Source organism: Cotesia glomerata, linkage group LG3 (genome assembly GCF_020080835.1).
Source record: "Cotesia glomerata isolate CgM1 linkage group LG3, MPM_Cglom_v2.3, whole genome shotgun sequence".
NCBI classification, from domain to species: domain Eukaryota; kingdom Metazoa; phylum Arthropoda; class Insecta; order Hymenoptera; family Braconidae; genus Cotesia; species Cotesia glomerata.
In genome coordinates this window covers 29706186-29850364 of record NC_058160.1, presented here as the reverse complement: position 1 = coordinate 29850364, position 144179 = coordinate 29706186, and the positions used below count along the sequence as shown (strand labels likewise).

General features: G+C 26.5%; 10 protein-coding genes, 1 long non-coding RNA gene and 1 other non-coding gene across 23 annotated transcripts; 5 read left to right on the top strand and 7 right to left on the bottom strand.

Annotated features, from left to right (window-relative positions):
* Positions 1-4512: 4512 nt before the first annotated feature.
* Positions 4513-16500, top strand: LOC123261065 (zwei Ig domain protein zig-4). Of its 2 annotated transcripts, none has more exons than XM_044722537.1 (7): positions 4513-4665; positions 9377-9577; positions 10082-10140; positions 10639-10720; positions 14532-14715; positions 14993-15309; positions 15821-16500. In XM_044722537.1, exons 2-7 carry the CDS (start codon positions 9377-9379, stop codon positions 15836-15838), a joined length of 861 nt encoding a protein of 286 aa, XP_044578472.1. In that variant the 5' UTR covers positions 4513-4665; the 3' UTR covers positions 15839-16500. The 2 variants fall into 2 exon arrangements, with proteins under 2 accessions (XP_044578472.1, XP_044578473.1); XM_044722538.1 differs by lacking the exon at positions 4513-4665 and adding an exon at positions 5820-5922.
* Positions 16501-17971: 1471 nt separating this feature from the next.
* Positions 17972-29369, bottom strand: LOC123260280 (lysine-specific demethylase 4C-like). Of its 3 annotated transcripts, XM_044721272.1 has the most exons (9): positions 29049-29369; positions 28099-28892; positions 25946-26733; positions 24855-25060; positions 21070-24712; positions 19620-19808; positions 19431-19538; positions 18934-19026; positions 17972-18720 (listed from the first exon to the last, which is right to left on the bottom strand). In XM_044721272.1, the coding sequence occupies exons 3-9, from the start codon at positions 26717-26719 to the stop codon at positions 18619-18621; spliced, it is 5115 nt and encodes a 1704-aa protein (XP_044577207.1). In that variant the 5' UTR covers positions 26720-26733; positions 28099-28892; positions 29049-29369; the 3' UTR covers positions 17972-18618. The 3 variants fall into 3 exon arrangements, with proteins under 3 accessions (XP_044577207.1, XP_044577206.1, XP_044577205.1); XM_044721271.1 differs by having other exon boundaries at positions 28099-29369; XM_044721270.1 differs by lacking the exons at positions 28099-28892; positions 29049-29369 and adding an exon at positions 27982-28038.
* Positions 29370-31109: 1740 nt separating this feature from the next.
* On the top strand, positions 31110-31748 carry LOC123260281 (small ubiquitin-related modifier 3-like). The gene is made up of 3 exons (XM_044721273.1): positions 31110-31158; positions 31249-31374; positions 31456-31748. The coding sequence occupies exons 1-3, from the start codon at positions 31141-31143 to the stop codon at positions 31588-31590; spliced, it is 279 nt and encodes a 92-aa protein (XP_044577208.1). The 5' UTR covers positions 31110-31140; the 3' UTR covers positions 31591-31748.
* A 246-nt stretch (positions 31749-31994) lies between these two features.
* On the bottom strand, positions 31995-36206 carry LOC123260279 (histone-lysine N-methyltransferase SMYD3). The gene is made up of 6 exons (XM_044721268.1): positions 35961-36206; positions 35503-35888; positions 33888-34192; positions 33535-33814; positions 32349-32511; positions 31995-32290 (listed from the first exon to the last, which is right to left on the bottom strand). Exons 2-6 carry the CDS (start codon positions 35882-35884, stop codon positions 32065-32067), a joined length of 1356 nt encoding a protein of 451 aa, XP_044577203.1. The 5' UTR covers positions 35885-35888; positions 35961-36206; the 3' UTR covers positions 31995-32064.
* A 3779-nt stretch (positions 36207-39985) lies between these two features.
* Positions 39986-40056, bottom strand: Trnaq-cug. The gene has a single exon. It is a non-coding gene; the product is annotated as a tRNA-Gln (tRNA).
* A 1743-nt stretch (positions 40057-41799) lies between these two features.
* On the top strand, positions 41800-48378 carry LOC123261310 (nuclear transcription factor Y subunit alpha). Of its 7 annotated transcripts, none has more exons than XM_044722902.1 (8): positions 41800-42069; positions 42704-42819; positions 44185-44380; positions 44467-44594; positions 44796-44969; positions 46115-46206; positions 46283-46364; positions 47573-48378. In XM_044722902.1, exons 2-8 carry the CDS (start codon positions 42715-42717, stop codon positions 47636-47638), a joined length of 843 nt encoding a protein of 280 aa, XP_044578837.1. In that variant the 5' UTR covers positions 41800-42069; positions 42704-42714; the 3' UTR covers positions 47639-48378. The 7 variants fall into 7 exon arrangements, with proteins under 7 accessions (XP_044578837.1, XP_044578834.1, XP_044578832.1 ...); XM_044722899.1 differs by lacking the exon at positions 41800-42069 and adding an exon at positions 42076-42501 and having other exon boundaries at positions 44185-44374; positions 44467-44576; XM_044722897.1 differs by lacking the exon at positions 41800-42069 and adding an exon at positions 42076-42501 and having other exon boundaries at positions 44185-44374.
* Positions 48379-49401: 1023 nt separating this feature from the next.
* On the bottom strand, positions 49402-50038 carry LOC123261478. The gene is made up of 3 exons (XM_044723073.1): positions 50026-50038; positions 49608-49928; positions 49402-49552 (listed from the first exon to the last, which is right to left on the bottom strand). The coding sequence occupies exons 1-3, from the start codon at positions 50036-50038 to the stop codon at positions 49449-49451; spliced, it is 438 nt and encodes a 145-aa protein (XP_044579008.1). The 3' UTR covers positions 49402-49448.
* A 60-nt stretch (positions 50039-50098) lies between these two features.
* Positions 50099-53770, bottom strand: LOC123261311. The gene is made up of 4 exons (XM_044722903.1): positions 53482-53770; positions 51782-51974; positions 51368-51699; positions 50099-50292 (listed from the first exon to the last, which is right to left on the bottom strand). Exons 2-4 carry the CDS (start codon positions 51970-51972, stop codon positions 50135-50137), a joined length of 681 nt encoding a protein of 226 aa, XP_044578838.1. The 5' UTR covers positions 51973-51974; positions 53482-53770; the 3' UTR covers positions 50099-50134.
* A 5720-nt stretch (positions 53771-59490) lies between these two features.
* LOC123261312 (toxin Tbo-IT2-like) lies at positions 59491-68992 on the top strand. 2 transcript variants are annotated; one of them, XM_044722906.1, is made up of 3 exons: positions 59491-59772; positions 67840-67918; positions 68681-68992. In XM_044722906.1, exons 1-3 carry the CDS (start codon positions 59685-59687, stop codon positions 68814-68816), a joined length of 303 nt encoding a protein of 100 aa, XP_044578841.1. In that variant the 5' UTR covers positions 59491-59684; the 3' UTR covers positions 68817-68992. The 2 variants fall into 2 exon arrangements, with proteins under 2 accessions (XP_044578841.1, XP_044578839.1); XM_044722904.1 differs by having other exon boundaries at positions 68654-68992.
* A 9935-nt stretch (positions 68993-78927) lies between these two features.
* Positions 78928-115515, top strand: LOC123261309. 2 transcript variants are annotated; one of them, XM_044722894.1, is made up of 7 exons: positions 78928-79824; positions 81487-82228; positions 106087-106191; positions 106701-106865; positions 109453-109550; positions 112403-112559; positions 114909-115515. In XM_044722894.1, the coding sequence occupies exons 2-7, from the start codon at positions 82039-82041 to the stop codon at positions 115145-115147; spliced, it is 954 nt and encodes a 317-aa protein (XP_044578829.1). In that variant the 5' UTR covers positions 78928-79824; positions 81487-82038; the 3' UTR covers positions 115148-115515. The 2 variants fall into 2 exon arrangements, with proteins under 2 accessions (XP_044578829.1, XP_044578828.1); XM_044722893.1 differs by having other exon boundaries at positions 78930-79681; positions 106084-106191; positions 114909-115513.
* LOC123261313 lies at positions 98947-99810 on the bottom strand. Its single transcript, XR_006508654.1, has 2 exons — positions 99571-99810; positions 98947-99210 (listed from the first exon to the last, which is right to left on the bottom strand). It is a non-coding gene; the product is annotated as an uncharacterized LOC123261313 (long non-coding RNA).
* Positions 115516-117425: 1910 nt separating the features above from the next.
* On the bottom strand, positions 117426-141361 carry LOC123261303. Its single transcript, XM_044722885.1, has 11 exons — positions 139225-141361; positions 136624-136780; positions 136379-136495; positions 131413-131597; positions 125043-125255; positions 124704-124854; positions 123912-124102; positions 123206-123435; positions 122428-122852; positions 119131-119419; positions 117426-118108 (listed from the first exon to the last, which is right to left on the bottom strand). The coding sequence occupies exons 1-11, from the start codon at positions 141097-141099 to the stop codon at positions 117748-117750; spliced, it is 4194 nt and encodes a 1397-aa protein (XP_044578820.1). The 5' UTR covers positions 141100-141361; the 3' UTR covers positions 117426-117747.
* Positions 141362-144179: the final 2818 nt, after the last annotated feature.

The window sequence follows — 144179 nt, the reverse complement described above, 5'->3', positions numbered from 1 at the left end:
AGAAATACGTATCTTGATCCAAGACAATTTATTTAAATCAAGAAAATTTTTCTTTTGCTCCAAAAAATTTAAGTTCTTGACAGAAGTAAATTTTCTTGTCTTGAGAAAATTTTTCTCTTGCTCCAAAAAATTAAATATCTCGATAATAAATTTTCATTAATATTTTTATTGACGAACATCTTAAATGGGAAGATCAAATAATATTGAACCATTTTCTTTCATTCAATATGTATAATTGCGTGCTAAAATAATCTAAAATGAGTATCAAATATTCAAGAGAAAAATTTTCTCAAGGTGAGAAAATTTTTTTCTCAGCTGAAGTAGGTGGCGCTGCTTCCCTAAAGTATCTAAAAATCTTGATCCAATATAAAAATTTATTGTATCAAGTATTTATGATAATTTGAATTAAGAAAAATTACTTCCAGCAAGAATAGAATTTCAAGAAAAATTTTTACTTCGGCCAAGACAACTTCGGTATTCCTTCGGACACCCGACAAATTTACTTGAGCCAAGAATTTTATTCTCCAGTCAAGAAATCTTTTTTATATCTCTCGAACGAATCAACTGATTTTGACCATACTGGTGGCGATCGACGTGATTTTTTGAGGATAAGAGCTGATTAGTTTTTGGAGTTGAACCATCAAGCCGTTTAAAAGTTATTCCAAAAAAACCACATTTGAAAAAAATTTTTTTTTAAGTTTTTTGAAGATTTCTCAAAATCTATTGATCTCAATCGGTCCAAATAATTTTTAAAATCTAAGTTTGGTCACGCCCTTTCGAATGGCACTAACCGCGATGAAATCGGTCAAGCCGTTCGAAAGTTATAAGCAGTTCACATACTTTCACACACACACATACATACAGACACCGTGACAAACTCGCGGGGATAGTCAGGGAAGCTTCCTGTGACCTTTAAACGTCGAGATCTGATGAAAACTCGATTTTTGCAAAACGGGGTGAAAACAATAACTTCCCGATTTTTGAAAATCTTCGATTTTCTTAGCGGGAAGTTAAAAATGATAACAGTGTAAAATATTTGATTAGACTTAAAAATTTTGAACAATATTTGTTTAGAGTAAATGTTATTACAAAAACAGAAAATATTTTTCAGAAAATTAAGCATTAAATATTAAATATTTTTTTTTTAACTTTAATTTTTATTTTCTTCAATTAAAAACTTTTTTTTTAAATTAATTAATAAAAATTATATTTAATAGTGATTAAAAAGGAAACATAAAATAGTAATTACTTCAGAAAAGATAATTTTTCAATTTTGATATTTTAAGTACAGATTAAAAGTTTAAAATTAGAAAAAAAAAAATAGTAAATCAATAATTGGTTAATGTGACTAGTTAAAGCTTAATTAACTTAATGATAAAAAATCAAATTAAAGACTTTTTAAGAATAAAATTATAAACTAAAGGATTTTTTAATAAAATTTATATCATATTTCAGAGGAATAAAAGTTTACAATTAAAAATAATATTTCCGGCCATAGTTTTTCCAACAATAAATTTTAAAAGTAAATAAATGTGAAGTAATAATTCTTACTGTTAAGAAAATAAAATTTACAATATTTTTTAATTACAAATTTGATCTTCAGAAGCAATAATATAAATTCAATAGTTATTTATATAATTTCTAAGAAGCCAACTGATGAAGAAAAAAATTATATACTCGGCGTAGTTAAGATCAAACTTCAAAGCTATTTATGGTTCGACGTAGTACTCAAAAGAATTATTAAAAATAATCAAAAAACAACATTAATTACTAATAAACAAAATAATCAATTTCTCAGAACACCATACGACACGTTAATTGTCAATTATTGGTATTTTTTTTTCTTCACAGGGAATCCTGATACTGTAATCTATTTATTTTACATGCGTCATCGCACGCACACTTGCTCCGGAGTCATTTTCATTGAGTAGAAGTAAAAACCCTAAAACTCTTAACTTACATCTGATGAAGTAACATCATTTTCTTTGTTAACTTTCTACTTAAATCTGATGAATGAACACCAATTTTTTTTATTAATCTTCTTTCATTCAAAAAGCTAGCTCAAAGTTTTCTTCAAACAAAAATGGCTTTTTCTGTCAATTAATATCTATCTATTGCGATGAAAAAAATTATAAATTTTTATCGAACTCAATAAATAATTTCAACAAACTAGCTTCCGATTTTTTTCCAACAAAAATAGCTTTTTCTGTCAATTAATATTTATCTATTGCGATAAAAAAAATTAGGAACACGGTTGACCCTGAAGGCCATCCCTGCAACTTCCCGCTAATTCCATACCTGGGCGCTTAAAATTGCATTTTCGACGTTTTTGAGCTCTTCAAGCTCAAAAGTTTGATAGAACGTTGATAAAACACTATTTTTTGAGTTTTCAAACCGCAATAACTTTTGAATTAATGAACCAATTTTCACGCGGTTGGCGGCATTCGACGCAGTTTTTTAAGTCTTATGAAAAATTTTTAAGTTTAAATTGATCAAACTAGAAATTTCGAGGTAATTTCGAAAAAAACACTTTTTTGGGTTTTCTTTCTTGCACGATATCTCTCGAACAAATCAACCGATTTTGACCGGATCAGCGGCGATCGACGCGGTTTTTTACGGTCAAGAGCTGATTAGTTTTTGGAGTTGATCGATAAAGCCGTTTAAAAGTTATTCCAAAAAACCACTTTTGAAAAAAATTTTTTTTACAGTTTTTTTTCAGATTTTTCGAAATCTATCGGTCCGAATTGATCCAAATCGTATCTTAAATCTAAGTTTGGAAAAGCCAACCGCGATCGAATCGGTCAAGCCATTCAAAAGTTATGAGAGGTTTACATACTTACTTACTTACACACACACATACGCACGCACGCATATATATATATATATATACATACAGACATAGTGACACCCTCGCGGGGATAGTCAGAGAACCTTCCTGTGACCTTCAAACGTCGAGATCTGATGAAAACTCGATTTTCGTAAAACGGGGTAAAACCAATAACTTCCCGATTTTCTTAGCAGGAAGTTAAAAACTATAAATTTTTTATCGAACTCAATAAATAATTTCACAACTTTTCGTGATCATAAAAGTTTTATCAAAATTATTAATGTCCTGACTTATCTTTGCTGAAATTGACTCATAGCTTCTTTATCTGAAAACTAAAAAATAATTATATTTCAATGTTTCTTTTTTGCTTCTTCTAACAATAATTAAACTTTGACTTAATTAATTTACTTATATAAAAAATTAAATTTTCTCTTAAAAAAAAAAAATCTCTCGTCCAGAAAAAAAAATTCGCTTGAACAAAAAAAATAAAAGAAGAATATTTATAATACTAAAGTTAGCCGACGTTTTTAATTTTTTTCATTTGTTGAATTACAATTAAAAATTATTTTTAAAAAATTCCATGTATACTATTTTTAATTTTTTACAAATGGACTTTTTTTTTAATTTTTTTGTAACGATTTCATCAATAAAAAAAAAATTCTAAAAATTTTTAAATGTCAGCTAACTTAATTTTGAAATACTCAAGTTAGCCGACGTTTCAAATTTTTTAATTTATTTTTATTCATTAAATTATAACAAAAAAACATTTTTTAAAAATTGGACTTATAGTTTTCTAAGTTTTTTACAGATGAAATTTTGTTTTTATTCTTTTATAATAATTTTTTCAATAAAAAAAAAAAATTCTAAAATTTTTGAAATGTCGGCTTTAATTTCCATGATTATAAAGTTAGCCGACATCTAAAAATTGTCATGATTTTTTTTTATTACAAAAAAATAAAAAAAAATTTTTTTCATTTGTTAAAAACTTGAAAAACTACAAGTGCAATTTAAAAAAAATATTTTTTAGTTATAATTTAATAAATTAAGCAAAATAAAAAAATCAAAAATGTCGGCTAACTTTATTTTTAAAAATTTTGGTATTCTTCTTTTAAAATTTAATTTTCTAGAGCTAATTTTTTTTTTGGATACAAAATTTTCCATATCTTAAATTCTTCACCCTATATAAAGAACTTATAAAAATTTCCAAATTTTTTACAGCCAGGCGTGTCAGAAATCCTCGACGGAAATGTCAAGGAAAGTGATATCAGCGTAAAAAAGTGATTTTTTCATTTGAATCTAGAAAAAGTAGCAAGTCCCAAGTGGAATCTTCGGTCTGGAGCTTTCTTCGCTGCAGCCACTCGAGCAAGAGATGAGGGTGAAATTTTTCCTCGGGCTTAATCAAACCGTCAGTGGTGATATTATGCAAAGGCAGAGCCGGTAAGAGGAAGCATGAATGTAAGGACAAGAATAAGGATAAGGATTAAATGATGATGATGATGGTGTGACCGTGAGGTGACGACGTTTTACGCTCGAGATGTGTGACTAACGGGTGTGGGTTACTTTATTTTCTCTGATTGGTCCACAAGACATATCTACAGCCCCCGCCATCAGTAAGTAGCCGACCAATCGAGCGCAAATGATACGTCACGATTGTTGCATTTCTGAGTATAAATATCGGGATCACCAGCTCACAGTATTAATTCATCTTCTGACCTTTTGTTGAGCTTGTTCGTTAAACTAACCACCGCTTAACAGTTTAAGTTTTTATCTAAGTTTTTACGGCAATTACCAGGAGAAATTTAATAAGTTAATAACTGCTGCTAATTACTTGCACCAAGGTCAGTGGAATTTTAATTACTAAAAAAAAAATAATTTTATTAGGTAAGATAGAATTAAATAGTGAAGAATATTTTTAAGCCGGAAGATTTTAAATCCGCGCACCTTGACCTACCTTTTTAATTAGCGTTTGTCACAGGATAAATTAATACTTTGTTCAAATTTATTAGAAAATCTGGTGGAAAAATTTTTTATTAAATTTCTTCATAAAGTGATTTGCAAATAAAAAATAAAAAATAAACTAATTAATTAATATTTAATAGAAATTTATTAGAAAATTTGCTGAAAAATTTTTTATTAGTTTCTTCTTTTAAATTAAGTTATTTGTAACTAAAAAATAGAAAAAAGTACTTACGTAAATAAATTTATATAAATTTGTTAAAAAATATTTTATTAAATTTCTTCTTTTAAATAAAGTGATTTGCAAATAAAAAAAAAAAAAAAAAAAAAAAAAAAGTACTTACGTAAAGCCGTGAAGAAAAATGTATGAAATTTTTTAAATTATTATTCCGGCGTTATCTTCATCACTAGACTATAAATCAAATAATATGAATTGCTAAAATCTAAGCGACTGTAATATTGAATTTCGACGTGAGTTCAAGTACCGAGGAATTAGATCATAAGATTAACGTGTATCATAAGTCATAATAATAAGAATGAAATCCATGAGAGTAAGAGTAAGAGTACGTACACTGGGTATGTAATGCATGTAACAGTAAAGGGACACCAGTTGTATTTACATTGTATGGTTTGTATGATTGACTTATTGCCTGATTTAACTAGTTTCAACCTGCACGTGCATTCATTTTATCTTACATGTGTGCGAATGCACTCGCAAATTGAATTAATTGTAACTTAAATTTAAATTCATTATCACAAATTCAAATCTATGAATTTATTTAAGTTATTATTTGAATAAATAAATAATTCTTTTTTTTGTTAAATTGAAAATAGTTTGAGTCGCTCAAGAAGGTGATGAAAAATTTTATTAGAGTTGCTAGATCAAACAGTGCAATGATTAATTTTAAAATAAGAACCGTGATACACGCGATTCTATTAAATATTAAATGTGTAACATACATAGACTTAAAACACGTGCCGTAGTCGGTAAGTCAGATGACGCGATTTACCCACGTGTTTGAACTAAATCATCGGATCGGGTATTCGGGCGATATTACGGCAGTCTTAACAGTTTCGTGCTGCTGAAGAGATCTCGCGGGTCTTTATAGCGGCTAAAAAGTTTACTTTCTACTAATGAAGTAAGAATTTATTTTTAATACTTTATTTTGTTTAATTTAATTTATTTAAATAATTTATTAATTTATTAACGCACTAATGAATAATTAATAATTTAATTTTTTTACTCTAAAAATACGCGTAATTTTTATCAATAAAAAAATGTCCTATAGAAGAGTGGGAATTTTATTAAATCTGAGGGTAAATTGTTAGTAAAGTTTAAAATAAAATTGACATAAATTCATTGTAGAGTAAATTATTTTTTTGTACGTCTGCATCGAGTCAGTACCGGACTCACATCGCAGGCTTCTTGCATCATACAATAAGTCACGTAGTCAAATCTACTGGTAAAGTCACATTAATTTAAAATTTATTCATTTAAATAATAATAAAAAAAAAAAAACATTGCATGTTTTTTTATTATTTCTGTTCTACATTATTTGCTTTGAATTATATTTTTATTCATGAAAGACAATAATTACCGGTAGTTGTGAGTAAATTCTTAAAAGATATGTCATGGTGTTCCATGATATATATATATACATACATACTTATACTTACATATATATGCATCACGTGAGGATGACGATGAACCATAATTAAATACAAATGTGTGATTTGTGGACTTGAGATCGAACGAGCGTGCGCACGAATCCAACGCGCGGCCTCTTGGTTAATTCGAATTTTTATTGCTATTTTATTCGAGGCATCTTGATATGAGATTTCTCTTCAGACACTCGACTCGTGTCCGATCCTTTTATTTTTATTTTTCAACTGCCGTTCTCTTGAATTTCAATTTTATTGCGGTTGAATTAATTTATTATATTCAGCTACCTGCAATAATTATTTTTTAATTAGACTTGTATAAATAATCTGAATAATGTGAATAAAAATAAAAATAAAAAATAACAATCTAAAGAGTTTGAATAAAGTGACAAGTGCATGCGTCACATGTAAATTCTCTTCTTCTCTTTCCTCAGTATTGTCTCTCAATCATCTTCATCCATACCACACTCTTCTATTCGAATTCTCAGTAGCTTGATATGAGTTATGAGCTAACTCTCATCTCATCTCATCTGCTACACTGATTTATTTACTAACTAATGTAACAACTAAAATTACCCGGTCAACTTGATCTCCCCAACAAATATACACCACTGGTTCATATATTTACCAACTAAATGACGTAGGACTCCCAATAATTCCATTGACTCATTTATAATAATCACTCTTACTACGTACAAACCATAATACGAAATCCGTCGCGTAGTATGTTGTGTATATAATAATAAATAATAAAATTACATGTTTCCGCCGACTCACGTCCTGTTATATTATTTTATAAAATTCCACCAATTATTTTAATTCTTCCTCTCAAGTATTCCACTCTTTGCAAATTATTGATTTTCCACTTTAAAATATACTTGCATGTGTATTTTAATGTAAATGTATGTACGTGCCTTCCGACGAAATCGGCAGCGGTAGACAGCTCTGAGCGATGACGAATAAATGTCTGGTTCTCTCGAGAATTATCCTCGTACTCTTCTCTTGTCTACTTGTACGTGACACTCTTCATTTTAATTTCATGAATTTATATAATTATTCTCATTATTTAATGAGGATTTACCTCTTTTCCCATAAATACTTTTTGTTTTTATTCAATTTTTACAAATAATACACTGATACAAGGATTTATTTGTACTAAAAAATATTTCTTAGTATTTAAAATGATTTGTTTGTATTTAATAAATTTTAAATATTTATTAAGGACTGAAAAGTGGCATCTAATAAATGATTTGTTAAATATTAACAAATATTTTTAACTATAAACCATTCCTTCTATCAGTGAAGATTTATTAACTATTAATAATTTAATTTATTTTAAGACAATTTAATTTATTAAATTTTAATAAATAATTTTTAACATTCAATAAATATTCATCTGGGAGGAAAGTAAATTTATTTATAATTAATAAGTATTTATTAATAGTTAAAAAATATTTATTAATAATTAATAAATATTTTATATAATATGAAGATTGCTTATAAATAAAAATCATCTTTATAAATTATTTGCATTAATTATATTACATTATAATAACGTTTATTATAGAATATAATTATTTTTTATATTTTTAAATATTAAAAACGTTAATTTATTTAGTGAATTTAATTATTATCATATATTCCAGCTGAGTTATAAAAAGTATTAAAAAAAAATTGCTATTTTTGCTTTCTATTTTAAATAAATATTTGTTAACAGTTAATAAATATTTTTTAACTGTTAATAAATATTTATTAACATAATAATAAAGTTAGCCGACATTTTTAATTTTTTTATTTTGCTTAATTTATTGAATTATAACTAAAAAATATTTTTTAAAAATTGCACTTATAGTTTTTGAAGTTTTTAACAAATGAAAAAAATTTTTTTGTAATAATTCTTTAATAAAAAAAATTCTAAAAATTTTCACATGTCGGCTAACTTAATTTTCATTTTATTAACAGTTAATAAAGCTTATTAAATATAAAAAAATCTTATCAGTGTAATAATCGTCCCTTTTTATACAAACCGAGAAAAAAAAAATAAATTAATTAATTGGTCTGTTAAGTACTCGTAAAAAAAAAATTAATTAACTTTGTAAACTGGCTCCCTATCATGTCAAATATTATGCTGCAATATTATTTAGTTACTAAAATAAAAGTCGATGCACTTAACTTAATTAATCCCATTAAAATTTATTGTCTATATTAATCATGACGGTAAAACAAAGAACGCATAAAAATGTATTAGTCGAAGTTAAGTAGTAAAATTTTGATTAGTCAGACATGAGTTGCTTAATAAAATAAATAAAATTTACTGTGGGTTATTTAATAAAAATTAATTACTTGTTTATTTATTTAGTACTGTTTTTTTTTATTAATTTTTATCAATCTAAATTTAAATAATAAATAACTTTTATTACTGATAAATGATTTAAATTGAAGAGATTTAATAATAATATATGTAATAATGAACCTTGACTATAAAATACTTAATTAATTAAACGGTACGATCGGAAGGTATCAATTGAAAAATGATGTGTGTTATAAGTCAGGAGAGAAGGAGTAGAGACACTGATAGAATTGCTGATCGTGACTTCGTTTGAGTTTCTTCGCCTTTTTATTATTATTACTATTTTTTTTTTTTCTTTTTTTTACTACCTTTATTATCATCATTTTTTTTCTTTAACTTTATATTATGCATTACCGGCGAGTATAAAAACATAAGAGAAGATGAAGAGGCTTAATTCGCATGCGAGAATGATTCTTTTTATGCGCACAAGCAATGTAATGAGAAATGAATGTTAAAAGCGGCAATAAATTAGGTGCATTTGGATTTGCGGGTCAAAGTAAATCTAAGTGCATTCACCGGGCTGATAAATATTTATAATTATATTTTTTACCTTTTATAACAGTAAGATTTTTATCTTACAGATGGAACAAACTATTCAAAAGTCAACACTGGGATTTATTTTCCTGACCTTAGTGATACAGATGACTAAGAGTCACTACATTAATTATGAGCCACAATCTCCCATAGAAGTCGCCGCTGATTACGACGACAGGCCAAAACATCTCGATGATTCCTATACTAATTCTCTGTCAGACAATATCGAGACACATCATCATAAAACGGTTGGTAATCGCTCATACGGTTCTTTTTTTTTTACTACAAGAAATTATTAGAAATTAATTAGTCATTCGTTGTAATTTATTTAATTATCTTGCACGGAATAAATTACCTTGAACGTTTTTGTTATATAATTACTTACTTTGCTATAGAAATTAATTTACCGGATATTTGATGATTTTTTTAATAAATAAATTATGATAAGAAAAGAATTATTTTTTAAATTGGCGTAGAAATAAAAGAAAATTAAAATGCAATTTTTTATGAAGATGAAGTTAGACATTTGAAAATTTTTAGAAATTTTTTATTGAAAAAATTAAAATAAAAATTTCACATGTAAAAAAATTTGAAAAGCTATAAGTGCAATTTTATTAAAATATCTTTTTAATTATAATTTAATTAATAAAAAAAATCAAAAATTTTTAGGCGTCTGCTAAGTGTCATAATTTTTTTGATAAATACAATTAAAAAATTATCAAGTTAATTTTGTATTTTTTTTTTTTTTTTAGTCTAAAGTCAAGAGGAAACCTGTCAGAATTACCGGTGGACCACTTTTACTAACTAAAGGGTAAGTTTAATATATTACAACAATTAAATTGACAGACATTAGAAATTTTTATGAAAATTAATTTAACATTTTATATTTAAAAAATTATGGCATAAAAAAATAGAAAAAAAATTGACATGTAGAAATTTAAAAAATGCAATTTTTTAAACAATTTTTTTTTTTGGTAAATAAATTTAAGTAAATAAATAAATTGGCAAATTATTATGAAAAAAAAATTGACATGTAGAAATTAAAAAAATGCAATTTTTTAAGAATCAATTTTCGAAACAAATTTTTTTAGTAAATAAATTAATAAATTGGCAATTAAATTATTATGGAAAAAAAATTAATAACAATATCGCACTTGTTAACATTAAAAAAAATTTATTAGTTGGAATTTTTATTGCTACTTTGTTATAAAAATTAAAAAAACCGACACGCGTCAGCTGATTTTAGTATCATAGTTTATTATTATTATTTATTATTATCAATTGGATTAATAATTTTATTTTTTCACAGACAATCTGGAGAATTGACGTGTATTGCTTACGGATCACCAATTCCTCAAATCCGCTGGGTTCGCGGCGACTTGGAAAGTCAGGTTAGAATTGTATTCATTTCTTCTTTTAAACTTTGTTTCTATAATTCAATGGCCGGAAAAATAAAAAGGCCATTCGGCAGCCGAAATGGAAGTAGATTTTTCAAATAAAAAAAATTGATTTTTAATAAAATAATATAATAACACTGATAATGTATAACTTAATTCATTAATTAAAAACAAAATTCAATAATAAATTTAAAACTATTTACAACAAATTTTGGAAAAAAAATTATCTTGTGAAGAAAAAGTTTCTCAAATATTTACCAAAAAATTGCACAGATTATAAGATTTGAATTATAAAAGTCCAAATTTTAAGTAACTGCTTAGAAAGAACAGTTTTCAAGTTAATCAGAATTTTGCAACCGGATAAAATTTTAGTTGAAGAAAACAATGGTTAGAACTAATTTGTGACATATTTACTGACAACCTACCCGAAAACATTACACAAAAGACTGATCAATATCGTAATTATTGAATTTACATCATGATTAAGCTATGATGTAGACAATAATTCTAAAACGGCTGCAACAGTAAAACTGTTTCATTAAACGAACTCTAAAAGGAGTAATATTGAGACTACTACCACTTCTAAGTAGTGAAAATTGAAGCCCTCACGGTTTTGGAAATACCGTAAAGATTCATATTAAAGCGTAAAGATTCATACCGTAAAGAGCCATATTAAAGCAAATTTTAAGGGAGTTGGGAAAGAACGGATAGGGGAAAGGGGGGGACCTACTCAGTGGGAATTTTTCCGTAATTGAAAAAATAATCTTTACGGTATTTATACGATATAAATGCTGTATTTTTGCCGTAATACTTCAGTTATTTTAGCCAGTTTTTTTATCGAATTATTACGAAAAAACTACGAAATTAATTCAGAATATTTACGGCAATACAATAGAAAAATTACGGTATATTAACAGCTTTTAAACCGTAAATGTACTGCATATTTACTATATATCTGCGGTACTATTGCAGCAAAAAACAGGAAAAGAAGATCCCTACTTTCTATTACCAGCAAAATACCAAAAATATGCTGCTTTATTATTATTTTTCGATAGCCTAAAATTTTTTTTTATAACATTATAAATTATCATGAATAATTTTTAAGAGGTTGATAAATTAATTTCTCTGATTTTATTATTATTATCATTTTTTTTAGTCCAGACCGGGATTCGAACCCGGATCATCTAGTTACGCGCCGAAGGCTCTAGCAGTTGAGCTATCAGAGACACTATCCGTATCTTTTTACTCAGTCACCTAATAAAGACTCACCGAGTAATGAACACAACCGTCCATCTTACCGTAGAAAGCATTATATCTTTAATTATATCAGTATAAACGCGGTAAAATTGCAGAATATCTTTGGTATTTTTACTGTAGAAATACCATTTTATTATTGTAAAATTATAGTAATATTATAGTTAATACATAAATTTTTCACGGTAAAAGTTCTAGAGTTTTACGGTAATTTTATCGTATTATTTCTGAAATTTGCAGCAAAAGTACGGTAAAAATGCTGTATAACTATAGTAAAAAAACTGGCCGAAATAACCACAAAAATACCGTATTATTTCACAATTATAACGGTAAATTTATGGTAAACGCATTAATACCGAAAATTTACGGTATTTCAAAAACCGCGAGGGAGCTTATTAAAAGAGCTTTACGATGCATTTTACCGAATTTCAATATTTTGTCTAGTTCAGTAATTATACCAAGTTGAAGTAGTAAAAACATCAATTTTTACGATTTTCAAAATTTAAAAATTCTGTCATTTCCAAATTACTCGCCCGATTAAGCTCATCTTCGAACTTAACCTTGGTCTTGATCGATAGATAAAGCATGCTGAGTTTGAGAAGAATCGGTCATAAATTGAAAACGCTATCGTGCTGACAAGCCGCGTTATATCGTATAAATATATATATAAATACATACATATATAAACTTTTGAACTATATATATTTTTTTGCCCTCCGGGCGGAAAGTGGCAACTTTCGTCCCGCTGCGCTAAACTAAGTTGCCGCTTTCCGCCTTCGTCGGACAAAAAAATAGTATACACTCCACGGGAAGTAAATAAGAAACCCTAGCGGTTTTGTGAATGCCGAAAAAATGTCGCAATTATACAGTATTAATGCGGTATTTTTTCAGCATTTTTGCGGTTGTTTTGGTCAGTTTTTTTATCGAAAAATTACGGAACATTTACCGTAAAAATGCGATACATTTACGCTGGAAATGCGGCATATTTACGGTAATAAGGCGGTAAAATGACTGTATTAAAACCATATTTAAAAAATGGTGTCAAATTAAATAACGCTTGGACTGGGATTCGAACCCAGAACCTCCCGGGGACATGTCGGCTACTCTACCATTTGAGTCACCCGGTCTGTACCATATTGTTTTTTTACTTATTCTATATACATTAAGCCACACCGTCCATCTTACGATAAGCATATTTAAAATTAAATAATATAATTATATATGTGAAACAATATAACTTTTCGATTTTAGAAAATTTGCAACTTTCTAAGTGAGAAATTAAAAATTGAAATTAAAATTAGAATATATTTACTTAACATATGTATTATTTTATATTAATTATCGCTAAATACCTAATTAAAAAATAATATTCCACATATTTTTTATTCAAAAACAGTATTTGTTTTTGCAAAGTAGCGATGGAGAATAAAAAGCAAAATTTGAAATTTTTCATTTTATTCATTTCTAACATAGAAGTGGACTAAAAATAAAACTAAATCTTTAATAATTGTCTATTATGTCAGAAAATATTCGGCAAAATTACTGTATTATTACAGTAATTATTTGGAATTTTTTGGGTAAAATTTGGGCATTAATGCGGTAATTGTATCGTATATTTTCAGTAACTGTGCAGCATAAGTGCAGTATATATACTGTATAGTTACAGTATAAAAACTGGCCAAAACAACTATAGTATAACCGCATTATTACCAAAATATAACGGTAATTATACGGCATGAGCATAAATGCCGAAAAATTACGGTATTTTTACGGCATTATCAAAACCGCGAGGGAAGCCTCAGATCACATGTTTGTTGACCTCGGCTTCGCCTCGGCCAACAATTACATGTGATCTGAGACATTTCTTACTTTACTTCCCTAGGTGTGTAATATACTATTCTGACTCAGCTCGACAAACTAAGTCAGAAAATGGCTAAATTTTTTAAAAGTTGCGCCATGAGGACGGCTGCAATAGTTAGATTTTTATAAAATCTACTAAAAATGGTGCTACAATTAAAAATATAAATTACAAAGAAATTATAAAGTACTAATTGAATTACAAATATTATTACAATTATCTCGTTATCAGTTAGTCGAGTTTTTCGGTTAATAATTGTTTTACTGAAGCTAACTGACAGAAATTTTTTTAGAATATTATATCAATGAAATTATTATGAAAAATAATTGAATAAGAAAATTCCACGTGTGAAAATTAAAAAAAAAATTATTAGTGGAAAATTTTTAAAAGCATTTTTTTATCACAATTGATTTGTTATAAAAATTTGAAAAATTGACAGCTGTTAGCTAACTTCAGTATCATAGATTGTTCACTAAATTTTTTTAATGTAAAATTACAAAAAAATAAATTAATTTAGCTGATATTTAATAATTTTTTAAACAAATAAAGTTATAAAAAAAATATGACATAGAAATTTAAAAAAAATAAAAATGTAATTTTTAAAAAATAATTTTTTGGAACAAATTTATTTGTTAAAAAAAATTAAAAAATGGTTAAGTGGCTGCTAACTTTAATGTCATTTAATTTGTTTAGATGAAAAATTTGAAATACGAAAATCTGGTCTACAATGAACAATCAATAGAAAAATTCGGCTTTGGGATTGTCAAGTCCAAGTACATTGTCGACTGCGCTTCGGAAGTTGATATGGGAGTTGTACATTGTGTGTCAGTAGTTAATGACAAAGTACAGGTTGCGTCGACATACATTGACATTGATGGTAAATATAATAAAAAAAAATAATGAAAATTAAGTTAGTCAACATCTAAAAATTTTTAGAATTTTTTGTATTGAAAAAAATATTACAAAAAAATTCACTTATAAAAAATTTGAAAAACTAAGTGCAATTGAAAAAAAATATTTTTTAGTTCTAATTTAATAAATGAAGCAAAAATCTAAAAATTAACAACGTCGGCTAACTTTAGTCTTATAAAAAAATAATTTATAATTAAATTGTTAAAATTTATTTATTAATAAATGATGATTGGTATTGACAGTGTCAACAACAGAGTTGTCTGACAGATGCAATATGATTACTGCACCAGTGATAACAGACTTTGTAGGCTCGATGCTAGTTTCTCAAGACAGCACGGTGGTGTTACCATGCCTTGCTCAAGGAGAACCTAAACCAAAGATCATCTGGCAATCGTTCAACGGCACAATAACTCACAAAATGAACCCGAGATATGAAATTCTTAGCAACGGAGATCTTTTAATATCGTCGCTCAAGTGGGAAGACATGGGTGGATATATTTGCATAGCCAGGTCAAAACTCGGAGAAGACCGTCAATCAACGTTTATATATCCAGTTCAGGTGAATTTCTTCTTTTTTTTTTATTTTATAAATCAATTATAGTCTTCTTTTGAATTTTTTGACACTAGTCAGCTGATAATTGTCAATTTTAAAAATTTTCAATTACAATTATAAAAATACTTAGAAAAATTTCTCTTAATTATTTTTACATGCAAAATTTTTTTTATAATAATTAAATAAATATAAAATTATAAAAAAATTATTATTAAAAAAAATTCCACATGTGAAAATAAGAAAAAAAATTGACAGCTCTCAGCAGATTTTTGTATCATAATTTTACAAAAATTAATTTAGCAGATATTTAATAATTTTTTTAACAAATAAATTATGGCAAAAAAATGATATGTAAAAAATGATTAATGCAATTTTTTAAAAATAATTTTTTCGAACAAATTTTTTTTGTTAAAAAAAATTAAAAAATTAAAACAGTGTCTGCTAATTTTAAATTCATTAATAATTTTTATAAAAATTAATTATCAGTAATAATAAAAAAATATTTTTTTGATTACAGAATAGTAGATTGACTTAGAAAATTGACAAATTGGATGATAGGTGTTTAAGAAAAATGATTAAAGATAAACCAATGGCCCATGAGAGTACTTGAAATACAACTATTTATAAATAAAAAAAGATAGATAGCTGACTATTGTGCTAAATTAAAAGACCGTAACAGATAAATAATGTGTAATGAATAATTTGCGTTTAAAAGAAGTCAGAAGACAAAAAATATTTATATATACATATATATATATGTATACATGTGTACATATGTATGTATTTGTATATATATTTATTATGCAATGTAATTATCTAGTCACCAAGTGGTATAGGTAAACTTTCCAACCAATAACCTGGCCGGCCCATATAGTCAGTAATTTTATTTATATTTTAATTATTATTATTATTTACGCTTAACATTCCTAAATGTATTTTTTAATTGACTTGATTACGTTTATTGATCATTTAGTTGAATGATTGTATAATTTTACTGCAAGTACTATTATTGATTGACATTAAATTAATTTAAATTAAATTATTATTATTATTATTATTATTATTATTTTATAAATTAAATTCATGTAATAAAATATAGATATAAGCGATCATTGTTAAAATACTGAATGTATATTATCGATTGCAAAACAATGTACTTATTATATTAATAAAATTACTTTATTATGATGAATCAAATTGTGTAGTTATTTATTTATATTATTAAGAAAATAAGGAAAATTTCTCACTGATAGTTAAAATTATGATGATAAGTATTTAGGCTGCATCCGAAAATGCTCTATCTCTAGATACATAATTAAGAAATTACCTTTTATCTTGTGAACTATTGACATTTTTAAAGATATAAGCTCATCCCGATGTTACACTCATCAAGACCTTTCATTTGAGTACCCACATCAATTTTTCATATATTTATATATATTATGTATATGTATATATGATATATATATCAAAAATGCATGTGGGTACTCAAATGAAAGCTCTTGATGAGTGTAACATCGGGATGAGCTTATATCTTTAAAAACTTCAATAGTTTAGAAATTACCTTAGATCATGTGAACTATTGACATTTTTAAAGATATAAGCTCATTCTGATGTTGCACTCATCAAGAGCTTTCATTTGAGTACCCACATCAATTTTTCATATATTTACATATATTATATATTATATAAATGTATATATGAAAAATATATCAAAAATGCATGTGGGTAATCAAATAAAAACTCTTGATGAGTGTAACATCGGAATGAGCTTATGTCTCTAAAAACTTCAATAGTTAAGAAATTACCTTGTATCTTGTGAACTATTAACATTTTTAAAGACATAAACTCACCCTGACATTACACTTATCGAGACCTTTCATTTGAGTACCCACATGCATTTTCATATATTTTTTATATATACATATATATAAATATATCAAATATATGAAAAATTGATGTGGGTACTCAAATGAAAGGTCTTGATTAGTATAACATCGGGATGAGCTTATATCTTTAAAAATGTCAATAGTTCACAAAATACAAGGTCATTTCTTAATTATTGACATTTTTTAAGATATAATCTCATTTCAATGTTACATTCATTGAGACCTTTCATTCAAGTACCCACACGACATTTTTTATATATTATATATATATAGTATTTATGAAATATATAAATATATAAAATATATAAAAAATTGATGTGGGTACTCAAATGAAAGCTTTCGATGAGTGTAACATCGGGATGAGCTTATAGCTTTAAAAACATCAATAGTTAAGAAAGTACAGTGCAATTTAACAAAACTAATTATTTAATAAATTAAAATTTCATTTATTTGTAGTTCACAAGTTACGGAAGTCACATAGTGACTGCAAGGTTGCCAGTTTAAAAAAATAAATCAATTAATTTTATTATTTTTAATATTTTATTTCACAATGGGTGATTTATTTAAACGTTGTATTTATGACAATAATTAGCTGAATTCATCCATAGAAATTTTTTTAATTTATTTATTCAATAGTATTAATTAATAAATTAATTTACTCAGCCTAATTATTTTTTTATTGAATAAACTCGGTGATAAAATCAATTTTTTTTACAACAATATCACTAAGATTAAACTCTATATAATACCTAATAGTGATTGATAATAATTTTTTTTTCATAATTGTCCTTATCAATAAAATTTAATATACTTAATTAAATAATTAATTGAAGAATTAATTTTTAATGACTTTGTTGGTTTAACTTAAAGCTAATAATTATATTTAATATGAATAATAATATCAACTGCAAATTCACACATATAATACAGGTTCTTAAAATATAAATATATATTGTTTGATTCTAGATTAATTATGCACCACTTAATTTTTATAGTAACCCGAATATAAGAAAGAATAATGCAGAGTCCTGATAAGATAAATAAAAATATAAAAAAAAAAAAAAAATTAAAATTAACAATGACGAAAAAATAAATTAATTTCGAGACAAAAAAACAATGAATAAAATAAAAAAATTTAACCCTTAATAATAATCATAGCTTGAGTATTTTGAAGTTAAATTTGTTTAGCTTTTTTACAGCTAGAATCAAACAAGATCCTACGATAAAGTTACATTTATTTACAACAGATGATAAACTTCTCTATCATAAACTATTCTCTATTTTTGTTTTTTTTTTTCATTTAAATGATGTACTCTATGTCAGTTTATCTTAATATTATTAATTATTAATTATTAATATTAATTAATAAATGATAATAATAGTTATTGCTACTATTATATTATTATTTATAATCAAAATTAACGTTTTAATTTAATTTAAGTTTATTTCTTTTCCTCTGTACTACGAAGTAGCCACTGCTTTCATTGCCATAAAGATGAGATCGATGTTGCATTTCAGTTGCAGTAGACTTTGGTAAAAAGAAAAAAAGTAAAGAAAAGAAATGAATAAATTAGTTGAGAAAAAAAGAAATTAAAGATGAGAATAAAATAAAATTTTTAGAAAAAAAAAAAGAAAGAAAAAAAAAATTTTTTATTAAATTAATTTTGAGTTCTCGGTGGTCGAAATGTTGTCGTAGTTTTTTCTTTCCTTTCTATCTTTTTTAACTTTTGACTCAACTCACCAAGCGTCCTTGTACCCTGTTAGGTAAATCTTCGTCTAATGCGAAAATTTGATTGCGTTTTACTGCGAATCGTGATCCGTCATCAAACATTACCTGTTGGATAAATTATAAATAATTATTTACCTGATATACCGAAAAAACAAGATGACACTGGATATCATCTCAGATTATACTGAGCGAAAAAAAATTTCAGATAGTAGCTGGTATAATCCAGATAGTAGCTGGTATAATCTAGATAGTAGCTGGTATAATCTAGATAGTAGCTGGTATAATCTAGATAGTAGCTGGTATAATCTAGATAGTAGCTGGTATAATCCAGATTACAATGAGTATAATCCAGATATCACGTAGTATAATCTGGATTTTTTCAACAGCTATCTAAATTTTTTTTTCATCACGGATATCACTGAGTATAATCTGGGATGATATCCAGTGTCATCTTGTTCTTTCTGTGTAAATAAACCAGAAAATTTATTATTAAAATAATTGATACTTACAGTGTACATTGTTCGAAAATTGGTACCCTCAAAAATAGCGTCATAAACATTTCCATCAGTCCATTTTACTCTACAACTTTCACCGACGTCTGGAATAGTATTGTGGCTCTAAAAAATAAATAAATATTTAATATAGAAATTATAAAATAAATTTTTGATTAAGAAAAAAACATTATAAAGAACACTTACAATTATATCAGTTTGATAGAGATTATTGCTGAAGCTATGGTCACTAAAGGTGACCATGCAGAACGTAGCTGAATCAATAGACTCAACAGTAGCTTGATAATACCGTTTGTTTCTATGTTTTGCCCATACTTTGTCACCTTGACGGATATCTAGTTCTTCTTTTGATTTATTGTGTTCGTTACATGTAACCTGAAAAATTAAATAAAAAAAAAAACCATTTAATGACTTCATTTTTACTTGTAAAAAAGTTTTTACTAAAAAATTTTTCTTAGTTTAACTAAATTTTACTGGACTCAAAAATTTTTTGTCTTTATTTAAGTTCATTTTTGTTTAGTGTACCATTAAAATTAAAATGAAAATCAAAGTAGCAGATATTTGTAAAATATTTGTTTAGATGTTTGATATTTGAAAAATTTTTTAAGAAATAAACTAGCAACCTTGCAGTCACTATGTGACTGCCGTGACTTGTGAATTATAAATAAATAAAATTTTCTTTATTAAATAATGACTTTTGTCAAACTGCACTGTACTTTTTTAACTATTGAAGTTTTTTAAGATATAAGCTCATCCCGATGTTACACACTCATCAAGAGCTTTCATTTGAGTACCCACATGCATTTTTGATATATTTTTCATATATACATATATATAATATATATAAATATATGAAAAATTGATGTGGGTACTCAAATGAAAGGTCTTGATGAGTACAACATTGGGATGAGCTTATATCTTTAAAAATGTCAATAGTTCACAAGATACAATGTCATTTCTTAATTATTGACATTTTTTAAGGTATAAACTCATTTCGATGTTACACTCATCGAGACCTTTCATTCAAGTACCCACATGGCATTTTTTATATATTTTATATATATGGTATTTGTGAAATATATAAATACATAAAATATATGAAAAATTGATGTGGGTACTCAAATGAAAGGTCTTGATGAGTATAACATCGGGATGAGCTTATATCTTTAAAAATGTCAATAGTTCATAAGATACAATGTCATTTCTTAATTATTGACATTTTTTAAGGTATAAACTCATTTCGATGTTACACTCATCGAGACCTTTCATTCAAGTACCCACATGGCATTTTTTATATATTTTATATATATGGTATTTGTGAAATATATAAGTATATAAAATATATGAAAAATTGATGTGGGTACTCAAATGAAAGGTCTTGATGAGTATAACATCGGGATGAGCTTATATCTTTAAAAATGTCAATAGTTTACAAGAAACAAGGTTATTTCTTAATTATGTTTCTAAAGATAGAGCCTTTTCGAACGCAGTATAAATAATTATATAGATTACTGCAAAAAAAATTGATATTTAGAAATTTTAATAAATAAAAAATGTAATTTTTAAAAAAAAATTTGTTTGTTAAATAAAATAAAAAATAGTCTAACTTAAATATAAAAAAAAAATAAAAACGTACCTTAAACTCTACAAAATCATAAGCAGGAATATCAAAAGCGGCTCCAGCAACAAGCCCACAAGAAGGATGAAAAGAATTGCAGCACAGCCGACAATTAAGAACCACCCCAGTGTTCTGCTTGCAATACGAGCACTGCTGCTTGACCATATCATGCTTTATCGTCAGAACATTAATCGGATCCTTGTGCACCGAGTCTTTGAAAGTAACCCCAGGAATAAGAAGCGCGCAAAAAATGTGAGCCCAGCGGCCATCACTAGTCCGTTTGACAGCACCACCCCTCATTGGACAGAGACAGCAATTAGATTGCGTCATCCCAGCTTTGCATTTATCACACGCCCAGTTGGGTGAGTCCGTAGGCAGGACAGTAATTCCATAACAAGAAGCATGAACCACGACATGGCAATCTCGGCAGCGCAACAAGCTATTATTCTCCGGCTCGATGTCCTGCTCCTTAGAATTCGCCGCGAACAATGCCGGAGAAACCCAAATTGAAGATCTCTCTGGCAAGCTAATTACTCTGCAATCTTTCCAATCCGGGGGCATTTGACGAGTATTTTTATTACTAGAACTCGCGAAGCCCGTGCAAATAGCGCAGTGCGACGCCTGGTTGCTCCAGTAGTCATTAAAGGTCCTGACTTTTTCCAAATCTGGATGATTTGGGAACAACATGTCTAAAATATGACCTGGAATTATTTGAGAGCTATTGCTAGTACTACTGCTACTAGAAGCCGACAAAGTTGGCGACAAAAGAGACGAAGATGAACTGGAGACTTTTGATGAATCATTCAAACTTGCACTCAAACTTGGATAATTAGCTTCAATTGTTAATACTGGAGGATTTTTATCTTCTAATTTAATTAAACTCTTCTTTTTAGGAGCTCGCGGTTTACGCGGCGATTTATTTCCCTGAATTTTACTCGAATTTTTAGTCAGCACCGGAGGTTTTATATTATTTATTTTATGAAGCGCTGAAGGCTTGGTAGGAATCGGAATTTTTATTTCCGAGCCAATTGAAGGAACAATTGGCTTAATATCCTGCAAAGGTTTAGAGTCTGCGTAAGACATGGACAAATATTTATTAGAAGGTACGCTAAAAAGCATCTGAGATTTAATAGCAGCGGCGCTGTTGTCTGTTGAAGAAGAAAAACTTGCTGGGTACTCTTGAGCAGTTTCTTCTTTAACAAAAGCTGAGCTGTTAGACTGGTCAATATTACACTCAGTAAGTTTCAACGGAGACAAATTATCAACTTGCGTTGCTATCGAGCACATTTTCCGCTCACTAGCTATTTCCTGGCTATTGTCCACAGATTCTATTGATAATTTAGTCGGTTTTTTCTTCCTGGGTGTCCGCTTTAATTTTGGTTTTATCGGTTGCATTGCTTGAGGCGTTTGCAAGATCATCGGCGCGGGCGCCGGGGCTATTTTTTGCAGCTGAGGAATTTGATACTGCGGCTGCGGCATTATTATTTCTACTGTATTCAAAGAACTTTGCTGTCCCGGCTGGGAGACTTTTAAAATTGAAGTGCCCATGTTGATTTTTTGGTGCTGTTGCTGGTGAGAAAGTGAAGAAGAGGGAGCTAAAGACATTCTCGCACTTGTTTTAGGCGCTAGTGTAATAAGCCCGTTATTATTCGGCGTGCTGTAAAATAACGGAGTTGGATTGCTGGTAAATTGGTTGATAGACTTGTCGCTTATTACAATGTTTGCACTAGGTAATTGCCAGAATTTTTTAGAGTTACTTGCTGCTGAATTAATATTAGAGTCGCTGGCTATCAGGACGGTGTTGGTGTTTGGGACTTGCCAGAATTTTTTAGTAGCAACTCGAGAGTCCTCTGGAGCTGTTACTCCACTAATTTGTCCCTGTAACTGTTTTGGCTCTTCAATAACAGAAACTCGCTCTGAAGGGACGGAAAAAGAGTTGCATAGTTTGCTTTGAAAAACGTTAATATTATTGTCGGAATTGCTCTCGGGGTTTATAGAAGTGTTCATCAGCTTGAACCTTTCTAACCGCTGCTGCATTTCTTTGGTGCTTAGAATATTTTGAATTGGAGTTTTAGCCTGGGTGTTTTGAAGGAAAGAATTGTTTGTATTTTTTATAAATATGTTGGATTCATTCGCAGGCTTGGGGAGAATTCTTGAGCTTTGTTGAAGCACTAACAATCCACTGGCTGCTTTTAGAGTATCATTGTCTTGCGATGAAGTTGGCTTTGCTTCGCTTTGGGACGTGCAATTATTTGTTAGGACGCACAATTTTGGAGCTTTTATTATGTCATTTTTTGGGTAAATATTCAAGGGCCTGTTGATGCTTGTAGAACATTTTTTAGGTAAAATAAATGAATTTTTCTTTATCTCGGAATTTCCTGAATTAAATTTCGGGTCTAATTCCGAGAATCTGAAAAATTCTGTTTGTGATGAAGAATTATTTTTTATTAAAGATTTATCATCTGAAGATTTATTATCAATTGCAGAAGTTTCTGTCTTAGATGATTTATCAACAGAAGGACTAATTAAAGATTTATTATCTGTAAAGTTGTCATTTTCACTGGAAGGCTTTTCGTCCAATGAAGAATCAGAGATGTATTGATACTGTGAAACAACAGCTGCAATACAAGCATCAATATTCTCGCTAATTTGTAAAGGTGTTGGTTTTTCAGGCTTACTAATAATACTTTGATCAATATTTTGATCAGTGATGTTACTTAATTTAATAGATTCAGTCTTTTGTGATTTTTGTGATGACAGGCTGGGCATTGCCATTAATTTACGCTGGACATAAGCGTCAGATACATCAAGAGGTTGTGAAGAATCAAACACCGATTCTGGAGCTGACAAAGGAGCTATGCACTTTAATTTTTTCTTGTAAGTTCTTTTGGGAATAATATCATTACCCTCGCTATCTTTTTTGTGTTCTTTATTCTCTGATTTGTGCTTGGTGTACTTTCTTTTCTTTTTTACTGGAGTGTCTCCGGGAGTTGCAAGAGTCGTAGGAGAAGTCTCTGAAGGTTCTTTAGCTTTTATCGGACTCTGAGAATCAGACAGAGAATTAATACCGTCGAAGTTTGTGATTTTTGGTAGAACGAGACACGGAACTGCGCTGCCAATAATGTCGAGATATTTCGGCTTAATCTCGGAATTTGCTGAAGTGTTTCCTTCAGTCTCAATATTATTTTGATTGGTATTCTTCACGGGCTTTTTAGTCTTAATACCAACGCGCTCTTTGTCAACAGTCAGTCGTCTCTTCTTGCGCTTGTTTTTCTTTTTATTGTACCCGTCGTCGTACAAGCTAGCCTCTTCAATTTCCAACTCTCCGGCCTTTAACCAAATGTCCTCGAGAACTTCCAGCTGCTGCTCATCCGGGACGTCTTCCTCGAGCTCCAGATCCTGGAGAACTTTTTTAACGTCTGCTGGAATGTCAGGACCATTGACTAATTCGTCCATGTTGAGATCTGGGTTTGAATCTACCAGGGATTTTTTACGGTGAATTGTGTGTCGTTTGTTTTTAGGGGCGTTTATAAAACTGTCTGGGAGTTTGTCGGTGCTGTTGCCGCACAAGAGGTCCATTTGGGACGGCATTGGCGCTGCTGTTTGTCTTGGGTCTTCTGGGTGACAGCCTATGTCTTCTCCACGTAGCCACAAGTCATATCTAGAAAAAAATATATATTAGTTATTTTATATTAGTAACTAATATTATTTATTAATATTAGTTATTTATATTTATATATGTTTAAAAAATATATTAGTTATTAAAAAAAATTTTTTTTTAATTATATTGTACGATTATTTACCTTTCTGGTTGAAAACGCTTTACAAAAGTGTCCATTGATATTTTGACCATATCATTGTTACAAATACACTGAGTAGCTCGTTTTCCGTACTCGACCCATCTGGGGGCTGCAAAATTAGTCGACTCGGCGCAGTTGAACCCGTGATTGAAACCAGCATGGTATCCATAAGGAAATGTTATCATTATTTCTCCAGCTTCTTGAGTAATCTGTAATTAAAATTAATAGTCATATGATAAAATCGGTTTTTTTTAGTGAAATTTAGTGTAATTGCAAAGGTCTTGACTATATAATTAAGAAATTAACTTGTATCTTGTAAACTATTGACATTTTTAAAGATATAAGCTCATCCCGATGTTACACTCATCGAGACCTTTCATTTGAGTACCCACATCAATTTTTGATATATTTATATATATTATATATATATGTATATATGAAAAATATATCAAAAATGCATGTGGGTACTCAAATGAAAGCTCTTGATGAGGGTAACATCGGGATAAGCTTATATCTTAAAAAATGTCAATAATTAAGAAATGACCTTGTATTTTGTGAACTATTGACATTTTTGAAGATATAAGCTCATCCTGATGTTACACTCATCAAGACCTTTTATTTGAGTACCCACATCAATTTTTGATATATTTATATATATTATATATATGTGTATATATGAAAATATATAAAAATTGATGTGGATACTCAAATGAAAGGTCTCGATGAGTGTAACATCGAAATGAGTTTATATCTTAAAAAATGCCAATAATTAAGAAATGACCTTGTATTTTGTGAACTATTGACATTTTTGAAGATATAAGCTTATCCTGATGTTACGCTCATCGAGACCTTTCATATGAGTACCCACATCAATTTTTCATATATTTATATATATTATATATTATATATATATGTATATATGAAAAATATATCAAAAATGCATGTGGGTACTCAAATGAAAGCTCTTGATGAGTGTAACATCGGGATGAGCTTATATCTTTAAAAATGTCAATAGTTAAAAAATTACAGTGCAATTTAACAAAAGTCATTATTTAATAAAGCAAAATTTTATTTATTTATAAAAAAAAACTTACTTTGTTACAAGGTATCGAATACTGTCGAAGCATTTGTGGAGAAATTAAAGACATTTTGTGTCTCAAAAAAGCCGGACAACTTTGATAATTACTGGGAAAGAATCCACTGGCAAGTCGCTCAAGCCTACGGCCGTGCTCTGGAGGAATAGCGTACCAAGTCTTGGGAGCCCCAAAGTGTAAATAATTTATCGAGTACAGATCCATATCTTCAGTATGCCACGCAAATGTCGTTTTCCACATCCCGAAGTAGAGATAAGCTGTGTTAACTCCATCAATAGAAATCCCGTAATCTTTGTTAACATAATCAAGAATAGTACCAAGGTGGTTTATATTCCAGACATTGACATCTGGGTCTGTCAGAGACCCCGAAACATCAGCACCATAAATTGGCGCGACGTATGTGATGTTTTTCCAGTACTTGCGCTCCAAGTCCTCGTAGTCAAAGTGCTTCGGAGTGGCGTACCTCTCAGAGTTAGCCAGCTTTTCGTACTCTTGGATGGTCATTGCCTTCTTCTGGATGTTTATCTGCTGGTAAAGACCCTGCTTGCCATTCACCACCTGACAAATTGGCGCAGGTATCGTCAGGTCCATTATGGACGTGTCGTAGCCTCCTTTTCGTGGTACCCATTCAGGAGGTGGTATCACCTTAGCAAGGCCAGCTTTGTGCGCTCCCTTGCTCTCCATGTACTCGATGTACTTGGAGAAGTCTTTGAACTCTTCGTAGGTTGGTCTGAAGACCTGGATGCGGGGGGTACCCCCCGATGAGCTGACCATTCTTTTTTGCTTGCCTGAAAAATAAATATCATTAATAACTATTTTTTTAATATTTATTTTTAAAGACTGATTGTTTTTTAATACTTTTTCAATTTTAATTAACTTTATTGGCTATTCAGTCTAATACAACAATTTTTATTTATTCGTAATATTTTTTAGCCTGTATTTCCCTTCAGGCATTTACAATTTAGCCACATTTCAATGACACTGAAATTAATAGATGAAAATTAAGTTAGCCGACATTTAAAAATTTTTAGAATTTTTTTTTTTATTAAAAAAAATATTGCAAAATAATAAAAAAAAAAATTTTTATTTATAAAAAACTTTAAGTGCAATTTTTAAAAAATATTTTTTAGTTCTAATTTAATAATTAAAAAATTTTTTTGATTTTTTTAAAATAATTTAATTAGAACAAAAAAATATTTTTTTTTAATTTCACTTAGTTTTTTACAGATTAAATTTTTTTTTAATTTTTTTGTAATAATTTTTTCAATAAGAAAAAATTCTAAAAATTTTTAGATGTCGGCTAACTTGATTTTCCTAATTAGCAGACGTCTAAAATGTTTTTATTTTTTTTATTAATTAAGTTACAACTAAAAAAATATTTCTAAAAAATTGCACTTATATTTTTTCAAGTTTTTTACATGTGAAATTTTTTTTTTAATTGTTTAATTGAAATTTTTTCAATAAAAAATTTGAAGTGTCAGCTAATTTCATTTTCATACATTTCATATCTAAATTTGTCATTAAAGATATATTTGACTGAAAAAATAATTCGATCCTGGTCTAGGGAGTCCAAATTATTTTTTTTTAACAAATATATCTTTAATGACAAATTTAGATATTAAATGTTAAATTGTATTTAACTGAAATAATAATAAAGTTAGCCGAAATTTTTTTATTTTGCTTAATTAATTAAATTATAACTAAAAAATATTTTTAAAAAATTGCACTTGTAGTTTTAAAAGTTTTTAACAAATGAAAAAATTTTTTTCTATTTTTTTTTAATAAAAAAAAATCATAAAATTTTTTAAATGTCAGCTAACTTTATTTTCATAAAAAATATTACGAATAAATAAAAACTGTTGAATTAGACTGGATAGCCAATAAAATTGAAAGAGTATTAATAGCAATATTAAAATAAAATTTATTTTTTTTAATATAAATAAATAATTAATTTGCGTATTATTATTAAGCAAATTAATAATAAATAAAAAAAAATAAAAATGAATATAAATAATTGTTTTTAAATTATAAAATACCTTTTTTCATATTTTTAAAAATATAATTTTGACGTGATTTAATAAGTTATATATTTAAATCAAATTTTATTGGATAATTATGTTGTTAAACAAATAAAATTAAGTATAAATAATTACTTAATCTTCTTTGTAGTTCATTGATCTGATGAAATTCCTCACTTATTTATTGTCAATGATAAAATCAACTTGATGCAATAGAAATATTTGCTCTATTTATTTTTTTAAAAATACTAATATTTATCTCCGATCGTATTAGATAAAAATGTCTGTTTAAAATAAAAAATGATTAATCGCAATATACACTGAGGATTGCATGAACTTTAGTGTTACAACTAAACTGTGATTATTATTGTTGCGATTATTATTATCACAGTATATATGGTGTATGTACTATGTCACAAGAACCGGGAAGTAAATCACGATTATTTCACGCACGTACACAAAACTCCATCTGCTGTGTGTATTGCTCAGAGATAGATCCATGTTTTTGGAATGAGGTGTGTTCTCGTGCATAAACAAAATGGATGGTTACATTTATTGACATAAATTCGATATATATTCCCCAGGAATAGTCTTTCATCAGCAAGAACATTGACAATTGTCATTAAATCCAGCGGATAATTTTTTTTTCTATTTTTTTAAGCAGCATCAATTTTAAAAGACTGATTAAACAATTTTAAAAACATCACACTGTTCATGATTTTGTTAGCATCGTCCTCACCACTGAATTTACTTTTTAATAACTTTCAATCACTTGTTACAATTTATTTTATTTATTTAAATATCCCACAATTATTTTTATCACCAAATTCAGAATTAATTTAATATTTATTCTGAAGATCACTCGGGCACCATCTTGCGTTGTGTGTAAATAAATTTAACCCACACTACCCGGTTAGACTGGAGCAATCCTAGACAATAACAATATAAACTAGTCCAGAGTCTTCACAATTATTTATAAAAAAATATTAATCCCACGTTATTATCACTCTTTAAAAATTTAATCCGCTTTATTTAATTAATATTAACTTTTTTTAGCCAGGAGGATTCTACCCAGTAATAATTACCGTAATTGCAAGGAGACACTGAAACTGCTAGCGTGTGCTAGTACTATCACTTCACACTCTTCACAGTCCCGTGTGGTGTGTAAGTGTTAATGTGTGTATATAACTGTGTAACGAAGATGGTTGATGGTAGCTGTAACTTTATCGTGGTGTAGGACTGAGGAAAGAGTAGAGTATAAAGTGTATGTACTTACTACTTACACTTACAGTATACAACTATACACTGCACCAGATGAAGATAGAGACAGACGACCCCCACTCGAGGCTCAGATTAGTTCTCGCTTCCCCCCTGGTAGGTAACCTTAGGGCCTGGCAAAAAGTTCTCGGCTGACTGGCACGTACGCACTCTTTGCTACTGCGCAAGCGTTAGCTATTGTCCTGCGTATTGAATCGAGTATTATAGTTTAAATCCTGACTAGAATTTGAATTTGCGCGCGCAAGCGCGCGCCTGACTATAGCATTTGCATATATTTTCATGCTTATGATATATTCGACCAATCACGTTACGAATAGTTTGATGCCACATACATTTCATCTCAATTTTATATTAGGATTTATATTAGGATACTTTTGGACGTTTTATACCTGGGTCTATATAAGTAATAATACTACTTATATTAAGGTAGTTGTAGCGTGATAGGCATTTCAACAGAAAATTATGAAATTTTTTTTATTGAAAGATAAATATATTAATAATTCACTACCAAAATTTCAGATCAATTGACCGCACCGTTTTTGAGTAATTAATTTTTGAAATTGCATCTTTTACACGTAGCGGTATAGAGAGATGATAAAGTTAGTATGAAATCTTTGGCCCACTCGAGTGGTATGGAAGATTTCATACTAACTTTACCATCTAACAGCTACCTCTTTGAGCTCATAAAGCTCAAAATAATACATAAATTGTAATTTGGAGCTTGAAGAGTTCAACAACATTATAAGTGCAATTTCAAGCGCTTAAGTATGGAATTAGCGGGAAGTTACAGGGATCTCCTTCCGGGTCATCCGTTTTCCTAATTTTTATTTTATTTATTTACCATCAGGAAGTTGTCACAGTTGGAGGTGAATATTTCTGTGACATGTGGCTAATGTTTATTTATTTGAATTCAAAATAAGTGACTGAATTCAAGGAGAATTACTCGTAGGCAATATCACTGTGCTGAATTATTTATTTTTTTATCATAATGGCAGTACTTTTATCTCGGATAAAATTTTATCCCGGATTGAAAAACTGGCCCTAAATTAGAACTAGAAAATATTTTTTTTTAATTGCACCTACAGTTTTTCAAATTTTCTACATGTCAATTTTTTTTTTAATTTTTTGTAGTAATTTTCTTCAACAAAAAAAATTGTAAAAATTTTTAAATGTCGGCTCTTAATTTTTATTTTAAGTTAACCGACGTTTTAAATTTTTTGATTGTTTTTTTATTAATTAAATACGACAAAAAAAATATTTTTAAAAAATTACACTGACAGTTTTTTAAGTTTTTTTTAAATAAAAATTTTTAATATTTTTTTAAAATAATTTTTTCTATAAAAAAAGTTCTAAAAATTTTTAAATATTAGCTAAATTAATTTTTAAGTATTTTAAGTATCATAATAATAGTGATAATAATAACAGTAAAAATGTATATTAAGATGGCGCCACATTTATAGAGTTGAACTCTATTTTTTAACTCACAACACGTGAGGTGTTGGTAGGCCAAAGATAATTCAACTCAATCTGAATCACAATGTGCTCGGTGAGAATAAGATGGCAATTAAACGAGAAAGTATGATTTCACTCTATTTTATTTCTTCATTATTATTATTATAAACAATTTTTTATTTAAAAAATTTCCGCGCTCAATTGTAAACCCGTCAAAAGGTTTGACAGCGCTTTCAAAAAACTTTCATGAAAACCGAAACTAACCAGAGAAAATATGACTTTTGTTGCGACGTAAAGAGCGGGATTCGCATTAATTTATAACAATAAACAAAACGACTATAAACTATAAAAATAATCATAAGAAATAATAACAATAATAAAAATAAATAATATTTATAACTAAAAAAATTAAATCGCTTAAAAAAATTCAGTGTAATTATTAAAACAATGGCAGATGCAAAAAATGTATGTACCTTAACCTAAAAACAATCAACACTCGTGTTTTTGTTTAAAAAAATTACAATTTAATTTTAACTAATATTTTTTTTGTTATAGGATACAAAATCTGAGTCTGAGCACATTAACCTTAAAGTCCTCGGCCAGGACAGTGCTGTCGTCCAGTTCAAGATAAAAAAACACACGCCGCTGAGGAAGCTCATGAATGCTTACTGTGAAAGAGCCGTGAGTCATTTGTTTACACAATTATTATTTCTTATTAAGGTATTTATTATCTAAGATATTGTTTATTTGATTTATTCTCAGGGATTAGCGATTGCATTAGTGCGCTTCAGATTCGACGGCGCGCCAATTAATGAAACCGACACACCGTACTCGCTGGAGATGGAGGAAGGTGACACAATTGAGGTTTACCAGCAACAAACAGGCGGTAGATGCTGAGCTTAGGTCATATTTTATAAGAAAATATATTTAACTATTCCTGTTTTCATTTCATTTGTTTGTTTATTTTATCAGTTTCATTATTTCCATTCTTTTCACTAATTAATTCATCTGAAATGTAGATACTCGTTTATTTTGATCAAACTGGCGCTCAATTTCATTCGCTAGACATTTTTTTTATTAAATACTACGAATTCCACTAAAAGAAATAAATTCTATTAATAATAATAATATTTTATGTAAAAAATAATGTGTAAAGTCTTAAAACTGACACATTTTTTATTTCATCGAATAAATATGAGGAGTTACTTTTTTACGAACGATTTTTAAGTAATAAGTAAATGTTCTTTGTATAGATTAAATATTAAAATTAATGTATTACTTAATAATAAATAAAACTCGGATTTTATAATCATTTTTTTAATTACTTAAAATTTTATAAAATTATCTAACAATTTTTTTTTGTAAATTTATCTAAAAACAACCATTTGTTATACGATACTCAGCGACCAGCTGGTCTAGGACAGGCTTGACTTCGTCTTTTACTTTAGAATGGTTAGCTCCGAAGGTTTGTTCGATCATACGCGCAGCTTTAGTCACTACTTCGAGGGCTTGGATACCTTTTTTTTGCAACGACAGTAATTTTCCCCAAGAAAAGTACATCTGAGCAGTCATAGGATGCGAGTTGCCGTAATAATACCTGAAAAAAAAATTTGTTTTAATTCTGAAGAAATTTTTTTAAGGTACGAGATACTTACAAGTACTTGGGAATTAATTTAGAAGCATAAATTTCAGCTTCTTTCCAACGTTCTAAGTCAACAGCAGCTGCAACGGCATTTTCTAATGTACGTACAGCTACTAAATTATATGGGTGTACTACACCGTCTTGTTTCTCTAAACACATTCTGCTGGCATCTAAATCTTTTAGAAGTTATTAAAGAAAAAATTTATGAAAAATAATTTTTTAATAAATAACAAGCAACCTTGCAGTCACTATGTGACTGCTGTGACTTGTGAAGTATAAATAAATAAAATTTTGCTTTATTAAATAATGACTTTTGTTAAATTGCACTGTAATTCTTTTACTATTGAAGTTTTTAAAGATATAAGCTCATCCCGATGTTACACTCATTAAGAGCTTTCATTTGAGTACCCACATGCATTTTTGATATATTTTTCATATATACATATATATAATATATATAAATATATAAAATATATGAAAAATTGATGTCGGTACTTAAATGAAAGGTCTCAATGAGTGTAATGTCCGGATGAGCTTATATCTTTAAAAAGGTCAATAGTTCACAAGATACAAGGTCATTTCTTAATTATTGACATTTTTAAAGATATAAGCTCATCTCGATGTTACACTCATCAAGAGCTTTCATTTAAGTACCCACATGCATTTTTGATATATTTTTCATATATACATATATGTAAAATATATAAATATATGAAAAATTGATGTGGGTACTCAAATGAAAGGTCTTGACAAGTGTAACGTCGGGATGAGCTTATATCTTTAAAAATGTCAATACTTTACAAGATATAAGGTAATTTCTTAATTATTGTCATTTTTAATTTAAAGATATACGCTCATCCCGATGTTACACTCATCAAGAGCTTTCATTTGAGTGTCCACATGCATTTTGATATATTTTTCATATATACATAAATGTAATATATATAAATATATGAAAAATTGATGTGGGTACTCAAATGAAAGGTCTAGATGAATGTAACATCAGGATTAGCTTAAAAATGTCAATACTCCACAAGACACAAGGTCATTTCTTAATTTTGTATCTAGAGATTATTTTCGAATGCAGCTTGGAGAGAATGGCTATCCTGGAGACAGAATTTTTCTTATTCTCTTAATAATATAGATTTTAATAAATTCTTAATAAATAATTTTAATAATAATTTTTAATAAAAGGATACAAGCCGTAGATTGCATTTTATCTAATTGATAAAGCGACAACTCGCATACTTCATTGAATTTATCAACAAACTCATCAGTTATTTCTTCCCCACACTTATCGCACTTGACAAGCATCGGCGAGCAAGGATTAGTGCATTTTTTATTGGGACAAGCCGCTGATATTTCTATTGTCTCCGGCGTGTTACATCTTTCGCACTCACACCAGAAGAAGTACGACTGGTTCAATTCTTCCCGCCTGGTTTTAGTGTCTTTTAATAAGTCAATGTACGTTATAAATATCTAAAAATAATTACAATTATACTTCAGCCTTTATAATTACATTTCAGATATAATAATAAAATAGAGAGCATACCTTCGACCAATCCAGAGATTCTAAATCACACAGAGTTCTTATGAGCAGCTTGGTACCTTCGAAAATAGCCGTAGCGTTCGGCTTGCAAGAATGATCAAGTATAGAGGGTCCTAAATAAATTCCTACTCCCAAACTAGTCATATCAGTATCAAGAATATTAAATGAATTTACACTCATGCGTCCAAATATTCTTAATAATTCTCTAGGCTCAGGTATTATTTCTTTAGGCAAAAATTCTAGTAATACCATACTCAGTGATGTAAAATGTTCCATTTTTTTAATATTTTTTTTTATACTTTCTTCATCTGAAAATTTATTTTATAATTAGGTAGCTATTTAAATAATAACTTTATAATATAAAATTTTAAATTATAACTTGATAATTTTTTTAATAAAAAAATTATGACAAAAAAAATTGATCTTATAAAAATGTTAAAAACTTATAAATGCAATTTTTTAAAATAATTTTTTAGAAGAAATTCATTTGTTATATAAAATTAAAAAATTATCTAGTGATTACTAATTTTATTATCATTAAAAATATTATGATACGAAAATTAACCGATATTCAAAAATTTTTGTATTTTTTTAAACAATTTAATTGCAAATTAAAAAATACTTTAAAAAAATTTTTTTTTGCAACAATTTTTTAAATAAAAAAAATTATAAAAATTTTCAAATATCTAATTTAATTTTCCTAAAAAATAACATTGAAATTAATTTAGCAGATTTATCATAATTTTAAGAACTTTAGTGACAAATAAATTATTGCAAAAAAAAATTTATTTAAAAAAATTAAAAATGCTATTTTTTTATGAAAATTAAGTTAACCATTTAAAAATTTTTAGAATTTTTTTTTATTAAAAAAATGATTGCAAAAAAATAAAAAAAAAAATTTCACTTGTAAAAAACTTTAAAAACCGTAAGTGCAATTTTAAAAAAATAATTTTTTGTTCTAATTTAATTATTTAAAAAAAAACCAAAAAATTAAAATCGTCGGTTAACTTTAGTATTATTTTTTTTTAATTTTTCGGAACAAATTTTTTGTTTTTTTTTTTTTTTTTTTTTAACAATAAAACTAGATCTAGAAAATAATAAAAAAAAAATTCTACTTATAATTTTTTAGATAAATTTTCCTTGCTATAATTTATTAGTTAAAAAATTTCTAAAAATTATTAGATGTCTCTTAATTAATTATGAAACTAAAATTAGCCAACAATGAAAAAATTTAATTTTTTTTTATTAATTGAATTAGCAATAAAAAATATTTTTGCATGTGTAATTTTTTCTTTTAATTTTTTTGTAATAATTTTATTAAAAAAAAAAATTCTAAAAATAATCAGCTGTCTGCTAATTTTCTTTTCATTAATAATAAAGTCAGCCGACATTTTTGATTTTTTTATTTTACTTAATTTATTAAATTATAACTAAAGAATATTTTAAAAAAATTGCACTTAAAGTTTCTGAAGTTTTTAACAAATGAAAAATTTTTTTTTTATTTTTTCGTAATAATTTTTTAATAAAAAAAATCATAACAATTTTTAAATGTCGGCTAACTTTATATTAATTTCTTTTCATTAATTAATTTGAAAATCATAAAAAATAAAATACTTACGTGACATTAAATCATTAAAAGTACGATATTTAGTATCTGTATAATATCCCCGTTCATTTTTAGCCCCTTGATTTAATTTGATAATTATTCTAGCCAGCATCCTAGCAGCATCAGGTACTATCCGGGGAGAAACACGTTTTATACTCGGACACTCGACTTTGTGAATCAGCCAGCCTTTTTTCTGACAGTTTTTGCTGCAGTAATACACGAATTGACAGCCAGAACATCTTGAGATTTTTCCGCTGTTGAAACAATAATCACAGCGCTCCTTTCTGTGCAAAGACCCGAGAATAAATACAAACGGCTCGGCGGTAATTATTGTCGTGCCTTTTTTCAAGTTCTTAATAGATCCATTCGCTTGGGCGGTGCATGCCATTTTCATTTGCCTAGCAAACAAAATAACAGATTATTAATTAAAATATAAATAATATAAATTGACGGAAGAATCAAACACCTACCTGGTGATCAGAGAGCGGCTGGTTCAACTGGTCAGCTGAGAGAGACATATACTCTATTTTTGTCCAAGTCTACTACCAATTTATTCCTACTTGCTCGTTTAATTGCCATCTTATTCTCACCGAGCACATTGTGATTCAGTTTGAGGTGAATTATCTTTGGCCTACCAACACCTCACGTGTTGTGAGTTAAAAAATAGAGTTCAACTCTATAAATGTGGCGCCATCTTAATATACATTTTTACTGTTATTATTATCACTATTATTATGATACTTAAAATACTTAAAAATTAATTTAGCTAATATTTAAAAATTTTTAGAACTTTTTTTATAGAAAAAATTATTTTAAAAAAATATTAAAAATTTTTATTTAAAAAAAACTTAAAAAACTGTCAGTGTAATTTTTTAAAAATATTTTTTTTGTCGTATTTAATTAATAAAAAAACAATCAAAAAATTTAAAACGTCGGTTAACTTAAAATAAAAATTAAGAGCCGACATTTAAAAATTTTTACAATTTTTTTTGTTGAAGAAAATTACTACAAAAAATTAAAAAAAAAATTGACATGTAGAAAATTTGAAAAACTGTAGGTGCAATTAAAAAAAAATATTTTCTAGTTCTAATTTAGGGCCAGTTTTTCAATCCGGGATAAAATTTTATCCGAGATAAAAGTACTGCCATTATGATAAAAAAATAAATAATTCAGCACAGTGATATTGCCTACGAGTAATTCTCCTTGAATTCAGTCACTTATTTTGAATTCAAATAAATAAACATTAGCCACATGTCACAGAAATATTCACCTCCAACTGTGACAACTTCCTGATTGTAAATAAATAAAATAAAAATTAGGAAAACGGATGACCCGGAAGGAGATCCCTGTAACTTCCCGCTAATTCCATACTTGAGCGCTTGAAATTGCACTTATAATGTTGTTGAGCTCTTCAAGCTCCAAATTACAATTTATGTATTATTTTGAGCTCTATGAGCTCAAAGAGGTAGCTGTTCTATGCTTTTGAGCCCTTCGAGTTCATATCTTGCGTTTGACACATCTATTATTAATTTATTTGTGTTAATTAATTTAAAATAATTTAAATGACACAATAGGAGGTTATTATTATTTTTATGATATATTTATTTATTTTTATTTAAATAAACGACCCAATTCATGGAGAACTAATTGATAGAAATATCACGTCGCTGAATTATTTATTTATTTTTTTTTTTATTTTATTGGCAGTACTTTTATCTCGGATAAAATTTTATCCCGGATTGAAAAACTGGCCCTTAATAAATAGGCAAAATCAAAAAATCAAAAAATCAAAAATGTCGGCTAACTTTATTGCTATTAACTTTAATACTATGAGAACCCTGGGATTTATCATAAATTTATCTGTATGTGGCACTTGTCAGGCCTAAACTCGAATATTCATCAGTAGTATGGTCACCAACTTATAAGAGCCATATTAACAACATTGAGAAAATACAGCGTAAGTTCCTCAAATATTTCTCATTCAAAAATTTTGGAATATATCCTGATAGAGGATTTGATTATCTTACCATGTGTGTAGATGCAAACTTACTGACTCTTGAAGAGCGCAGAATCTGTGCATCAATATTATTAATATCCGGACTACTATCTAATGACATTGATTGTCCTAAGTTTCTTGAACAGATTCCAATATTAGTACCGCAAAGATGCTTAAGATCTGATCAGCCTTTTTATCCGCCTCGGCAAAGGAGCAATTTCACCCTTTCTTCACCTATCAATAGACTGATTAACGCCTGCAATTTCATATAGTCCAACAGGATAGTGATATTGACCTGCTTGGCTATCAATCGCGTTGCAGCGCCAATGCCCTGGCATCCATCATAACTAACTCTAGACAATTTAACTAGCTAAAGCATATGATCATACTCCAGCTCCTAAATAATCATACATATTATTTATTTATTTATTTATTTATTTCTTATACATAGACCCAACAGCACTAGCCATTAACAGGGTCATTCTAACAATATATACAGCGATACAGTGTAACAGTATGAGGTGCCATTAAGATATTTTTTAACATAAAAATATTAATACATAAATAACAAAAAAAAAAAAAAGAAAAATACACAGGAAAGAAAAATGAGTAAATACTATTGTCTCATAGACAAGAGAATTGACGCTAAAGCACTGGTCGTTATTGGTTGGTTAAATCCTAGGAGGTCAAGAGACTCAGCATTGTTTAAAAAGAAATTACAGATCTGCGCTATTCTGTAAATAGGGGCTGATTGCTCAAAGTTAGATCGCGCTAATGGAACCGCGAACCTCATACTCGGAAGACTGACTCACTACCAATTGACATAAGAGAACATCGCGAGAAAATATGTTCGTGTGAACTACAAGTCCTGCATATGTTATATAAATGACTATTTTTTTTTTTCGTTACATATAATTATATAAGAATCATAAATAATTTTTCGAAATTGCAAAAACCATCTCATATTATTACATATAATTATATATTAATCATATATAATTATTCGAAATCGCAAAAACCATTACATATAATTATGTATAATTATACATGATTATATATAGTTATATATAATTATACATGATTATATGTAATCACAAAACCATTATACATAATTATATTTAAATTAGATGTAATTATATATTAATCATATACAATTTTCTTACCCCGGACCCAATGAGTTCACAGTTAAATTACTATGAATTCACAGTGAAACTCTATCATGAACTAACGGTGTTACAACTATCAGATCATTCTGAAGTCACGGTTAAATCATGGTAAAACGACGGTGAAATCACAGTGAAATTACTATGAATTCACTGTGGAACTATTGTGAACTCACGGTGTTATCTCTGTGAGACTACCATGAATCTACAGTGATACCACCACTAAACCATAGTGACGAAATGGCACAAAATCACTGTGAATTCACTATGAAATTACCGTGAACCCACAGTAGATTTACGGTGAAGACGATTTCACTGTGAATTCACTGTGATTTCATAGTAATTCCGAAACTGCGAGGTAGGTAACATGGTGTGTATGTTCTAGGAGCCCTCGATGGGACATTTATCGATAATTGTTCCAGCAGTTTAGGACAGTATATTGAGTTTATATTATATGACATTATATTGAGTTTATCTAATCTATAGTAATTTAATCTATACTAATAAGTGGATAGCCGGTTTTTTTGTCCGGTTATACTGCGAAAACTACTGAACTGATCGGAATAATACTTATATCATAAGATGCTGCCTGTTTCGGAGAAGGTTTTAGTATATGATATGTTGGTGGTTACTTATCCGGAAGCTATATTTTTTTGACTTAGAAATAATTAATTTTTATTGTAACTAAATTTATTCTATTCGATTGTCATTTGTTTAAAATAAATTTTTTAATTCTATTCGTTATGTTTATATACTAGGCAGATTTCTTCACTGATAGAAGGATTTGTTTATAGTTAAAAATATTTGTTAATATTTAACAAATCATTTATTAGAGACCATTTTTTAGTATCAAACAAATATTTCTTAGTATTTAAAATGATTTGTTTGTATTTAATAAATCAGATATTCATTTATTAAATATTAATAAATCTTTTTAAATACTAAGAAATATTTGTTAAGGACTAAAAAGTGGTCTCTAATAAATGATTTGTTAAATATTAACAAATATTTTTAACTATAAACAAATCCTTCTATCAGTGTAGCTGATAGCTGTCAATTTTTTAAATTCTTATAACAAGTCAACAATTACAGTGATAACTTTTTTTTTAATTTCACTCGTGGAAATTTTTTATTTAATTTTTTTTATAAAATAATTTAATTGCTATAAAATTATAAAAAAAATTTTTGTCAGCTGACTTTAGTGTCATTAATTAATCATATTTTCGCATGTTTAATTTTTTCTAAGTTGTTTATATTAGAACAAATAATTTTTCTTAAATAATAACAATTATTGGGAGCTTTTTGATTATTTAAGCATGGAAAAAAGTAAAAATTAAGGCCCCGCCGAGATTCGAACTCGGGTTATTGGATTCAGAGTCCAATGTGATGCCGCTACACTACGGAGCCTTGAGATAAAAAGCAGCTGTTTTTCAGGGTAGACAAAATGTGGAACGTGAAAGGAAAATTTTATGCATAAGTAACAACTTCAAGATACTAAAATTAACGGGTGTTCAAAAAATTTCTGTATTGTTTTTCAATAATTAAATTACAAGTTAATAAATACTTAAAAAAAATTGCACGTATAATTTTTAAAAACTTGAAATTTTTTTTTGCCATATAATTTACTTGTTAAAAATATTTTTAAAATTATCAAATATCTGCTAAATTAATGTTAATTACACTATTCTTTAAAAAAAGCATGACATTAAAATTAACAGTCACTTAATAATTTTTTAATTTTATTTATCAAAAAAATTGCATTTTTCGTTTTTTAAAATTTCTACATTTCAATTTTTTTTATGAGAATCAATTTAGCAGATATTTAGTAATTTTTAGAATTTTTTTAACAAATAAATTATGGCAAAAAAAATGAGAACAAAAAATTAACATATAGATATTTAAAAAAATTGTAAATCTAATTTTTTTTTTAATAATTTTTTGGAGCAAATTAATTTATTAAAAAAAATTAAAAAATTATCAAGTGACAGTTGACTTTAAAGAAAATTAATTTATGACATTAAAGTTAGCTGTCACTTGACCAATTTTTTATTTTATTTAAAAATTAAATTAATTCTAAGAAATTATTTTTAAAAAATTGCATTTTTAATTTTTAAAAATTTCAACGTGTCTATTTTTTTCCTAATTTTTTTTCCCATAATTTATTTGTTAAAAAAAATTCTAAAAATAATAAAATATCTGCTAAATTAATTTTCATAATTAATTTAGCAGATATTTAATAATTTTGAAAATTCTATAATAAATAAATTATGGCAAAAAAAATCATGAAAAAAAAATTAAAGAAATTAAAAATGCAATTTTTTAAAAATAATTTTCTTAATAAATAAAATAAAAAAATTGTTAAGTGACTGCTTACTTTAACGTAATATTTTTTTCTCCCCTCCGGGCGGAAAGCGTCAATTTTCCGCCCGCTGCGCTAAATGAAAATGCCGCTTTCCACCTCCGTCGGGGAGAATAGTATATTACACACCTAGGGAAGTAAAGTAAGAAATGTCTCAGATCACATGTAATTGTTGGCCGAGGCGAAGCCGAGGTCAACAAACATGTGATCTGAGGCTTTCTTATTTACTTCCCTAGGTGTGTAATATACTATTTTTGTCCGACGAAGGCGGAAAGCGGCAACTTAGTTTAGCGCAGCGGGACGAAAGTTGCCACTTTCCGCCCGGAGGGCAAAAAATAGTTTTCTCACCACGGGCAGGAAATAAGAAAGCCTCAGATCACATGTTTGTCGACCTCGGCTTCGCCTCGGTCAACAATTACATGTAATCTGAGACATTTCTTATTTTCCTGCCCTAGGTAAGAAATAGTATATTACACCCCTTGGGAAGGAAAATAAGAAAAGCCTCAGATCGCATGTAATTGTTGGCCGAGGCGAAGCCGAGGTCAACAAACGAGTGATCTGAGGTTTTCTTTTTTACTTTCCAAGGGCTGTATACTATTTTTCATTTCGACAGAGGCGGAAAGCGGCATTTTCGTTTAGCGCAGCGGGAGGAAAATTGACGCTTTCCGCCCGGAGAAGTGAAAAATACTATTTTAAATAATTTATTTTTGATAAAATTAAAAAATTTATTAAATTAATTTTCAAAAAAAAGCGGTAAAAAAGTGGATGTAGATGTCGCTGTTAAAAGCCGGAAGCACGCGTCTGCTCGAGAAAAGTAGCGAGTGTATTCAGTGAATTCATTCCGTGTGTGTTGAATAGTTTGCTAACTAAAGAGTCGCGATTGGCCATAGGTATAAGTTTACGGAGGGGCATCGACCCGTCTTGCATCAGCTTGGCATCGTACTGGCAGATTCCCCCCTTCAGTGCCACCAATACACAAGGGCCGAGGACTCGCTATCGCCGACCATTGGTCCTCAATTTGCCGACCAATCATTGGGAAAGTGCCCACGAAAATATCCAATGTAAGTTCACAAATTATCGAACACTCGTATATACCACTAAGCGCGGGCTAAGTGGTCACGTTGTCACACAATTCATTAATTCATTATTTTTAATAACTTTAAGAGCACTCGGTACCGTTCGACTGTTTGTTTAAAGTGTGTTTATAACCAGTACGCGTCACTTAATCCATAAAATGCCCGACAACCGCCAGCCATTTTTATTCCTACGAGCATCAGCTTGCTTTTACACATACGCGCAATTACATATGCTTACAATTATGCATTACCAACAATATTCACCAATTATTTGTTTTCACAACCTAAAACTTTTTTCTCTTTTATTTTACTTATTTTTTACAAGTGTCACTTGATCAGCTGGCCCGCCAGTTCCACTAATTAAATGTGTTTATTTATTTATTAACTAGAGTATGAAAAATAACGCGAGTTTAGTAAGTACTTATCAAGATGACGTGTAGCTCTGAGAACTTCAACACAGGTGTTGCCTCGTCAACAATGCGGTTAATTTATAAAAAGAACGAGGTGAATTTACCTCAATTATTTTATTTTTGCCGCCTCCCTTTTATTGTTATTTATTTTAAATAAATAAAATAAAGATCTGTTTATTCTGTTTAGTTAATTTAGTTTTCATTTTTAGATAGTACAAAGATGGATCAGCTGACAGAGGGGCAAGCTGTTATGGTTGGAGGAGCTGGCGGGACTGTTCAAGTTGTACAGATGGGCCAGGGTGGACAAGCAATGATGCTTCCCCAGGTAAAGAAAATATTATATGCAATTTTTGGATCAAAAATTAAAACTACAGAGATTTTATAGTTAAGAAAAACAAAATTGTGAAATTAATTTAGCTGTTTGATAATTTTTAGAATTGTTACAAATAAATTGTAAACAAAACTTGACATTTAGAAATTTTGAAAAATTAAAAATACAATTTTTTAAAAATCATTTTTTAGAACAAATTTTTTTGTAAGGAAAATTGAAAAATTATATAATTTTGATGTCATAAAATAATTATACAAGTAAAAATTATAAATATAATTTTTTAGAGATAATCTAGATTAAGAGAATAAGAAAAATTTTATCTCCAGGATAATCATGATAAAATCGGTTTTTTTAGTAAAATTTGGTGTAATTGCAAAAGTCTTGACTTAAATTTGTGCCTTTTTAAGTTTTCATTTCTTACAGATAATCAATTTATTATGACAAGTATTTAGACTGCATTCGAAAATATCTCTAGATACATAATTAAGAAATGACCTTGTATCTTGAGAACTATTGACATTTTTAAAGATATAAACTCATCCCGATGTTACACTCATCAAGACCTTTCATTTGAGTACCCACATCAACTTTTCATATATTTTATATATTTATATATTTCACAAATACCATATATATAAATTATATAAAAAATGCCATGTTAGTACTTAAATGAAAGGTCTCAATGAGTGTAACATCGAAGTGAGTTTATATAATAAAAAATGTCAATAATTAAGAAATGACCTTGTATCTTGTGATCTATTGATATTTTTAAAGATATAAGCTCACCCCGATGTTACACTCATCAAGACCTTTCATTTGAGTACCCACATCAACTTTTCATATATTTTATATATTTATATATTTCACAAATACCATATATATAAAATATATAAAAAATACCATGTGGGTACTTGAATTAAAGGTCTCAATGAGTGTAACATCGAAATGAGCTTATATCTTAAAAAATGTCAATAATTGAGAAATGACCTTGTATCTTGTCAAATAATGATATTTTTAAAGATATAAGATCACCCCGGCATTACACTCTTCAAGACCTTTCATTTGAGTACCTACATCAATTTTTTATATATTTTATATATTTATATATATTACATATATGTATATATGAAATATATATCAAAAATGCATGTGGGTATTCAAATGAAAGCTCTTGATGAATGTAACATCAGGATGAGCTTATATCTTTAAAAACGTCAATATTTAAGAAAATACAGTGCAATTTAACAAAAGTCATTATTTAATACAGCAAAATTTTATTTATTTACAGTACACAACTCACGGCAGTCACATAGTGACTGCAAGCTTGCTAATTTATTTATTAAATAAAATTATTTTCAGGCAATTCAAGTTGCTGGACCTAATGGACAGATCCAAGTCCTACCAATGTCGTCTCTGACTGGAGGAGGCCAACAATTAGTGATACAGCAGCAACCACAAACACCCCAGATTATCCAGACACCTGATGGACAGACTTATATTTACCAGCCTGTTCAACTTGACAACCAAGTTCAGCAAGCTCAACAAACCGGTAACTGTCCGTAGCTTTTATTTTTTTTTTTACAAAATAATTAATCATTATTTAGAGCTGATTTTAACTGACGATTTAACTTTGTGATTTAGTCATCATCAATGGAAACCTGATGCAAATAGCGGGGACATCGCAGGCAGCAGCTGCTGCTGCATCTCCGTCGCCGGTCCAGCAAATCTCGAGTCCTACATCGGCAACTCAGGCAGGAAATATTGTCATGGTGATTTGAAATGTCTCTTACACTTGATAGTCATTATATATATTTTTTTATACTGGCTAGTAGTGATAGAGCAACAGAAAATTACAATCAATCTTTTATATTTAGTAAAATGCTTGTTGTAATTTTTAATTTATAATAGTTTTAGTTAGTTTTATATTTTTAGGTGAGTTTTTTTTTATAAATTTAGTTTGGTTTGTGCAGATGGTGCCTGGTAATGGAGGACAAACACAATTCCAAAGAGTAGCGTTACCCAATGCTGAGTTTCTTGAAGAGGAACCGCTTTATGTTAACGCTAAGCAGTACAGGAGAATTTTAAAGCGAAGACAAGCACGGGCTAAACTTGAAGCTGAGGGAAAAATTCCTAAAGAAAGACCTGTTAGTATTATTAATTATTTTTAAATAATAATAATAATAATAATAATAATAATAATAATAATAATAATAATAATAATAATAATAACAATCTATATTATTAAGAGAATAAGCCAAATTTTGTGGCCAGTGTATTTATATGATAAAATGGGTTTTTATGGTTAAATTTGGTATCATTAGAAAGGTCTTGACCTGAAATTGTGCCTTTTCATGGTTTCATATCATTTTCACCGATAGTCAATTTATTATAAAAGAATTTAAGGTGCATTCAAAAGTGCTCTATATCTAGATACATAATTAAGAAATGACCTTGTATCTTGAGAACTATTGACATTTTTAAAGATATAAGCTCATCCCGATGTTACACTCATCAAGATCTTTCATTTGAGTACCCACATTAATTTTTCATATATTTATATATATTATATATATGTATATATGAAAAATATATCAAAAATGCATGTGGGTACTCAAATGAAAGCTCTTGATTAGCGTAACATCGTGATGAGCTTATATCTTTAAAAATGTCAATATTCAAGAAAGTACAGTGCAATTAAACAAATATCTTTTGAACTATTGATATTTTTAATGATATAAGCTCATCCTGATAGTACACTCATCGAGAGCTTTCATTTGAGTACCCACATGCATTTTCATATATTTTTCATATATATATATATATATATATATATATATATATATAATATATAAAATATATGAAAAATTGATGTGGGTACTCAAATGAAAGCTCTTGATGAGTGTAACATCAGGATGAGCTTATATCTTTATAATATATATTATATATATGTATATATGAAAAATATATGAAAATGCATGTAGGTACTCAAATGAAAGCTCTTGATGAGTGTAACATCATGATGAACTTATATCTTTAAAAAAGTCAACAGTTAAGAAAATACAAAGCAATTTAACAAAACTCATTATTTAATAAAACAAAATTTTATTTATTTATAGTTTACTTAATTGATACAAAATTTTTTTCTAAAATATAAAATTTTAGTTAAATTAATTATTATTATTATTAAAATCACCTTAATATAAAATTTTATGAAATTATGAAAGTTAAAATAAAAATTATTATTTTAACAATAATAAAAGCAATATTAATATTAATTATTAATCAACAGAAATATCTCCACGAGTCACGACATAGACACGCGATGAACAGGATTCGCGGTGAAGGTGGACGTTTCCACTCTGGTCAGGTAAAAAAAAGAAAGTAAGTCGATTAACTAATTATTTTATTATTATTCAATTAAATAATAATAAAATTAATTATTTGATATTTTAAATAGTTTAAATTCAAAGAGATCAATGCCATTGGCAACAAACACAAATCACCATCATGATAATATGACATCGACAATCATCATTGAAGTAATTATTTCAAATAGAAATGATTAATTTTATCCTTAAGGTAAAAGACCCAGTTATTGACACTTGCATTTTTATTTTAATTTAAAAAAAAAAATCAACTCTGATAAATCAATAAATATAATTTTTGAATTATAAATTTTAAGATAGTTTTTGAGAACATTTTATTTTTTTAATTAGAATAAAATCGCAAGTGTCAAACAACTAGGCCAGTGTCAATAATTGGATCTTTTATCTTATATAATTCAATATAAATTAATAATTCTTTCATTTATTATTATTGCAACTCCCGTGTAAAAAAAAATCGTCTTAAAATTGTCTTAAAATTGTCGTTCGTTTAAGATCTTAAACGTGACACAAACCAAGACTATTTTAAGACGCCATAAAATTCCGAGAGCAGATTTTTGAAAATTTGGTTTTCGAATTTGTTGTGAAAATTAATTTTTAGACGATTTTACGACTTTCTAACCGCAATATTTTTGAGTAAGATGTTTTTAAATTGAATTTAAAATTATTATCTGACAATTTTAAAACTTTTTTAAGACGTTCCGTTTTAATGTTCCGGGGCTCTGTCGCTGTTAGCCCATCTTAAAATAGTCTAAATTTTTTTTTAAGATTTTTTTAAGACTAATTTAAGATAATTTTAAGACAATTTAAAGACGTTCCATAATAATTTTCTGGAGCTGTCACTGTGATATCATCTCAAAATAGCTTAAAAATTTTTTAATAATTTTTTTAAGACTATTTTAAGATTTTTTCAAGACGATTTTAAGACTATTTTAAGATTTAAGTCTTAAAATAATTTTTAAATTAGTCTTAAAAAAATCTTAAAAAAAGATTTAGAGATTATTTTGAAATGAGCAAACAGCAACAGAGCCCTGGAACATTAAAACAGAACGTCTTAAAAAAGTCTTAAAATTGTCAGATAATAATTTTTTAACAATTTTAAATTCAATTTAAAAACATCTTACTCAAAAATATTGCGGTTAGAAAGTCGTAAAATCGTCTAAAAATTAATTTTCACAAAAAATTCGAAAAGCAAATTTTCAAAAATCTGCTCTCGGATTTTTTTTTTTTTTTGGCGTCTTAAAAGAGTCTTAAAATAGTCTTGGTTTGTGTCACGTTTAAGATCTTAAACGAACGACAATTTTAAGACGAATTTTTTTTACACGGGCTGTTTTATTTATTTACTTTTTTTTTTTTATTTTCAGAGCGCGGGAGGCACGGCCCTTCCAGATATGATCTCGGATAGCGGGATAGTAACAGAAGGACACTGAATATTTACAATAAAATAAATATTCATGTATATTATATAAGTAAGCCAAAAATACGGGCGGTATTAACGAGGCGATTTGTGAAAATTAGGATAAATTAAAACTTATGGTCTGAATTGTTTTTAAAACAAATAAATTAATGTAAATATGCGGTTTTCAAAGTTGTTAGGTTCTATTTATATAAAAAAAAAAAATTCGGTTTATAACTGAGAGTAACATTGATAGGCACTGTGACTTTAATGTCAATGCATCGTAACTTGTAAGTGTATATTTAAACTTTCATTTTTATTTTTAATAGTTCAAATTTTGTTCATTTACTAGATTAAAATACCCCAAGGATTGATGCAATTTAGTAAATTTAATAATAATAATTATTATTATTATTAATAAGATTTTGGTTAAATTAATACAGTTTTATTTAAACATCGCATCTTGCCATGACAAGCACACTTTGTTTTGTTACTTTCTTGGTTTTTATTTTCGTTAGAGCTACAATTTTTTTTTTACCAAAAATATATGCGATGTTTAAGTGATAGTATACATACGTACAATGTAAAATAATTTTTTCTGATAATCAAACTAGGATAAGAGTTCTTTATAAAAAGTATCTTACTAAAAGTCACTTTAAAAAATTTTTACCAGTCTTACTTATCACCGCTGCGTATTCCGAGTCACCGGTACTAAAAAAAAAAATTTAATAATAAGGTAAAAGCCCCAATAGATGATCACGTACCAGTAAATGATCACTATGTATTTGTATATCTATATTCACAAATATAGGTATATAAATACATGGAGTGATCAACTATTGGGGCTTTTACCTTATATATAAAAATAAAATTAAAAATAAAAAAATCAAATTTTATAAAATTAAAAATAAAAAAATAATATTTCATTAAATTAAAACTAAAAAAATAAAATTTTATAAAATTAAAAATAAAAAAGTAAATTTAATAATATAAAAATAAAATTTTATAAAATTAAAACTAAAAAAATAAAATTTTATAAAATTAAAAATAAAAAAAAAAAATTTTATAAAATTAAAAATAAAAAAATAAATTTGATAATATAAAAATAAAATTTAATAAAATTAAAAATAAAAAAAAAACAATTTTTATAAAATTAAAAATAAAAAAATAAATTTGACAATATAAAAATAAAATTTAATAAAATTAAAATAAAAAACAAAAATTTTATAGAATTAAAAAAAAAAAATTTTATAAAATTAAAAATGAGAAAACAAAATTTAATAATATTTTATTAATTGATTTAAACAAAAGTTTCATTTGTACTAACGTGACTCGAAGAATTTCTCTTTCTTTTAAATTTGGCCGTAAATTATCCATCGGTTTTTCAATGACGGGACGTTTAAGCGTCCATTCAAACCCATTTAAATGATAACAATCACGATATGAACTTTTGTAAACCGTTTCCGGAACAATCCAATCATCCGACAAACTTAATTTTGGATTACTTTTTATTTGTGGGTACAACGAACAGAAATCATATTGATAAATTGTTTTCACAGGTATTTTAACTTGCTCAATAGTACTTTTCAATGTGTTTAAAGATAACTAAATAATAATTAATATTAATTCATAAATTAAGAGTGTAAATAAAACTATAGCTTTTAATATTGAATTAAAAGATATAAATAAATTTGTAAATTATTTTTTACATCTGTTTTATATAAAATTTACCTTTTCAGATTCTAGAAAATTTTCTTCAAAAAATTTATTCCTTTTAGATATTTTTTTAGGCTGGTAATCTTTGCTGTAAGTCGTCAAGAAATCTCTAGTTTCATCTTCTATTTCTAACAACATTTTTTGAGCACTATTTCAGCTGCAGTTCTTCCAAAAGTGTCTTGATAAACTGAAAGCGCGCGCTTTAAAAATCTTCCTCTTAGGCATCCGAAAACTAGATAAAAAATTTATAAATTTATTATTGAAATAATTAATTAAAAATAAATTACTTCTTTTAGCTGTTGGAGGAGCCGCTAAATTTATTTCATCGCTCGGTTCAAAGTACAAGTCATTAGAATATCTCTTGTATTCACTGTCAAACTCTCTAACCCCGTCAATCTCAGAATTAATTTTGCTAAAATTATCTGGACAATTGTAAGCAACCTGATAAGTACTTTTAAACCGGTCTAAAAAAATTTTATCCACCAGCGCTTGAGATTCTTCATCACTGAGCTTCCACTGCGTTGCGACCCTGGGGTCTATTTGTTTTTCATCATTCGTGACCGCGAAACAATCATGAGGAACAAACCTGAGCAATAAAAAATTTTTTTCTCAGTTCTTAAAATTACTTTAGTGTGTAAAATTACTTTTCCACTTTTTTATGAGTCCGCTTGATGAAATTTAGCTTGTACTCCGACTGCACGACACCAGACTCGGTCATATTTACGGAAAAATTGGTTAGAAAAAAAATTGGTAAGTCATTTGTTTTTTTTTTTTTTATTTTTTATTTAATACTAATAAAATTATTTCTTCAGTTTCAGAGATTTTGATCACCCCAGCGTCTCCTGGAAGATAAACAGGGCTCAAGATGCTGCTGGTAGTGCTTCAAATTGCTCAATCCAAGCTTGCTGATGGTGTCCATGTACTCCGAACGACCTGTGAATGGTTTGTTCCACATGTTGAACACCTCAGGAACTGGAAGATTAATTTTAATTAGAAAAAAAAATTTTTTAGATTTTTTTAACTAGTGCCAGGATTTTTACTTTAATTTTTAAAATAATAATTAATAATTAATGGTGTTAAGTTTGTAATTTTACGGTGAAAATATTGATTGTATGTAAAAATTATGAAAGATTTTTTTAGAAAATTAAATTTTCTACAACTTTTTATATATGACCAATATTTTCACTGTAATATTAAATATTTAAGCCATTAATTTTGAAATTGAAGCAAAAATTTTGGGACTATTTATAAGAATTAAATTATACTGAAAAAAATTTAGTAAAAAAATTCTACGATTAGAAATTTAAAAAAATTTTAATATTAAAAAATTAATAATAAATTTTTTTTAATAAAAAATTAATCATAAATTTTTTTTAATAAAAAATTAAAAATAAATTTTTTTTAATAAAAAATTAAAAATAAATTGTTTTTAATAAAAAATTAATCATAAATTTTTTAATAAAAATTAATAATACATTTTTTAATAAAAATAATAAATTTTTTTATTCAAAATTAAAAATAAAATTTATTAATAAAATTACTATTAAATTTTTATAATAAAAATAAATAATAAATTTTTTAATAAAAATTAATAATAAAATTTTTAATAAAAATTACTATTAAATTTTATAATAAAAAATTAAAAATAAATTTTTTTTAATAAAAAATTAATCATAAATTTTTTTTAATAAAAAATTAATCATAAATTTTTTTTAATAAAAAATTAATCATAAATTTTTTTAATCAAAAATTTATTAATAAAAAATGACTATTAAATTTTTATAATAAAAAATTAATAATAAATTTTTTTTAATCAAAAATTAAAAATAAAATTTATTAATAAAAATTACTATTAAATTTTTATAATAAAAAATAAATAATAAATTTTTTTTTTAATAAAAAATTAATAATAAAATTTTTTAATAAAAAAATTACTATTAGATTTTTTTAATAAAAAATTAATAAATTTTTATAATATAAAATTATTAATAAATTTTTTTTTAATAAAAAATTAACAATAAAATTACTAGAATAAATTGCCAAGTACCTCGTTTAAAATTAATCTGCTCGGCCGGTTGAATAGCTGGAGTATCATGAGAACTATACCGAAACGTCGTAGGATCTCTATAAGCTTCCCGAAGTTCCAGAGTATCCGGTTCAATCGGGAACCCGACTGGAGCATCAACTGCTGCCATTAATGACCTGTAATCTGTAAGAGGAGCGTCTTTTCGCTGATGCGCAATTTGGTAGACACTTTTCATCACCTGTTCATCATTTTTTGAGTTTTCCAGCATACTGGACACCAGTTTAGTTATTTCACGGTTTACTTTAACGACGTTATTGCAGAGGTGATGTTCAATTCCCATCAACTCTTTATATCTGCAATATAAATTCAGCATAAATTAGCATTAAAAATTTACTGCGAACAAAACTTAAATTTATATTTATTTTATTTATGTACCTGGTTAACTCAGTATCAATTTTGTGGTAATTACATTTACATTCGTCTGGATCTATCCGAGGAAGATATAAATTTGAATTTCTATAAATATTTTCAGGTGGTTGACTCGGAATCGCCAGCAGCGGTCTTTGGTACGGCCATTTAAACGCATTGCTATTCGTAGTTGTAAATGTGTTCAGCAGATCAGACATCGCTAAATAATTAATTTTAATATTGAAAATTAATTTTAATTATTATAAATAGTCCCAAGATTATTCCCTTAATTTAAAAATTAATAGCTTAAATATTAAATATTACGGCGAAAATATTGATCTTATAAAAAAGGTTTTGAAACAAAAGTTGTAGAAAATTTAATTTTTTAAAAAAAGTGTCTCATTTTTTTCATTGTAATCTCAAAACTAAGATTCATAATAAATAATCCCAATTTTTGCTATGAAAATTTTAATTTTTAAATTACGGCTTTCTTTTTTGTGCTAAGAAAAATTAATTTTAATGTTAAAAATTAATTTCAATATTTTTTTTCAGTATAATTTGATTGTTATAAATAATCCCAACATTTTTTGCATTAATTTCAAAATTAATGGCTTAAAAATTAATTATTACGGCGAAAATATTGGTCTTTTAAAAAATTTTTCAAACAAATAAATAATACCAATTTTTGCTATGAAAATTTTAATTTTTAAATTGCGGCTTTGTTCTTTATCCTAAAAAAAATTGATTTTAATGTTAAAAATTAATTTTAATATTTTTTTTCAGTATAATTTAATTGTTACAAATAGTTCCAAGATTTTTTGCCTTAATTTCAAAATTAATAGCTTAAAAATTAAATATTGATCTTTTAAAAAATTTTTCAAACAAATAAATAATACCAATTTTTGCTATGAAAATTTTAATTTTTAAATTACGGCTTTCTTTTTTGTGCTAAGAAAAATTAATTTTAATGTTAAAAATTAATTTAAATATTTTTTCCAGTATAATTTAATTGTTATAAATAATCCCAAGATTTTTGCCTTAATTTCAAAATTAATGGCTTAAAAATTAATTATTACGGCGAAAATGTTGGTCTTTTAAAAAATTTTTCAAACAAATAAATAATACCAATTTTTGCTATAAAAATTTTAATTTTTAAATTACGGCTTTCTTTTTTGTGTTAAGAAAAATTAATTTTAATGTTAAAAATTAATTTTAATGTTAAAAATTAATTTTAATATTTTTTTTCAGTATAATTTGATTGTTATAAATAATCCCAACATTTTTTGCATTAATTTCAAAATTAATGGCTTAAAAATTAATTATTACGGCGAAAATATTGGTCTTTTAAAAAATTTTTCAAACAAATAAATAATACCAATTTTTGCTATGAAAATTTTAATTTTTAAATTACGGCTTTCCTTTTTATCCTAAAAAAAAATAATTTTAATGTTAAAAATTAATTTTAATATTTTTTTCAGTATAATTTAATTGTTATAAATAATCCGAAGATTTTTGCCTCAATTTCAAAATTAATGGCTTCAAAATTAATTATTACGGTGAAAATATTGTTCTTTTAAAAAATTTTGCAAACAAATAAATAATACCAATTTTTGCTATGAAAATTTTAATTTTTAAATTACGGCTTTCTTATTTGTCCTAAGAAAAATTAATTTTAACATTAAAAAATTGAAAAAGAAATTTAAAGGATAAATAATTAAAATAATTACCGATTTATTGGAATTGCAGGACAAGCAGGTGGAATTAATTCTATGCTAGAAGTCCCGATAGATCGCTTCTGGCACTTATTATCAAAAAAACTCTTTAAAAATTTAATTACCCCGTCTTTGGTGGTTATTATAAAAAATACCACGAATCTATACAGCATGTAATGCAAAACTGCGTTTATAAAAGTTAAACCAATTCTTGTAAGCGTTGTTTCAATTGCCATTATAGTTTTTAATTTTTATATTTTTTAATAATTACTTGAAAATTTTAATTTATTTATTTTTTTGTCAATTTTTTATTATGACATGTCGGTAGAAAAAATTAGTTTGAAACAAAACAAGATCAATAAAATAAATTGGCTTAATTTTATTGGAGGGTTTTTATTGATTGAAATAAATTAATTGATTAAAAAAGTTAATTTTTTTATTTATTTCTCGGTTATTGACATTTATTTTTATCTGAGAAATTTTAATGGTTTTATTTATTTTATTTGGGGAAGAAATATTGAGTGACAGTGACGGTAGTCTTCTAAATAAAATTTTATTCCATTAAAATTATTTAAAACTATCGATTTATTCTATTTATTCCCACCTAGAAAATTTAAATTAAAATCCAGGATAATTATAAATACCTACGTAATAGAATAAAAGCCGATTAAACGCCAACGAGCATTGAAATTGAAATAATGTTGGATAAAAATAATATTTTTGTATTGATTCTAGTTTCAGGTAGTTCATTAGACTCAGTACATATAACAGGAGCTCATTGAAATCGGACACACCAGACGTCACATGAATGCCAATTATATTTCGAGGTCAAATTTCATGGTCCTTTGGATCGGGTCTTGTTTCACTGGAACGCGTTAATTCTCTTTACGTGTAGGAATTTTTATTTACAGACAATTTTTTTGGCTAATTTTAATTATTTAAAAAATTAAAATTTAATTTTTCAGCATTGAGGCAATAATTGACAAAGTTTAGCTGGATTATTAATGATTAATTATCGTCTGTGTAATATTATAGAAAGTTTTAATTTTACTGGAAACTTTTAAATGCAAAGCTAAGTAAATATTGATAAGATGTTTGTACTCCTGATGGAAACTCCTATATATATTCATTGGAACTTCTAGAGCCTCTTTTATACAAGAAGACGCGCAATTAATGTCCTTGCTATTCTTTATTAAACTTTAGTGATATGAGAATACTTAAAAATTCTTTTTATTAATTTCTTCCCACATTTTTTTCATTATTATTATTGTTAAAATGATAATTTTTATTTTAACTTTCATAATTTTATAAATCTATATTATTAAGAGAATAAGCAAAATTTTGTGGCCAGTGTATTTATATGATAAAATGGGTTTTTATGGTTAAATATTAATAATATTATGATAAATATTTGGGCTGAATTCGAAAATGCTCTATTTTTAGAAAGATAATTAAGAAATGACCTTGTGTCTTGTGAACTATTGACATTTTTAAAGATATAAGCTCATTTTGATGTTACACTCATCAAGACCTTTCATTTGAGTACCCACATCAATTTTTCATATATTTTATATATTATATATATGTATATATGAAAAATATATAAAAATGCATGTGGGTACTCAAATGAAAGCTCTTGATAAGTGTAACATCAGGATGAGCTTATATTTTTGAAAACATCGATAATTAAGAAAGTACAGTGCAATTTAACATAATTAAGAAACGACCTTGTATTTTGTGAACTATTGGCATTTTTAAAGATATAAGCTCATTCTGACATTACACTCATCGAGACCTTTCATTTGAGTACCCACATCAATTTTTCATATATTTATATATATATCATATATATGTATATATGAAAAATATATCAAAAATGCATGTGGGTACTCAAATGAAAGCTCTTGATGAGTGTAACATTAGGATGATTTTATATCTTTGAAAACATCAATAATTAAGAAAATACAATGCAATTTAACATAATTAAGAAACGACCTTGTATCTTGTGAACTATTGACATTTTTAAAGATATAAGCTCATCCTGATGTTACACTCATCGAGACCTTTCATTTGAATACCCACATCAATTTTTCATATATTTTATATATTTATATATATTATATGTATGTATATATGAAAAATATATCAAAAATGCATGTGGGTATTCAAATGAAAGCTCTTGATAAGTGTAACATCAGGATGAGCTTATATTTTTGAAAACATCGATAATTAAGAAAGTACAGTGCAATTTAACATAATTAAGAAACGACCTTGTATCTTGTGAACTATTGGCATTTTTAAAGATATAAGCTCATTCTGACATTACACTCATCGAGACCTTTCATTTGAGTACCCACATCAATTTTTCATATATTTTATATATTTATATATATTATATATATGTATATATGAAAAATATATCAAAAATGCATGTGGGTATTCAAATGAAAGCTCTTGATGAGTGTAACATCGGGATGAGCTTATATCTTAAAAAATGTCAATATTTAAGAAAGTACAGTGCAATTTAATAAAGCTCATTATTTAATAAAGCAAAATTTTATCAATATAAAATTTTAGAAAAAAATTTTGTATTAATAAAATTTTCATTATATAATTTTAAAAATAGCTTAATTAAACCACATATCGTTGTATAATATACTTATAATTATGTTAGACTGTGACATAAATTTTTTGTAATAATAAAATAAATTGACAATTAAAAAAAGGCAATAATTATAAACACCCACACAATAATTTCAAGGGCTAGTTAAAATAAAAAAGATCAAAAACAAATTTAAAATTCAGTCATATTGTGACGTCAAAGCAACTTGTTGCGCGACCTTGATGCTTGTATGATGGCTTAAAATCTATAGAAAAAAAAAAAAATGAGGGAAAAGTTTAATAATAAATAAAGTCCGGCTAATAAAATAAATTTGGTATTGAAATAAAATTATTTCCGGACAAAAAACAGAAAAGTTTGGTCTACTTCCTTACTTCTCAATTTATCGGCTCATTAATAATACCAAAAATAGTTACCGCAGAGAAGAAAAATAAATTTATTATGTATAAATATCGTTAATAAAGAAAAAAAATAATAAATGAACCCTGATATTTGTGTCATTGAATTTATCCGACAATGGATGGTTATAGTTATACAATCCGGTGGTATATATAGTACATAGAGCAGTTGACGTTTCTATTTTAGTGGACGTATTGTCAGGGAAGTAATTTATTTGGGCTTAAATCTTCTTATCCCGAATTATACCCAAATAACAAGACACTCAGTGTATCATTTTCAAAAGTTATAATACTTATCATTGTTAAAATTCTCACGTATCAATTTTTTCACTGGGATTCTATCGCGAAAGCCAATATTTTATAAGGTTTTATTCAATGACAGTTCAGATGTACGTCATTGACCACGAGGGTACTTTTTATTTCACAAGCTCTCCCTTCACTTTAGCCACGACGTGATTTAACAACTTTTTTCGGCCTTTGTCAGCCCACGGCAAAGTGTTAGCTTTAGAATACCGGGAAAACAAACAATTATTTTGCGAACAAACTCCCAATCTACTTTGTGTACACATCCTTTGAATATTTTTTTAATAAAAAAAATATCGAAGGCTTTTTACGAATTCGTGTTTTTTTTTTCAAAGTTAATTATCTTTTCTTTGTTAAAAATTTTTCTATGCAAATTTTTTCTATCAAAATATTAAAATAAATTAAGCGAAATTTAGTGGCTAGAGTATTTATATGATAAAATGGGTTTTTATGGTTAAATTTGGTATCGGAAAAATCATGACCTGGAGTTGTGCCTTTTTATGGTTACACATCATTCTCACTAATAGTCAATTTATGATGATAAGTATTTAGACTGCATTCAAAAATATCTCTAGCTACATAATTAAGAAATGACCTTGTATCTCGTGAACTATTGACATTTTTAAAGACATAAGCTCATCCCAATGTTACACTCATCAAGAGCTTTCATTTGAGTATCCACATCAATTTTTTATATATTTATATATTTTACAAATACCATATATATAAAATATATAAAAAATGCCATGTGGGTACTTAAATAAAAGGTCTCGATGAGTGTTACATCGAAATGAGTGTGTATCTTAAAAAATGTCAATAATTAAGAAGTGACACTGTATTTTGTGTACTATTGATATTTTGAACGATATAAGCTCATCCCGATGTTACACTCATTAAGACCTTTCATTTGAGTACCCACATGCATTTTTGATATATTTTTCATATATACATATATGTAGTATATATAAATATATAAAAAATGCCATGTGGGTACTTAAATAAAAGGTCTCAATGAGTGTAACATCGAAATGAGTGTGTATCTTAAAAAATGTCAATAATTAAGAAGTGACACTGTATTTTGTGTACTATTGATATTTTGAAAGATATAAGCTCATCCCGATGTTACACTCATTAAGACCTTTCATTTGAGTACCCACATGCATTTTTGATATATTTTTCATATATACATATATGTAATATATATAAATATATAAAAAATGCCATGTGGGCACTTAAATAAAAGGTCTCAATGAGTGTAACATCGAAATGAGTTTATATCTTAAAAAATGTCAATAATTAAGAAATGACCTTGTATCTTGTAAACTATTGATATTTTTAAAGATATAAGCTCATCCCGATGTTACACTCATCAAGACCTTTTATTTGAGTACCCACATCAATTTTTCATATATTTTATATATTTATATATTATATATATGTATATATGAAAAATATATGAAAATGCATGTGAGTACTCAAATGAAAGCTCTTGATGAGTGTAACAACGGGATGAGCTTATATCATTAAAAATCTCAATAGTTAAGAAAGTACAGTGCAATGTAACAAATATCTCGTAAATTATTGACATTTTTAAAGATATAAGCTCACTTCGATGTTACACTCATCAAGACCTTTCATTTGAGTACCCACATGCATTTTTGATATATTTTTCATATATACATATATGTAGTATATAAAAATATATAAAAAATGCCATGTGGGCACTTAAATAAAAGGTCTCAATGAGTGTAACATCGAAATGAGTTTATATCTTAAAAAATGTCAATAATTAAGAAATGACCTTGTATCTTGTAAACTATTGAAATTTTTAAAGATATAAGCTCATCTCAATGTTACACTTATCAAAAGCTTTCATTTGAGTACCCACATCAATTTTTCATATATTTATATATATTATATATATGTATATATGAAAAATATATTAAAAATGCATGTGGGTACTCAAATGAAAGCTCTTAATGAGTGTAACATCGGGATGAGCTTATATCTTTAAAAACGTCAATAATTAAGAAAGTACAGTGCAATTTGAAAAAATTCATTATTTAATAAAGTAAAATTTTATTTATTTATAGTTCTCAAGTCACAGCAGTCACATAGTGACTGAAAAATTGCTAATAAATTTTTAATTTAAAAAAAATTTTTCTTACAATAAAATGAAAAAAAATAACCCAGTAATTTTTTTCATTAAATTAATCCAAGCAGTTTCATTGACAGAAAATCCTCCGAATAAAAATAAATTAGTGTGGATAAAAAAAAGTACACTGGTAATGCATAAAAATGACAGTAGAGTACCAGTTGCATTGCAACCAGTTGCTGAGGGTTGAATGAGAATAAAAAGCGATGGCTCGGAAATAATTCCTGGATGAGTTTTGAGCCAAGTATCAAGTACTGAAACTTCTGCAGAGCCAGTACTTGCGCTGGTACGGTTTTAAAAGTTGGATTCAGCTGATCTCTTGGTATTCCACCCTGCAGTATATCTATTTCTATATATTATACCAAGAGTAAGCTCACAGAGTAAGTAAACCCCTTGAACAACAAAACCCTGTACGCTGATAAGACACCGGCATGGTATGGCAAATCCTCGACATTTCTCGCCCCCGCTCTTGTCCTCCGGCATGCACCCCGCGTCCGACGATGCGGCCACGCCTCTCTGGTCTATATAAGGGTCGTCATCTCGACGGAGACTCACTTGCACCCCGTACGACTTCGCGGTAGCGACTCGTTATCTTCTTTTGCTTCCATCGATTCAATTTTTCGAATTTTCTTCTTAAAATAGAAAAAATAATTTACTTTCTTTCTAAAAAAAAAAATATTTTTATTATTTTTTAAAAAAGTGCTCAGCGGATTTTATAAAAAAAAAGTTTTAAAAAATCGCAATGGCTCACAAAATAAGTATTCTCTGTCTTTTCTTCATTTTATGTGTCTTGGCCATTGGAGCCAATGCTGGACCGTATTTTGAAGAAGGTAAGTTTAATTTCTTTTTTTTTAATCTAAAATAAGTGAAATTTTTCCAGAAGAAAATTTTTTGTTTGCATTAAAAGTGTTTCAATTCTTTCTTTTAATTTTCAAAATTTTATTTATTGAGCTTTTATTAAAAAAAAATTATTTTTAAAAATTGCATTAAATTTTTGATAAAAAAAATTAAATAATAAAAAAATAATAAAATTAGCAAAGTTTTCTTCTTTTGAAAAAAAATAATCCGTAAAAAATTTTTTATTTACATCAAAAGTGTTTTAGTTTTTATTCAATTACTTCTTCCTTAATTTTTGATTAATTGAAATTTTATTTAAGCTTTTAATAAAAGAAAATTATTTTTAAAAATTTCATTAAATTTTTGATGAAAAAATTTAATAAAATTAAAACAGTTTTTTTCTTTTGAAAAATATAATCCGTAGAAAATTTTTTGTTTGCATCAAAAGTGTTTCAATTTTTCTTCTTTTATTTTTGATTAATAGAAATTTTATTTAAGCTTTTAATAAAAGAAAATTATTTTTAAAAATTGCATTGAATTTTTGTTGAAAAAATTTAATAAAAAATGAAAAGCAATAAAATTAAAAAAGTTTTCTTCTTTTGAAAAATATAATCCGTAATTTATTCATTTAAAAATAATTCCCTTATAAAATTACAAACTTAAAAATATTCATGTAATTTTGAAAGCGGCTTTAAATAAAGATAATTTAAAAGTTATCCAAACTAAAATTTGCAATGTAAAATATAATTTACAAAAGCTGCAACAATATTTTACTACTAAAATCGTGTGTTGCATGCAAATTAAACGTTGGAGAAAATTTTTAAGCTTAGTAAGCAGTATATTAGATACGTCTGTGGTCAAACAAGACTATAAATAGCGGCAGCTTTTCTATCCCTTAAATTTAGCTCCAGAATTTATTTGCAAAGTAAACTTCTGTTTACATTAGTCTGGCTTGACTCTTGACTTATGACTTGTGACCGACGCTGTGGATTTAAGCTTCTATGAAATACGCCGCGGCAACAGTAATGTTACAGTAATTAACTTGTCAATCCTCGCTTTGACTCGCCTACGTAATTAAATCATTTGTGTTTCGAATTATAATAATAATTATTAACGTTCAGCTTCAAACTTTGATTAACAATCACTTGAACTCTGTTTCACTGTTTATGATTAAAATGAATAATCACTCGCGAGTTAATCCAATTAAAATTCATCCGAACTTTTGCTTTAATTATTTTCAACCTGTATTAAATTATTTGACATTGAGTTGAATCTTCTTTATCATTGATAGTTAAACGGATTTTTGATTTTTTAATAAAATAATTCATTTAATCCTTTTCAATTATTAATTATAGTTAAATTTTATCAATATTATTTATAAACTCGGCAATTGAATTTTTAAGGTATTCAATTTTCAATAATTGGTCATTTTTTTATTTAATAATTAAGAAAAATAAATTTTTGAGTTATTTATTAAAGAATTGTTAATATATATCAATTAATATTGAGGAAAAAAAAATTCTTTATAATTTATATTATTAAGAGAATAAGAAAAATTTTGTGGCCAGTGTATTTATATGATAAAATGGGGTTTTATGGTTAAATTTGGTATCATTAGAAAGGTCTTGACCTGGAGCTGTGCCTTTTCAAGGTTTCATATCATTCTCACCAATAGTCAATTTATGATGATAAGTATTTAGGCTGCATTTAAAAATTCTCTATCCTAGACACATAATCAACAAATGATCTTTTATCTTGTGAACTATTGACATTTTTAAAGATATAAGCTCATTCCGATGTTACACTCATCGAGACCTTTCATTTGAGTACCCATATCAATTTTTCATATATTTATATATATTATATATATGTATATATGAAAATACATGTGGGTACTCAAATGAAAGCTCTTTATGTGTGTAACATCGGGATGAGCTTATATCTTTAAAAACTTCAATAGTTAAGAAATTACCTTGTATCTTGTAAACTATTGACATTTTTAAAGATATATGCTCACTCCGACATTACACTCATCAAAACCTTTCATTTGAGTACCCACGTCAATTTTTCATATATTTATATATATTATATATATATGTATATATGAAAAATATATGAAAATACATGTGGGTACTCAAATGAAAGCTCTTTATGTGTGTAACATCGGGATGAGCTTATATTTTTAAAAACTTCGAAAGTTAAGAAATTACCTGGTATCTTCACAACTATTGACATTTTTAAAGATATAAGCTCATCGCGATGTTACACTCATCGAGACCTTTCATTTGAGTACCCACATCAATTTTTCATATATTTATATATATTATATATATGTATATATGAAAAATATATGAAAATACATGTGGGTACTCAAATGAAAGCTCTTTATGTGTGCAACATCGGGATGAGCTTATATTTTTAAAAACTTCAATAGCTAAGAAATTACCTGGTATCTTCACAACTTTGACATTTTTAAAGATATAAGCTCATCGCGATGTTACACTCATCGAGACCTTTCATTTGAGTACCCACATCAATTTTTCATATATTTATATATATTATATATATGTATATATGAAAAATATATGAAAATACATGTGGGTACTCAAATGAAAGCTCTTTATGTGTGCAACATCGGGATGAGCTTATATTTTTAAAAACTTCAATAGCTAAGAAATTACCTGGTATCTTCACAACTTTTGACATTTTTAAAGATATAAGCTCATCGCGATGTTACACTCATCGAGACCTTTCATTTGAGTACCCACATCAATTTTTCATATATTTATATATATTATATATATGTATATATGAAAAATATATGAAAATACATGTGGGTACTCAAATGAAAGCTCTTTATGTGTGTAACATCGGGATGAGCTTATATCTTTAAAAACTTTAATAGTTAAGAAATTACCTTGTATCTTGTGAACTATTGACATTTTTAAAGATATATGCTTATCCTGATGTTACACTCATCCAGACCTCTCATTTGAGTACCCACATCAATTTTTCATATATTTATATATATTATATATATGTATATATGAAAAATATATGAAAATACATGTGGGTACTCAAATGAAAGCTCTTTATGTGTGTAACATCGGGATGAGCTTATATCTTTAAAAACTTTAATAGTTAAGAAATTACCTTGTATCTTGTGAACTATTGACATTTTTAAAGATATATGCTTATCCTGATGTTACACTCATCCAGACCTCTCATTTGAGTACCCACATCGATTTTTCATGTATTTTATATATTTATATATTTCACAAATACCATAGATATAAAATATGAAAAAAATGCCATGTAGGTACTCAAATGAAAGCTCTTGATGAGTGTACCATTGAGATGAGCTTATATCTTTAAAAATGTCAATATTTGAGAAAGTACAGTGCAATTTAACAAAAGTCATTATTTAATAAAGCAAAATTTTATTCATTTATTTTCTAAATATCAAAATATTTTTATTTAAAGCTTAATGTAATAAATTTTTAAAATTTCATTTTTCTAAGTTTAAAATAAATTTAAAATGAAAAATATATCATTATTATTAGATTAAGTAAGTGATTATAAAAATAAAATAATTATTTTTAAATGCTAAATTTTTTCAATACAATTTTTGTCACCTCAATAAATTTTTTACGAGATCAAATATTAATATTCTGTATTTACGCGTTTTTTTTACTACTAAGATACATTTTATGGTTATTAAGAAAAAAATCGATATTGAGGATCTTCATAAAAGTGTTTTTATCTTTTTTAATTCATGCGGAATATTGGCAGCGGACTTTTTTCACAAAGTAATTTCTCAACGCGGAGATGCGTGACAAATTGTCATAAACTTCCAGGAAAAAAATTTTTTCTCAATGTATCAGCCAAGTACAATAATTAAGTAATTATAATTATAATTTTTTTAGTACTCAATAAATAAACTTTAATATAATTTTTCTTATATTCGCAAAAATTTTTCTAATTAATTTAATTGAGGCTAAAAATTTTTCTTCCATAAAAAATATATTTATATTCATAGTCAAACCAGTAATTAATGTGTAATTGAGTTTTACAGTTTTTATTTCCATATTTCCGCAAATTTTTCCACCTTCGCAGTTAAACTCGCTGTATATTTGCTCGGATTTGCATATGCAGACATTCAGCGATATTTAATTAGCATAATTTGTTATTTATTGGTGGGAAAAAGGAGTTTGTGCCACGGAATAATTAAAATTCTAAAACAAAGAGTTAGTCAAAACAATCTGGAGAGAAACTGGGGTAAAAAACTATAAAAGATAATGCTGTTAAGGGAAGAGAGCGCTTTTATTGTTGTGATAACAAACTTGACCTTTTGTTTTTATCTTGGAGACCTCATTTTTCTAACAAATGGTGCCATCGAGTGGACACTATTCCAGATCGAATGATCAACATTCCAGAGATATTTTCAGAAATATTACTCATTTATTTTTATCGTTAATCATTCACACTTGATTTTTCCGACGCATTCATTCGAGCGCTTGCATTATTTTCGATCAAGGTCTTACTTATTTTTCTATTTCTTCAGTCATTCCTTTTTGTAAGGGTTAAATCATTAATTTTATTAATTAATCATTTGTCATTTTTTTTTTCATTAAAATAAATTAATTTCTTCTAAAAAAAATATTTTATTAATTTTTTTATCATTTATAATTTTTCTTAATAAAATTAATTATAATTTCTTCTGAAAAAAAATTTTTATTAATATTAATTTTTTTTTTTATAAAAATTAATTAATTTTTTTCTTTTAGAAAAATATTTCATTAATTTTTTTATCATTTGTAATTTTTTTCAATAAAGTTAATTATAATTTCTTTAAAAAAAAATTTTATTAATTTTTCATAATTTGTCATTTTTTTTTATAAAAATTAATTAATTTTTTCTTTTAAAAAAATATTTTATTCATTTTTAATTTTTTTCAATAAAATTAATTATAATTTCTTCTAAAAATAAATTTTTATTAATTTTTCATTTTTTTCTAATAAAATAAATTAATTTCTTCTGAAGAAAAAAAATTAATTAATTTTTCTAAAACTTAAATTTTTACTTTTTCCTTTTTAATTAAAATTTTTCTCGTCCTTCGTCCTTCAGAATGAAACGAACTTTTCCCTTGTGGTTAGTAATTTTTTTTATCAAATAAAAGTTTAAACCACGCATGACCTTGCGTTGGGAAAAACTCGTTAGCAAACTCATGAAACTCTAATGTGAAATAAAAACAAAGAAGGGAATTTATGTAAATAATAAATATTAAAAAAAGTTAATTTTATTTATTCCCTCAATGAGTAAATATTGCACTCCCATTCGCGTTAAATTAAACTGAGCGAAATGTTTGAAATTAAAAATTTATTTCGCGTGAATTTAAATATACTTGTGTATATATTAACTCGGGACAAGTAGAGTGAAAAACAATTAGCTGATTTAATCTCAACAGACCCTCGGAAAAAAAATATTTTATTCCTTTCGTGACATAATACCTGAATAAAGGTTTATTTTGATTATTTCTTCGTACATTTATCTCCTGGAATTCACGCAATATTTGCTGGAAGTTACCTTGTATATATAGCTTGTTGTTATAACAAATAATGTGTACTTCGTTTAATCCAAAAAGCTTTTTCGCATTATACTTATATATGTTATAAATTATCATGACACTCTTCAGAAGATAAACCTGTTCTACGTGTTGAAATTTTCAATTCTTTTAAAGTTATGAGTTATATTTATTTTTATTATTATTACAAGTACAAGCTAAAATTATGAAAAAACAATTTTTATAAATAAATTTAAAGTAAAATTTATTATAAGGTATTTTATTTCAAGAAAATTTTAATAAAAATTCTTATTTAAAAAAATTTAAACTAAAAGTACAATTTGAAATTTCAGATAAAATTTTGAATGAAAAAATTTATTTTATAATTTATATTATTAAGAGAATAAGAAAAATTTTGTACCTTTTCAAAGTTTCATATTATTCTTATCAATAGTTAATTTATGATGATAAATATTTAGGCTGCATTCGAAAATTCTCTATTTCTAGATACATAATTAAGAAATGACCTTGTATCTTGTAAACTATTGACATTTTTAAAAATATAAGCTCATCCCGATGTTACACTTATCGAGACCTTTCATTTGAGTACCCACATCAATTTTTCATATATTTACATATATATAATATATATATTAGGGTGTTTCAATTTTAGGCGACTTTTTTTTTTCAACGAAAAAACAGGCTGAAAACTTGCATGAAGGTGAGAACAGAAGCCTGTTCAAAGCGAAGCTCTTAATACTAATATTTAGAGGTGTCTGTCCCTAATTTTTCAGTTCCCATTTAAATAACATAGGAAAAAAAACTGTTTTTTTTTGTTTATTTTTCTAGCTCGGCATACGCACCTCATATAAATAAGTCCATAGCATATTCTTGTAGAGAATTCAACACTCTACAAAAAAGGTCTTTTACACTTTTATCATAAAGACAGCCATTCTAAAGTTATTCAGACGTAAACTTCTAAATGTATAAAATTTTGATTACTCAAGTATTAAACTGATAAAAATTAATTTATTACTGTCTTAAAAATTATTTTTATATGTAAAATTGGTTCTGATGCGCTAAAATTTTCATAAAGCTAAAAAAAAAAATTGCTCATGTATCAAATTTTTTTCTTCTTTATTTCATTTACTGTAAGAAAATCATGACCCGAGTTTGATGAATTAAATTTTTAAAAAGTTTCACGGAATTATCAATTTATTACTCTACGAGGAGGGAAAGATAAGTTTGAGAAATCAGAAAAGTGCACCTCTTATAACGCTCATTTATCACAAAAAAATCTGGAAAACGGTTGACCCTAAAGGCCATCCCTGCAACTTCCGCACTTATGAGGTTTTTGAGCTCTTCAAGTCAAAAGTCTGATAAAAGTTTCAAAGAACACTATTTTTTGAACTTTCAAAGTGCAATAACTCTTGAATGAATTAACGAATAAACGAAACTTTTTAGTTACTAAGTTATTCCTTGTATTAACTTGTATACTTTGTATAAAATTTCAGTGACCCTGTTACTGGCTTTACAGCTATTGGGTCTTATTATACCGAAATAAATAAATAAATAAATAAATAAATAAATAAATGTGGGTACTTAAATTGAAGCTCTTGATGAGTGTAACATCGGGATGGGCTTATATCTTTAAAAAAGTCCATATTTAAGAAAGTACAGTGAAATTTAACATAATTGAAAAAAGACCTTGTATCTCGTGAACTATTGACATTTTTCAAAATATAAGCTCATCCCGATGTTATACTCATCAAGACCTTTCATTTGAGTACCCACATCAATTTTTCATATATTTATATATATTATATATATGTATATATGAAAAATATATCAAAAATGTATGTGGGTACTCAAATGATAGCTCTTGATGAGTATAACCTCGGGATGAGCTTATATTTTTGAAATATATGTTATATATATGTATATATGAAAAATATATCAAAAATGCATGTGGGTACTCAAATGAAAGCTCTTGATGAGTATAACCTCGGGATGAGCTTATATCTTTAAAAATGTCAATAGTTAAAAAAGTACAGTGCAATTTAACGAAAGTCATTACTTAATGAAGCAAAATTTTATTTATTTACAGTGCAATTTATTTTATAATTTTAGATAAAAAATTTTTTAATATAATTGATAAAAAATAGCAAATGATTCACTTGGTTACATAACATAATTTGTTTTTCTTAGCAATGTTAATTAAGAGCACATTAACGGTATATATTTATTACTAAAGCAACATCAGTGACCTTAATTGGATCTCGGATAGAATGATAACTTTAATTCATAAAATATGACTAATAGAATAAGGTACAAGAAAAAGACATTCCGTTTATTCGCGTGGGCCGCAACCCGTAATCCCACAAAGTACCTATTCTTCTTCTATCTAGAAAACTTCTAAACTTGATTAGACTCAATCGATTTCTAAAATTATCACTGCAATTTATCTGGTAATTCCTTTACAAATAACTTGTTACAGAGATGGATGGTATTCCCGTGGATGGTTCGGAATACTCTGACAACACCCTGGAAGATATAATGCGCGCGGCACAGCAAAAGTGAGTATATTTATTACACAATATTCTCATTTTAAATTCCTAAAATTCCCAAACGAATATCATTATTGTTTTTCCTCTCCCTTTAAATGAATTCTCAACAATAAATTCTTAGCAATTTTTTTCTAAATAATAAACAAATTACAAATGGTAATTTTAAAATTACAAAACATAAAATTTCATATTTGTAAAGTAAATAAATGTTAAAACATAAAATAATAAATGTCAGTAATAAAACAAAAAGTAAAAAAAACTAATTTAGATGTTGGAGAGAATTAAAAACCCTGGCACTGAAAAAACAGCATGGCTTATTTTATCACTCACTAAAAAATAAATCTTAGTCAAAAAATTAAGAAGATAAAATTATTTTTAATATATATAAAATTATTATTATTATTATTATTATTATTATTTTATAATAAAATAATTATTATTTTATTTATAATAAAATAATTATCAATAATAACATTATTATTATAAAATATAAAATTATTATTATTATAATAAAAATTTTATAATCATAATTTATAAATTTATTTTAATTTATAAATTATAATTTTATTATTATTATTATTATTATCATAATAATTTAATAATAAAATAATTATTATTTTATTTATAATAAAATAATTATCAATAATAAAATTAGTATTATAAAAAATTAAGAAAATAAAAAATGAATTTTTATTAAACAACCCTTACGACATATTTTATCTCGACTTCCTTAATCTCGAGTAGACGTTCCCCGTATATGTATGTCTTCAGACGAGGCTGCGTCCGACGAGACGGAAACTGCGACCACAGACCCAACGACTGCTGCTACAGCTCCTCCTGCAGGTGCAACCTCTGGGGGTCAAATTGCCGCTGCCAGCGCGTCGGTCTCTTCCAGAAATGGGGATAAATCAACCCGGCGATCCCGATACATTATTATTACTATTATTAACGCTGATAAATAATAATAATAACGTTACCCTAAAAGCATAAGCACTCACTATTGACTTCGAGGTCTTCAAGCTCTTATATTAAGCTTTTCTCGCTCTCGATTTTTTATTTAAATACATAAAATCCCGCTCAATCTAAAAAAACAGGACTAGAAATTTTTTATTTATTTTTATTATTAAAAATAAACTGAAAAATAAATATTGCTTTTTAGAGTGAATTTTTATCAAGCCTATTTATTTTATTTTTTTTTATTCTTAAATAATAATAATTATTATTATTTACAATTAAATGATTGTAGCTACAACGAAAATCCTTTGCTCGGTCAGGATTGTTTATTTGCATGCTAATTACAGTATCTATTTACTAAATAATATTTATTTAAATCTCGGTGGAGGTGAGACTATTTATTGTACTGAAAATTTAATTCAAAAATATTTAATATATATAAATATATAAATATATATTCTTTATCAATGTTCTCTATTTAATTATTCGTATATATGCTAAATAAATATTGAAAATTTAAATTTATTCCTCGTCACTCGTTTGAAAAAAAAAAAAAAAAATTAAAATCAAAATTTTTAAGAAGTAAAATATGTGAAAAATTATTGAAAAAAAAAAATAAATATATAAAGCTATTTATTAATTGAAGATTTATCCAGCCACTTTTTCAATTAATTATAGCTTTAAAAATAATTACGAGTTACGAGGAAAATAAATATGTTACCTCGAGATTCGTCAATAATTTTATTAGGCGGATTAATCTTACCTAAGGCCTAAAAAATATGTATTTATGTTAACCAAACGATGTAACCAAAAATTATAAAAATGATTCATTTATAAATGTGAAAACTGACTTGATATATTTATATTAGATAAAAATAATTAAACGATTTTGATGGACTTGTGTGTATACATTTAACAGATATGTATGTCGGGTATAAAATCAATGTTGCGCGGGGCTTAATTTTTGCGAGAGCTAGACAATTAAAGTTTGTAAAAATAGATATTTATATGTACCAACGATAAAAGCATTTAATACGGACCTGAGGATAAGGATAGAATTGATGGAAAGATAAACAATTATAAATATACCTCTTTATGTACTGTACTACGTACCTACGTAAATACTAATAATAATGATAATGATTGTAATTATTGTTATAGTCATATATATATAAATAAATAAAACTATATATTAACTTATGATAAAAAATGGATATATTATTGTATTATTATATTATAAATGTTATATAATTATCTTTGAAGGTGGATGTACACGTAATGTCTTATGAAAATATATGAAATTCATTCAAATTTATCAGACTATTTTTTTCACTTTGAAATTTTATTATAATTTATTTATATTCATTATTTTAGAGAATAAGCAAAATTGTGTAGTCAATGGTATTTATATGATAAAATGGGTTTTTATGGTTAAATTTGGTATCGTTGGAAAAGTCAACCTGGAGATGTACCTTTTCAAGGTTTCATATCATTCTCACCAATAGCCAATTTATGATGATAAGTATTTAGGCTGCATTCAAAAATGCTCTATCTCTAGATACATAATTAAGAAATGACCCTGTATCTCGTGAACTATTGACATTTTTAAAGATATAAGCTCATCCCGATGTTATACTCTTCGAGACCTTTCATTTGAGTACCCACATCAATTTTGTATATATTTATATATATATTATATATATATATATATATATATATATATATATATATATATATATATATATATATATGCATATGCTATATATATATATATATTTATATATATATATATGAAAAATATATCAAAAATGAACGTGGGTACTCAAATGAAAGCTCTTGATAAGTGTAGCATCGGAATGAGTTTATATTTTTAAAAACTTCAATAGTTAAAAAAGTACAGTGCAATTTAACATAATTAAGAAATGATCTTGTATCTCGTGAACTATTGACATTTTTAAAGATATAAGCTCATCCCGATGTTACACTCATCGAGACCTTTCATTTGAGTACCCACATCAATTTTGTATATATTTATATATATATATATGAAAAATATATCAAAAATGAACGTGGGTACTCAAATGAAAGCTCTTGATAAGTGTAGCATCGGAATGAGCTTATATTTTTAAAAACTTCAATAGTTAAAAAAGTACAGTGCAATTTAACATAATTAAGAAATGATCTTGTATCTCGTGAACTATTGACATTTTTAAAGATATAAGCTCATCCCGATGTTACACTCATCAAGACCTTTCATTTGAGTCCCCACATCAATTTTTCATATATTTATAAATTATATATATTTATATATATATTATATATATATGTATATATTCAAACTATATTAAAAATACATGTGGGTACTCAAATGAAAGCTCTTGATGAGTGTAACATCAAGATGAGCTTATATCTTTAAAATATATATTATATATATGTATATATCAAAAATATATTAAAAATGCATGTGAGTACTCAAATTAAAGCTCTTCATAAGTGTAACATCGGGATGAGCTTATACCTTTAAAAACGTCAATATATAAGAAAATACAATTTAACAAAAGTAATTATTTAATAAAGCAAAATTTTGTCACGAGAATATTTTTATATTAAAAAAAATTTTTATAATTATTAGAAAAGTCTTGAGCTGAATTTGGGTCTTTTTATAATTAAAAATTTTTTTTTTTAAGTTTTTTAAGCATTTGTTTGTTCTATAATTTTTTTTTTCAAAATTTATTCATTAAATAATTTATAATTGATCCTGTAATAAAATTATTTATTAAAATTAAATAAAACAATCTTTAAAAAAAAATATTTGCTAATTTTTAATAAAAAAAAATATGTGCTAATTATTAATTAAAGAAATTATCTATTAACTTTTCAATAAAGAAATAATTAAATAATTTAATACTTTGTGATTTATGGCTTGAAATAATATATCACCAATTTGTGTTAGACTTGATTGGTATTATCATTATAATTATACCCGACGACCCAAATAAACTCGACCATAAATTTTCCGCTAATTAATATGACACCATTAATTAACATCAAGGGTTAGCTGGAGCTTGCAAAATTGATAAATTGAGTCTGAGAATCGAAAACAGATACAATCAGAAGTCCCTCGATCTGATAAACGGCGTAACAAGGTGAAAAATAACAAAACAATATGAACAGTAAAAAAAAAGCTCCGGAGCTTATTCGGTTCGCGCGATATTACATTATTTACGGCACAGAGTGACTCTAAACTGGACGTAGGTCGACGCCGCGGGGTTAACGTGGTTAACCTCCCGAAGAGCCGGAGTACGGAGGAGAGCGTCACGTGTAAAGATCGAGATCTCAAGAGTTACGTACCCGTTACGACATATCATACGGCTGCAGCCCGAGGCGACCGTTTGCATAGATGAGCACACGCGATCCTTACACTCAATCACCAAAGCTACTTCCTTGTTCCCTCGCTTTTAATTGGGTCTCGCTCTTCTTCCGACAGCTCCGAGTAATTATCCTAAAAAATCGCTTTTTTAATGTAGGTTTATCTTTCGGGTATCGAAAAGAGGGAGCTAAGCTTTGCAATTTTTCCTTGTCAATTTTTTATTCAGAGCTTCGAACAAGCCTTAAATAAATTTTTTTTAGTTTAGACGGTACTAATTTATTTCTAAAATTAAAAACAATTTTTTTGATATTTTTAAAATGTAATTTTGTATTATAAAAAATTAAATATTTATTGCACATATTTAAAAGCGTCGAAGCTTTGATTTTTTTGTTGAAATTAAAGTTTAAACGCTATTTTTGTAAACTATTTTTAAAAATTTCTCGTGTTTTAAATTTACAATTTATTAATCAATTTAATTGAAATTTTTCTCAATATTATTATCAAAAAAATTCAAAAGAAAGAAATTTGTTTGCATTAGAAAATAAATTTTTTATCATAGTTTATAAACTTTAAAAATTAAGAAAAATTTTTTTTTAATTTTTAAAATGTAATTTTGTATTATAAAAAATTAAATATTTATTGCACATATTTAAAGGCGTCGAAGCTTTAATTTTTTTATTGAAATTAAAGTTTAAACACTATTTTTGGAAATTGTATTTTTAAAAATTCTTTGTACTGTAACTCTAAAATTTATTTATCAATTTAATTGAAAATTTTCTCAATATTATTGTCAAAAAATTCAAGATTTATTTTAAATAAATTATTTTTTTAAGATAAAAATAATAGTACAAAATTTATCCTTTTTTTTCTAATGGGCTTATTTTATTTTTTATTTTATTTTAAAGGTTTATTTTTAAAAAAAATTTGCTAAAATCATTATTTGATCATTGATAAAAAATTATAATACTAAAATTAGCCATGAAAATAAAGTTAGCCGACATCCAAAAAATTTTATGTTTTTTTTATTAAAGAATTATTACAAAAAAAATTTTTTCATTTGTTAAAACCTCCAAAAACTATGAGTGTAATTTATTAAAAATATTTTTTAGTTATAATTTATTAATTACGCAAAATAAAAAAATCAGAAATGTCGGCTAACTTTATTATTATAAATTAGCCGACGTTTTTATTATTTTATGTTTTGTTTTTCATTAATTAAATTAGAACTAAAAAATATTTTCATAAATTGCACTTATAATTTTTCAAGTTTTTTACAAATGAAATTTTTTTTAAATTTATTTTGTTGTAACTTTTTCAATAAAAAAAATTATTCTAATTTTTAATATTAGCTAACTTAATTTTCATTAAAAAATTACTAAATTTGAGCCTGCTGAAGAGAATATCTATTTATAAAAAATTAAATATCAAAATTATAGTAAGAAAAAAAAATTGCACGGACTTATTTTAAATTTTATTAAAAAAAAAATAAAATTTTAAGTTTGACAAGGAAGTTACTGAATAAACAACGCAAACGACATGTTAATAAACAAAACTATCTACTGAAATTTGTCGAGGTGTGTCGCTGAAAGTTAGGCGTGTTTAAACAACAACGGAGCGTGTGTTTGCATTGTCTTAAACTCAAATACAAGAACAGGAAGACGCTATTATTTTTGGCAGTATTTAAATTGATGGCTTCTGTCTCGTTTAAGTGTCATGAATAATTTACAATTATTATTATTATTATTACAAATATACTGGAGATGAATCATCCAGCAACTGCACCGCGGACACTTGCCGAGATCTAAGATCGCTCTTGTCTACTTGGTACAGCAAAAAGCTAAGAAAAAAGGATTGAAACTGAATGTCAGAGGAATAACACGGACAAATCTTGCCAGAAGAGCAGAGGTCACTGCAGGTTCGACGACTCAGCTCCACGACAAACAAATCACCCGGCAAAAGCACTGTCAGTTACAGAGGACGCGCTTTGTTCGATCAAATCTAATAAGAGATTTGTATTTTATTTTTTTTAGTACAAAAGACATTTTGAAAGAAAGTAACAAAGCGGAATCTGTTGGTGACAAAAAACTTAAAAAGAACCATAAATAAAATAAATAATAGCGGTGCATTTAGTCGTAAAATGGGACCTAGAATTTTTATGGCAATTTGTTGCTTTTTCACGTTACGTACATCATATATCGGTTTTTTTTTACGACGTAACGGTGACTCGTAATGAAAAAAGTTCACATGACAATCGTAGGCGGTATCTCAGGCCTTAGATTAGCTGCATGTCACTTACACTTTTGTTAATAACATACGTTAAATATAAAAATAAATATTAATACGGCAAGTGGGCTAAGGACTTTTTTTACTTGTAATTATTTGACTTGTAATTTTTTAACAAGGACGTTCTCATATTTTTTTATTACAGCTATTTAAGCGAGACAGTAGTTAGAACTTTCAATTTAACATTTTCTTTGGATGGAAATTAATGGATGGAAATTAATTCTAGGCTTAAACAGTGGATTTCACTTATTCCCGATTATTTAATCATAGAAACGTCTTGTTAAAAGCAATCGTTTGTTTGCTAACCTTCCGGGATCGATTTGATACAAAAAAAAAATCTTGTAACGAAAGCAATTTTAGAAAAGTATTTTATCTTGGAGAAAAGTTTCAAAAACGTCAATTGCGTGTCGAATAAAAAAAGAGAGAGAAGAGAGCATAGAATGGCTATGATCAATCTCAAGCACGTATAATCAGAGCAATTTGTTGAGTATGCCACTCAAGTTTACTTTAAATTACAAGCGGTACTCTTCAAGAGTAATATAACTAATATAAAGTGTACTTTATTTTAAAATGTCACTTAATTTTTTTTAAATAATTTATTTTAAAATTAATTTTTTTTAAATAGTTTTTTGAATTAATTTTTTTAAAATCATTTTCTTAAATAATTTTTTAAATTATTTTATTTTTTTTTGTTTTGAATTAATTTTTTTTAAATAGTGTTCTAATTATTTTATTTTAATAGTTTTTTCAATTAATCTTTTTAAAATCATTTTCTTAAATAATTTTTTTTAAATAGTTTGTTTAAATTATTTGATTTTAATGTTTTTTTGAATTAATTTTTTTAAATAGTTTTCTTCTAATTATTTTATTTTAATAGTTTATTTAATTCATGTTTTTAAAATCATTTTCTTAAATAATTTTTTTTTAATAATTTTTTTAAATTATTTTATTTTAATGTTTTTTTGAATTAATTTCTAAAAATAATTTTCTTTTAATAATTTTTTTAAAATCATTTTCTTCAATAATTTTTTTTTAAATAGTTTTTTTAAAGTATTTTATTTAATGTTTTTTTGAATTAATTTTTTTTAAAATCATTTTTTTAAATAGGTTTTTTAAATTATTTTATTTTAATAGTTTTTTTAATTAATTTTTTAAAAATTATTTTCTTAAATAATTTTTTTTAAGTGATTTTATTTTAATATTTTTTTGAATTAATTTTTTTAAAAATAATTTGATTGAAGAATTTTTTTAAAATAATTTTTTTACAAAAATCTACTGTTATTAAAAACAAATTGCTTATCAAAAAATCAAATTAAAAAATAACTTATTATAACAATGAATTCATTATTAAAAACTGTAATTCGCAACTTTATAAAAATCTTCACTCGATATTATTCTTCAGTACAAATAGAAGCTGAAGTAAGACTCGAGATGCGAGATCCGAGTTTAGTTATTATGTTATATATGGTACACGTTGCGTAATAAACGCTTACGAGATGACGGTACAGGGGAGACTAGACGCTAGTAACCTTGAAAACTTGTCGTTAAATATCGCGTACACACAGTGTATAAATATGTAGACCCGTGGATGTATGCTGTAGAATATGACCAGAGATAGGAGATAGAATATAATATGAGAAGCAATACAACGTTGCGCTCATATTAGTTTGCCTCTCTATTCCCTTCACTCACTCTGACCCTGTCTTACTGAAATTCTATGGATTTTATTAATTTATTTTTTTTGTGGTTGTTATTGTTGACTGTGACGTCGAAAGTACGGACATTGTTCATTGACACGAAATTTTTTGAAAGTTTTCGTTTGTAGGCGATATTTTTCGTTGATTCATCTCTGTAGTAAACAATAAACTCATTCTACTTGATTATTATTTATAGAGTTGTTAATTATTACTAAGATAGACTGAAAAATATTTTATTATAAATAAAAAAAATATTTATTGAAATTTCAACAGTTTGAACGTCAGTTTTTTTCATTTTATTCAAAGCTAGATATAATAAAAAATACAGGTTTAGTTTGATGTTTTTTTTCTTTTTAGCCCATGGGTTTTTCCCAAAGTTATGAGTTTGTCCGATAATAATAATTACAATAGTACTACAAAAGACGCACCTGGCTGATAGTATATTATTATTATTAGGTTGTTTGAATAAATTATATTTATGTGTTTTAATCAATAAAGATTCAGAAAAAACCACAACAATAAATTAAAAAATTAATAATTATATATTGATAAAAAGATTTGTTTATATTTAATAAATTTTATTAACTGTTAATAAATATTTATTAACAGTTAATAAATTAATTATTAAATACAATTTATTAAATGTTAATAAATATTTGTTAACAAATATTTATTAATAGTTCATAAGTAATTTATTAAGTACAATTTATGAACTGTTAACAAATATTTATTTAAAATAAAAAGCAAAAATAGCAATTTTCTTTTGACACTTTTTATAACTCAGCTAGAATACATGATAATAATTAAGTTCACTAAATAAATTAACGTTTTTAATAATATAAAATTATAAAAGATAATTATGAGCTGTGAAAGAATTCGGTATTTTACAATAAACGTTATTATATAATAATATAATTAACGCAAATAATTTGTAAAGATGATTTTTGTTTATAAGCAATCTTTATATCATATTTTATTGCAAGCAAACAAATTCACTCAACAAAATATTTATTTACTGTTAATAAATATTTTTTAACTGTTAAAAAATACTTATTAATTATTAATTAATGGACTTTCCTCCCAAATAAATATTTATTGAAAATTATGAAATATTTATTAAAATTAAATAAATTAAATGTCTTCAAATAAATTAAATTATTAATTGTTAATAAATCCTTCTATCAGTGTACTTTATTTAGTAAATATTTTTACTTAGTAAAAATATTTTTACATTTAAAATATTTAAAATATTATTTATATTTAAAATATTAAAAAATTAAAAAATATTTTATTTAGTAAATTGCTAATTACACTGATAAAAGGATCTGTTTATATTAAATAAGCTTTATTAACTATTAAGAAATATTTTTTAACTATTAATAAATACTTATTAATTATTAATTAATGTACTTTCCTCCCAAATAAATATTTATTGAATATTAAAATTTAATAAATTAAATAATTGTCTAATTAAATTATTAATAGTTAATAAATCCTTCTATCAGTGTATTAGACTTAAAATTCAACTTTTTATTTTTAAAATTCTAGCTTAAGGATCAAAGATGTAAAATTGATGACTTTTTTTTGTAGAAAATTTTCTTCTCTACAAGAAAAGTCGTATGATTTTTTTGTATCTTTAATATTTTATCTACCAGCAGCACTTTAAACTTTAAACTTTTTCAAACTATACGGATAAATTCTATAACTAAATATTTAAACTTCAAATTCAATTTGTCTATCTCAAAAGAGAGACATAAGATAAAATTGATAAGGACTTTTTTTATTTAGAAAATAAAATTTTCTATAAAAAAAGTCTGATACAATTTTTGTATCTTTAATATTTGATCCAAAATTTTGCGTTGAAAGTTTAAAACTCAAAATTTGAGTAAACTAGTTTTTATTGAACAATAATATTCATTATTATTATACATATTTACTCAATTTGGACATATATATCTGTTCTACTTAAAACCCGAAGTTATTTGTATAAATATTTAGTACAAATATGTATTTAAAAATAACGAAAGTGTGAAATTAAATTCTAAGTACAAAAATTGAATTTCAATAGAACAAATATCGATAGATGTAAATAAAATAAACGAAACTTGTATACAATAATTTAGTAAATTAAAAGGCGGTTCTAAATATTAAGGTAAGTGTCGATGTACAAAGATAAATAAACTAGATAATATATAAGAGCATAAAAGAAGCAAAGGTGTGTACTTGTGTTTCTCGTACGAGAGCGAGAAAGTTTAATATATAATGTAATAAGTTTACTCTACTCGTAGTATTATATCGGAGTTACGAGTAGCTGAGTATGAGTACTTTGTACGAGTATGAGTTTGGCTGCCGCGGAGTTAACTGCTAAGAGACCGCTCCTCAGTGTGGCTCAACGCGCAGACTCGCGAACACGCGTCCGGTTCCAAATTCCGTCCCAGTACGCAGGTACAAACATTATTCAATTTTTCTACAAAAAAAAACAACATTAGATCCCCTTAATAATAAAAAAAAAAATTATTAACCACAACAATCCTTATAAATCATCTTTTTAATTTAAATTCGCTCCAAAAGTTTCAAAAAATCCCGCGGAATTTTGAATTTAAATAATCGCCAAAATTTTTAGTGTTAAATTTTTATTATTTAAAGTTAGCAATTATTATTTTAAAAAAAAGTGGGTGAATTTTAGTGTAAAAAATAAAATTATAAAATTAAAATTAACAATTGTAAAATATTTTAGAAAAAATATTTTTATTATTTTTATTATTATTACACTACAAATAAATAAGGATAGAGTGTGATCAATAACCTGAGTACATGCACTGTACATATTTGTACGGTACTGCATACTGTTAAATGTGTTACGTGTGTACACATAAAAAATAGCGAGTAGGAGGCGAAGGAGGTGAGGAACGGACGAAGTAAAGGGAAATTGTGAGGAAGAAGGCAAGATGTAATCTTTTGTCTCTCTCCAACGTTTGTTTGTATGAAGCTTACCTGTACGACCTACATACCACATATACCTTGAGTGTGTGACTGTGGTGTGTAGCACATATATATAAATATATAAATACACACATATGTGCATAAGAAGAGTGTGATGCCGGCAAAAAGGACGAGTCTGAGGAGGTAAACAAGGAAGAAGAGATGGAGCAAAGGAACGAGATATAAATACAATATTTTTAAGGATCTCTAGAATTTTTGGGGCATTTTTAATTGTTAATTTTTATGCAAGTTTGGGAAGAAATGCGGAGGAAGAAATAATCGATATGATTTGACGGGTTTGGAGTTTAGTTATTAGGAGAGATAATAAGTGGTCCCGGAAGATAGTACCGAGTTTACCGGTACATCAAGCTGGATTATTTTTAGCGAGTTCTGGCGGTAAGATAAACCGGTTTGTAATCGTGATCTGGAAGCGGAGAGGAGCTGAGGAAGACAAGAGGAGATTGCAGGTTCGGAGGAAGGCTCGTGGTTAGAAAATAAATTATTTTTTTATTTTAGTAGGGAGGATAAATAAAAACGAAAGTTTTGGGGAAATTTTGAGAGGAAAATTTTGATTTTTTTTATACGGTTTAATTCCAGTTTAATGAATAACAATACGAGCAGGATTGAGGGTAATTGGAAAATATTGTTAAATAAATTTAAACTATCATTGATTTGCAATTTTTATTCCTAAGACTTTATCAAGCTCTGGGAAATAATATAATAATTAATATTTGTGAATTTAATTAAGACGAATAAACAATAATATTATTTAAATAATTAACCTCAACAATGTCTAAATAAAATTAAGATCTTCAAATTAAAATACATACGTACACGTTTTTTTTAGTATAATTACACTGATGGAAAGATTTATTAACTAATAATAATTTAATTTATTTGAAGACAATTATTTAATTTGTAATATTGTAATAAATATTTTTTAACATTCAATAAATATTTATTTGCGAGGAAAGTATATTTATTAACAGTTAATAAGTATTTATTAATATTTAATAGTTAAAAATATCTAATATTTTATTAAAAATATTTAATATTTAATATTAATAGTTAAGAAATATTTATTAACAGTTAATATATATTTTTTAGTGAATTTAATTATTATCATGTATTCCAGCTGAGTTATAAAAAGTGTCAAAATAAAATTGCTATTTTTGCTTTTTATTTTAAATAAATATTTTTTAACAGTTAACAAATATTCATTAAACATTAATAAATATTTATTAACAGTTAATAAATTGTACTTAATAAATTACTTATGAACTGTTAATAAATATTTGTTAACTGTTAACAAATATTTATTAACATTTAATACATGGTATTTAATAAATAATTTATTAAATTTTAATAAATATTTTTTAACACTCAATAAATATTTATTTGGAAGGAAAGCGCATTTATTAAAAGTTAATAAGTATTTATTAATAGTTAAAAAATATTTATTAACAGTTAATAAATATTTTGTTGAGTGAATTTGTTTCGCTTGCAATAAAATATGATATAAATATTGCTTATAAACAAAAATCATCTTTATAAATTATTTCCATTAATTATATTACAATATAATAACGTTTATTGTAAAATACCAAATTCTATCACAGCTCATAATTATCTTTTATATTTTTAAATATTAAAAATGTTAATTTATTCAGTGAATTTAATTATTATCATGAATTCCAGCTGAGTTATAAAAAGTGTCAAAAGAAAATTTCTATTTTAGCTTTTTATTTTAAATAAATATTTGTTAACAGTCAACAAATATTCATTAACCATTAATAAATATTTATTAACAGTTAATAAATTGTGCTTAATAAATTACTTATTAACTGTTAATAAATATTTATTAAATCCTGATGTTAAAAAATCATTTATTAAGAGTTAATAAAGCTTATTAAATATAAACAAATTCTTCTATCAGTGTACAATAATAAAAGGATTTATTAACTATTAATAATTAAATTTATTTGAAGACAATTATTTAATTTATTAAATTTTAATAAATATTTTTTAACATTCAATAAATATTTATTTGGGAGGAAAGTACATTTGTTAATAGTTAATAAGTATTTATTAATAGTTAAAAAATATTAATTAATTGTTAATAAATATTTATTAAATCCTATGATGTTAAAAAATCATTTATTAACAGTTAATAAACTTTATTAAATATAAACAAATCCTTCTATCAGTATATTATTGTGATTACCAATTGGTAATTTAACCACAACAAATTATAAACGATTAATAAAATAAATAAATTTGTTTTTTTTTAGGGAGAGACAAAAATTTTATTTTAAAAAGTGAGTTAAAATGATAACGCAGGAATTTATGTGCGTCAAATGTGTTTCGAAAATGGTTAATCGTCCAACTGAGTAAATAAAAAGTCCTGGTATCAATACAATAGATTAATATATACTTTTTCTATAAAATATATGTGTATTACAAAATAAGTAAAGTGTACACTTGTTAATCGCCGTGAGCTAACGCGATAGTGGGTAATAGTGATAATGATAAGGAATATCAAATTCAAATAGTAGTATTAATGTTAAATATTAAATATTTAATATTGAAAGAAAAAATATGAAGTAATATAAGTGTTGAGAATTGCATGGTGTAATGGAAGATTGCGGGGCCCGTTGGCGAGGTCGGTAAAGAGAAAGTTATCTATTTTGATCGGATCCCTTTCCAACCACCGGTTTTTCATGTCGGAGAAATATATATTGGTGAAATTAATCGCTGGCTGGTTGTGATAGTAAAAGGAAATTATTGTAAACACATGTAGAGAGAGAGAAGAAATTAGCTAATCGAGGACAACGGTATGAAGAATGGCGGATCCGAGAAACCGTCAAGGTGTGCGCGGGATCGCTGCCACTGCGACCGAACCCAGAAGAGGAAAACAAAGGGCCCTGGCAGCTCGCGGGGCCGCAGGGGCACTCGTCCTGGGGATTCTCGCGGTTGTTCTGCAATCCGCGGCAACCGCGACTCCTGCCTGGGGATACTTCACCACTCCTGAACGTGAGTTTTTTTTAGATTAATTCTTTGTTTGTTTATTCTGCAGATTATTGCTCATTTTATCCGTTAGGCATGACTTGGAATTTTAGGGAATTTATTTATTACGGTAAATTTTATATAAAATTATTTTTAGGATGAAGAAAAATTTAGAGCTCGTACTTTTTTCAATTAACTGATTTTTTTTTAATTAATTAATTTTTTTTTAATTAATTAATTTTTCTTAAATTAATAAATTCAAAAAAAAATAATTAATTTTTCTTAAATTAATAAATTCAAAAAAAAATAATTAATTTTTCTTAAATTAATAAATTCAAAAAAAAATAATTAATTTTTCTTAAATTAATAAATTCAAAAAAAAATAATTAATTTTTCTTAAATTAATCAATTTTTCTTAAATTAATTAATTAAAAAAAAATTAATTAATATTTGTTGAATTAATTTTTGTTTAATTAATTAATTTTTTTTAATTAATTAATGTTTTTTAAATTAATTAATTTTTTTTAATAAATTAATTTTTCATTAATTAATTAATTTAAAATTAATTAATTTTTCTTAAAATAATTAATTCGAAATTAATTTTTTTCTTAATTATTATTTTTTTTTTAATTAAATAATTTTTTTTTTAATTTATCAATTTATAAAATTATACTTGAAATTGAAAAGAAAATTTTAAAAAGAAAAAAAGAAAAATTTTTTAGCTGTTAATTATTTTTTTTCACTTTTAAACTTTTAAATTTTTTAATAAATACTATCAAAATAATAGGTTAAAATTTTCATTTGTTTTTTAAATAGTTAATTAATTTCTTAAAAATTAATTATAAATTTTATTGTAATATTTAAAGCTTTGCTTAAAAAATTTTGATTCTATTCTTTAAAAATTAATTCTTCAAAAGTAAAGTTTTGAAAAACTAAAAAAATATTCTGACAATTAAAAAAATTAATTTTTAACAATACTCCAAAAAAATTTAATAATATTTGATTTTTTTAATTTTAAACATTTATAATGTTTATAAAAATAAAATATATTATTATTTTGACATTGACCTTTGGCAGATTGACAATAAATGTTATCTTTTTATTTTTTTTTAAATAAAATTTTTCAATCTCGCGGGAATAGAATTATGCGCCGGTGTTTTTATAACTGCAAGGTCGCTGTTATTCTATTTGCACAATTGCGTAATTAAAATGAAGATGATGGATTGTGCAATGAGTCGCAAGAGATAAGACCGATTAAATTTTCAATTTGTGTTTTTGACTGTTTAATAAAATGCTTCGCTCTACAGATCAATGTCAGTTTTTATAAATGTAATATACTTGAATGAAAATTTCCTCATTGGCTTCGAGAAAGCTGTTAGGTTTCACACATTCATTTCCTCGGTTGAAAAATTTAGTCTCGCAATCGAACATTTAACAAAGCCATTGAGTAATAGCGTACTTCTTTTTAAAATAAATAATAACTCTTCAATAAAGGTTAGATATATTTTAACAAACTTAATTTTTTTAAGAAGGGTTTAAAAATTCCCACGTAAATTTAAAAAAATTAATAATTAATACCCAATAAAAGGTTTTTATCAAAAGCGTTGATTTTTCAAAGCAATTTACTTGAAAGGCTCAGAAAAAAATCTCAAGGATTAAATAGCAAACAAAGAGAAATTAAAAAGAATGAAAAGACCCGACTGTCATCAAAGGTTCGGCTGTAAAAGAACAAAACTGCTCAAAGAACACCTGTATCGCGGGAATCAGCTTGTATCACATTTCACGGTGAGCGATAAAGCGCTTACAAACTCTATTCTAAAAATAACAAGTACATTGGCAAAAAATTATATAGAGTTATATTTGTATAAAATAAAATAAAGGGACGTAGTAGGCGACAGAATAGAACTTCAGGACAATAGACAAAGTAAATTGAATTAAAATAACGATGCTGAGTTTTAATTTTTTAATAAAAATACTAGCAACCTTGCAGTCACTTTGTGAACTATAAAAAAATTGAATTTTGCTTTATTAAATAATGAGTTTTGTTAAATTGCACTGTACTTTCTTAAATATTGGGGTTTATTAAGATATAAACCCATCCCGATATTACACTCATCAAGCGCTTTCATTTGAGTACCCACATGCATTTTGATATATTTTTCATATATACATATATATAATATATATAAAAATATGAAAAATTGATGTGGATACTCAAATGAAAGGTCTCGATGAGTGTAATGTCGGGGTGAGCTTATATCTTTAAAAATGTCATTAGTTCACAAGATATTTGTTAAATTGCACTGTACTTTCTTAACTAATGACATTTTTAAAGATATAAGCTCATCCCGATGTTATACTCATCAAGAGCTTTCATTTGAGTACCCACATGCATTTTGATATATTTTTCATATATAAAATATATATAAATGTATGAAAAATTGATGTGGGTATTCAAATGAAAGGTCTCGATGAGAGTAATGTCAGAATGAGCTTATATCTTTAAATATGTCAATAGTTCACAAGATATTTGTTAAATTTCACTGTACTTTCTTAAATATTGACGTTTTTAAAGATATGAGCTCATTCCGATATTACACTCATCAAGAGCTTTCATTTGAGTACTCACATGGATTTTGATGTATTTTTCATATATACATATATATAATATATATAAATGTATGAAAAATTGATGTGGGTATTCAAATGAAAGGTCTCGATGAGAGTAATGTCAGAATGAGCTTACATCTTTAAATATATCAATAGTTCACAAGATATTTGTTAAATTTCACTGTACTTTCTTAAATATTGACGTTTTTAAAGATATGAGCTCATTCCGATATTACACTCATCAAGAGCTTTCATTTGAGTACTCACATGGATTTTTGATATATTTTTCATATATACATATATATAATATATATAAATATATGAAAAATTGAAGTGGGTACTTAAATGAAAGGTCTCGATGAGTGTAACATCAGAATGAGCTTATATCTTTAAAAACATTAATAGCTCACAAGATATTTGTTACATTGCACTGTACTTTCTTAACTATTGAAGTTTTTAAAGATATAAGCTCATTCCGATATTACACTCATCAAGAGCTTTCATTTGAGTACTCACATGGATTTTTGATATATTTTTCATATATACATATATATAATATATATAAATATATGAAAAATTGAAGTGGGTACTTAAATGAAAGGTCTCGATGAGTGTAACATCAGAATGAGCTTATATCTTTAAAAACATTAATAGCTCACAAGATATTTGTTACATTGCACTGTACTTTCTTAACTATTGAAGTTTTTAAAGATATAAGCTCATCTCGATGTTACTCTCATCAAAAGCTTCCATTTGAGTACCCACATGCATTTTTGATATATTTTTAATATATACATATATATAATATATATAAATATATGAAATATATGAAAAATTTATGTAGGTACTCAAATGAAAGGTCTCGATGAGTGTAATGTCGAAATGGGCTTATATCTTCAATAATGTCAATATTTCACAAGATACAAGGTCATTTCTTAATTATGTGTCTAGAGATAAAAAATTTTCGAATGCAGCCTAAATACTTATCATAATAAATTGACGATCGGTGAGAATGATATGAAATCTTAAAAATAAACAAAGTAAATTGAATTAAAATAAAATAAAATAACCGTACTGAGTTTTAATTTTTTTTTTAAATCATTATTGTTAAGGTAAAAACAGTTTGCATAGAGCAGAAACATTGACGAGGGGATTTTTATCCTTGATACTCCTGCGAGAGATACATATATTAAACATGAAAATGAAAATAAAAACACACCGGAAATAACGTTTGACCTACTTTTGTCGTCTGGTTTTTTTATTTTTATCGTTATTGTACATCTTACCATACCGCAGCGCACAATACCGAGAGTTAACTTAATTAATTTTCTCATATTTACGCAGACTGCTGCTATGATCATGACACCCATTAGAATAATGATTTTTTTTGCTATTTTTGTGATATTATTATTGCTGAGTGTCAGAAGATCCCTGATGGGTCATTCAGTCGCCAAAGTCCCTGATCATCTTTCCCTTTTCCTTATATTATATTATATTTCTTATTTCCTAGAGATTTTATTATATTTCTCAATGTTACATTACGGCGTCATCCCATGAGATATCTCCGTACAGCTCATCTTTTTCTTTTTATTTTATTTCACCGTATTATGTTTGAATAATAATACACTTTTTTTTTTTTTTTATTATTACTTATTCTTATTACATTTATTTCTTCTTTAAAGTTGGCTTTATCGCTCAAGATTTTATTTCAAATCTCATCCGTCAAAAGGGAAAATTGATATTGGCTTTGTGATATTTATTGGAAATGGAAAGGAGAAATCAGATAGTTTTTTATTATTTAAACGGTGAAATTCAATTGGAAAAATTTATCATTTATTCTCAGATTTTTGGAGCTTTTGGATCGAACATTTAGCTGGAAATTTAAATTTATTACAGTGAGAAGATTTAAGGGTGGAAAATCATAAATAATATTTAGAAATTAATTTAGAAAAAAAAAATTTAGTTTTTAAAAAATTCAATTAAATTATGCTCTAAAAAAAATTTAGTTTTTAAAAAATTTAATTAAATTATGCTCTAAAAAAAAATTCAATCACTTGATAAAAATTTATTTATAAGGTTTTTCTGAAACCTTTCAAAAAATCAATTAAATTGCAGGTTTCATACAGAGAAAAATTTTTTAACAAATAAAATTATCTTGACAAAAAAAAATAATTTTGTTGAGTACAATGAAATTTAATACAAATTTTATTTCTTTTCAATAAATTCTCTTGGTCTTTCAATTTTTTATTTTCTTAAGTTATTATTTAAATAAAAAACTAGCGACCTTGCAGTCACTATGTGACTGCCGTGACTTGTGAATAATAAATAAATAAAATTTTGTTTCATAAAATAATGAATTTTGTGAAATTGCACTATACATCCTTAAATATTGACGTTTTTAAAGATCTAAGTTCATTCCGATGTTACATTAATCAAGAGCTTTCATTTGAGTACCCACATGCATTTTTGATATATTTTACATATATACATATATATAATATATATTTTAAAGATATAAGCTCATTCCGATGTTACACTCATCAAGAGCTTTCATTTGAGTACCCACATAAATTTTTGATATATTTTTCATATATACATACATACATATATATAATATATATAAATATATGAAAAATTGATGTAGGTACTCAAATGAAAGGTCTCGATGAATATAATATCCGAATGAGTTTATATATTTAAAAATGTCAATAGTTCCCAAGATATTTGTTAAATTTCACTGTACTTTCATAAATAGTGACATTTTTAAAGATATGAGCTGATCCTTAAGTTACACTCATCAAGAGCTTTCATTTGAGTACCCACATGGATTTTTGATATATTTTTTATTTATACATGTATACATATATATAAATATATAAAAAATTGATGTGGGTACTCAAATGAAAGCTCTTGATGAGTATAACATCGGGATGAGCTTATATCTTTAAAAATCCCAATAGTTCACAAGATATTTGTTAAATTTCACTGTACTTTCATAAATATTGACATTTTTAAAGATATGAGCTGATCCTTAAATTACACTCATCAAGAGCTTTCATTTGAGTACTCACATGCATTTTTGATATATTTTTCATATATACATATATATAGTATATATAAATATATGAAAAATTGATGTGGGTATTCAAATGAAAGCTCTTGATGAGTATAACATCGGGATGAGCTTATATCTTTAAAAATGTCAATAGTTCACGAAATACAGGGTCATTTCTTAATTATGTATCTAGAGATAGAGAATTTTCAGCCTAAGTACTTATCATAATAAATTGCTTATCGGTGAAAATAACATGAAATTTTGAAAAGGCACAAATTCAAATCAAGACCTTTGCTTATTTTCTTAATAATATCGATAATATATTGAATAATAATCATTAATTATTATGATATTTATTTAACCGAGAAGGTGTACAAGTAAAAAGCAATAATTAAAAAAAAATTATAATATTTATTTATCATTCAGTAAATAAATTATCTATTTAATATTCTTGGTACGTGCGGAAGAAAATGATGACTAAGTTAAAAAAAAATGCAGTGATGACTAAATTATCACCATGTGTCATTCCAAGATAACAATACTCACAATAATCCATAAAAAAAAATCATTTCTTATTTATGTTTATTAAAAGAACAATAAATTATTTTCATTCATTATTTCCACGAAAAAAGTGAAAAAAAGGCTCTAGACTAACTGCTGGATGATAGACGTCGAGCAGACAAATAAAAATAAAAACAAAATTTCATTGACTGCAGGTACTTTACTACCTGATGTTTTACGAGAAGAGTAAAATAATGGGTTGCATTAGGTAATAAGTCCGGGCATGAGGTATGAGTGTTGCAAGGAGCAGTAGATGGACTAACAGGTGTTATGAGGTGTACTGTTACGCATCCACGGTTAACGGGGCTTCCTATACAAGTGTTTGTTGTATTTATATTTTGTATTTATATTTGTGTTTGTATATACCTCTGCTGTGTACGAAACCTGAATTAAACATAATAGATTACTCCGGTAAGGGTAAAGTACATATAGTACACAGTCAAGGTATAAGAAGCGGATAAAGAGTGCACACTTGCACTCACTCGGCTGCTATTCCAGCCGAGAAAAGCTAAATAAAATGAAATAACCAAATAAAAAAAAGTAACGAGGTAATAAATAGATTGTTTTTTATCCTTTATTGTCCTAATGGCAGTTTTCTCGACGTCGAGGCGTCTTCACAGTTAATCTGTAAGCTTTTTATTTACTGCTATTGAGGTGCTGAATGTTAAGGTGTACTTTTTTAACTCATTACAGCTGTTGGGTATAAATTATTGTCATTTTTTTTTCTCGGTTAGTTTTCATTATTTTTTGTGATAATAAAGAGCTAATTTTTTATTATGATTAATTGATTAATTAATTAATAAAAAATAATAGAATTTTATTATTAAGAATAGGGAAAAGTAAAGTTTTATCTTTTATTTTTATGATTTTTAATATCAATTATTTATTTTTGTAAAATAATCTTAAATGAAAATTAAATCTTTTAATTTTAATTGAAGAATATTAAAAATAAAATTAATATTTGAACAATAGTTTATTTAAATCTAGCAACCTTGCAGTCACTATGTAATTGCTGTGAGTTGTGAATTATAAATAAATAAAATTTTGATTTATTAAATAATGAATTTTGTTAAATTGCACTGTACTTTTTTAAATATTGATGTTTTTGAAGATATAAGCTCATCCCAATGTTACACTTATCAAGAGCTTTCATTTGAATACCCACATGCATTTTGATATATTTATCATATATACATATATGTAATATATATATATATATATATATATATATATATATATATATTTATATATATGTATGTATATAAATATATAAAATATATGAAAAATTGATATGGGTACTCAAATGAAAGGTCTCGATGAGTGTTATATCGGGATAAGCTTATATCTTTAAAAATGTCAAAAGTTGACAAGATACAATGTCATTTCTTAATTATTGACATTTTTTAAGATATAAACTAATTTCGATGTTAGACTCATCGGGACCTTTCATTTAAGTACCCACATTGCATTTTTTATATATTTTATATATATATGGTATTTGTAAAATATATAAATATATCAAATATATGAAAAATTGATGTGGGTACTCAAATGAAAGGTCTCGATGAATGTAATGTAGGAATGAGCTTATATCTTTAAAAATATTATTAGTTGACAAGATACAATGTCATTTCTTAATTATTGACATTTTTTAAGATATAAACTAATTTCGATGTTAGACTCATCGGGACCTTTCATTTAAGTACCCACATTGCATTTTTTATATATTTTATATATATGGTATTTGTAAAAGATATAAATATATCAAATATATGAAAAATTAATGTGGGTACTCAAATGAAAGGTCTCGATGAATGTAATGTAAGAATGAGCTTATATCTTTAAAAATATCATTAGTTGACAAGATATAATGTCATTTCTTAATTATTGACATTTTTTAAGATATAAACTAATTTCGATGTTAGACTCATCGGGACCTTTCATTTAAGTACCCACATTGCATTTTTTATATATTTTATATATATATGGTATTTGTAAAATATATAAATATATCAAATATATGAAAAATTGATGTGGGTACTCAAATGAAAGGTCTCGATGAATGTAATGTAGGAATGAGCTTATATCTTTGAAAACATCATTAGTTGACAAGATACAATGTCATTTCTTAATTATTGACATTTTTTAAGATATAAACTAATTTCGATGTTAGACTCATCGGGACCTTTCATTTAAGTACCCACATTGCATTTTTTATATATTTTATATATATATGGTATTTGTAAAATATATAAATATATCAAATATATGAAAAATTGATGTGGGTACTCAAATGAAAGGTCTCGATGAATGTAATGTAGGAATGAGCTTATATCTTTAAAAATATTATTAGTTGACAAGATACAATGTCATTTCTTAATTATTGACATTTTTTAAGATATAAACTAATTTCGATGTTAGACTCATCGGGACCTTTCATTTAAGTACCCACATTGCATTTTTTATATATTTTATAGCAGCTATATATATATATATATATATATTATATATATATATATATATATATATATATATATATATATATATATATATGGTATTTGTAAAATATATAAATATATCAAATATATGAAAAATTGATGTGGGTATTCAAATGAAAGGTCTCGATGAATGTAACATCGGGGTGAGCTTATATCTTTAAAAATGTCAATAGTTCACGAGATACAAGGTTATTTCTTAATAATATAGATTAGATAAATATTTCATAATTATTTTTATCAGAATTTAATAAAAACAAAAAATTATCTTTGGCTGATTTTTGTAGAAATTTCAATTAAAATTTAAAAAAAATTTTTTGTTTAAATTTTGATAAATTTTTTAATAAAAAATTACCAAAAAAATTTTTTTTTTCGCCAATCCAGAAGTAAAATTTATCCTGAGATTGAATTATCACTTGAAACACACTAAAATCAGATAAAATGAAAGTATAGAACAATTCTGTACAGGTAATGCAAGTATTCTCATGTTACACTCATCGTCCCACGACCAAAAACACATTTGCGGTGTGTTGGTTCACATGTGAATTATAAAGAATAAAAAATAGCGGGAGAGAGAGATAGCGAGTACCGCTATACACGCAGGGCCAACGAGTTACCGAGTCCGCGATGAGTGCAACGGCCTTTTGGGAATACTTATACTTATACTTATATAAGTATTTTATACGAATACGAGTGCGAATATAATACCCATACAAAGTACTCAACATCTTACAATTGTACTTCACATGAGGAAGATTTAACACTGTCTGCCGTACTCTGCTGACACGTCTGTCAACGCGAACAAAACCTCGGACCTATACAACCCAACACAATACAAGTTAAAAAATAGTACATATATTTCATTGAATTTCCATAATACAAATGAGTGCTAGACCCAGCCGGAAGTGGTTCGCTGATTTAAATTCCGATAAAGTTATCCACTTTTTTCCAAATCGCTCCGTTTAGTTTTTATTGCAGCGACTAAAATGTTATTATTATTTATAATTATTATTGTTATTTGCATCGCTTCCTTTTATTGCCCGATGCATTGTACTTATTTTAATTGCGACCCACGTGTCATCGAACATTCCTCGATGCTAGCATTCTTTTCACTGACGTCTAATGCATACAAATTATACACATGCTCTTGAAATATGAATTACATATGTTATTTTATTGAAAAATTGCAACCTTCGGATCCAGCATCTGTTCCAATATTCAATATGAAGTAACACTTGCATCTTTATTAAAAAAAATTAAAAAAAAAAATAAGCGACTTTGCTCTTTTACTTTGCCCGGGATTCGAACCCGGAACCTCGGAAGCAAATGAAGTACGGCTATTTCAAATTGAAGTATGAAATTTCTGTAAATTCTCAATAGAATTCTCAATTTTTAATTAAAAAATTAATCATTTAATTAACTACTGGCGTTTTAAAATTTTGTGGCTTCGATAGTCAATTTATAATGATAAGTATTTAGGCTGCATTCGAAAATGTTCTATTTCTAGATACATAATTAAGAAATGACCTTGTATCTCGTGAACTATTGAAATTTTTAAAGATATAAGCTCATCCCGATATTGCACTCATTGAGAGCTTTCATTAGAATACCCACATCAATTTTTCATATATTTTATATATTTATATATTTTACAAATACCATATATATAAAATATATAAAAAATGCCATGTGGGTACTTAAATGAAAGGTCTCGATGAGTGTAACATCGAAATGAGTTTATATCTTAAAAAATGTCAATAATTAAGAAGTGACATTGTATCTTGTCAACTTTTGACATTTTTAAAGATATAAGCTTATCCCGATATAACACTCATCGAGACCTTTCATTTGAGTACCCACATCAATTTTTCATATATTTATATATATTATATATATGTATATATGAAAAATATATCAAAATGCATGTGGGTACTCAAATGAAAGCTCTTGATGAGTGTAACACCGGGATGAGCTTATATCTTTAAAATATATATTATATATATGTATATATGAAAAATATATAAAAAATGCATGTGGGTACTCAAATGAAAGCTTTTGATGAGTATAACATCAGGATGAGCTTATATCTTTAAAAACGTCAATAGTTGAAAAAGTTCAATGTAATTTAACAAAATTCATCATTTAATAAAGCAAAATTTTATTTACTTATAGTCCACAATGTTAAAGAATTATTGAGAAAAAAAAAATATTCTGAGGTTTTTAATTAGAAAAGTTTAAAAGCGAAGAAATAAGATGAAGAACAATTGATGATCAAAGTCTCGGTAATTAGTAGAGTTTGTAATTAAACAAAGTACTTATCGCAACACGGGAAGTAAAAAAGGACGAAGTTCATGACTCGAGGATGCAGGATGCAGGCGACAACCGAGAAAAATCTCAAGATAGAATAACAAATGAAGAGTAAACCCGGATAATTAGACCGGAGTAGTCTCTAGTTAATGAACGCCGTTGTACTCTGCTCGATTTAACGTTTAATTGCTGATTGAACGAATAGAAGCTGATCTTTTTTACTAAAAATAGATAAATAGTAATTTATGATTAATGTACATTAGTATATAATTTTGAAAAGTGCTAACGATGTAATAAAATAAATAACCGGTAATAATTTATAATTCATGTGATAATATTTATCAGTTGAAGATTGATTATACAGATCAAGATTCTATCTCGCGCAGATGAAGGTTTTCTATTAAAGAGGAGAAACTCGCTCAAGAATCTCAACTTTCCCGTTGACTGAATTTCTAGTTAAGCTTACTGGTTAAGTCTAACAGGATAATTATACCCGGCGTAATATCCCCTGATACTATTATTGACCCTGACGCATTTTACCGGCATCGACATCCTCTTGGTTGTACATATCGCCTTGCTCTTGTATTACTTGCACTGACTTCCTTGCACCTTTGCCTTTTCCACAAAGAAGATGCTGGTAGACCCTGGGAACTTAAATACCTCAGACTTTGATGTACTCTCTACTACACGGCTCTTATGTAATTAACCGATTTACATTCTTCAGTTAATTTATAGAAAGGGAATTTTTATTCTTCCTTCTATCTAATATTTGTTTTTATTCATAGAAAAAAAAATTTATTTTAATCAAATAAATAATTTTAAAAAATTTTATCTTCTTAATTTGGGTAAAAAAAATCTTAAGCTAAGAAATTTAAATAAATTTTATTTAATTCAAGAATTTTTCTCTTGATTCAAGACAATTAAATTATTATCTTTAAAATTTTTTTCTTAAAGAGTTTTATTTCTTCACTGTATGATTTTATTTCTTCACTGTATGAAAAAAAATTTCTAGCTTGGTTTTTTTATTTATAATTATTTTATTTTATTACACAGTAAAAAATTTTGCCTCAAATAAATTTGTTTTTAATTTTTAACATTTTTTTATCTTAATTTAAGAAAATTATCACAAATAAATGTTGAATTTTTAACACAAAATTTTTTGACATAAATTTAATATAAAACTCAAAGTAAAAATAAATTTCTTAAAAAATTTTTCCATTCAATAAAATCTTCAAAATTTTGATCAATTGTAGAGAAAATTGTAAATTACACATATAAAAAAATAAATAAATAAAAAAATTATTCATAACTCTTGCACTTGACATACCAATTACATAAACTACAATAAAATCCTGACTGGAGAGTTAATAACAATAATCTCGGAAGTTTGAGCGAAGCTTGTAACGTGTACAGCGAGTCAAGTTTACGGGTCAAGTCAGTAGTCGGTATCTCACGGGCAAATATAATAGAACCCGTGAGAAAATTCATAATTTATAAAAACGATAAATAAAACAAAATAAAACCGGAACTAATCTTGCCTGTAAGATACCATTAATTCAATTTCTTTTTATTGTTTATTTTTTTTGCATCTATTACAGAGATTAACGCTAAAATATTTCGTCTTTAGTACATATTAACAAAACGTACACAGTAAAAAATTTTGTGTTAAATATTTAACATTTTTATGTATAAATTTAAAATTTATTTTGTTAAATTAGTGTATTTTTTAATTATGACAAAGCTAAGGTCAAATCTATATTATTAAGAGAGTAAGAAAAATTTTATGTTCAAGATAGTCATATGATAAAATCGGTTTTTTTAGTGGAATTTAGTGTCATTGCAAAGGTCTTGACTTGAATTTATGCCTTTTCAAGGTTTCATATCATTCTCATTGATATTCAATTTATTATCATAAGTATTTAGGCTGCATTTGAAAATGCTCTATTTCTAGATGCATAATTAAGAAATGACCTTGTATCTTGTGAACTATTGACATTTTTAAAGATATAAGCTCATCCCGATGTTACACTCATCGAGACCTTTCATTTGAATACCCACATCAATTTTTCATATATTTTGTATATTTATATATTTTACAAATACCATATATATAAATATATAAAAAATGCCATGTGGGCCTTAAATGAAAGGTCTCGATAATGAGTTTATGTCTTAAAAATGTCAATAATTAGAAATGACATTGTATCTTGTCAACTTTTGACATTTTTAAAGATATAAGCTTATCCCGATATAACACTCATCGAGACCTTTCATTTGAGTACCCACATCAATTTTCATATATTTATATATATATATATATATATATATATATATATATATATATATATATATATGTATATATGAAAAATATATCAAAATGCATGTGGGTACTCAAATGAAAGCTCTTGATGAGTGTAACATCGGGATGAGCTTATATCTTTAAAATATATGTTATATATATGTATACATGAAAAATATATCAAAAATGCATGTAGGTACTCAAATGAAAGCTCTTGATGAGTGTAACATCGGGATGAGCTTATATCTTTAAAATATATGTTATATATATGTATACATGAAAAATATATCAAAAATGCATGTAGGTACTCAAATGAAAGCTCTTGATGAGTGTAACATCGGGATGAGCTTATATCTTTAAGGAGGTCCTTTCGCTCCAGTTGAGTCAAAACAATTGTAATAGTCAATATACACTGATAGAAGGATTTATTTGTATTAAAAAAATATTTGTTAATAGTTAAGAAATCATTTATTAGAGACCATTTTTTAGTATCAAACAAATATTTCTTAGTATTTAAAATGATTTGTTTGTATTTAATAAATCAGATATTCATTTATTAAATATTAATAAATCTTTTTAAATACTAAGAAATATTTGTTAAGGACTAAAAAGTGGTCTCTAATAAATGATTTGTTAAATATTAACAAATATTTTTAACTATAAACAAATCCTTCTATCAGTGTACGATAAACTAAAATAAAAAACCCATAAAAATTCCTAAAATTAAATAATAAATAGTATATGAGGCATTAATCGTTGAAATTTAAAAAAAAAAAAAAAAAAAATAGTTAAATACAAAAATTAATTTGACTCTTTCAAATCAGCTGCTAGTAACCTGTCCGTGATTTGGCAACGCTGTACTTCGGTTGTTTACATTTTCATTTGCACAATATAACCTTAACCACGTTTAAGTTTTTGCAGTCAGTGGCTGCGTTCGGGTTTACTAAGTTCTGAGCAGGACTGACTTTATCTACCAAAAAATTAATTTTAGACACACTTAAATAAATATGCCTTGCATTGTTTTGTTATAGATTTAAAAAAAAAATAATATAGTTACTTTAACTTGTTGTTACAAGATATACTAAGATCTGCAAGAACTTAGCAAACTTGAACGCAGCCAGTGTTAATAAATAAATTAGTTTGAATTTATTGAATGGTCTGAAGCTCGCGCGCTACGCAACGTTGCCAAATGTTTTGACTCCATTTTATTGTAGGTTACTTGAGAATTTTTTGTGATTTTTAAATATTAATTTCTTAATAAATATTTCGGTAACTGATATATTTTATTGCAAAAAAAGAAACCTGAATATTTCGAAAATCTAATTTTTAGTTTTTTTTTTTTACTTCATCTAATCCATGACTGATAGTATAATTTGAGAAATACTGCAAACGTGTGACTTTCTCGTAAGACTCTGAACAAATACTAACATTTAAAAATTTTATTTTTTCAAAAATTTGTCCTGTAAAGTATAATTTAAACCTCACTATTAGATAAATAAGGACCTTAACTATTAGAAAAAAATTTAATTTACTCATAATCTAATATCTTTTATTTTACATTGGCGGCGAAAGGACCGCCTTAATTTAACAATTAAACAAAAATTTAACAAATTTAGTTTATGTAACTAAAAAAAAAAGAAATAAAAAAAATTTAGGTAAAGATATTTAAAGTATTTTTAAGGTAGATAATATTTTTGATACCAAGATAAAAATAATGAGAATATAATATTGAATTAACTGACAATTAACGAGTTTAAAGATAAAGTAGAAATGTTAATTAACACAAAAAAGTATTAAATATTTATTATAAAATATTTTTTACTGTATATATTTACAATTGACAATTTAAAATTACAAATAATAAAACGAAAGAATTTTAAAACCCGGTTATTTATCTATTATTCTTACTAGACTCCGAAATTGTTTTATATTTCGCAAGACTTGATTTACAAAAGTATGCACACAATATACTTGCGTGTCGAGTTCATCCGTAATGCCAGCAGGCAGGATGTCATGTCGATAATAGCTGCCATTTAACATAGATCAGGTCCATTCTGAAATTACTCTCGTTGTTAGTTACATAGTTTTACTCTGCTGAATCTCACCATCGCTCTTTTTATTTATTATGTAACATAATATAACAGAATAATAATAATTAATAGCTAATAATTAATAACAATACCTGGTAATTGGTAATAAAAACACAGACAGGCTCCTGAGTTCATTAGCGCTCATTAAATCCGGTTTATTCTACCGTTTAAAATTAATGAGACAAAAACTCAGACAACAATCCATTATTCTCATTACCTAGATGTTTTTCTAAGTTTTCTTGGCTTGAATAAAAAAAAACTGTTTTAGCTATAAAGTAGTCTGCTTTATATTTAATAATCAATAACTTTAATCATAATTCTCCAATTTATTCCCTGCCTGAAACTTACCCTTTTCCTCTATTTCAATTATTTCACGTCCCCTCCTCCTTTAATTTGTCTTAATTCTATTTTTTCTCCCTCTTAATTGTTTTTTGTTGATGTTATTTTTGGAAATTTACGTCGTTTGTGTTAATAAATTATATCAGGATGGATATTGATTCTGTAGGTACTTTTCCATAATAATTATTATTTAATAAATTTATATTAAAAATAAAAAATTCATTATAATTACTAGTTCAATTTTTTTTTTACGATTGAATATAGACAGAAAAAATATTTTTGAATTAAGGAAATAATTTTAGAGATCTTCATTCTATTAATTTAAGTAAAAAAATTCTTAAATTAAAAAATTTTTCTTGGTTTAATTTCATTTTAATTGAAATAAAGACAATGAAACTTTTCAAAATTATTTTTTCTCTTCATTCAAGCTGCTTTTTTTCTGGATATTGTAAATAAATAATGAAATATTATTTTAATACTAAAATTAATGACTTATAGAGACAGAAAAAGAAAAAATTACATTATAAATTGTAATAAGTGCGCTTCAAATTTAAAACTATAAAAATTGCAGTTTAAAATAAAAATTTAAGTTGAATTTTACAGCTTTTAATTTAATTTTTAAATTTTAAAATGTAATTTTTATAAAATCAGTAAAAATTGCAATCTAAAACTTTAATTTTCCCATTTTTTATATGAGCTTTAACATTAAATTGTATACAGTAAAAAATTTTCCGTCACTGTGTCAAAAGAATTTTGTGTTAATTAAATATTTTTAACACTTCGTTTTGATTTAAAAAAATTAAATTTACACAGAAAAGTGTTGAGAAGTTAACAAAAAATTTCTTACAGTGTATAATATAATTTTTTCCATGTAATAAAAATATCTAATAATTTTTTTATCGATAAGAAAAAAATAACAAGAAAACTTGTAGGAAGAAATAGGCTGTGTAGACTCCTAACCTCTTTGGCCATGGGATAAATTATTCTGTCCAGTTGATATATACGCTCTAGTGAATTTGTGTTCCGGGTGGTGTCCACCGGAAGTACCGTCGGCTCACCTCTATCCATTATATATAAATGCTTGTCCTTTATTTTTTCCATTCTTTATCTTTTTAAAAAGCGATTTTTTTATAAAACCGCAACTATTTATCTGATTTCACTTTTTTTCGGCTCTACCAATCCCTGCACTGTTGGCATTGGCCGCCAGTTTCACCTAGTGGTCAATTGGAGCGTTAGAACTTGTAACTTATAACCTATTGGCCGTACAAAGAAGAAAAGAAGGAATTGAGTAGTTTATTTTATTTAATAAGAAATTATATTGAAAAAATTTGATTAAAAAATTCCACATTTAAAAATTAAAAAAAATTATTAGTGGAAATTTTTTAAAGCATCTTTTTAACTTGTAATTTATGAAAAAAAATTGTCAATTATCGGCAAACTGTAGTATCATTATAATTTAAATTAACATTCGGATAAATTAAATTTATTGGATTTATTGGACCGTTGGAGCAACGGAGGAAGAAATAAGCTCGGATTGTATAGACGCAGACGTTGCACTTGATCTCACTCGAATGAGCAATAAAAGTATAAAGTTAAATAAAAAGTCTTTCTACCTGAACCTCCTCTCGATTATATTACTTGCATTAGAATGAATTGCAAGCGTTTAAACCAAGCACTCGAGCTCTCACGGTTATCGATACAATTACCACTGCACTTACGATTTATGGTTATACTTATTGCGACTATGAATAGAGCTGTGTTGTGTTGTAACTGACAAGTATCATGAAATTTATAACATCGGGACGCGTAATGTCCATATAATATAATATTATATTATATTATGAGATCCAGTGCAATGTCTAAGTATACTGTTAAACGTATATTTAAATCCCGAGACTCGAGACACAAGACCTTGTATCATACTTTCATTTACCTAGAAAATTTAAATTTTTCCACACTATTTTCTCGGTTACTCATTCTACTGAGCGTAAACACACTATATACTTTATTTATTGGTGACTTTATTAGAAAAATTTGTTTTAATATGTATTCATTTGCTTTTTTTATCATTTCTTCATCAATAAAAAACAATAAATTGTTTAATTTAAAAATCAAATTTTAAATAAAAAATAATTAAATTGTTGCATTGAAAATTTTAATTTTTAATTGACAATTTAGAAATTAACTAACAACCTTGCAGTCACTACGTGACTGCCGTGACTTGTGAAATATAAATAAATAAAATTTTGCTTTTTAAAATAATGACTGTTGTTAAATTGCACTGTACTTTTTTAACTATTGACGTTTTTAAAGATATAAGCTCATCCCGATGTTACACTGATCAAGAGCTTTCATTTGAGTACCCACATGCATTTTTGATATATTTTTCATATATACATATATATAATATATATTTTAAAGATATAAGCTCATCCCGATGTTACACTCATCGATAGCTTTCATTTGAGTACCCACATGCATTTTTGATATATTTTTTATATATACATATATATAATACATATAAATATATGAAAAATTGATGTGGGTATTTAAATGAAAGGTCTCGATGAATGTAACATCGGGATGAGCTTATATTTTTAAAAATATCATTAGTTGACAAGATACAATGTCATTTCTTAACTAGTGACATTTTTTAAGATATAAACTCATTTCGATGTTACACTCATCAAGAGCTTTCATTTGAGTACCCACATGCATTTTTGATATATTTTTTATATATACATATATATAATACATATAAATATATGAAAAATTGATGTGGGTATTTAAATGAAAGTTCTTGATGAGTGTAACATCAGGATGAACTTATATCTTTAAAAATATCATGATTTGACAAGATACATTGTCATTTATTAATTATTGACATTTTTTAAGATATAAACTCATTCCGATATTACACTCATTGAGACTTTTCATTTAAGTACCCACATGGCAATTTTTATATATTTTATATATATGGTGTTTGTAAAATATATAAATATATAAAATATATGAAAAATTGATGTGGGTACTCAAATGAAAGGTCTTGATGGGTGTAACATCGGGATGAACTTATATCTTTAAAAATATCATGATTTGACAAGATACATTGTCATTTATTAATTATTGACATTTTTTAAGATATAAACTCATTCCGATATTACACTCATCGAGACTTTTCATTTAAGTACCCACATGGCAATTTTTATATATTTTATGTATATGGTGTTTGTAAAATATATAAATATATAAAATATATGAAAAATTGATGTGGGTACTTAAATGAAAGGTTTTGATGAGTGCAACATCTTTATGAGCTTATATCTTTAAAAATGTGAATAGTTCACGAGATACAAGGTCATTTCCTAATTATGTGTCTAGAGATAGAGCATTTTCGAATGCAGCCTAAATACTTATCATCAAAAATTGACTATTAACAAATTAACCATAAAAACCCATTTTATCATTATAAATAAACTGGCCACAAAATTTTTCTTATTCTCTTAATAATTTAGATTAATTTTTAAACATTGTAATTTTTTCCCATACTGTGCATTGAAAGTAAAATAATTTTAAAAAATTTACGATACATCAATTTTGAAATTTTTTTAATTAATTTGGAATTTTTAATGCTAAAAATTAATTTTCAAATTGTTGAGTCAAAAAAATGTTTTTTTAAATAAATTATTGTATTTAATTATCAAATTCTTCAATTTTCTCATTTAAAATTCATAAAATCAAAAGAAAGACATCTCAAGTATTTAAAAATAGATATTGTGTCATAAAAATCAATAAATTGATGTAACAACGCATACCTTGATGTTATTTAGTCTCCGTCTAAGTATAAATGTAAATACAAGCACATCGTTCACAGTAGATATAACGCAATCGTCATACGATACATAAACATGTAGGTCATCACATTCAATCTATCTAATGTACAAACATCGGTGGGCTGTGCTTGATAATTATTAGTCAATCTCCATTATACTATAAATACACCATATGTAACATACAATACTTTGCTATTCTATTATCCGGGAACAAGTAACAGCTTTTGTCAACATTGTTCCACCGGCATTATTTTTTAATAATCAATAATCATCCTTCGTAGCGTTAATTAAAATATCTTCCTTTAGATAAATTCAATTCTAACTCAGAAAAATACAATTGGCAATAAAAAGAATAATAGGCGATATCGTAACAGTTCGTTGACCGAAACGTTCGCGGTCGATTATCCTCGATTTGATCGATGATCAATGGACTCGCTTTACTCGCTTTGCTTTGCTGTTCCTTCATTCCACCTGCACTTTTTCAATTTACCCTTTATGTTATTTTATCCTACGCTATTAGCTGCAACAACAATATTATTACAATCTTACAATCTATAAGAAATAATTTTTAATAAAATATTTTTATTTTTTATTTATCGGGCATTGTACTTGCTCTCATTGTCTTTAATTTTTTCCGAGTATTATTTCCTCATGGCAACCTTGATAAGAACAACATTGAGTAATAAATTCTGGGTAGGTCGTTACACCGATCGATAAGAAGTATTAAACAAATTTGTGCTCGTGTTACGAAATTAAATTAAAATATTAAAATATTTTATAAAGTAGAACAAATATTTCTTCTTTTATTTTTATTGTGGTTTATTGCGCAGATCTACTGCGCAGGTGTACTGAGGGCAATTCGCTGGTTGGTAACGAAGATTTCGGCCTTACCGACAGTCGAAATTGTTTGTAAGCTTTGTTTTATAGGAAGAAACTGCGACTGTTATATTACGATGAATTTTATTAAAAATTTTATTAGATTCTGTCTCGGCACTTGCGTTACTGTTAGGTTACGTAATATACAAGTAAGCTGGCGATAAATATGAATATAGAACACGTGTAGTTGTAAATATGGCAATTTATATTCCCTGGTAAAGTGGGTACAAGCTAAATAATACTCGTAAAGATGGGATGCTATTCACGCGGCAAACTTATAAACGTGACTTTACTATCATTCTATTCATTTTGCGCTGTCTTTTGAATTTAATGATGGCATAAACCCATTCTGAGCATAATGTATGTATCAAAGACACTCTTTTCATTTTAATTTACTTTGATATATTTATTTTTACTTTACAGAAAGTTACATAAAGGATATTTGGCAGCAGAAATGGAAGTAGATTTTGTAGTTTTATAAAAATAATTTTAGAGGCATTTAATCAGTTAAAAGTTTTAAAATTTTAGTAATTTTGAGAAAAAAAAAACACAGGCAATGTTTTATAAAAAGATAGCAGATTTTAATCTAATTTTTATTTGATATATGCAACAGAATATGAAAATTAAAGCTTATTCAAAGAGCTTTTAATTAAATTTTACAGAAATTCAATACAGTGTCACATTCAAAAGTTATTCGATAAATAAACTGTAAAAAAGTGTATTTTTAGGATTTTTAAAATTTAAAAATTCTGTAATTTTGAAACTACATGCCCGATGAAGCTCATATTTAAACTTGACCTTTGTATTTATCAGTAACACTGATAGAAGGATTTATTTGTATTAAATAATATTTGTTAATAGTTAACAAATGATTTATTAGAGACCACTTTTTAGTATCAAACAAACATTTCTTAGTATTTAAAATGATTTGTTTGTAATTAATAAATCTGATATTCATTTATTAAATATGAATAAAGCTTTTTAAATACTAAGAAATATTTATAATAATGGTTTATTTATTTAGCCTTTGGCTATATATATATATATATATATACAAATTACAATATAATTCACTCGTATTACAATTTATTCATTTGCATATCGTCTTTTAATTTAATTTCAACTTTCCGCTATTAATAATATAAACTAAAAATAATATAATATCATACAATACGTCTCAGGTCATAATTTCTTTAACATCAATACATTAAACATCGATCTTGATCTTAATATATTCAGCTAAAAGTCTCTTGAAATCAGAAATAGTTGCTTGATCTTTTATTTCTTTTGGTAAATCATTAAACATATTAAAACCTAAATATCTAATCGTTTTTTCGGCACTTTTTGTTCTAGTACCTTTTACATTAATCAAGCAACTATTTCTAGTATCACAGTGACTGCCTTCACTCTTTCTTATGACACGATCACATAAATAATCAAGTGCAAATCCATTTGCTATTTTATATACTAATATACAGGTATTATAAATCATCCTCTGTCTTACTGATTGCCACCCTAATGTTTCTAGCATATTTTTAATTGATGTATATTATCTATTTACTTCTAATATAAAACGTGCAGCTCGATTTTGTAGTTTTTGTAGTGTATTTATTTTCATTTGACTATAGTTTATCATTATCGAACTGCAGTACTCGAAGTGTGGAGCTACACTGATAGAAGGATTTATTTGTATTAAAAAATATTTGTTAATAGTTAACAAATCATTTATTAGAGACCATTTTTTAGTATTAAACAAATATTTCTTAGTATTTAAAATCATTTATTTGTATTTAATAAATCTGATATTCATTTATTAAATATTAGTAAATCTTTTTAAATACTAAGAAATATTTATTAAGGACTAAAAAGTCGTCTCTAATAAATGATTTGTTAAATAATAACAAACATTTTTAACTATAAACAAATCCTTCTATCAGTGTACAATAAGAAATATTTATTAAAGACTAAAAAGTGGTCTCTAATAAATGATTTGTTAAATATTAACAAATATTTTTAACTATAAACAAATCCTTCTATCAGTGTAGAATAAATATACTGAATTTTGTAAAGATCCGTTGCGAATTGCAGACCCATTGTCGTGAAAAGCCGCGCTTTATCCCGTACATATATAATACATATAAACTTTTCGGCTGCCCAATTTTAAAACACAGTAACTGCAAAATTTTTATACCTGATTTTTTTCAGTATTGCTGCATTTCTTATAACTTTTAGACCTTAATTTCAAGTATTTTTTCTTCAAAATATTTTCTGTTCATAAATCAAATTTTTTATCAATTAGGCGCGCAAATTTTTTTTTTAACAAGAAAAATCTTAAAATTTTCAGTTGCTATGTTTTAAAATTGGGCAGCCGTTTTGAGCCTATGTATTTTCTAAATTAATTTGACGAACTGAGTCAAAATATATCAAAATTTTTGAAAATTTACGTCATAAGGACTAATAGTTAGATTTCTATAAAATCAACTCAAAATAAAACTTAAGACGTTAAATTTTTATTTGTTGGTGTTTTTCATCATTTATGTGACACTTATAAAAACATTGGGAAAAGTTTAGTTTAGTTTAGTGTCAAGATGGCTGCAATTTACAAGCGGAAACGTCTTTCAATTGGATTGATCCATTTGTGAAAATTCGTTTTACTGATTTCCTTTGCTGATTGCTATTGAACTTTTATTTAGAATTAAATCTCTTGAGAAAAATACAAATCATTACTTTACAAGCGCTTTGATTATTCACTTCACTAATTTTTTTTTTTTTTTAAGCTTCTAGACATTAATTTACTTCAAAAGAACTTTAAGTATAATTTACTTTTAAAAAAAATTATTACAAAAAAATTGCGCAGGTAAAAATCGAACTAATTGATAATTGTACACTTAAAAAAAAATTAAATTTCAATCAAGACTAAAAATTATTTAATCAAGACGAAAAATTATTGAATCAGATGAAATTTACTTCAGCTAAGAAAAATTTATTAGTTTAAAAATTTAGACTTGAGTATAAGGAAAGAATTAAATAAAATCGTTAATATTGGTAAAAAATATCGCATTACACAATGTACGCTTCACTTGCGAAGTAATTCAATTCGTTGTTAATATTAAGTTGGAAAGTGTATTACTTGCGTTCATAGGTATTATATGTAGTACGCGAATGAATTACTACCTCAATGAACTTGATCGAATGACTTGAAATTATACTCTATCGATTGGTCTTACTCGAGTGTTACTCCTGTCTATTCACACCCGGTTGTAATTTAAACTAGACTCCATTTATATTAAATAGAGTTATATATGTTGTAATTAATTCCGGTCTTGATAAACTCATTTGCTCTATTTTTAGCATTTTGTAATTTTTACCCAGAATTATCAATTGTAATTTAATGGTGGAATTTTTATATTTTTACAGCAGGAATTTCTGCTGAAAAAGGATACTTTGGTCCTTGGAGACAGTGCAAACTTTTGCTTTATAATCGGGAAAGATGCGGTACGGGTGTATCCAGATTTCAACCAGTCAGTAAGTTTCAAAATAATTTTTTTATAATAATAATAACAATATTCTACTAATAAAAAAAAACAATGTTAATTTTAAATTATAAAAATAATTTTTTGATAAAAATAATTTTTTGATAAAAATTATAAAAATAATTTTTTAATAAAAATTATAAAAATAATTTTTTAATAAAAATTATAAAAATAATTTTTTAATAAAATTATAAAAATAATTTTAATAAAAATTATAAAAATAATTTTTTAATAAAAATTATAAAAATAATTTTTTAATAAAAATTATAAAAATAATTTTTTAATAAAAATTATAAAAATAATTTTTTAATAAAAATTATAAAAATAATTTTTTAATAAAAATTATAAAAATAATTTTTTAATAAAAATTATAAAAATAATTTTTTAATAAAAATTATAAAAATAATTTTTTAATAATAATTATAAAAATAATTTTTTGATAAAAATTTGAAATAAAATTTTTTAATAAAAAATTTATTAAATAATAATAATAATTTTTAGTGGTAGTCTGGGTAGCTGGAATAGCAGCAGCAATATCATCTGGACTACTAGGACTATTGGTATTACTGGCAGTCCTCCAGCTAGCCATGGCCTCCTCAGCAAAGCGGATGGTAATCTCCTACAGCACAGCCTTGATCGGAAAAGTTGCACTTGGCACACTGGCCAGTAAGTATCGCTTAAATTTCGCCTCATTAAAAGCAAATAAAGTATCCGAGATCTCTAATTCTAGCATAAATCATCTCTCCTTCCTACCACTGTTAATAAATAATTACATACTTTAACATTGTCAACTGTCGCGACCCATCATCAGCGAAGCTTGAAACTATTTTCAAATGCCGAGTCATTTATTTTAATGCACAGAATACAATAATACAAGAAGCAATCATGAAAAGCATTCCTCCGTACTAATTTTATTGCGTAGAAATCTCATCCCCGGAAATGATTAATGTTCAGATTGTGAAAAGCTGCTTTCAGATTAACAAGCTTATCTTTTTTTTCTTTTTTTTTTGTGTAGATTAGTATTATTTAACCAGAAACTCTCAGGAAATATACTTAGGTATCAAATTTCACGCGTTAGATAATTTTACATGTAAATTAATATTTAATATTTGATATACTTCTTATCACTTATCACTGTTACATTTAAAATTTTTTTATACAATAAAAAATTAAGCAATTTTAATAAATATTAACTTTTTATAAAATTTATTGGAGTCTTTAGAAAAATTTTAAAGTATATCAATAATCTTATAATGATTTATAATTTTTTTTATACCTGAAATATTTTTTAGACATCTATTTAAAAAAATCAGTCAATATGAATTAATCGTTTATTTTCGTCCATTTTTATTGTTTATTAAATTGGACAAATCTGTCATTTTTTAGTTTTGTTAAATTGCACTGTACTTTCTTAACAATTGACGTTTTTAAAGATATAAGCTCATCCTGATGTTACACTCATCAAGAGCTTTCATTGAAGTACCCACATGCATTTATATATATATTTCATATATACATATATATAATATATATAAATATATGAAAAATTGATGTGGGTACTCAAATGAAAGGTATTGATGAGAGTAACATCGGGATGAGCTTATATCTTTAAAAATGCCAATAGTTTAAAAAATACTAGTTCGTTTCCTAATTATGTTAAATTCCACTGTACTTTTTAACTATTGAAGTTTTTAAAGATATAAGCTTATCCCGATGTTACACTTATCAAGAGCTTTCATTTAAGTACCCACATGCATTTTTGATATATTTTTCATGTATACATATATATAATATATATAAATATATGAAAAATTGATGTGGGTATTCAAATGAAAGCTCTCGATGAGTGTAATGCCAGGGTGAGCTTATATCATTAAAAATGACAATAGTTTACAAGATACAAAGTCATTTCCTAATTATGTTAAATTCCACTGTACTTTTTAACTATTGAAGTTTTTAAAGATATAAGCTTATCCCGATGTTACACTTATCAAGAGCTTTCATTTAAGTACCCACATGCATTTTTATATATTTTTCATATATTTACATATATAATATATAAAAATATATGAAAAATTGATGTGGAAACTCAAATGGAAAGTCTTGATGAGTGTAACATCGGGATGAGCTTATATCTTCAAAAATGTCAATAGTTTACAAAATACTAGTTCATTTCTTGATTATGTTAAATTGCACTGTACTTTTTTAACTATTGAAGTTTTCAAAGATATAAGCTCATCCTGATGTTACACTCATCAAGAGCTTTCATTTAAGTACCCACATGCATTTTTATATATTTTTCATATATACATATATATAATATATATAAATATATGAAAAATTGATGTGGGTACTCAAATGAAAGGTATTGATGAGAGTAACATCGGGATGAGCTTATATCTTTAAAAATGCCAATAGTTCACGAGATACAAGGTCGTTCTTTAACTATGTTAAATTGCACTGTAATTTTTTAACTATTGAAGTTTTTAAAGATATAAGCTCATTCTGATGTTACACTTATCAAGAGCTTTCATTTGAATACCCACATGCATTTTTATATATTTTTCATATATACATATATATAATTTATATAAATATATAAAAAATTGATGTGGGTACTCGAATGAAAGGTCTTGATGAGTGTAACATCAGGATGAGCTTATATCTTTAAAAATGTCAATAGCTCATAAAATACTCAGTCATTTCTTAATTATATATCCAGAAATAGAGTATTTTCGAATGCAGCCTAAATTCTTATAATAAATTAACTATCGGTAAAAATTATATGAAACCTTGAAAAGGCACAAATTCAAGTCAAGATCTTTGCAAAAAAAATGAAGTTTTACACATAAACCTCCTTAAGAAGCATGACATCTATAAAACAATGAACTTATCATCTAGGATATATAACACAAGTACTTTGAAGCAAATGTTGAGCTTAGGATTTGTCAGCATTAACATTTTTTCACTTTACTACCTCGTAAAATAAATCCCCTGTAAGACCAACTGGCAATTGCTGAATAAATACGTAATCCTATATGATATTACTTTGCACTTATATTGCGTCATTGATAAAAAAATTAATTTAAAAAAAATCTTTAAATATTTTAATCAAATTTTTAAATAAAAATTAATTTTAAAAAAATCTTTAAATATTTTTCTTCTTCAAGCAATTTTTCTTGTTCATAAATTTTAATAAAATATTAAATTACTTATGCATTATAGAATAATTAACAAGTACATATTTTTCCAGGTTGTTTGTCGATAGTCGCTGCAAGTTTATTTGCATTGCAAACCGATGACCGAGCCAATAGTTACATTATCACTCGAGGCGAAGGTTTTTATATGCAGGTAATTTATAATTTTTTTCTATTAAATTAAAATATTAATATTTATTGCTAATTTGAATATTTATCGAAAAGAAAGTTGGAAATATCGGAGATGGCATTGTTATTAAAATTAAGAAAATTTATTCTAAAACCGAAAAGTAGTACGTAGAATAATAATTACTTAAAATGTTAAAATTAGCATTATAGTGGATTACAATAAAAATCAATTTGTCTGAAAGGAAAAAAATGTTAAGTATTTTTTAAAGTATTTCTGCTAAGTGATTGGTTAGAGAGAGACTTTCTCGGTAAAATTTCCCAACGCGAGTTGCTCAAACAATTAGCGAGCTGATGATTGAATTAATGATGAGCTAATGAAAAAACCTTCAATTTATACACTTAAGCTTTAGACGCGACAATTTAGCGGCTTTTTGTGGGACAAAAAATTCTACGGTAATTATTGACCCGATATATAATTAAATATGTACTTTATAAATTATAAAAAAAAAAAATATATTTATTTTTTGAATAGTATTGTTTTTACGCACTTGTTTAAATTGTAAATACATTTTTAAAATAATAATTACGCATTGAAGTAATAAAAATTTAAAAATATGTTTGTTTCAATTAAATATTTGTCTTTTAATTAAATATTTAATTTTATATTTTTTTTTTCTTTGTAATAATTTTTAAATAAATGATTTTATGATTTTTTTTATTAAAAAAATAGTTAATTTTTTTAATTAATTACTTAAATTAAATTAATTAATTTTCATTAGTTAATTAATTTTATATTAATTAATTTTTTTAGTAAATTATTTATTTAAAAATAATTTTATGATTTTTTTTTATTAAAAAAATAATTAATTTTTGAAATTAATTATTCAATTAAATTAATTAATTTTAATTAATTAATTAATTAATTAATTAATTAATTATTTATTTATTTAAAAATAATTTGATGATTTTTTTTATTAAAAAAAATAGTTAATTTTTGAAATTAATTATTTAATTAAATTAATTAATTAGATTTTAATCAATTTTTTAAATAATTTATTTATTTAAAAATAATTTTATGATTTTTTTTATTAAAAAAAATTATTAATTTTTGAAATTAATTAATTAATTAATTAATTAATTTTTTAAATAAATTATTTCTTTAAAAATCATTTTATGATTTTTTTTATTAAAAAAAATAATTAATTTTTGAAATTAATTATTTAATTAAATTAACTAATTTTAATTAATTAATTAATTAATTAATTTTTTTAATTAATTATTTATTTTAAAATAATTTTATGATTTTTTGTATTAAAAAAATTAATTAATATAAAGTTGCTTGAGATTATTAAAAGTATAAACAAGATGTTTGCGTAATTTCCGTTTTACTATAGTTTATTACTCGTAAGCAAGGTCTAACTTATCCATGTGATAAAACTATGAGAATGAATAGAGATTTAATTATAAATTATAATAATAATTGATATGTGTAGTGGGTGCAGATATAGAAAATCTTATTAAGAGTTTGAACAGAGGTTTAATGTAACACCTGGGGGACACTTGCGGATGTTGATGATTCGCAGGTGTCTTTATTTCATTCGCGATTAGTATGAGAGACGTATATCGAGTAAACGTTAGTCTGCAGACTTTTAAAACAATCGGCGACCCGGTTAAGCGTTCAGTTGCTTTTCAGCGCCTCGAGTACAAGTTTTATCTTTTATTTTATTTTTTTCCCGAAACTTTAAATTTATATTATATTTTTTACACCTCAAGAATGTTTAGCGAAACAATTATAATCCCTTATGCCAATTATACACTTTATTGTCCCAGTGAAACTCTATTTGCTCGTGCTCATTATTAAATAATGAAGTTGTCATGAACAAGCGACCGCGGAATTTGCTGAAAGAGGCGAAAGATGACGTTAAAATGGAGCGCAGAAAACAGAAACGTGGAAAGGTACTTTGATTTTGTAATTAGTTATGTCTAATAATGGAAATTTTTATTAGTAGTTTGGACATTTTTAATTTATTTACTTTCATATTTGTTAGGAAATTAATAAGAAAATTACATTTTTAAATTAATTAGAAATTTCAATACAAGTATATTGAAATTAATCGGCCAGAAATTTTTTTTTTAATTATCTGTAATAATTAAAATACTAGCAACCTTGCAGTCACTATGTGACTGCTGTGACTTGTAAACTATAAATAAATAAAATTTTACTTTATTAAATAATGACTTTTGTTAAATTGCACTGTACTTTTTTAAATATTGATATTTTTTAAGATATAAGCTCATTCTGATGTTGTACTCATCCAGAGCTTTCATTTGAGTACCCACATGCATTTTTATATATTTTTCATATATACATATATGTAATATATATATAAATATATGAAAAATTGATGTGGGTACTCAAATGAAAGGTCTCGATGAGTATAATATCAGGGTGAGTTTATATCTTTAAAAATGTCAATATTTCACAAAACATTTGTTAAATTGCACTGTACATTCTTAACTATTGACGTTTTCGAAGATATAAGCTCATTCCGATGTTACACTCATAAAGAGCTTTCATTTGAGTACCCACATGCATTTTTGATATATTTTTCATATATTCATATATATAATATATATAAATATATAAAATATATGAAAAATTGATGTGGGTACGCAAATGAAAGGTTTCGATGAGTGTAACATCAAGATGGGCTTATCTCTTGACAAAACTCAATAGTTCACAAGATATAAGGTCATTTCTTAATTATGTATCTTATTAAATAAATTTAATAGAAAAATTCTACATTTATAAATTAGAAAAAAACTCTTCTATCAGAAAAAATAAATTTTTAATAACAAAAAAAATTTTTTTTTCAGTTGGGAGCGATAGTTTTAAATTTCGGCGTTCTGATATCCTCGGTTTACGAGGGAATATACGCAAGAAGAGGAGGAGATCCTACGAAGATACGGGAAGTAGTGGATGTACGTTCGACGACAATCAATAATCCCGGATACAGAGAACATTCAACCAATGGTGAGAAATTTTCAATAATAATAATAACAATAACTGTAAATTATAGTGTAGCGCAATGTCTGATTGATTGCTCGCCTCAGAGCGCAATAAAAAGCAATTTAACCGTACGACGGCATTAAGGGAGAGCAATTGGTTTAGATACTGAGTGCTTCAGAGAAATGTCAAGTCGCGTATGACGGAGTGTGCAGGTCGCTCGGTAAATTGCCATGTCTAGCTGAATTTACTCATGTTCCACGCATACTAGAGCGCCTACGGATGAATGAGATGGCACTCTGCAAGCTTTCACAAACAATTTACCGCAAGCTAGATTCGCGGTGTTTTTATACAAAATTAACTTTGTATTTTTTATTCTCACTTCTGCTTTTTATGTCAAAATTAATAAATTGTAAATATAGGTAGTTTTATTTTATTTTTTATTGACTGAAAAATTTTATGACGTTATAAAAGCTTTAATAAAAATTATAATTTTAACAATAACAATAATAATAATAATAATAATAATAATAATAATAATAACTAGCAACCTTGCAGTCACTATATGACTGCCGTGACTTGTGAACTATAAAAAATTAAAATTTTGCTTTATTAAATAATAAATTTTATTAAATTGCACTATAATTTTTTAACTATTGAAGTTTTTAAAGATATAAGCTTATCCCGATATTATACTCATCAAGACCTTTCATTTGAGTACCCACATGCATTTTTGATATATTTTTCATATATACATATATATATATATATAATATATATTTTAAAGATATAAGCTCATCCCGATGTTACACTCATCAAGAGCTTTCATTTAAGTACCCACATGCATTTTTGATATATTTTTCGTATATACATATACAATATACATAAGATATATAAATATATGAAAAGTTGATGTGGGTACTCAAATGAAAGGTCTTGATGAGTGTAACATCGAGATGAGCTTATATCTTTAAAAATGTCATTAGTTGACAAGATACAATGTCATTTCTTAATTATTGACATTTTTTAAGATATAAACTCATTTCAATGTTACACTCATCGAGACCTTTCATTTGAGTACCCACATGGCATTTTTTATATATTTTATATATATGATATTTGTAAAATATATAAATATATAAAATATATGAAAAATTGATGTAGGTATTCAAATGAAAGGTCTTGATGAGTGTAACATCGGGATGAGCTTATATCTTTAAAAAGGTCAATAGTTCACGTGATATAAGGTCATTTTTTAATTATGTATCTACACGGAAAAAAGTAAACTGTAATATTCACTCGGATTCCGGTTAATTTTTATAGTTTCAAACAGTAAAGCGGACATCGGGGTGGCAAAAATATAAATATTACAGAACTTAATCTAGAAAGTATAAAAGCCTCAATTTATAATTTAATATCCAAAATAAGTGATTAGTAGCTGTCACTATAGTAAATAACGACTCTTTTATCTTAAAAAATTACAGTTTCAAACAGTAAAAATTGCCATTTCAATATATAGTTCATATTATGAGGAGAAGGGGAACTCAGATGAAAGAGAAGAGGGTCGAACTCTGGGAGAATTTAATATTTGAAACAGTAAAAATATACATTTTACCAGTCCAAGCAAATCAATAATTACAGTTTGATTTTTAGCGTTGCGTTTAAAATTTACCATTTTACTTTGTAAATATTGACGTTGCTTGTATTAGAAATTTACTAACTTTATTTTATACTTTTTACATATCATTGCGATCATTTTTTAGGTACGAAATGATAAATATCAAAGACTGAATTCTCAATTATTATACTTAAACATTTTAGACATTTACATAGCGAATATTACTGTTTGAAATAGTATTTTCTTCCATGTAAAGAGTAAATTGTAACGTTTAAATGGTAACTATTATAAAGTGAATTGTAAAATCACGATTTTATTGTTTGAAATGGTAATTTCTAGCAGTTGATCATTACTTATTATAAATCGACTGTTATTTATTACAGTTTACTTTTTTCCGTGTAGAGATAGAGCATTTTTTAATGCAGCCTAAATACTTATCATCATAAATTGAATATTGGTGAGAATAATATGAAACCATGAAAAGGCACAACTCCAGGTCAAGACCTTTCTAATGATCCCAAATTTAACCATAAAAACCCATTTTATCATATAAATACACTGGCCACAAAATTTTGCTTATTCTCTTAATGATATAGATGATAAATTTAATAAAAATTTTATTTATTAACATAAAATTTAATTAAAAATTCAAAAATAATGATAATAAATTTATTAAAAATTTAATTAATATAAAAACTGACAGTGATTGTGGTTGATAATAAAAATAGTAACATATTTTTATTTTTTTTATTTTTAAGGTATCTCAATGACTGACGCAAGTGGAAAACCCTACGTCGGAGGAGTCACTAATGGTTCAATGGCATCAGTAACGACTTCTGGGAGTGTGGGTAGCACGATATCACCGCTTCGTAGTTCTCTAAAAAAGCCAAAACCCTTAGGAATCCAAAACCCTGGATTTTCTACGCACAGCCCGACGCTTTCCAGAAACGGGTCGCATAAAAAAGTCAGGATTCAAACACATTCAACCGAAGTCTAAGTCTAATAATTTTATAACTTTTTAAAATAAACTCCGAACTATTTTTAATTAGTGAATAATTGGAATTATTCCAATTAAAAAAAATGTGTTGTGATAGTTGCGCGATTTTTTAAAAAGTGCTTTTTATTTAAATTCTCCGCGGAGAATTTTTCTGCGTGAAGATATTCTAAATAAAACACAAGCATGATGAAACTAAAAATGATATTGTAATTTTAGTTGAATATATTAATTTATATATTCCGTCCAGCCCTTCGTCGGCAGCTAACCGTTAATCGGTATAAAACAGAGAGATATTTATACATAGATATATTTTTTAGCGATTCTCTTATATATTAATATATTTAAATATATATATAGTTATTATAGAAAATAGATATCAATTATTATATTATTAAATATATTTAATAATTATTAATTTAGTGTTGATGCACAAATCCTTTTTATTTTATTTTTTATTTTTTAGGAGCTTTTTTTAATAATTTTAGCGATCATTAAGTCATTGTTGTAAAATTAATTAATTTATTAGTTCATCAGAATCTGTTTTGTTATTAAGGGTGTATTTTGGTTTAGAAATTTGAAAAAATTAATTTTTTTTTCATATTTTCAACCCGTTTTTCTTAAAATTGTCTTTTTTAAAACTCAACCCACAATTTCTCAGGTTCTATTGAACCAAATTACTTGAAATTTGGTGTAAGTCTTCTTTATAGACTTCTCTAGCTTATAAATTATCCTCATCCCTAAATTTAAATATTTACTATTTTAAAAAAAATTATAAAACTCAAAAAAAGTGGTAAAAAAAATTCACATTTTTTTCAGGCAGTTTTTTTTGTAAAAAAAATTTTTTTTTCAATTTTTTTTAGTTAGTACTCTAGCGGCATTAATCTGAATTAATAATCTTTTTTTTTCTTGATTATTAATTCTTCTTTTTTTTTTAAATCCCACTTTAGTAGCTGCTAACTTTTTTAATTTTTTTTTCTGAAATATTAATAAATATTTTATAAAAAATATTAATAGTAAAAATATTGCTTTTTTTACGACAAAAAAAATGACCTTAAATTCAAGCTTCTAGACCATAATACCCCCTTAAACTATAAAATTGCTCTGGGTAATGCGATCACCGGTCAATTTTTATTGAAAAGAGCAGGTCTCACTTTTTCTAAAAAAATTTATTTTTAAAAAATTTTATTTTTATTAATTATGAGTTGTTAATTTTTTATCTAATCAAAAAAATTGGGTTTGATAAATTTATTTGTAAAAAAAAATTGTAATTGTTAATTTGTTGTTTAAATTATTTAAATTAAGTCAATAATGTGAGTACTAAAATAAAACAGTGACACTAAGTGAGCACTTACCTACAATGTGATCATTAAATTCGTCCATTATAAATATTTAATTGTAATAAATTTTTAAATTGTTTTGCTAATAAAGTATCATATTAATTAATTTTAAATCATCTATCCGTCCGTCAATAATTTGTAAATATAAATTTATAAAATCGCGTATAATATAAAATAAAATATAAATATAAAATAAATACGAGTTTTTTTGTTCACACACACAAAAAAAAACAAGATGACACTGGATATCATCCCAGATTATACTGAGTGAAAAAAAATTTCAGATAGTAGCTAGTATAATCCAGATTATAATGAGTATAATCCAGATATCACGCAGTATAATCTGCATTTTTCTGGCTACTATTTGAAATTTTTTTTCACCACAGATATCACTGAGCATAATTTGGGATGATATCTAGTGTCATCTTGTTTTTTCCGTGCACTGATAAAAAAATTAACTTGACTCAAAATATTGAGCCTAGAATACCATTTTGAAGAAAATAATTTTCTTGAGTCAAGAAAATAAATTCTTGAGACAAGAAAAATTTACTTAAATTAAGAATAATTTCTTGACTCATAAAAATCATTTTCTTCAAAATGGTATTTTTGATTCAAGATTTTGGCGCTTGAGTCAAGTTAATTTTTTTATCAGTGCAAATGTAATTCAAAAGGTTATTTGAACCGTAACTCATCAACGGCTGTTTTTTTTTAGGTCACTTAATTTTTAAAATCTCCTGATGTATGACTTTTATGTAAATCGATGTAGCGAGGCAACTAATTGAAAAAAAAAATAAAAATTTAATTATTGACTGAAGAAAAGTAAATTATTTAATTAATAAAAAGTCTTTTTTTTTTTTGTAAAAAAATTAAGTTTATTTTTATTACATAATAATTATTATTTTTATTGTTAATTAATTATTATTTATCATTATTTTTTTTTAATTTAATCGCTCTTTGGTATACGGTTATAAAATTCCTCTCCTGGAGGTTTAATAACAAAGTTAGAAATATTATTTATAAATTTAATTAATTAATTAAATAAATAATTATTGTGATGATATAATAACGAATAATTTAGCGGTAAATCTGTAAGGCTCGTCGGGATCGACGATATGAGATCAAGCATTTAATAACTTTATTTAAATATATATATATTAGGACGGTTGGATTGTCTAAAAAAGATTTGAAACCCGTTAAAAAGACTTTTATTAATATTTTATTATTAAAATTATAAATATCACGATGAAAAATAATAATTATAAATTAGAAGAAGTTCTGCCGCTCTTTGGAGGGCACTGAGGATATTATCTCGCGGCGTTTCCAAACTGGAGCAGCCACTGAGTTCCGCTGCTGTCCGGAGGAAGAGTTGCTGATAGACCCGACAGAAGAGCTAGAGATCGAGGAAACTGAAGTTATCACGGAACTGGATTTACCTGCAAGACTTTCCGCGTCGGGGATGTGCCTGGTCTGGTGCCTGGAGTCGGTGTATCTTCTTTTGGTGTACTTCTTGCTGTCGCTGCCCGTTGAAGAGGTAGAAGTCGTTACGTTCGTCGAGATGGTGCTTGTTTTTGAAGACTTGTCTTGCGAAATGTGGAGCATTCTTTCTATGTCAGCAGTTTTGGACCTTGGAAGAATAAAAATTAATTGTTAATTAATTTTTTTATTAATTAAGTGCTCATTATGGTTTTTTAATTTTTTTTTAAATTATTTTTTTGGTTTTTTAATTAAAAATTTTTTTTTTGGTTTTTTAATTTTTTAAAAGTATATGTAAATTTTTGAGTGAAAAAAAATCAAATTTTTAAACAAACTGAGGAATTTTTTCTTTTTTAAATGAATAATTAATTTTTTTTCCAATATATTTATTAAAAATTTATAATTTATAATATTGCTAATTTGTTGTATATTACCGATTAGTGTTTGAACTTAAAATAAATAAATTAATTAATTAATAAAAAAACTTTAAATGCGTTTTTATCTCAAAATTAAATTTTTCTGATTTACATAAATTATATTTCCAGAACGACTGACCCAATCTTAAATATTCTACATAGTAGTAAGGTACAAGACCCAGTTATTAATACTGGCTTAGTTATTAACACTTGCAATTTTATTTTAATAAAAAAAAAATCAACTGTAATAAATAAATAAATAAATAAATTTTTATTTACAGTCGGTTTTAACTGCTGTGGTCATATCGCCGACTTTAACTGTTTGGAATGATACGTTGGGGTCTTTTTGGGTTCTAATAAATTAATAAATATAATTTTTGATTTAATAATTATTATATAATTAATTTTTTGAAAAAATTCTATTTTTTTAATTAGAATAAAATTGAAAGTGTTAAATAAATATTAATCTCTGTAGTTTCTACAATATCTACTTATACGTTGAGGTATTTAATTTTGAATTTAATATTTTAGATAAGCTATGATCAACTTATAATTTACATCAGCTTTATACTAACTTTGTGGAGAAGCCCCGTATAAAAAAAAATAAAGTTAAATATTTTTTGTGTTATTAAAGAGCGCATTTATTGAACTAAAAAAAAATTATATGAATATTAATAAAACTTTTTGTGTAAGAAAATAATTGATTCCCGGAAGAAAAATGATCTTTTAATTAACAAAACTAATAAAAAATAATCACCTTAAGACAGCGCCACCAATACTGGTGATACTAGGCGTGTAAGCGGGTGAAATAACAGCTTTAGAGGCTTCCTGGCTGACGGATCTAGAAATCTGCCTGACTTCGTTGGAAGTAGTAAAGGAAACCCTCTGCAAAACAGCCTGCTGATCCGGGATGTAAGAAACAGCAGTAACTGTGCTGTCAGGACTAGCTGGAGGAGAAGAAGCCCAAGACGGGGGCGAGCTTGGCGGCTGATCTCCAGACAAGGTCGCTGATGAACCCACAGCACTGTCGCTTCCATGTCTGCCACCTAAACAGAAAAAAAAAATATTTTTAAATCAAGTATCGACGTTCTAATTTCACTTTAAAAAAAAAAGCCATTCGGCAGTCGAAATGGAAGTAGATTTTTCAAATAAATAAAATTGATTTTTTTGCCCTCCGGGCGGAAAGTGCCAACTTTCGTCCCGCTGCGCTAAACTAAGTTGCCTCTTTCCGCCTTCGTTGGACAAAAAAATAGTATACACTCCACGGGAAGTAAATAAGAAAGCCTCAGATCACATGTTTGTTGACCTCGGCTTCGCCTCGGCCAACAATTACATGTGATCTGAGACATTTCTTACTTTACTTCCCTAGGTGTGTAATATACTATTTAATAAAATAATATAATAACACTGATAATGTATAACTTAATTCATGAATTAAAAACAAAATTCAATAATAAATTTAAAACTATTTACAACAAATTTTGGAAAAAAATTATCTTGTGAAGAAAAAGTTTCCCAAATATTTACCAAAGAATTGCACAGATTATAAGATTTGAATTATAAATGTCCAAATTTTAAGTAACTGCTTAGAAACAACAGTTTTCAAGTTAATCAGAATGTTGCAACCGGATAAAATTTTAGTTGAAGAAAACAATGGTTAGAACTAATTTGTGACATATTTACTGACAACCTACCTTAAGAATTGTTGACGCTATCGTCGTGACAAGCAGGCATATCGTATATATATATATATATACATACATATATAAACTTTCGAGCCATATGTATTTTCTGACTCAGTTCGTCGAGTTAGGTCGAAATATAACAAAATTTATGGAAATTTACGTCATAAGGACAAATACAATAGTTAGATTTTTATGAAATCTACTAAAAATCATTTAATATCATTAATTCTTCTAACCCGTTATCACCTATTCGGTCATTTTCATGCTAGTATAAATCTAATTTCAAGTGGATGGAAATTTCCATCTTCACTAACAATTTGAGACAATTCGTCTTCGGATAGTTAGGTCGATGGGCAACCATCGAACTTGAACACTAGTTAGCTGGTGAATGCTAGTATCTGTTCGACTATATGTTAAGTATTAACGATGGAAAGCTACTGAGAATAAAGGGCAACTTTGAAAAAATCCATGAAAAATTAACCAAGCCAGGAATCGAACCTGGATCTCCCACGTATACTCCCAATTAATATATATCCAGCCACTACATGGCTCTTTACCGTAAGATGGACGGTGGCGTTGTTTGCTCGGTGGGTCTTATATACGTGACTGAATGAAGTAGTCAGTACTTGTCTCGGATAGCTTAACTGGTAGAGCCCTTGGCGCGTAACCGAGAGATCTGGGTTCGATTCCCAGTCTGGGCTGTCTGATTATTTTTTCAATTACGGAAAAAAAAAAAATTCCCACTGAGTAGGTCCCCCCCTTTCCCCTATCCGTTCTTTCCCAACTCCCTTAAAATTTGCTTTAATATGGCAATAATTAATTGGGAGAGTTAAGTGTATACTGAGAGAAAGTAAGTGGAGAATGACCCGGTAGCTTAACTGGTAAAGCATCCTGACATGTAATCGGGGAAATCCAGGTTCGATTCCTGGCTTGGTTAATTTTTCATGGATTTTTTCAAAGTTGCCCTTTATTCTCAGTAGCTTTCCATCGTTAATACTTAACATATAGTCGAACAGATACTAGCATTCACCAGCTAACTAGTGTTCAAGTTCGATGGTTGCCCATCGACCTAACTATCCGAAGACGAATTGTCTCAAATTGTTAGTGAAGATGGAAATTTCCATCCACTTGAAATTAGATTTATACTAGCATGAAAATGACCGAATAGGTGATAACGGGTTAGAAGAATTATAATAAAATCACGGTTGATAAAATTAATAAAAGTTTAAAATATCATTAATATCTAATAGAGATATAATATTTAGCTTTGAATCATTCAAATAATTTATAATTGGATTATTGCTACACGGAAAAAAGTAAACTGTAATATTCACTCGGATTCCGATTAATTGTTATAGTTTCATACAGTAAAGCGGACATCGGCGTGGCAAAGATATAAATATTACAGAACTTAATGTAGAAAGTATAAAAGCCTCAATTTATAAATTAATATCCAAAATAAGTGATTAGTAGCTGTCACTATAGTAAATAACGACTGTTTCATCTTAAAAAATTACACTTTCAAACAGTAAAAATTGCCATTTCAATATATAGTTCATATTATGAGGAGAAAGGGAACTCAGATGAAAGAGAAGGGGGTTTCACTCTGGGAGAATTTAACATTTGAAACAGTAAAAATTATACTTTTAAAATATACATTTTACCAGTCCAAGCAAATCAATAATTACAGTTTGATTTTTAGCGTTGCGTTTAAAATTTACCGTTTTACTTTGTAAATATTGACGTTGCTTGTATTAGAAATTTACTAACTTTATTTTATACTTTTTACATATCATTGCGATCATTTTTTAGGTATGAAATGATAAATATCAAAGACTGAATTCTCAATTATTATACTTAAACATTTTAGACATTTACATAGCGAATATTACTGATTGAAATAGTATTTTCTTCCATGTAAAGAGTAAATTGTAACGTTTAAATGGTAACTATTATAAAGTGAATAGTAAAATCACGATTTTACTGTTTGAAATGGTAATTTTTAGCAGTTGATCATTACTTATTATAAATCGACTATTATTTATTACAGCTTACTTTTTTCCGTGTACATAAAAATGTTAAAAAATCACCCTTTAAAAAATAAAGAGTTAGACAAATTGCTAATTAGACCGTCAGTACCTATATAGTTTTGAAAAACTTAATATTCTTGATTTGAGTAGAAAAATTCTTGATTTAAGGAAATTTTACTTGATTCAAGAATTTTTCGTCTTGATTCAAGACAATTACCCTCTTCAAAATTATATTCTTGGTCCAAGAATTTTTTTCTTGACCTAAGTTAATTTTTTTTTCAGTGTAGCGTTCACAAAACTTTTATTTTTTATCAAATAAAATATTAATAATTTTTTTACCTTCGCTGCAGCCGGAAATTGAGCGCTGCCGCTGTCGCCTAGGAGGCACCGAAGGTTTGGGCTGTTCCTCGATGAAAGGGATGTCAGGATCGTCGAGGTTCAGAGTGAAGGCTCCGGTCATGGGAATAGTGAGACTTGCAGTGATGATCATCGGAGAGGACTTCCGTCTAGGGTCCGCGGGGTCCTCACTGGATCCACTGTCCACGCTATTGCTCCTGCCTTCTTCTTTCCTTCTGCTGCTGGGCCGTTTGGGCCGTCGCGGCTTCGGTCCGATGTCTCCTCCGATTCCAGCCATCTGGTGGAGACACTGCTCCCGGGACCAGACTTTCTTGGCCGTCTGGGCGGTGGAAATTATTCCTCCAAGAGCTTCGTCTACTGAAAAAGTCTCCGCTTCGCTGCAGGGGTCCACTTCGTCGTTGCATTGCCTGAAATTGGTAAAAAAAAAATTTTTATTGATATTTATTTATTTAATTCAATCGACCCTAGAACAAGTGTTCCCTAAGGGCCGTAAAGTACAGAGTATTACATTAATAGTGAGCAATTTTTATAAATTAAAGTAAATTTTTATAGGCTTTATAAATTTTAGCAAAACATTTTAGAATTAGTTTTTATAAATTATAATATGTTTATAATAATTATAATAATATGAATTAGATATTAATGATGTATAATTAATTTTTCTGAGGATTTACTCGAGTGATAAATGATATATTTTTTTTTTTATTTAATTTGAAGGGAGAAAAGGAGAGATTTGGGATTTAGATTGAAAGAAACTCACTCTTCGGCTCGTCGTGAGAGCGCAAGGTCAAGATCTGCAGGGTGAGTATCCATCATGTGGAGATAAAGCTCATCGAGAAGAGCAGCTGGGATTGTAAACAGAGTTGCTGAGTTCTCCAGCAATGCACGGACGACATTAATCACGTCGATCCGCTCTTCTGCTCGCTCTACCGACACTTCTGATCTTGTTTGTCCGGGTTTCACGCAGTGAAGGATGTTCGGTGCAAATACCTTTAAATTAATAGATTATTTATCATTTATAATATCTTTAGAAAGTCAAGGAATTTATATAGAATTTTTAGAATTTTTTTTATTGAGAAAATTATTGCAAAAAAATTGAAAAAAAAATTTCATTTGTAAAAAACTTTTAAAACTATACGTGCAATTTTTAAAAAATATTTTTTAGTTTTAATTTCACAAATGAAAAATGATCAGAAATTAAAAACGTCGGCTAACTTTAGTATTATTCTTTAGAAAGTCAAAAAATTTATATAGAATTTTTTTTAATGAAAAAATTATTACAAAAAAATTTTTAAAAAATTTTCATTTGTAAAAAACTTGAAAAACTATACGTGCAATTTTTTAAAAATCTTTTTTAGTTCTAATTTAATAATTAAAAAAAAATCTCTAATTCAAAAAAAAGTCGGCTAACTTTAGTGCTATATAATTTATTTATTTATTTTTTTTTTTTTTTAGTAGATAGTTACTGTAGCTAGGTTAGTGAGATCCATCTTATTCCCGGGAATCCATTCGCCGGTTTCGTCTCTGACGTCCTCGCTGTTGGCAGCGACTTCAGTCAAAAAGGTCAGCAAGGCCCAAAGAGTCTCTCTATTCGGTGTTGGTAGTAGCTGGATAAGGTGCTGGAGCGCCTCTTGCTGGAGCCGTCTATTTCGTATTTCTGCACAGAAGTAACACCTGATTCAGTTTTATTATTCATTTATTTTAGATTTTTTTTAATATTATTTAAAGTACTACTGTCGGTAATAATGACTATTTAAAATTTAATACATTACAGGAATATAGTATTAAATTTTTAAAAAGTATTTAATTTTATAAAAATCATGTTAGCCAACATTTAAAAATTTTTAGAATGTTTTTTATTTAAAAAATTACTATAAAAACAATTTTTAAAAATTTTTTTAACTGTAAAAAATTGTAAGTGAACTTTTAAAAAATATTTTATTGTCCTAATTTAATAAAAAATTAAAAACGTCGTCTAGCTTTATTGAATTTTAATAATTTTTTAATTTAAGATTGAATTTTATCAAAAATTAAAGTTTTATTTATTTAAAAAAAATTTTTAATTAAATTATTAAAAATACAAATTCAAAATATATAATATTAATAATTAATTAAATTAATTACATAAATTTTCAATATAAATAAAGTGATTCTAGATTTTTAAATTTAATTTTTGCAAAATCGACAGGACTACCTTAATAATTATAATAATATTATTTAATATTAATGCCAAATTTTAATTAATTAATATCGCTTACTCTGAGTGTGAACGAAGGCTTGATAAAGGTCTCGGCAAAGCAGTGGGTCCGGTAAATCGCGGAAATACTCTTTAAGAAGGGTTGCAACGTCGTGAGGACATTGATCAGCATCTATTTTAGCATCTCTTCCGCAATCAAAATTTTCTCTAAGCTGCAAATTAATAATTAAATTTTATTATTATTTATTAGAAAAAAAAAAAAAAAAATTATTTTTTAAAAATTATTTCTCGGTTAAAAAATATTTACTCACTTTATAATTAATTAAAAATTGATAGCATGATAAAAAAAATTAAATTATATTAATGAAAATTTAAGTAATTAATAAAAATAGAAACATACTTGTCTGACCCGCTTCTTGGATGGCGAAACCCGAAAAATTCCTAACGTTCTCAACCCCGTCAGCTCGAGATGTTTGATGCATTGTCTAACGATCGCGGGCACTGCATCCCATTCGCCAGGTGGTCCGCCTCCGCTATCGCTCAATTCTGGGCCACCGGAATCGCTACCAGCCAGCGCTCCTCCCTTCGACGACAGAGACTCGCAGGAGCCGCCCTGGTTTGTAAAAATATAAATATCAATATTAATATTCAGATAAATATTAAAATATAAATAGGAGGGAATAGTAAGCCGATTACAAAAATTCGTTTAATGAAAATGGTTGCAAAACGAGGATCTTAATTAATCCGGTTAAATTTAGATTGTTAGCGGCCCTGTTCTATTTTAACTTTAGACGATTTTATGACGTCACAGGTGACCAGACTGTTGCGGTACTCGTCGGTTAAGTGACGTTAATGCTCTATTATATACATTACAGTTTTTTTAATAATCATAATAACAATAACAATAAATTTTTAAGTTAATATTTAATAGTTACATAAGACGGTGGAATTTTTAGCCTATTTTGTTTATTTTGGCTCAATAATTAGATACGATAAAATTGATAAGGAATTTTTTTTGTAGAAAATTTAATCAAAAAAAGACATGATTTTTTTGTATCTTCAATATTTTAGCCGCAAGCAATAATTTGAACTTTTGAAAACTACGGATAGTTTATTACTTAATTTTTGAACTTTAAATTTAATTTCTGAAGAACGGAAGAGATATAGGATAAAATTGAAGACTTTTTTTGTAGATAATAAAATTCTCTATAAAAAAAGTTTGATTATTTTTTCTAATCTTCAATATTTGACTCACAATTTTGAATTGAAAGTTAAAAACTCAAAATTTTAAGAAATAAACTACACTGATAGAGCTATTAATAATTTAATTAATTTAAAGACAATTATTTGATTTATTAAATTTTAATAAATATTTATTTGGGAAGAAAGTACATTTATAAATAGTTAATAAGTATTTATTAATAGTTAAAAAATATTTATTAACAGTTAATAAATATTTTGTAATTTTTAAATATTTTAAATATAAAAAATTTTTAAAGTATTTTAAATGTAAAAATATTTAAAATATTTTTACTAAGTAAAAATATTTACTAAATAAAGTATTTTTCACTTAAAATTATTTAATAAAATAGTTTAATTAAAATAAATATTTATTTGGGAGAAAAGTACATTTATAAATAGTTAATAAGTATTTATTAATAGTTAAAAAATATTTATTAACAGTTAATAAATATTTTGTTGAGTGAATTTGTTTCGCTTGCAATAAAATATGATATGAAGATTGCTTATAAACAAAAATCATCTTTATAAATTACTTGCATTAATTATATTACATTATAATAACGTTTATTGTAACATGCCGAATTCTATCACAGCTCATAATTATCTTTTATATTTTTAAATATTAAAAACGTTAGTTTATTTAGTGAATTTAATTATTATCATGAATTCCAGCTGAGTTATAAAAAGTGTCAAAAGAAAATTTCTATTTTAGCTTTTTATTTTAAACTACATTAACTATTAATAAATATTTATTAACATTTAATAAATCGTATTTAATAAATAATTTATTAACTATGAATAAATATTTATTAAATCCTATGATGTTAAAAAATCATTTATTAACAGTTAATAAAACTTATTTAATATAAACAAATCCTTCTATCAGTGCAATTATTAATTATACTTTTTAATTAAATTAATTTTATCTTGAAATATAATTTTAAAAAAATTATTAATATTTTTTTTTACTTGAAAAATAATAAAAAAAAAATTATTAATATTTTTTTTCCTTGAAAAATAATAAAAAAAAAAATTATTAATATTTTTTTTTTATTTAAATAGAATAGTTTAGAAAAAATAAAAAAATAATCTTTTATATTTTTAAATATTAAAAACAAAAGAAAATTGCTATTTTTGCTTTTGATTTTAAATAATTATTTGTTAACATTTAATAAATATTCATTAATCATTAATAAATATTTATTAACAATTAATAAAGTTTATTAAATATAAACAAATTCTTCTGTCAGTGTAATTTTTTATTTAATGATAATAATAATAAAATGTTATTTCATCTAACGATCGAATAAATTTACCCTTCTAAAATCTCACATATATAATATTTTAGTATCACTCATGCACCCACTCTTGTACTACACCCACACTCTAAACACTCACTATCTCCGATACAAAATTCAAAGTCGTTAATAAATCTGATACGTTGGTATTTATTAAATATGATTGATATCTTTCTCATTTTTCATTTATTCAATTCCGTGATTTTACTATTTATACACATACATGATATATGTAATTTTTGAAAATAGAGCATTGATTTATTATTCATCTACACGAGTCATGAATGTTTCATTTGACAGCTGCCAATAGCACATCTTCGTAATGATAACGATCGAATTTTCTAATAACAACCTTAAATACATAAATACAAATAATGTATTAATAATAATAGTATTAGTAATAATGTATTATTAATAATAGTTATGTTTATTATTTTTAATAAAAAAAAATTGTAAGACCCTTTATAAATTTATTAATAGCAGCAAATAAATTATCGAACGTTCGAATGAATAATGGCCTCGGCGAATAAAAATAAAAGAATAAATTATAAATAAAATTTAAAGAAAACTTTGGGATAATTATAACGATGAGATTAATTGGTCTGGGCGTTTTATTTAGTGATTCGGTTATTCAGAGATTGGATTGGATTTTCCCTCGCAAGCGGGTGTGTATTTTTACCGGTCGGGGTTTTTAATTGAGTTACTCCTCATCTTGGAAAATAACAATTTAACAGATACAGATAATCACAAAAATTTAATGTGGTAGGAAATTAAAAAAAAAAATTTTTTTTTCATAAATTTTTTAAACTTTGATCTCGGATATCTTTGAAATGGTTAATGTAATCGCTTATATATATCAAATCTTTTTTGTAGATCATTCAATTTTCTACAAAAATATGTATAAAAATTTGATTAAAAAATTGATCAATAGTAAGCTATGATCTTTTTTATAAGAAACTAACAAAACATATAAAACTGTGATGAGGATAAACTTCCTATCAATATTAAGAGCTCAAATTTGGTGAGAATTTTCTAGAGGTGCCTGAGAACCAACTTTTCAATATTAGAAGTTAAAAAAAAAATAATCGATTTTTTTGACCCACTCTAATACATTGTATATATGACAAATATATGAAAAATGCATATGGGTACTCAAATGAAAGCTCATGATGAGTATAACATCGGGATGAGCTTGTATCTTTAAAAACTTCAATAGTTAAAAAAGTACAGTGCAATTTAACATAATTAAGAAATGACCTCGTATCTCGTGAACTATTGATATTTTTAAAGATATAAGCTCACCCCGACATTATATTCATCAAGGCCTTTCATTCGAGTACCCACATCAATTTTTCATATATTTTATATATTTATATATATGAATATATGAAAAATATATGAAAATGTATGTGGGTACTCAAATGAAAGCTCTTGATGAGTATAACATCGGGATGAGCTTGTATCTTTAAAAACTTCAATATTTAAAAAAGTACAGTGCAATTTAACATAATTAAGAAATGACCTCGTATCTCGTGAACTATTGATATTTTTAAAGATATAAGCTCACCCCGACATTATATTCATCAAGGCCTTTCATTCGAGTACCCACATCAGTTTTTCATATATTTTATATATTTATATATATGAATATATGAAAAATATATGAAAATGTATGTGGGTACTCAAATGAAAGCTCTTGATGAGTGTAACATCGAAATGAGCTTATATCTTTAAAAATGTCTATTTTTAAGAAAGTACAGTGCAATTTAACGAAATTCATTATTTAATAAAGCAAAATTTTATTTATTTATAGTTCAAAAGTCACGGCAATCACGTAGTGACTGCAAGGTTACTACACGTAAAAAAGTAAACTGTAATAAATAACAGTCGATTTATAATAAGTAATGATCAACTGCTAAAAATTACCATTTCAAACAGTAAAATCGTGATTTTACTATTCACTTTATAATATTTACCATTTAAACGTTACAATTTACTCTTTACATGGAAGAAAATACTATTTCAAACAGTAATATTCGCTATGTAAGTGTCTAAAATGTTTACGTATAATAATGAAGAATTCAGACTTTGATATTTATCATTTCGTACCTAAAAAATGATCGCAATGATATGTAAAAAGTATAAAATAAAGTTAGTAAATTTCTAATACAATCAACGTCAATATTTACAAAGTAAAATGGTAAATTTTATTTATTTATTTATTTATTTAAATACAACCAAACCCAACAGCCGTAGCCATTAACAGGGTTAATAATTTTTACAAAGTTATTATTTTAAAATTATTTTAGTAGTAATGACAAGATAACCAAGAAAATTAAATAATAAATTCAGATTGTAGTAATCACTTCGTGGCTACTCGAGTAGATAAACATAAAAAATAACAGAAGAAAAAAGTAACAAAATTGTATGAAGAAAGTTTGAGCAATTATAGACATAAATGTAAAGCTTTAAGATTTAAAGCTTTAAGATGGTAAAAGCCATATTAAAGCAAATTTTTTTAAGGGAGTTGGGAAAGAACGGATAGGGGAAAGGGGGGGGGGGGAACCTACTCAGTGGGAATTTTTCCGTAATTGAAAAAATAATCAGACAGCCCAGACTGGGAATCGAACCCAGATCTCTCGGTTACGCGCCAAGGGCTCTACCAGTTAAGCTATCCGAGACAAGTACTGACTACTTTTTTCAGTCACGTATATAAGACCCACCGAGCAAACAACGCCACCATCCATCTTACGGTAAAGAGCCATATTAAAGCAAATTTTTTTTATTTCCTTTGTTTATTAGTACCTTTATGTCTATAATTTTAAACGCAACACTAAAAATCAAACTGTAATTATTGACTTGCTTGGACTGGTAAAATGTATATTTTTACTGTTTCAAATGTTAAATTCTCCCAGAGTGAGACCCTCTTCTCTTTCATCTGAGTTCCCCTTCTCCTCATAATATCGACTATATATTGAAATGGCAATTTTTACTGTTTGAAACTGTAATTTTTTAAGATGAAAGAGTCGTTATTTACTATAGTGACAGCTACTAATCACTTATTTTGGATATTAAATTATAAATTGTGGCTTTTAAACTTTCTATATTAAGTTCTGTAATATTTATATTTTTGCCACCCCGATGTCCGCTTTACTGTTTGAAACTATAAAAATTAACCGGAATCCGAGTGAATATTACAGTTTACTTTTTTCCGTGTAGTTCATTGATTAATTCTTGGGGACTTAATCAGGAAAATAATTCGACAACGGTGCAGATAATACTTAGCTTTTTTTTTTCACCTAAATTCTTAGTGATTTATTCGACTGGGGTTATTATAATAGCCATCATTTATTTTTTTTACATCATATATTAGGGGAGAGAAATCATTTATTTGGATCGTGACGTCTTAAGTCAAGTGTCAATTGATAAGTCAAATTTTTCTTAATTAATTTTTTATTTTATTAATAAAAAAAAATGTAATTTTTAGTTAAAGTTAAAATAAACTCTTCCGGTAATTTCTTGAGTAAAAAAAGGATTTTTGGTAAAAATAAAATTAATTTATGTTGATTTAACCTTTAAAAATTTACGAGCTCAAGCTTTCACTGGTTATATATTTTATCCGAAGTAAAGTAATTCAAAAAAACTAAAAAAAATCATCTTTTTCTATATATAAATTCAGTAAAGTAATAAATCTAAAAAAAACTTCGGCCAAACAAAATATTTAATTTTTAACAATCAAAATATTTTATTCCCGCAATAAATTTTTATACTTTAAATATTAAAATTCAATAAATCAATTTAAACTTATACTTATACCTAAAATAAAAAATCGCGAGTGGGAATAAGAAAGATTTTTAAAAATCGTACTGTAGTTGAGTCTTGACCCGAGTGTGCTATAAATATAAAAAATTAAAACGTCACAAGTGGTAAGGTCCTTACACTACAAAACACTAAAAATAGTCAAGTTATTCCCTCGGGATTTAAGATAAATTTCTTTGCTACCAATACAAGTAAATCGAGTGATATGTTATCACTTGTCCTAAAAAATCTTCCGATAATGCTTGCTGAATTTTTGCGGAATGTAAATCTCCGTATTACATTTATAAAAAAAAAAAAAAATTCAGGATGGTTCAGATTGACTAGCAGTAATGGAAATGAATAAATAGATTAGATCTTAGAGATTAGAGATTAGAAATTAAGGGGACTACGGTGTCGGAAAATGTTACTCACCTCATCTGTTTTCGAGGCAGCAGTGGGTGTCTCAATGAGGCTAGTAAAGCTAGTTCTACTACCGTGTCTGCTGTTTCTAGATAAGCACCCGACGTCAGCAACCTCCCCAGCGGCGATCCTAGCCAGCCGGTCGTTCTCTAGGCATTGCGATATTGGAATTCCAAATACAAGACCACCAGCTGAATCTGCAGGCCGATAATTATTAACAGATTGTATTAATTCCATTTTATTATAAAAAATAGAATCATAATAAATAATTTTTCTTTCCTATTTAAGATAAAAAATGTTTTTAATTTCTATCAAAAAAAATTAATTTTTATGAATAAATTAATTTAGTATAAGTACTTAGGCTGCATTCGAAAATGCTCTATCTCTAGATACATTAAGAAATGACCTTGTATCGTGTGAACTATTGTCATTTCTAAAGATATAAGCTTATCCCGATGTTACACGCATCGAGACCTTTCATTTGAGTACCCACATTAATTTTTCATATATTTTATATATTTATATATTTTTCAAATACCATATATATGAAATATATAAAAAATGCCATGTGGGTACTTGAATGAAAGGTCTCGATAAGTGTAACATCGAAATGAGTTTATATCTTGAAAAATATCAAGAATTAAAAAATGATAATGTATTATATCAAATAATGATATTTTTAAAGATATAAGCTCACCCCGACATTACACTCTTCAAGACCTTTCATTTGAGTACCCACATCAATTTTTCATATATTTTATATATTTATATATTTTACAAATACCATATATATGAAATATATAAAAAATGCTATGTGGGTACTTAAATGAAAGGTCTCAATGAGTGTAACATTGAAATGAGTTTATATCTTGAAAAATGTCAATAATCAAGAAATGACATTGTATCTTATCAAATAATGATATTTTTAAAGATATAAGCTCATCCCGACATTACAATCATCAAGACCTTTCATTTGAGTACCCACATCAATTTTTCATATATTTTATATATTTATATATATTACATATATGTATATATGAAAAATATATAAAAATGCATGTGGGTACTCAAATGAAAGCTCTTAATGAGTGTAACATCGGGATGAGTTTATATTTTAAAAAACGTCAATAATTAAGAAATGACATTGTATCTCGTCAAATAATGATATTTTTAAAGATATAAGCTCACCTTCACATTACACTTATTGAGACCTTTCATTTAAGTACCCACATCAATTTTTAATATATTTTATATATTTTTATGTATATTACATATATGTATATATGACAAATATATCAAAAATGCATGTGGGTACTCAAATGAAAGCTCTTGATGAGTGTAAGATCGGGATGAGCTTATATCTTTAAAAATATCAATAATTAAAAAACTACAGTGTAATTTAACAAAATTCATTATTTAATAAAGCAAAATTTTATTTATTTTATCTAATTTCTAAATTATTATTATTATTTAAAGTAAAAAAATTAAAATTTTTAAATATATTTAATTACATTAATAAATCTAAATAAAAAACGATAATTATCATAAATTTAAACTAAAATTAAAACGAGTTAAAAAAGTAATTTCCCGGTGCATTAGACGGATAAAAATAATTTTTATTACATTTTTGAGAATCATAAAAGACGTAGTTTGAATGATTTTATTTATAATACCATGGCTGCAAACTATTGAATAGACTTGTGTTGAAGTTAAGGTTTAAGCTGAGTAGTATATAGAAGATATATATGTATATAACAATAATAATAAATAATAATAATATAACTCTGTCCCTACGTACTGAATACTGAATAGCAGTGACGAGGAGCCGATTATAGAACGCGATCTGGGCCATGTAATGAATTTGTTGGGTCTAAAAACAATTTTAGTGTGTGGGTCTATGGTGTCGACTTGGATTAGTAAAAGGATCGAGCGGAGCTTAAAGCGCGAGATTGTATTGTAGACAGATGTTGATGCAAGTATTTAAGTATTAAGTATGAGCATAGAGACGAATGAGATGAATTGTGAGAAAATTAATACGGAGTGAGTGACCTCTTGGCAGATAGAGCGATGCATCGATTGACGTACCAGGGTGCTTAAGGCTTTTTAGTTTTCGTTTTATCCTCTACTCGGTATTATATATCGCAGAGAGAGTATGCGAAAAATAGAATTTTAGGGTGTACACCCGGCCACTGAAGACCGTAAATAAATTTATATGCGGAAATATGCAACGCCACTGACTACCCTGTTGCTATAATTAGAATTTTAAATTATACATTATACAAATCTTTCAATTATTTAATTTTTTTATTTTTTTTTAACTAATTTATTTTAATAAAAAAAATATTAATAATTTTTTTTAAATTATTTCTCAAGGAAAAATTAATTTAATTAAAAAGTATAATTAATAACTGCACTGATAGAAGGATTTTTTTATATTAAATAAGTTTTATTAACTATTAATAAATATTTTTTAACTATTAATAAATATTTATTTACTATTAATAAACGTACTTTCCTCTCAAATAAATATTTATTGAATGTTGAAAAATATTTATTAAAATTTAATAAATTAAATAATTTTCTTCAAAGAAATTGAATTATTAATTGTTAATAAATCCTTCTATCAGTGTACGTTATTTAGTAAATATTTTTATTTAGTAAAAATATTTTTAATATTTTAACATTTAAAATATTTTAAATATTTTAACATTTAAAATATTTTAAATATTTTAACATTTAAAATATTTTAAATATTTTAACATTTAAAATATTTTAAATATTTTAACATTTAAAATATTTAAAAATGAAAAAATATTTTATTTAGTAAATTGCTAATTACACTGATAGAAGGATTTGTTTATATTAAATAAACTTTATTAACTGTTAATAAATGATTTTTAAATATTATAGGATTTAATAAATATTTATTCACAGTTAATAAATTATTTATAAAATACAATTCATTAAATGTTCATAAATATTTGTTAGTTAACAAATATTTATTAACAGTTCATAAGTAATTTATTAAGTACAATTTATTAACTATTAATAAATATTTATTAATAGTTAATGAATATTTGTTGACTGTTTACAAAAATTTATTTAAAAATAGCAATTTTATTTTGACACTTTTTATAACTCAGCTGGAATACATGATAATAATTAAATTCACTAAAAAATATATAATAACTGTTAATAAATATTTTTTAACTATTAATATTAAACATTTTTAATAAAATATTTAATATTTTTAACTATTAAATATTAATAAATGTACTCTCCTCCTAAATAAATATTTATTGAATATTAAAAAATATTTATTAAAATTTAATAAATTAAATAATTGTCTTCAAATTAAATTATTAATAGTTAATAAATCCTTCTATCAGTGTGAAACAATAAATAGCAACCTTGAAAAAAATAAATATTCTTATCAACCAATTAAAAAAAAAATCTTATCAAGCTAGACATTACCAAGGCCAAGTATCTAATGGATGTAACTAATCTCTCGTTTCACAAAAGGTCAAGTGCTTATCAAACTCCGTAGACGCTGAAATTAACAAACAATCCTGGGACTAATTGCAAATATTGACGTAGATCATGATTCCCAATTAAAATCTAGATCTAACCATAATTCCCTTTGATAAAGTAGGAAAAATTGTAAGCGGAACTTTAAAGAATGTTTTATTTAAATAAAGCCTATTTTAGCAGCAGACATTTGTTATAGTAACCATTTTAGATCTCACAAAAGTGTGCAATCTCTATTTCTCACCATGAGTAGGATATTAATAGCCTCAGTTGCTATTACTGGGCATCAGTATATGCTACGGGATTTGTCAAGTGTATACAACCGCGGAAATAAATTATTGCACTGATAAAAAAATTTTATTTTGATGCAAGAAGATTATTTTCAAGAATTTAACTAAATAAAAGGCGACTAAATAAAAACTAAATAATAAAATAAAAGGCCACTAAAAAAAAGCTAAATAATCATTTACTTAGCTTTTATTTAACTAAATAAAAGCTAGATAAATAATTTTAAAAAAATTATCAAAAGTGGGCAAGTAAAAGCTTAATTTGAAGATAATTATGTGAACTTTAATAATCATTTAATAGATTTAAACTATCTTTTACGGCTAAGAAATTATTTTAAGATAAAGGCTTGAAATACATGTATTGGAAAATTGTTTCAAATTTTGAAAGTAGCAAAATGAAAGGCCATTCGGCTGCACTCGATATTGATAGGTAGATTTTTTGGATGAATATTGAAAAAAATATGTAATTTAAAGATAAAATACTAGAATATTTTTTTAATTTTCCGAATTACCAAAGAAGTTTAAAAAAATTATCAAAAGTCGGCAAGTAAAAGCTTAATTTAAAGATAATTATGTGAACATTACTATTCATTTAATAGATTTAAGCTATTTTTTACGACTAAGAAATTATTTTAAGATAAAGGCTCGAAATACATGGATTGGAAAATTTTTTCAAATTTTTAAAGTAGCAGAATAAATTCGAAAAATAATCAAAATTAGACGAACAATAGGAAAAATTTAAGGTAATTACGTAAAATTTAAGATAAATTTGATAGATTTGAGTTATCTTCCACGGTTTGAAAATAATTTCCATAAAATTAACAGAATTGTAATTTTTTTGAAACTAAAAAAAATTTTCAAACACCCACAACTCGTAAACTAACCGGCCGATTTTGCTCATCTTTGAACTAGATCTTGGTATTGATCCACAGAATGAGCCCACAAAATTTCATAACGATCGGCTAAGAACTGTGGGCGCAATCCTGCTTACACCGCGCGTTATATCACATAAATATATAAACTTTCGAGCCAATGCTATTTTTCGACATTACTCGATGAAATAAAACATACGACAAAACTTTCTTAAAATTACGACACAAGATTTCTAAAGAATCAATTTTAATTTTTTCATCAATGTATAAAATTTAATTAAAATTATTTACCTTTGTCTTTATCATCCTTGGTCTTGTTTTCGAAAAATCCAGTGGTCAGTGCTTTCCTTTTTAGCAAATAAGCCCTTCGTTTCGGTTTATTTGTAACAGATGCACTTCCCAGCGATTCTAAAGTTTATAAATAAATAAACAATTTAAAAAAAGTAATTAGCGTAATTTTATTTGAATAAATAATGACTTTAAAACTATAAATTGAAGTTTGGGATGTTAATTCATAATTTAGAATTAAAACTTACCACTCGGCGGCCTGATGTGAACTCCAAGATTGAGTGCTTGAAGTTTAGCAACGGCAACTCTGCAAAGGACCTTTCTTTCAACTTCCGAGAGCACCCTCAAAGGAACATCTTGGAGAGTTACTCGGCGACCACTTGTTCCAGCCCACGTGCACTTACCCTTTGATTTTAAATGTAAATAAATTTCATTATTTTGCGCTTTAAATTTAAATAATTAATATTTGAGTTTTTTAATTTTTATTCAAATTTTTATGGGTTTATTGAGTTTACTATCAAGCGTTAAATAAGTTTAGTTTCAGGCGCCGTCCTTCCAACTTTCGAGGAATGAAAAATAAAAAAAATCTTATAGTAGACACAGGACATAAATGACGACTTGATATTGAGGCAAGAGATAAGACTGATTTTCGTGACTAGAGTGCTGATTACTCGAGATGGAATAAATTTAAAGTTAACAATGTCATCCTCATGGAGGATACGTGACTCTAATCGAAAGGATCGAAAGAAATATATATCTATAATGATAGAGGCTTTAGTAAATAAAATAAATTTAAATAGTAAATTTTTTTATGAGAAAAAAAATTAAGTTAGCCGACATTTAAAAATTTTTAGAATTTTTTTTTTATTAAAAAAATTATTGCAAAATAATAAAAAAAAATTTTTCATTTGTAAAAGACTTTAAAAACTCTAAGTGCAATTTTTAAAAAATATTTTTTAGTTCTAATTTAATAATTAAAAAAAAATTAAAAGCGTCGGCTAACTTTAGTATTATAGTTAGCAGACGTCTAAAAATTTTTGATTTTTTTTTATTAATTAAATTAAAACTAAAAAGAGATTTCTAAAAAATTGCACTTGTTTTTCAAGTGAAATTTTTTTTTTAATTGTTTAGTTGAAATTTTTGCAATAAAAAATTTCTAAAAATTTTGAAATGTCGGCAAATTTCATTTTTTTAAAATTCTTATTTTAAAAATAAAAAAAATTTTTTTTACGCCTTTTTTGGCATCTATAACGCGAAATAATAAATAACAAATATAATTGTTAGTAAATAAATAAATAAAAAAATTAAAACAACAAAATATGAAAATATGTGTTGTACTTTGGCTAAAAATACCCGAGTGTGAGTGAACGTAACCGATAACAGCGAGGCGTGAAATTCCGCGAGTTTGCAACCACGTAATTTGTCTGTGTGTTTTTAAAAGTAAGAGTGTAAGTGCGTACTATTTTGAGCGGCGCCAGCGAAAATTCAGAGGCCCTAAATTGGTTATCAAGCCTCAGAAGCTTAACAACTTTGTCAGAGTACTCAAGGTCGTTCTTCTTTCAATTTCGAGGTCAAACATCGATCTTTTTACCACGATATCAGTCTACTAACCAATGCGCCTGCATTTATTTTAAATATTTATTGAAAACTGATATAAAAGGTGGTGGGTAATTTTTTTGTGAATATTAAGCCGGTCAGGCAAAACTTTTTCGATACCCTTACTCGCTATACTATTGGAATTTTGTTGTTTTTCTTCTCGAGTTAATATTTTTTCAGCAGCACGTGTGCCCGAGGTCGCTAGAAATATTATTCTGTTTATGTTGAGTGGAAAAATTCGATAATTATTTACCATCCAAAATACAACGGAAAAATAAAATATTAACAGCGATAGGTAATTATTTATTCAAGCAATTAGCTTGATCATAAAAATTAAAAAAATAGCTTTATTATTGAATCCAAGCAAACTAAATTAAATAAATATTTTTTTTAATGTAATAAAAATTCAGAAGAATTTAAGTTAGTAATTTTTTTTATTGCAATTTTGAAAATATTTATTTAATAATAAAAAAAATGCAAAATATTACTATTTTATTTTGGTAATTATTTACAAGTAGGGTCCACGATTTTAATTTTCATTTTTTTGAACGAAATTTCTATTCGATATATTCTGTTTTAAATACATAAAAAAAAAAAAACAATTCAAAAGAAAAAAAGTTGAATATCACAATTTAAAAAAATTTTCAAAAAAACATAAATTTTTTAGAAAATTGTAATATTCAACTTTTTATTTTTAATTGTTCATTTTTTTATGTACTTTTCAAAAAAAATCTATCAAAAAAAAATAAAATAAAAATTTTATCCAAAAACATGAGCCAAAATTTATTCCAACTTTTGAAGGCAAAAAAGCTAGTAAAATCTTTATTTTTTTTTTTCACGATATTTTTCATTATAAATGCGCCGTAAAAACAAGCAGAATAAAAAAAAATTAAAAAATGTTAATTCTTCACCTAGATATGTCTAAAAATAGAATGTACCCCAGTTTTAAATAATTACCTTTATTTTTTCCGCATAAAAAACCAAACAAAACTTGGCTGGCCAATTTCAAAACACAGTAAGTGAAGATTTTAAGATTTTTAAAAATTTTTCTTATTAAAAAAAAGTTTTCCCGCCAAATTGATAAAAAATTTGATATATGAATAGAAAATACTTGAATATAAATATTAAAAAAAAAATACTTGAAAGGTCTAAAAGTTATAAAAAATGCAGCAATACTAAAAAAAATCAGGTATAAAAATCAGTTACTGTTTTAAAATTGGGCAGCCGACTGTCCCAGTATAAAAAAAACTTACCTGAGGAGTCCATACAGAAGGTACGGCCCTAGAAGTGGACTTGCTCCTGGACCTCCATATTTTCTTAGCCACAAGCCTGCTTCCATGATGAACAACACTGCTGGAAGACTTGCTCTTCTGCATGGCCGCTCCACCTGTAGAATTGTTAGCAATGAGAGCGGGAGACCCTGGAGCGGAGTGAGGTTTCTCTTTATGAGGATGGGACCCGTGTAACAATTGCGACAAGAAGGATTGGTGGTGTTTGGGAGTATTAGGAGTCTCCTCGGAGCCGAGTCCGGCGTCAATACTACTCCTGGAACTGGCGTTCCTGCTCACCGGAGAAGTAGTATCCGCATCCGAAAAATTGTCCGCAGTTTCCGACAACGCGCCCTTGTAAGCCCCAACCCAATTATCTTCCGTCTGACAGCCTTTATTATTCCCTGAATCATCTCCAGGCTTGGTAATCTCTCCCTTAGCCTTAATATTCCTGAGGTTCCTGTCATAATTAACCCTCTTGAACCTGTCGGCTTTATCAGCGTCAATGGACTTCTTCCTGGCCATCCTGAGGTACCTTTTAATAGTATCACTCACCGAAGGAGAGACATCATCAATATCAACACTGCTCCTTCTTCTAGAGCTCTTTCCACTGTCTCTCTGACTGGACTCTTCTTTTTCCTTGTCAGACAAGGCCTCCAGGACGTGCTTGGCCACAGGCTCAGTCTGGACCACCGCATCAACCGAAACAATGCCCCTTTCAGTGCTCGGAACCTGAACCGCGATTAGCGGGGGCGGAGAACCGACTTCCCTTCTGGGCAGCCAATCACTTCCAGAATCGGTTCCGTCTTTGTTGAACCTGCTCCTGGGGTTCCACCAATGGGGCGGCGAAGTGTAGGCTCCAGTAGTCCGGAGCCCTCTGAAGCCTCTGGTGCACCTTAAGTCGAAGTAGAGCTTCTCCAGGAGCTTCCTATCCGTGAGAATTCCAGAAATAACGTGCTCTCTGTTGGAAGATTTGGCATAATGCCTGCTCAAAGTGTCTATCAAGGATTTGTGGACGTAATCTCCGCGATAGGGCAGCATAGGGCCTTCTCCAGAGCTGCTCTTCGTCTTCTCCGCTGGAACTTCCTTCCCTTGAGCCATTATTAAGTCCAAATGCTGCTGGAGCTTCTGGATGAGGCTCTCATAGTCAAAAGCGCTTCCTTTTCCTTCTCCGTGCTTTCCAATTTCGCCTAATTTAGCGGAAGCTCCAGTTATTCCTCCAGGTGCTTCTCCAGTTCCAGTTCCAGTGTCCGAGTGGAAGTTCAGGTACTTCTGGAGCATATCTGCCAGAACTTTGGTCTCAATATCTTCCGCAGGAACGCGCCGTCTTGCGACGGGAGTCGAAGGAGTGCTGCCGCTGGACAACAGCCAATCCCGCTTAGTTTTGGAAATATCGAACCTCCCTCCAGAAGTGGCGGGGTAAGACGGCAAGCAGACTCGTCCTACGGAAGACCTTTGGGAGTCATCGGCTTCGTCAGCGGAACTCGCCTTTGTTCGGCAACTCCCGCCTTTTACTAGACGCCGATTTCGGTGGGTTCGGAACCCCAGTGTTCCGGGGTAGGACGACTTTCTCCAGAGGAGGAACTTTGGCTCCTTTTGGCAGACTTCTTGGAAGTACTGCTCGATCTTGGGGATGTCCTCGGGCCGATTGTGCGCTCCGTCGGGGATCAAACGGCGACCTGCGTCCGCCATGTAACGCCAAGTCTTCCGGGTTAGTAGCCATCGCTCTTTTATTGGCTTTCCGGTTCTTTTTCGACGCTCCTTTGAGGAAGCTGGAGTTCCACAGTGAGAGGAACTTCCGTCGCTGCTGTCACGACGCGAGCGCCTTTTCCCGCCAATCCCGCCGGGACGATCCGCCATTACGGCGTCCCGAGTTTTTTTCACGACGCGCACCACTTTCGCGGTTTTCCTTAATAAAGGTCATTAACAAATTTTTTTTTTTTTAGGAGAGTTTTATTAAGGCAACTTGCTAGTCTCTGAGTACATTTTTGTACGTCCTACCCACTGGATTTTTTTTTACACGTGACATAACCGAGTTTTAGTTTTTGTTTTGTCAAACAAAAGAAGTCACTTAAATTGTCTGTTCAATTTTTTTTTATAAAATCAAATCTGTTTAATTTTTTTTTTTTATAAAATTCAGCTACGAGATCAGTTTTTTAGTCTTAAATAAAACTTATTTTTAAAAATATTTTTTGCGACTACGTAAAAGAATTTAAAATATTTTGTTTATTTTCCAAGTGAAATTTTTCTAAAAAAAGAATTTAAAAAAAAACAATACTAAAATTTTATCTCACAATATTCTATATCACAACTTTTAATAATTAATTATTAATTAATAAATTAAATTAATTTTGAGGCTTTTGAAATTTAAGGTGGATCGAAATGTAAAATTAACAGCTCACGCCCTCACTATTGAGATCGATTAATCGATAAAACTTGTTCGACTAGTACAGTAGATAGAGAGCAGAGAAAATGTCTTCGGAAGAAATGGGTAGAGCAGTGGGGAGGAGCTGAACAAACTAAAACTCAAGCAACTTAAGCGGTTCTTGTAAAAATTTCTATTTTTATATCGGGCACCGATCCGATCATCCAAACGATCCCCGTGGCCAAAGCGGGTCGCGGGTGTGGGTGCATTTATATCGGTATTTGTAGCTTCACTATTTATTAATCAATTTTACACTTTTAAAAAAATTTTTCTATTTATTATTAATCTAATTATCGATAAAACCAACGATTTCTCTACAGTATAAAGTTAACTATAATATCCGAGACTAAAATGTGTGCAAGTTTTATTTAGAGCGGATCTCATCGGAGTAATGTTGGCTGTGAATTTATTTAAATTCTAGAAATTTATCCATCGTCACTTGGAATTTTCAGAGCTTTTGTTTTGTTTATTAGAAGACAGTCCTTTTCACTTTAGAAATTTTTTATTTCCTCATTCACTTTGCCGAAAAAAACACTTTTTAAAAATTAAAAATTTTTTTATCAACACTAAATTTATAATTTAAATTAAAAATTGCGGATAATTAAACACTTCACAAGTGAGTGGAATAAAAACAAATTATTAAATTTGAATAATAAAAATTGTAAGCTCGCGAGCCGGCAAGGTGGAGGCTGCCCAAGGTACGCGACTACTGCTCTCAGGGCGTCGCGACGTCGTGGACGCTCTGTGTCTAAAAGTGTTCGAACTGCTCTCTTCCGCTCGCCCCGGACCAATAAGAGTTACTACTTATACCTATACTTATAGCTTCTACATATTTATACTAGTCGGATTATATCTAACGTGGTCCCCGTGGTGTGTAGAGTCTTCGTCTTTTTGATTTCATGCTTTTCCAGCGGGTTAACTTTCGCGGTAAAAAGCTTTTTGGTTAAAACCGCGACCGAGGAGGTCGAAGGAGTCTAGGGATGGTAAGAAGGATTTTTTAAGATTGTTTGCGGCTATGTTTCTTAAAAATAGATGAGAGAAGATGATACTAGATTGAAATATTGTTTTGAGAAGAGAAATTTAAAATATATATATTGATAAATAAATAATCTTTTTTTTGGCAAAATGGTGCAAAATCTTGGCCTACATTTAATGAAGGTTCATTCGCACAAGTGGACCATAATGATGATAGTAATAAAAATAATCGGGTAAAATGAACCCTTGGGGTCATTTGTGACGTACGAAAAATATTTTTAATATTTTTAAACTCATATTAAATTCCTTTTATAAGTTTTTAAATTATAAATATGTTATAATAATAATAATAATAATAATAATAATAATAATCTAATTTTTTTTTAATTTATTATGAAAAATCCTTGATAAGTTTTAAAAGAGAATTAAAAAATCATATTAAATTATGTATACACTGAAAAAAAAATTAACTTGATTCGAGAGGCAAATTCTTGAACCAAGAAAATAATTTTGAAGAGGGTAATTGTCTTGAATCAAGACGAAAAATTCTTGAATCAAGTAAAATTTACTTAAACCAAGTAAAAATTTCTTAGTTTAAGAATTTTTTTACTCAACTCAAGAAGATGAAGTTCTTCAAAATTATATACTTGATTCAAGAACATTTTTTTTTCTTTGTAGATATTTAAGCTATTTATTGTTAATATGTATATAAATGTATGATTGACTATAATACTTTTTTAAGATTTTTAATGTAGCAAAATTGCTAAATAAAACACAATATTAGAGAAGAAAATAGGATGAACATTTTTAAAAGATTGTTGAAAGAATATGTCAAACTGTATAATAGAAATATAATTATCTTTCTTTAATATTAAATCTTGTAGATGAACATGTAATTATAAATATCGTGATTAAAATAGCGAAAGCTAAAGACAATAAATATTATTATTATTATTAAATAAATTTTTTATTGAAAAAAAAAATTATTTTTGTTTTTCATTATTAATAATAATAATAATGATAATAATAATAATAATAATAATAATGTTTAACTATTAAAATTTATTTTATAATTATTATAATTATTAACCTAGAAATTTTATGCCTCTTAAGCTTTAAATAATAATTTAATAATCAGAAAATCATACTACGCTAAAAAGGTTTGATTTTTTTCTACGCCCACACAAACATTATCGGATTTATTATGATTATTATTATAATTTATAATATAAAAATAGTAGCAAAAGAATATAAAAGAGTAACGGATGAGTAAAAACTGAACAAGGGATGAAGGTTTTTTTTTCCGGCGGGCAAATATAACCAAATATATATATGTATATAGGACAAGGGTGGTGACGTTGAAAAAATCCCCGGAGCCTCCATGTGGGATGAATTAATACATAAAGACATTTAGATAAGGTCGTCCCGGCAGACAATACGGCGACCATCACATCACATATCCCAGCAAATCAGCTCGGGTATTTTATTCTGTATTTTTCTGTCCGAGAGTCCGAGCCTCGGCGGTCTTACCCCTAAAAAT

Bases quoted from the DNA above. Each gene is read 5' to 3' on its own strand.
- LOC123261065 (XM_044722537.1), top strand. From the start codon at position 9,377: ATGGAACAAACTATTCAAAAGTCAACACTGGGATTTATTTTCCTGACC. The intron at 9,578-10,081 runs GTTGGTAATCGC...TTTTTTTTTTAG, and splicing joins AGACACATCATCATAAAACG to TCTAAAGTCAAGAGGAAACC. The intron at 14,716-14,992 runs GTAAATATAATA...TGGTATTGACAG, and splicing joins GACATACATTGACATTGATG to TGTCAACAACAGAGTTGTCT.
- LOC123260280 (XM_044721270.1), bottom strand. The intron at 25,061-25,945 runs GTAAGTTTTTTT...TTTTAATTACAG, and splicing joins ATTCGATACCTTGTAACAAA to ATTACTCAAGAAGCTGGAGA. The intron at 24,713-24,854 runs GTAAATAATCGT...ATTTTTTTCTAG, and splicing joins AAGCGTTTTCAACCAGAAAG to ATATGACTTGTGGCTACGTG.
- LOC123260281 (XM_044721273.1), top strand. The intron at 31,375-31,455 runs GTGAGTCATTTG...ATTTATTCTCAG, and splicing joins ATGCTTACTGTGAAAGAGCC to GGATTAGCGATTGCATTAGT.
- LOC123260279 (XM_044721268.1), bottom strand. From the start codon at position 35,884: ATGAAAATGGCATGCACCGCCCAAGCGAATGGATCTATTAAGAACTTG. The intron at 33,815-33,887 runs GTATGCTCTCTA...AATTATTTTTAG, and splicing joins AATCTCTGGATTGGTCGAAG to ATATTTATAACGTACATTGA. The intron at 32,291-32,348 runs GTAAGTATCTCG...TTTTTTTTTCAG, and splicing joins AAATTAATTCCCAAGTACTT to GTATTATTACGGCAACTCGC.
- LOC123261310 (XM_044722896.1), top strand. From the start codon at position 42,477: ATGAAAAATAACGCGAGTTTAGTAA. The intron at 44,381-44,466 runs GTCCGTAGCTTT...TTTGTGATTTAG, and splicing joins AGCTCAACAAACCGGTAACT to TCATCATCAATGGAAACCTG. The intron at 44,970-46,114 runs GTTAGTATTATT...ATTAATCAACAG, and splicing joins AAATTCCTAAAGAAAGACCT to AAATATCTCCACGAGTCACG.
- LOC123261478 (XM_044723073.1), bottom strand. The intron at 49,553-49,607 runs GTAATTTATTTT...TTTTTTATCTAG, and splicing joins TCCTCCAACAGCTAAAAGAA to TTTTCGGATGCCTAAGAGGA.
- LOC123261311 (XM_044722903.1), bottom strand. From the start codon at position 51,972: ATGTCTGATCTGCTGAACACATTTACAACTACGAATAGCAATGCGTTT. The intron at 51,700-51,781 runs GTACATAAATAA...TTTATATTGCAG, and splicing joins ATTGATACTGAGTTAACCAG to ATATAAAGAGTTGATGGGAA. The intron at 50,293-51,367 runs GTACTTGGCAAT...TTAATCTTCCAG, and splicing joins GCAGATTAATTTTAAACGAG to TTCCTGAGGTGTTCAACATG.
- LOC123261312 (XM_044722904.1), top strand. From the start codon at position 59,685: ATGGCTCACAAAATAAGTATTCTCTGTCTTTTCTTCATTTTATGTGTC. The intron at 59,773-67,839 runs GTAAGTTTAATT...AACTTGTTACAG, and splicing joins TGGACCGTATTTTGAAGAAG to AGATGGATGGTATTCCCGTG. The intron at 67,919-68,653 runs GTGAGTATATTT...AATCTCGAGTAG, and splicing joins ATGCGCGCGGCACAGCAAAA to ACGTTCCCCGTATATGTATG.
- LOC123261309 (XM_044722893.1), top strand. From the start codon at position 82,039: ATGGCGGATCCGAGAAACCGTCAAGGTGTGCGCGGGATCGCTGCCACT. The intron at 106,192-106,700 runs GTAAGTTTCAAA...AATAATTTTTAG, and splicing joins ATCCAGATTTCAACCAGTCA to TGGTAGTCTGGGTAGCTGGA. The intron at 109,551-112,402 runs GTAATTTATAAT...TTTTTTTTTCAG, and splicing joins GCGAAGGTTTTTATATGCAG to TTGGGAGCGATAGTTTTAAA.
- LOC123261303 (XM_044722885.1), bottom strand. From the start codon at position 141,099: ATGGCGGATCGTCCCGGCGGGATTGGCGGGAAAAGGCGCTCGCGTCGT. The intron at 125,256-131,412 runs GTGAGTAACATT...TTTACAAACCAG, and splicing joins CTGCCTCGAAAACAGATGAG to GGCGGCTCCTGCGAGTCTCT. The intron at 122,853-123,205 runs GTGAGTTTCTTT...TACCAATTTCAG, and splicing joins CTCTCACGACGAGCCGAAGA to GCAATGCAACGACGAAGTGG.